Here is a 144,179-nt window from a genome sequence, read left to right as displayed (position 1 = left end):
CTGACTTTCTTCTTTCCGGGTGCTCCACCTTGAGGCCCCGCCCCTGCTCTGCCCCTTTCCCCAACCCCCGCTCCACCTCTTCCCAGCCCGCCCCGTCCCCGACGCCCCATCCCGCCTCTATCCCCTCCCCCAGTGCCTCCTGCTTGCCGTCAAGCAGCGGATCGGCGGCTGGCTGGTGGGTGTTGAGCACCCACTACTTTTTTTCTGTGGGTGCTGCAGCCCCAGAGCACCCATGGAGTCAGCGCCTATGGTTCCTGCTCAGAAGAGCATTAGAGGGGATTGTCGGTGAGCACAAAAGGCTCAGATGAAAGGAAGTGAGATTCCTGCAGTGCGTACAATGGCATCACGGGCTCCCAAGGAGCACACGCTAAGGACCAACTCCAGCCCTGCTATAGCACTGGGAGAGCCACCGACTCCTGTGAGAGAAGCATGTCACTGATTACCTAGGAGACCATGATGAATGATCCTCCAAAACACTGTGCCCCCTTTCCAGGTGCACTGAAAAGTAGGAGAAATATACTGGTAGCCAAGGATTAGCCCTTGGTGTCCTGTTTCCTCTCTTGGAGGCGATCCCCCTGTGATCAGGGTGGAGTGTGAAGGGCAGGAATGTAGGGGTCCAGCTGATCATAGCTGAGTCATTTCCTCCCAAAAATGAAAACGATTTTTAAAAATCCAGAATCTTCTACAAAGAGAGTGCCAGTGCAACAGGTGTCCCTTGCCATTGGCGCTCACAGAGACGCCAAGCAAGGAATGATCCATGGAAACTGAACTCCCCTCCAGCATACACAGGAGGCTTCTCCAGGGCTGGGCTGAGAGACACTGGGCAGGTAGGGAAAGCCTGCACTGCCATTACTCCCCGCTGCGTGTCGTAACTGTTCTGAGTCTAACTCTGAGTCCAGCCTGGCACCACTCATTAGCACAGGAATTACCTAATGAAACCGAAGAATGAAGGGAGGCAGCATTTTATTAATATCCATAAAGATGTATGTCTCCGTATCTGGTTCTGGAGATCTTATCCACATGCTGCAACACCTGCTCATGGAGAGTCCTGCCAACTAGAGAAGTGCCTGAAGAAATAAGACCTGCAAAGGAAAGGCGATCGGCACAGGGGGTGGGGGAGCTAGGCAGTTGGAGACATGCTTACAGTAGTCTAGCCTTTAGTTTACTACACTGGCTCAGAAACCTCTTGAGCCGATCCAAAGCCCACTGAAGTCGAGAGTCTTTGCTTTGACTTCAGTGGGATATGCATCTGTCCCTGAGTAAGATGGAATGAGAAACTCAAAACACCAAGAGAACATTGGCAGGCAGAGAAGTTCGACTGAGGTTCTTCGTAGCATCACTAAGTCTGATTATTTCACTGTTTTAGGCTGCAGTGGTTGCTGGGTACTGAATACCTGAATCACGCCTGCTCCCGTGCTAAAGATGTTGGGGAAGCTAAGACCTGGGGAAGGAGGAGATTTGGGTAGTAAGCAGCTGGGTGATCAGACACTTTAATAAGATATGTGCCCATCGCTGCCGACCATATTACACAACTCGGCCAGTTACTGGATGCTACATAGCAACTAAAGCAACTATCTAATGTACATAGTCAAAGGGAAAACAGGCTACATCATGAACCTGGGTGTTAGCTGCAAACTTGCTAAAATGCCTGTGTCACCCATGCTAATACCAGGTGCCTTTCTGTTGTCTAGACCACTTACAGAGGTTTATGAGTCTGCTACGGTGCCTGTGCTAATGGACTAGGCCCTTTAGCTCAAACAGCAGTGGCCAGGGGTGAAAGTAACTTAAAGGACTTACCGGTACTCCAGAGTCCTTAGGAGGGGGAGGGGCCTCAACCGGAAGAGGCGGGGCCTCTACCGGAAGAGGCGAGGCCTTTAAATCCCCGGGCGCTTTAAATCAGGATTTAAAGGACCCGGGGCTGGGGCTGTGGTAGCAGCAGCTGGGAGCCCTGGGCCCTTTAAATCACCCCCGGAGCTACCAGCTACCAGCGGCGGCGGGGTTCTGGTGACTATTTTAAGGGCCGGGGCGGTAGCAGCTGCCGGAGCCCCGGACCCTTTAAATAGCCGCCGGAACCCCGCCTCTGCTTCCCCAGGGCTCCGGCAGCAGGGCTCTGGCAGCAATTTAAAGGGCCCGGGGCTCCAGCCACTGCTGGGAGCCCCAGGCCCTTTAAATTGCCACCAGGGGAAGCCGGTCCGCCCCGGTACGGTGCACCGGCTCTTGCCAGTACGCCGTACTGGGGCATACCGGCTTACTTTCACCTCTGGCAGTGGCTTATGCTTACAGCCTCAGAGGTCCTGGCTTCAATCCCTACAGTTGATCCAAGCAGGGCTCTTGTTACAACTGCATTGAATGCTACCGGCCTGTGCATGGAAGGGGGAAGTCCAACTGGCTGGTGATGCTTGTTGGAGATGGGGCTAGGACTAGTTGTTTAGCAGCTCTAGGGAGGTGCACCAGCCTGTAGACTAGAAGACAGTACTATCTTCTAGTAGTACTGCAAAGGGCAGTCAGTTTTTCCTAAGCACTAAACGATTGTCCTGAGTTGCAGAAGCGGAATCCTAGTGCGTGAATGGGACAAGCCTGCATTCCAACCCAGCCTCCCACTTCACTTCCAGTGGGACACACAACTACAGACTTAGGAAGGAAACATTTGTTTTTCATGGGTAAAAATATTTTCTGCTGATGGCTGAACCGCCCCAGCTGAACTGTTTCCAGTATCTGTAAGGTCCATGCTGACTCTGCCCTGCTGATTGGGGGTGGCCTTGAGATGTCTTCATAGACATGTGAAAATATAGCATTTCTCATGAGTGACACACTCTGTCTCTGCTCTCTGATTCCTAGACTGTCAGTCATGGTAGCCTTGGGTGAAGCTGAGTATTCTCTTGCTGCCTGCAACTGGAGCTTGGACCACCAGAGGCATCTGAATAAAGGGTCTAAGGGAAAAAATGAGGGGGATCTTCATCCCCATGAGAATGACATGGGCCATGCTCAGACTCTGATACACAAAGGGACCTCCAGCAGCACAAGACAAGGAGATTGGTGGTTTGTTTTAAAAGTCCTTGTAACATTTCCCCATTGGAGCGTGTGCCCCATATGTGTTCTGTACCATGCATGTGATTTCATCATTTGTAATTAAATCCATATGTTATGCTCTGCACTTTCCATGGTATTAAACAGTTGGCGCCTCTTCTTGTAGTCAGTTGTGCAAGAAAATAGTTGATACAAAGATCTGAATAAAACTCCTTTGAAACACATTGGCAGGTTTTGCTGTTGCTATAGAAATGAAGAAATGGACACAATGAATTGACATTTCATGCAGCTATTCTTCACGTCAAAGCCATTTAACATACCATCGTTGATAACATCACATATATTTTCAGTGCATTGTACTCAACTGAAATCACATACATCTGTGATTAATATAGCACATTTTCCCCTAATACCTTTCATTTGTTTAGAGCTGTTATGTCCTGTAGCTCCAAGTGTTCACTTTGGCCATCCTGTTCTATTTTGCATTGCAAAGACTCGCCACGATAACAGGCATCTCCACCCAGGGCTGGAAACTTTACTCTGCTTCTTCCAGTTCTTTCACCATCACTTAAAAAATAAAGTCTGGGGTTGGAGGACTGGCTAGTCCAGGGGCTTGGGAATGGGATGTGGAGTCTTTTACCTTTGGTTCACTGATTCCAATCCAGGCCCAAACTAGTAGAGACTGAAAGTATTTACCATCTGGTGGCTGTTCAAATGACTTGTGAGAAAAGAATGTAGGCCTTAGTCCAGTTTCTAATGGTCAGGTGACCACATCTTAAAACCACAAGCTCATTTGGGACCAATTGACCCCCTCTATGTTAGCAGAGGCCGAGGAGTGAGTGAACAATGACAGTGAATTACCCCCGCCTACCTAAAGATGGTCCTGGCAGGTCAGGTTTGAGGCACGTAGGTGGGACAGTGAGAGGGTTAGCTTGCCCTGCCAGTGCTCATACTCTCCCTATTCTGCGGAGAAGGTTTTTTTTTCTCAGCGCTGTCTGTTCATCATCTGTCAGGGGCACTAAACTGACACCATTACAAAAATATTTAAAATGGCTCTCTGTACCCATGCTCCAATTGTCTGTTGTCAAATTCTAAAATGTCCAGGGAGAAGAAGCCAAGAGATTGTACTGGGGAAAAAAATTAAATAATGCAAACTGAAAAAATAGTTCGCTTAGCCAAATACATGGAGAAATTTCATAATTCAGACCCAGGGGGGTTATTGTTATTACTGCTACAGTGTAGCCAACCATAGATCAACCATTGTGAAAGGATAATAAAAATGTTTTGAGTAGATATTTCATCCTGGCAGTAATTCTGTGTGATTTTTGCTAGAGGCCAGACAAAAATAATTATAATTGTCGCCATAAATTCAATATTCAGATATTCCAAAGAATAGGAATTTGTATAACAAAGCTTTTGTGCCTGTAGACTTCAGTCAGAGGAGGCTTTTTCACTATTGTTTGGTAAGCAATGTCAGGAATCTTCAAATCTCAAACACTATAGTCCTCTGAGAATTTATTTTTGTTACCAAACATCGTCAAACATAAGCGCCTTAAAAAAATCTTAATATATGTTTTGTCTTTCAGCTGAGATGTAAAACAAAGGTCCTGGCCTTGTGTGGTGACAGAAGAGCCCAGGGTAACTTTCGCAGGAGTTGCATTATTAACTCAGGTCTCTTGATCAAATTGCCGCTCCTTCTGCCTGCTGTGATTCTTCCTATAGTTGCAGCTACATAGGGTATTTTTCTTCACTTCCTGTCATAATCTAGCATGTTGCGTTACTGTGGGCTGTTAAACAGCTGCAGTGTCCCATCCCAGAGGTAGGTGCACTCCAGATGCCTACATGGTAAAGAGCTTTGGGATGAGAGATAGGTACATGGAGGATGTCTATTAATGTAAGACTTTTTCTCTCTTTTTATTTTTTGGCTGTTTGCATTATGTTCAGGAGCTAGCCTAACATTCTCAATGTACATAATTCAGAGCTAAGCCAGCACATAGGGCTTGCTTAGCAGCCATCAGCAGGGCCTGGAACACAAACAAGTAATCAAAGAGCTCTTAGGCCTGGTCTGCACTACGGGGTTAGGTCGAATTTAGCTGCGTTAGGTCGATTTAAAAATCACTGCGTCCACACAACCAACCACGTTCCGTCGACCTAAAGGGCTCTTAAAATCAACTTCTGTACTCCTCCCCAACGAGGGGAGTAGCGCTAAAATCGACCTTGCTGGGTCGAATTTGGGGTAGCGTGGATGCAAATCGACGGTATTGGCCTCCAGGAGCTATCCCAGAGTGCTCTATTGTGACCGCTCTGGACAGCACTTTGAACTCCGATGCACTAGCCAGGTACACAGGAAAAGCCCTGGGAACTTTTGAATTTCAATTCCTGTTTGGTCAGCGTGGCGAACTCAGCAGCACTCAGCAGCACAGGTGACCATGCAGTCCCCCCAGAATCGCAAATGAGCTCCAGCATGGACCGAAAGGGAGACACTGGATCTGATTGCTGTATGGGGAGAAGCATCTGTGCAGGCCAAACTCCGATCAAAAAGAAGAAATGCAAATATATTTGCCAAAATCTCACAGGGCATGTTGGACAGAGGCTACAACCAGGACACACAGCAGTGCCGCGTGAAAGTTAAGGAGCTCAGGCAAGCCTACCAAAAGAAGGAGGCAAACGGTCATTCCGGGTCAGATCCCCATACATGCCGCTTCTATGATCAGCTGCATGGCATTCTAGGGGGGACCCTACCACTATCCCACCACTGTCCGTGGACACCTGGAAGGGGGGAGTCTCACGAAACAGGGAGGAGGATTTTGTGGATGAGGAAGAGGAGGAGGAGGAGAATGCGCAGCAGGCAAACGGTGAATCTGTTCTCCCCTGCAGCCAGGACCTTTTCATCACCCTGGAGCCAATACCCTCCCAAGGTGGGATCCCTGACCCTGAAGCCGGAGAAGGCACCTCTGGTGAGTGCACATTTGCAACTACAGTACAGGGTTTAAAAGCAATAGTGTTTAATGTTTGATTTGCCCTGAAGCATTGGGATGCATTCGCGGCCAGTACAGCTACTGGAAGTGTGTTCACATGTCTGGGGATGGAGCGGGAATCCTCCAGGGACATCTCCATGAAGCTCTCCTGGAGGTACTCTGAAAGCCTTTGCAGAAGGTTTCTGGGGAGGGCTGCCTTATTTCGTCCTCCACGGTAGGACACTTTACCACTTTATTCTGGAATCATTGCAGCACAAAGCATGGCAGCGAATGGTCCTGGGTTTTTGTCACATTCAAGCAACATTAGGTCGATATCTTTCTGTGTTAGCCTCAGTAGAGTGATATCGTTCATGGTAACCTGGTTGAAATAGGGGAATTTTTGTAAGGGAACAGTAGAAGGACTCTGTTCATGCTGGGCTGTTTGCTCTTGGCTAAAAGAGAATAGCCACGTGGCGGGGGGAGGGGAGAAGGGATCATCCCAGAGAATAGCCATGCGGTGGGGTGGAGGTAGGTGTATGCTGCACATCCACCCGAAAACCGCAGCCCCTCGTTTTAAATGTGAAACCCAACCCATTGCTTGCTTTGGGAAAGGAGGGTGCTGCAGTTTGAAAACATTCCCACATGTTATGAAGGCATAAGAAGCCAACCTCACGTACCAAAAGGCTTACCATGGCTGCCTGGAAACTGAATTCTGATGCCCAGCCATGTGTGATGTGTCACCATACCGGCAGGCACTCAATATAAAAGGCAAAATGTGACCTTGTACCTAAAGCATATGTGCTGTCTGCTGTGAATTGCTTGATTCACTGTGAAAGAGTCTCCCTTTTGTTCTCAAAAATGTATTATCTTAAATTTTACTCTCTCCCTTTTTATCTCCCCCAAGGTGCAAATGTTTCTATGCTCCCCCTATCATCTCCATCCCTGAGGTTATCACAGATTAGAAGGCGAAAAAAATGCACTCGCGATGACATGTTTTCCGAGCTCATACAGTCCTACCGCACTGATAGGGCACAGCTTAATGCATAGAGGCATTCAGTGGCAGAGGACAGGAAAGAATTAAGTGAGTGCGAAGAGCGGAGGCAGGACGCGATGCTGAGGCTAATGGGGGAGCAAACGGACATGATGACGTGTCTGTTGGAGCTGCAGGAAAGCCAGCAAGAGCACAGACCCCCGCTGCATCCACTATATAGCCGCATGCCCTCCTCCCCAAGTTCTGTATCCGCCTCACCCAGACGCCCAAGAACGTGGGGGTGGGGGAGACTCCGGGCACCCAGCCACTCTGCTCCAGAGGATGGCCCAAGCAACAGAAGGCTGTCATTCAAACAGTTTGATTTTTAGTGTGGCTACAATAAACAATGTGGCCTTGTCCTTCCCTCCTCCCCCACCCCACCTGGGCTACCTTGTCCATTATCTTATTATTTTTTTAATTAATAAAGAAAGAATGCATGATTTCAAAACAATAGTTACTTTATTTCAAAGGGGGGAGGGTGGTTGGCTTACAGGGAATTAAAATCAACAAGGGGGGCGGGTTTGCATCAAGGAGAAACACACACAACTGTCACACCGAAGCCTGGCCAGTCATGAAACTGGTTTCAAAGCCTCTCTGATGCGCAGCGCACCTTGCTGTGCTCTTCTAATTGCCCTGGTGTCTGGCTGCTCAAAATTGGATGCCAGGCGATTTGCCTCAACCTCCCACCCTGCCATAAACGTTTCCCCCTTACTCTCACAGATATTATGAAGCACACAGCAAGCAGCAATAACAATGGGAATGTTGGTTGCGCTGAGGTCTGACCTACTCAGCAAACAGCACCAGTGCGCTTTTAAACATCCAAACGCACATTCCACCACCATTCTGCACTTGCTCAGCCTATAGTTGAACTGCTCCTTACTACTGTCCAGGCTACCTGTGTATGGCTTCATGAGCCATGGGAGCAAGGGGTAGGCTGGGTCCCCAAGGATAACTATTGGCATTTCAACATCCCCAATGGTAATTTTCTGGTCTGGGAAGTAAGTCCCTTCTTGCAGCTGCTCGAACAGCCCGGAGTTCCTAAATATGCGAGCGTCATGCACCTTTCTCAGCCATCCCACGTTGATGTCGGTGAAACGTCCCTTGTGATCCACCAGTGCTTGCAGCACTATTGAGAAGTACCCCTTGCGGTTCACGTACTGGTTGGCAAGGTGGTCCGGTGCCAAGATAGGGATATGTGTTCCATCTATCGCCCCCCACAGTTAGGGAACCCCATTGCAGCAAAGCCATCCAGTATGACCTGCACATTTCCCAGAGTCACTACCCTTGATAACAGAACGTTAATGATTGCATTGGCTACTTGGATCACAGCAGCCCCCATAGTAGACCTGCCCACTCCAAATTGATTCCCAACTGACCGATAGCAGTCAGGCGTGGCAAGCTTCCACAGGGCTATCACCACTCGCTTCTCAACTGTCAGGGCAGCTCTCATCTTGGTATTCCTGCGCTTCAGGGTGGGGGAAAGCAACTCACGGAGTTCCAGGAAAGTGGGTCTTACGCATGCGAATGTTTCGCAGCCACTGTGAATCATCCCAGACCTGCAACACTATGCGGTCTCACCAGTCTGTGCTTGTTTGAGTGGCCCAGAATCGGCGTTCCACTGTATCAACCAGCCCCACTGCTGCCATGATGTCCCAATTGCCACAGCCCGTGCTTTCAGGAATGTCTGTGTCCATGTCCTCATCAAAATCCTCCTTGTGCTGGTGTCTCTTAGCCTGATTCTGCATATCCTCCAGGATAATGCGTGAGATGTTTACAATGCTCACAACAGCAGCGGTGACGGTGAGCTGAGCAGGCTCTATGCTTGCCGTGGTATGGTGTCTGCATGGGTAACCTAAGAAAAAAGGCACGAAACAATTGTCTGCTGTTGCTTTCACGGAGGGAGGGGCGACTGACGACATGTACACAAAACCACCCACGACAATGTTTTTGCCCCATCAGGCATTGGGAGCTTAACCCAGAATTCCAATGGGCAGCGGAGACTGCGGGAACTGTGGGATAGCTACCCACAATGCACCACTCTGTAAGTCGATGCTAGCCACAGTAGTGAAGATGCACTCCACTGACTTAATGCACTTAGTGTGGACATACGCAATCGACTGTATAAAATCGACTTCTATAAAATCCACCTAATTTCGTAGTGTAGACATACCCTAAGTTGACAAAGGTGAATCAATCCACTTACCGCCTTGCAGATTGTGACCCTAGCTCCTGGTGTGGTACGCCACCTAGTGGAGATGTTAAAAAGAAAGTGACGCAGGCAGCTCTCCCTGGCAGGACACTGTGACAGGGGGCTTTTCAGAGTAGGGGCAGGAAAGGGAAAGAGGAGAACAAGAGATATGTATGGGGTGGTGTTGGAAAGTCAGCCACTTGGGGAAGAGATTTTATTTCCTGTCCTTGGCTCCAGCTGCAGAAGCATTATTGTTCTTGGGCTAGTGCAGGAGAATGAGGGTCTCCAAGTTCATGCGATTGCTGCTCTCCGCCCCCTGGGCTCATTGCAAGTTCCCACTTGTCGTTTTATCCATCCAGTGCAAGCCTGAAAGGAATATTGCAGAGTGGTCCCTCTGAGTGCTACTGTTTTTCCTGATGGGTGGCAGAACAGACCCCAAAGAGAAAAGAGATTTGGCGGGATGGGGGAGTGACATTTTACTGCAAAAACCTTAGGAGAACGGGGACCACATGGTATTTCTGCTGCTTGTTCTCTTCTTCAGCAAATAGCCACTGAGCTGAATGTGGCTTTCCACAAACCTGTATTTAAAAGGAGAACCCAGCTATGTGGGGACTGTGTGGCCTAAGGGAGAGGGAATGGGACGTGGAGCATCTTCCTCTGTAAGGCAGTGGCAAAAATCTAACCTAGCTTCATAGGGAGTGAGAGCTCTGTTATCTGATGGCTGTTTGGTGGCTTCCATGTAAATGAATTGGTGGATCCTAGAGCTGGTCTACACTAACGCTGTCGGTCGATCTAAGTTATCCTAGTTCAGTTATGTAAGTTATGTAACTGAAGTCAACATAACTTAGGACGACTTAGTGCAGTGTAGACACGGCTGTATGTCAATGGGAGAGTGCTTCCGCCTCTCGGGGAGGTGGAGTACAGACGTCGACAGGAGAGCACTGTCCCATTGACTTAGCATGTCTTCACCAGACCTGCTAAATCGACACTGCTGCATCGATCATAGCAGTGGTGATTTAGCCAGTAGTGTAGACATGGCCTTAGTCTGTTTCCCAGGACAAGATCAGCCATCTGGGTAGTTGTAGCTGTAGCCAGCAACCGCCTTCATTGGCAATGGTCTAGTTTCACCAGGTTGCTTGGTATATGTCACGTTGTCTGGAGTGGCTCATGACTGTGAGTGCCTACCTCAGGGCAGACACCCCAACTGGGGATACATTCTATAATTAGATTTCACTAACCCAGTACCACAGGTGAACTCCCAAAGTACTACAATAGTCTCATAATGAAGTCCCAGACAGTCCCCTTAGACACTGCAGACTATCTTGCCACCCAGGCAAGCTGGACTATGTGATAAATGTCACTTACACACAAAAATCACAAAATATTCAGATTACACCCAGTTCCAAGAGACCATTCGCTCACCCAGGTCAATTAGCTTCCTAGATCTCACACCGAAGATAACACTGGTAGTCAATTCTAAAGTAAACTAACTAAAGATTTATTAGCTAAGAAAAAGGAATGAGAGTTATTGAGAGGCTAAAGCAGGTCAAAGTATATGTACAGGTGAGTCTCCAACAGTGCTCTGTTAGAATCCAAACCGTCCAGAGATGAAGAATTTTTCCTTGTGTCCATATTTATAGCTTCTTCTCACAGAAACCAAGCTGACAGCAACAGTCCCCATGCAGGGCCCTTCTTCATGCACTTAACAAAGTCTTCGATGTTTGATCTCACACACAACAACCATTTGCTTTCCAGGAATTAGCACTTTCCTGTTAAAGTTTTCATTTTCATTCTACGAGGCTTCTTTCTCGTTTGATGGGTTGCTTAGTTACAGGGGTATGCACAATACAGATGTTTGCTATTCCATTATAACAGGGTACAGATAAGTGAAAACAAGGCATGTAACATCCTCCAAGTCTTCATGAAGTTTAAACACTAAACACATTCTTAGACATTTTAACATCTACTTTGAACTATACTACCACACAAGTGAGCTGGTCTGGCTTCCAGCCGTGAGTTGGTCAGAGCTCAGCTGACACCTAGGCCTTTGCCAGGGTGGGCGCTTAGGTTAACAGTGTCACAGTACGGACATTCTATTAGGATGGAAGACCAGTGAAGCACAAAGCGTGTTTACCAAGGTATGCTGTTACATGGCAGCGATTGCGCCACTGGTGACCATGTGATCAGCAGTCACACTAAGATTGGCAATGATAGACATAGAACATCCAGCCATACTGTCTTAAGGACCTAGATGGAGACCAATCCAATCAGTGCTCCATCTGCACGGAGGCCACCTTTGGATGATGATGAGAAGGAGTCCATTTCCCAGCGGAAGGTGTCCCTGTCCCAAATAACTACTATTGCAGCTAGCACTTGTTGATATCCTTGTTTGGTGAGATTGAATTCTCTTCTCATCCATAGAGAGGGGCCCTGCTGGGTCAGACATGAGGCAGATTAGCAGGGCTACGTGGGGAAGCCCTAGGGCCTGTTCTGGGGTTGAGTGGAGGACTTCAGTCTCCAGAGCCATCAATTCAGCATCTTTCACTAGCACTTGATTCACACCCAATATTTAAAGAGAACAAACTGCAGCCAAACGGGGGTGGGTTGCACTGGAGCTCAGCTGTGACACCTGCCTCTGTTCAACAGCCACAGCCCTCAGTGCACTGCAATGCTTCGGATGGGAGTTTAGCTTCCTGCCTGAACTCGGGGACTAGCTTCTTACACTGCAGCTGCTGGCAAAGCCAGAGCCAGGCTTTCTCTACAAGCTCCCCATCTGCGGAGCAATTTCCAGTGGCAACCTACAGGATTAGAATCCTGCTCCTGGGAACGTTGCAGCCATGGCTCCATCCACATCTGTCCACCCACCCTCCGTGCTGGAGACATCTGGAGGCGTCTCTCTCACACACAGAGATCCTATAAACCAGCACAAGCTGCTCCTCTTGTCAGCATCCTAAGCCAAGTCAATAAAGACGCGACTGAAACCTTGGTGTGTGTGTGATCCCGTAGAGAAAAACAAACCCCTCCGTCTCCATACGGTTATGAAAGCAACGATGTCACCTGGAAAATATGTACCGGAGAGCAAAGAGAACTCCCTGTATCAGGGGGTTAGGGGAGGAGGTGGGCACCCGCTCAAATATGACTAATCCATGGAAATTATTTCTGATGAAAGTAATTACTTCGGCTCCAGCCCTGATCAATACAAGGAGCTGAAATGCCCATAAAATGGCCCGGAATGCAAACTATGCACAATGATTTGTGAAAGGTATTTGCCTTGGAGTTCTATCTCAGTTGTTGTGCTAACTGTGGGGCAGGGTGACCCACTCTTGTGGAGGGGGGAGGGAGGCAGCTTGCGAGCTAAAAACTGATCTCTGCCCTCCCATCCCTTAGGGAAAATCCACATCGCCTTCAGGAACATGAGGATAGGCAGCTGCTTTGCTCGGGTCTAGGGCCTAATTAAAAGCAAACGGACTGTTTGGCTGGGATTATTTTGTATTCTAGCACAACACAACACAGCCGGCACTAGAGTGCCCTATACAATAGGGCCATTCTGCTCTTGCTCACCAAGTCGGGGAGGATTCAGAGAGCCTGCACCCTCCGTGCTGCAGTGCAGAGACCAGGCACAACTGCAGTCTGTTCCCCAGCGTGCAGGGCCTGCTGCTGATTAGTGCCCCTAGAAATGCTGGCCACCACAAAGAGGGCAGGAAGAGAAAGTGTCTCGGCCCCCACGCCCTCCAACTGGCCAGCATTGCCAGCCAGGCTCAGGGTGCTGGACACTCCACAGCCCTGGAAGGGTGAGCCATCGTTGCACTCTCTGAAAGCTGCTGCAATCACATGCCTGATTCAGGGGCTCCAGTGTCAATTTTCTGTTCACTGACTGTTCTGAAAAAGAAACAGGAATCGATTTGGGTTGACCCGAAAACAATGTTGTTGGGTTTTTTTTGACGTTTTGGAGATTCAGAAAGGGGGGGGAAAGTTTGGGGTCAAATGAAATGTTTTGTTTTGATGGGAGGGAGGGGTTAATGTTTTGGCATTTTAAAAAAATTAAAAAAAATTTATAGAAGAAAATTACAAAATAAAGTCATTTCGACTGGAAAAATCAAAATTATAGAAACCAAATATTTTGATTTTGTCAGAATTGTTTTTCCTGGCTGACACAATTTGGCAAAGCCCTCACAAATTTGCATTAAATTAAATTAAATTAATGGAGATATCCCATCTCCTAGAACTGGAAGGGACCTTGAAAGGTCATCGAGTCCAGCCCCCTGCCTTCACTAGCAGGACCAGGGGGAGACGGTTGGGAGATGTCCAGTTGATCTCCACGCCAGATTCCAACACTGAAAAAGAGGGCGAGGAGAAAAGCACAGATATAGGTAGGGGTAGGGAATTGGACATAAGAAGGAGGGGGCAGATGGACACTACAGGGTCCGTACCAAAGTGCATAACTAATGGGAGAAAGGATAGACAGCATACGGTAAGATGTTTATACACCAATGCGAGAAGCCTAGGTAACAAAATGGAGGAATTGGAGCTCCTGGTCCAAGAAATGAAACCTGATATCGTAGGAATAACCGAAACGTGGTGGAATGGTAGTCATGACTGGAGTACAGGTATGGAAGGGTATGTGCTGTTTAGGAATGACCGGAAAAAAGGTAAAGGCGGGGGTGTGGCATTGTATGTCAATAATGAGCTAAAATGTAAAGAAATAATAAGTGATGGAATGGATAAGACGGAGTCTGTCTGGGCAACAATTACACTGGGTAAAAGAACTACTAGAGCCTCCCCTGAGATACTGCTTGGGGTGTGCTATAGACCGCCGGGATCTAGCCTGGATGCGGACAGAGAACTATTTAATGTTTTTAAGGAAGTAAAAACTAATAAGAGCTGTGTGATCATGGGGGACTTTAACTTCCCGGACATAGATTGGGGAACAAATGCTAGTAACAATAATAGGGCTCAGATGTTTCTAGACGTGCTAGCAGATGAATTCCTTCATCAAGTAGTAGCTGAACCGACGAGGGGGGATGCCATTTTAGATTTGGTGCTGGTGAGTAGTGAGGACCTCGTTGAGGAAATGGTTGTAGGGGACAACCTTGGCTCGAGTGACCATGAGCTAATTTGGTTTAAACTAAATGGAAGGGTTAACAGAAATAAAACTATGACTGTGACTAAGGTTTACGATTTCAAAAAGGCCAACTTTAATAAATTAAGGCAACTACTTAGGGAAGTGGATTGGGCTAACATAATTAGAGAGCTAAAGGCAGATGAGGCCTGGGATTATTTCAAGCTGAAGTTGCACGAGCTGTCCGAGGCCTGTATCCCGAGAAAGGGGAAACGGTCAGTAGGCAGGGGAATTAGACCCAGCTGGATGAGCGGGCGTCTCAAAGGGGTGATTAAGAAAAAACAGAAAGCGTACAAAGAATGGAAGAGAGGAGAGATCGGCAAAGAAACCTACCTTATTGAGGTCAGAGCATGTAGGGATGCGGTGAGAAAGGCCAAAAGCCGTGTAGAGCTGGACCTCGCGAGGGGAATTAAATCCAATAGTAAGAGGTTTTATAGCCATATAAATAGGAAGAAAACAAAGAAAGAGGAAGTGGGGCCGCTGAAGCTTGCAGATGGAGTGGAGATTAAGGACAATCTAAGCATGGCACAATATCTAAATGAATATTTTGCGTCGGTGTTTAATAAGGCTAATGAAGGGCTTAGGAATAGAGGGAGCGGGACAGAGGGGAATAAAGGAGGGGCAATTGACATTAAAGTATCAGAGGTGGAAGCCAAACTTGACCAGCTAAATGGGACTAAATCGGGTGGACCGGATGATCTTCATCCTAGAATATTGAAAGAGCTGGCGCGAGAAATTGCAAGCCCCTTGGCGATAATTTTTAATAAATCTGTAAACTCGGGGGAGGTACCGATGGACTGGAAAATAGCTAATGTGGTCCCTATTTTCAAGAAGGGGATAAAAAGTGACCCGGGTAACTACAGGCCTGTTAGTTTAACTTCTGTAGTATGCAAGGTCTTGGAAAAAATTTTGAAGGAAAAAGTAGTTAAGGACCTTGAGGTGAATGGCAATTGGGACAAATTACAACATGGGTTTACGAAAGGAAGATCGTGCCAAACCAACTTGATCTCCTTTTTTGAGAAAGTAACAGACCTTCTAGATAAAGGAAATGCGGTGGATCTAATTTACCTAGATTTTAGTAAAGCGTTTGATACTGTGCCGCACGAGGAATTACTGGTTAAATTAGAAAAGATGGGGATCGATATGAAAATCCAGAGGTGGATAAAGAACTGGTTAAAGGGGAGACTGCAGCGGGTAGTACTGAAAGGGGAACTGTCGGGTTGGAGGGAGGTCACCAGTGGGGTTCCTCAAGGTTCGGTTTTGGGTCCGATTTTATTTAATCTATTCGTTACTGACCTCGGAACCGAATGTAGGAGTGGGCTGATAAAGTTTGCGGACGACACAAAGTTGGGAGGTATTGCCAATTCGGAGAAGGATCGGGATATATTGCAGGGAGACTTGGATGACCTTGTAAATTGGAGTAACAATAATAGGATGAGATTTAATAGTGGGAAGTGTAAGGTGATGCATTTAGGGATGACTAACAAGAATTTTAGTTATAAGTTAGGGACGCATAGGTTGGAAGTGACGGAGGAGGAGAAGGACCTCGGAGTCCTGGTTGATCGCAGGATGACTATGAGTCGGCAATGTGACGTGGCTGTGAAAAAAGCTAATGCGATCTTGGGATGCGTTAGGAGAGGTATTTCTAGTAGGGACAGGGAGGTGCTGCTTCCGTTATACAAGGCGCTGGTGAGACCTCATTTGGAGTACTGTGTGCAGTTCTGGTCTCCTATGTTTAAAAAGGATGAACTCAAACTGGAACGGGTACAGAGAAGGGCCACTAGGATGATCCGAGGAATGGAAAACCTTTCCTATGAAAGGAGACTCGAGGAGCTCGGTTTGTTTAGCCTAACCAAAAGAAGGCTGAGGGGGGATATGATTGCTCTCTTTAAATATATCAGAGGGATTAATACCAAGGAGGGAGAGGAATTATTTCAGCTTAGTAGTAATGTGGATACGAGAACGAATGGATATAAACTGGCCGTGGGGAAGTTTAGGCTTGAAATTAGACGAAGGTTTCTAACCGTCAGAGGGGTAAAATTTTGGAACAGCCTTCCGAGGGAAACGGTGGGGGCGAAGGACCTCTCTGGCTTCAAGATTAGGCTTGATAAGTTTATGGAGGGAATGGTTTGATGGGATAATGTGATTTTAGTCAATTAGGCATTAACGGGCCATCACGGGTAAAATGAGGGTCCGGCTGTAGAATCTTGCCTGTATGCTCGGGGTTCTGCTGATCGCCATATTTGGGGTCGGGAAGGAATTTTCCTCCAGGGTAGATTGGCAGAGGCCCTGGAGGTTTTTCGCCTTCCTCCGCAGCATAGGGCAGGGGTCGCAGGCTGGAATATTCTGTTGTGGGTGGGTCAGCTTTTGTGGCCTGCATCATGCGGGAGGTCAGACTAGATGACCATATTGGTCCCTTCTGACCCCCTAAAGTCTATGATAGGGACTTAGACAACCGTGACCAATTTTGATTTTGCCCCAGATCTCTAAGTGGCCCCCTCAAGGATTGAACTCACAACCCTGGGTTTAGCAGGCCAATGCTCAAACCACTCAGCTATCCCTCCCCCCAAGCCTAATGTTTCAGTGTCACCGAATCTGCATTTTCACCCAAGAATTTCACCCAGCTCTACTGCACACTGTTCCTGGGCAGTCAAGACCCCATTGAGCCCTTCCTCGTCTAGAGTTGACTCTGGCCTTCGAGATATTGTCCTATCACTGATCTCAGTGGATCACAGTGAAGTGGGACCAGAGGAAAAACCTGCCCTGGGAAATCCCCAGGTGTTGCAGGCTGTGATGGGGTCCCTGGCGATGCCTTGGGGATTCAGGAAATTTCCTCATGAATTGAGCAGCTGAAGTTTCCAAGGCCTGGATCTTAAAATATAAAATATGAAGAGATCCCAACAGGGATGAACTGAACCTCAAAATGAGGAACTTCCCTGATACAGTGAGGAACAGGCAAATGAGTGTGTGTCTCTTTTTCTCAGTTTGTGTAGATGGAGTCCCTTGTTATTCCTTCCTCTGTGTCTCAGTTAATCAGCTGGCAGAGACTGGTTCCGAGTTAGCTAATAATATTTGTACTGGCTTAATAGACACCTGATAAAACAGAGAGAGTGGAAAAACCCAACATTGAGGCAAAATATGAACACCTCCCTCTGTCTGGTTCTTTCTCAGGATGGAGCCCGTGAGCCCCAGAATGGGAGAGGTCTAGAAATATAAAATCTGGATTGGTTGGCTGCTGGGCTGGAATTTATCCCCATCCACCCATATTGACTGAGCATCGAACAAGGACGAGTGTTTGCAGCAAACTATGGGAGTATTTCACAAATACCATCGCTCTCCCTGCCACACTGCAAGGAAAGGGCTTGTGTAGTAGATGCTGATTTAGCTTTCCAGAGTATGTCAGCAAAATCCTCCAGCACTCATTTAATGGAAACCTGTAGGCTTTCCGCCATGCTTGTCCTGCTCCCTTTCAAGGGAATCCCATTGGCTACAAAGTGGAAATATGCCCAGCCAAATCCCCGAGCCCTTCAGTGTATAAACCTTCCCTACTGAACCCCTGTGGTGGAAGCACACAGCTTAGTGAGCTGTTAGAACTTGCTGGAACTTCTAGATTTTCTGCTGGTGATTTCTGAAGCATTTTATAATTATTTATTTAAAACAAAGCGCAAAAAAAAAAAAAAAAAAAAAAAAAAAGCCCATGCCTGGCTCAGTGAGATGTGTCGTGGTCTGAATTAGTGTCTGCTAATTCTAGGTTGTGTCCCGTATGCCACGAATTTATGGCTTGTCATTGCTCCTTGCTTAATTCAGCCTGTTCTGTTGGTAGTATTGCACTCTGGAATTCCCTCACCCGAATCACCTGGCCAGACTGGTCACCAGTAAAGGGGTCATTTCTGACTCTCCCTTTAAAAAGCCTAAGCAGATAAAGTCTCCTGCCCAGCCTGAAATGCAAGGGGCAACCTGTGGAGAGCTGCAGGCCTGTGGATTGAGAGGAGGCCTTGAGGGCCACTTTAACATTCATCTCTGAGTGGGAATCTGGCCTGTGTGGTGAAATCTGTTACTATCCTGAAGGCAGCCCAGATTCCTCTGACACAGAGCAAAAATAGCAGGAGCCCCTGCTGGGGATCAACAGAGCAACACTTCCTTCCATAACAATTTCCCTCAAACCTGGGAATAGGACCAGCAGCTTGGCTCACAGCGGAGATGGAGTGGAACTGCCAGAAAGTAGCTTCTTCCCCAAGTACGCTGGCCCTAGTATCACATAAACACAGCCTGGGCTTTATTTAGGGATTGGAATGCACCCTCACCCCACTACCCCTCAGGAGAAGGGGCAGCAAGACCCTGTGGGGTTTGCTTCTGCCTGCCGGGTGATGCCAGAAAAAAGTGCAAATGGTTGATTATGGGACTGTCCCGAATACAAATCACCCTGCACTCACCCAGTTCAGAGGACGTTACATTCTTTCCTTCCACAAACCCTTTTTAAGAAACAGTGTGAAATGCCAATCCTGGAAATGGAGGAGAGGACTGAGGAGTGAACGGTGAAGGGAGCATGGACACAGGACTCCTCCAGAGGTGAGCTTTCCAGATCAGGGACAAAGCACACTAGGGTGCAAGTTATCCTAGTGAAGCAGCTGCCTGAAATAAGGAAGTTTGCACTCATCAAGTCATCAGGAAAGCGCATCAAAGGGTCTTCTCACAAGCTGCTCCTCTCACATCCCAGACTCCAGATTGTGACTTGAGCACTCAAAGGATTTGCACGGGCAATACCCTGGCAAAGTACGTATCACATTTCCCACTACAGGCTGGCCCAGTAAAGGGTAACAGCCTACTACTGCTGTCACCTCATAGAGTTATTCCTTTAGGTCAAGCGATACAGGTCTGTGCTGTGGATATGAAGGTCCTAAGTGCAAACCCTGCTGATGACCAATGCTTGGTGTTACACATGACATAAAAGATAAGCTGCTTGTAGTTTCAGTATTAACCTTTTCTTCTCCCTGCCTGTGTGTGTCTCAGTCACAGTTTGAAAAGAAGATCCATTCAAATGAAAGAGCTGTGAAAAACTACCTCAAAGCTTTGGTCACACTGGAGCATTTCCTGGGACATGCCCGACTCTTTGGAGCAACCCAGAATTACTCTGGCCAGGTGTAAACCATGATTTCCCCATGATTTGGCTTTGCTGGAAACCACACTTAGAAGATGTGGACTGGGCCTGCTGGCAAAGAGAAACAGTGTCACAGGTTACCTGTGAGCACTATAATCATTAGCTGGCCCTAGTCAAACCACTGGCATTCTTCACTTCTCCCAGTCCTGTTGAGCAGCTCTTTCTACGGTCTATGCTAATGGAGTACCCCATTGATCTGGTGTCCAGGAAAACATGCTTTCAGAGCCCAAGGTCCTTAGTCTGTATCCTGTTGATGAAGCCTGTCTGCATGTGCACACAGCCCTTGAGCCGTTGTATGTTTCAGGGCTAGGAATCAATATTTGTGAACTAACTTTATAAGCAGAGAAAGGGATTTTTCACCATTGTGCATGCAAAACCACACAGTCTTGGTAGTTGCATGTGCAGATGGTTAGAAGTGCCATGGATCAGTTCTCTGCACAATTGCTACAATTGCAAGCACAAGCTTGGTAATTACATGTGCAAAGTAGCTACACAAATGCAAGCACATTTTTGTGTGTGTAACTGCACATTCCTGAGAATCTGGTCACATCCATATTTATCATTTATATAAATTTTTTGCAGTGCTGTTTTAGCAATATTGATCCCAGGATATGAGAGAGATAAGTAGGTGTGATAACATCTTTTACTAGACCAACTCAAGTGGAGGTAGTCACTTGAAATGAAGTGGGTATTTGGGGGTTAGATTGTTATGCATAAAAGGTTTCAAGTGGACAATTAAGGGTAGCAGGAAGTGTGATGTGTTACAAATTGTTGTAATGAGCCATAAAACCAGTGTCCCTGTTAAGTCCATGGTTCTAGGTGTCTAGCAGAGTTAAGTTCCTAGGCTTGCCTTTTGAAGATGTTGTGCTGGGTTTCCTTTGAGGACAACTGTTGAAAGATCAGATATGGAGTGATCACTGTGTGAAAAGTGTTCGCCCATGGGTGATAGTGTGGTTTTGTCTTTTATCATTTTTCTGTGGTAGTTCATTCAAGAGCGTTGTGATTTGTGTGGTTTCAGTTATCCGGGTCACCTCCACCATGCCTTACACATTCTGCTTAACTATCTGTCCCAATTTGTATTTAGCTCAGACACTCTGCTTCCTTACCCAGAGCTGAAGAAGAGCTCTGGATAGCTCAAAAGCTTGTACTTTACACCAACAGAAGTTGGTCTAATAAAAGATCCTCACCTACCTTGTCTCATTCACATAACTGTCTGCCATCATCTTTACATTTCGAGTCCAAATTTGTTGCCATCCTACCCCCATTTTGGGGGTTCTCGGTGCCATTTCTGCATATTACCAACACCAGGAAAAGCAAAATCTGGAGCTGGAGGTTATAGACAATGTTATTTAGACTGATGAAATGTAGCCCATGTTGTTTAGCATTTTGGTTTTGGTATGTGCCATGCATTCTGGGTCTTTATCCCACATTTGGGCTTTGGCAGGCTGAGAATCCTGCTTTTCAGATTTAACCGTGGAGATCCCTCTCCTCTGACCCATAGCTGTGTCCTACGTATTCGTTGTCATCACTAATGAAGGCTGTGGTGCTAGCCACACTGCTCCCCAGGTCTCCTTCTCCTGTTCTCAGCTTTGTGCCTTCTTTGATGCTATCTGCCACGCTTAGACCAGCCTCCTACTCTGCCTGTGCCAACCATCCTCTGCCTCACTGCAGCTGTGGATCCCATGACCCTGATCTCTCAGGCAGCATTGTCTTCACGGCCTTGGGAACCCCAGCTATTGCCCCCGGTGTTGTTTTCTCTGTGTTTGACTGCAAGCTGCAGGGGTCAGGAGCCTGTTCTGTAATGGGCCATGTACGTTTGGTATTGCCATAGGATTATCGTCAGGAGTAGGAGCCTCTGGTTGCCCCCCCCCCCCATGAACAGGTATTGGAATCTTGGAAGGAGAGGCAGGTTAATTACTGTGGATTCTCTGGGGCAGGTGTGGCTCATTAGACCCCACCTTGAATATAGGAGAGGAAACTAGGATCACAGGCAGATAACCAACCCACATGCCCCCCGCAGAGCAGCCAAACCTAGGCTGAGATTCGGAGTGTTTGAACTACCTTTGTGTTAGTATAACCATGCCCCAGGAGGGGGTGACTCTCTACAGCAGTGTGTGGCTTTTGCCTGGCACAGGAGGGTGCCTTACCAGCTGATAGTCATTATCATCAGAGTGCTGGGCTGGTGGGCCCCTGCTCTTGGGCCACGTTCTCTTTGAAGAGAACCCTGATGAGAGATATGCCCTTTCCAGGGACGTGCTTGTCTGGAAGGAGAAAGCACAGGTTCCCTTCCTTTGCCCAGCCTCTCCACTCCTGCCTCCAAGCACAGGACCCTGGAAACATCTGCCAGGAAATAGCTGACAGTGTTGAACAGGAAGGCAGGAAACTCTGGGTTTTTATTTCTAAACATTGTGGCACTAAAGCTGTTTGAGGAGTTAAAAATAGCAATCCAGGGAACCTGCCTTTTTCCTGTTTGCTTCAAGCTCACACTTTCCTGCCTGTCCCTGCATTCAAACCTGGCCTGGTCTGGCCCCTATTCCTGACCTCCTGAAATGGGACTTTGGCACAAGAGGGCTTGCACCAGTGAAAACTATATCGCGTTTGCAGCACAACTGAAAGAGGGCACGGGGGGCAACGCTTAGACACAGCCTCAGCTCGCAGCCCTGGGATGGGGTACCTTAGAGGAGACCTGGGGGTGGGGACGCATGGGGCAAGGGGAACATCTGAAAAACAGAAAGAACTCAGCTACAAAATTACCTCCCCCTTGGTCTGTGTGTCTCTGCCTGTAGCTGCACATGCCTGGGTCTCCCCTGCCTGTCTCTGTGCCTTATGTCTGTGTACTTCTAGCTCTCCATGGTTCTGTGTCTGTCTCTGTCGAACTACATTAAGGGCTTCTGCTGCATCCAGCACTATAGTATCTGAATGCTTCCCAGGGAAATGAGATCTGTGTTACTAGGTCCCTAGTGGATTTCATGGGGTCTCTGCTTTTCTCCCTTCTCTCACTCTCAGAAGCTCTACTTGAGGTATTATTCATTTCTGAAATCTCTACCTGTCTCTAGCTTTTCCTATCTCTGCATGTCTCTATGACTTTGTGTCTTGGCGGCTGTCTCTTCAGGTCTTTATGGCCCTGTGTGTGTCTGTGGATGTTACGTCCTGTCTCTGGGTGACTGCACTGACTTTCCCTGACAGCAAATCAGCTCCTAGCAGTAGTGCTAGCCTTTTCTAGTGCATCTCCACAGCTAACTGAGCAGCACTGACTGCTCCAGTGTGGGTTCTGCTGAGCTGAACCATCAGTTGTGAAGCTCCAGCTTGAAACCGTGAAATCCCCAAATTCCCATTGCTCCTGCCGAAGGCACAGATTCCTTTCTGGCTCTCTGCCCCAGCCAGGAGCTCCCAGGCCATGTGGGACAGCTGCCTGGCAGACGCTGAATACTTACCAGCGGTGTGAAAGAAAAGGACCAGTGTTAGCAAAGGTGGTTCTCTCTGCACACCCCTCTTCCTCCTGGAGGACAATGCCTTCTCCTTGTAATTTCGGGGCATCTGCATTCCCACTCCCCACCCCAGCCCTGCCAGGTGGCTCACCTGACACTGCACTTTCAGTCCATGCTTCTACATTAAAAGGAGAGGGTTCGTTTTGTTTAATCTGCTGCTGAGCTCATAAGCTGCTTTGTGTTAAGTGCAGTTAAAATGAGTGGGCAATAACCAGACCAGGGAGACCCAGCTAGTCCAGGGAGCAGGGTGCCAGTTCAAATCCAGGCCAAGTTAATAGTGAGAGGCATTTTCAGCTGATGTCTGCTTGGTCTCCCATGTGCGAAATGGGTTGGGTCTTTTCACTCAGTCCAGTTCCTATGGTCAGGTGTCTGCGTCACACAAACCACCCTCACAGCTGGCACAAACGGGCCCCCTTGTCGAGAATCTCAGCAGAAGCCAAGAACAGAATGGATCATGGAGACAGAACTCCCAACTCCCTCCAGGTTGGGGCTGAGACCCATTGGTTGGGCAGTCCTGTTGCTGCCCAGGGATACAGCACCAGAACACAAGAGGCAGTTCAGCGAATCCTCCCCTACCGCTTCTCAGGGACATTCCCAGCATCCTGCTTTCCCCCTTCTGCTTCATCCCCATTCTCTTGGGTTTGTCATGAGCTGAGACCAGGAGTCAGGTGGGTACTTTGGATGAAGGGAGGGAGAGGCCGGAGTGTCAGACCGAGCTGACTTGGAAGACCATGCACCGTGGAATTGGTTTTATTCTGAGTCAAGCTGTTTACAATGCTCCTTGGCTGAAGCAAGCTTCCAAGCAGGTGAAATAACAACCAGGCCGGCGTAGGAACGAGGCGGGGATGAGAAGATTAAATGAAGGGTTTACATTCTGAGTGGAAACGGTCCCATCGTGGTCTCTGTGTTCGTGTAAATGATTCTGCACTGTTGTATGCACGTGAAGGCAGAGTCCAGATTTCCAAACTGCGAGCACACTTCTGACACGCCTGTATGCAAATACCTGTGCACACGGTGAGCTCTGCCGTGCAGGTGCAGAGACACAACTCGTGCATAGAGGGGAGGAGCTGTTCACAAAACACCAGGACCCCACTGCTGCTGCAAGGAAACTCTGTGATTAAGGAAGTCGTCTTTCCTGAGTGGAGAGGCTCTGTTGCCCACATATCTATGGGGATGGTGGGGATTAAAGGAAGATGTGAACACATATCACCACCCTCTTCTCCGCATTTGGTGCACTGGTGTGGGGAAGAGATTCTGCAGGTCACTGAGAGCAAAGACCTCGCACCAGACATTTGGAGAGGCGGGGCCACATTCAATGTGACATAAATGGGTACAAATCCACTGACGCCAATGGACCTGGTGTACTTTGTTAGCCAATGAATTTGGGCTCAAATATACACGGAACTTGAGAGAACAGGGCACATGAGTCTGCTCTTCCCCCACCCTCCAGAGCAGGTGAAAGATTAATGATGGGGTGCAGAGAAATGACTAAGGAAATGATGTTGGAATAGCAGCATACCTTTCATTTGCGAGACAACACCCTGTCCCTGATCCATGTGGTTTTCTTGCAAACTGCAGGTGTTCAGATTAAAAGCTAAATGCTCATTTCTCAGAAGAATATGCCGGCTGAACGTGTCTTGGATGGAGGCTGGTGCCTGATTTATTATGTACTTGGCTCTGGGTGCTTCCAAAGATTAAGTCCTGGCACATGATGAGACACAAGTGTGTGTACGTATGGATTGCATTAAACAAAACCCTGTCCTGCAGTAATGTTATAGGCGCGACTCAACCGCCCCGATGCCGAAGAATTCAGAGTATGGCCGAACAATCCATCCTGATTTGCATTCCTCTCCCCCCCAATTCTTCTTTTTAAAGTGATTTTCACACTGATGAATGGGGCTGGCTGGTAGCGCTGCATAGTCAAGTTCTCTCTAAAGCCACAAAGCAGAAGATCAAGCTTTCCCGGCAGTGACCTAGAAGGACCCCACCTAAGCATAAGGCAGAGCTGCTCCCCCAAAGACATTTGGCCTGCATTGCAATGACATTGAACAAGTGTTCATATCACACAGGGACTGGACTCCTTTCCCACCACAGGTCACTAGTTTTCAGACAGCAATGGCTCTTGGTCACTATTAACCCCAGCTGAAGTGGAACCAGTCACCTACAGATGAAAGGCTCTGTCACAGGGTCAGAGAGTTTAAGGCCACAAGGGGCCACCAGATTTATTCTAGTCTGACCTCCTGTGTATCACAAGCTACCACCAACACCACCCAGCACCTGCACACTAAATCCAGCAATGGAAATGAGCCCAAAGTATTACAGCCCTCTGGAGACTAAACTGTTATGTGCCACAGGCAGAGGATAGGAGGGACCAAGGTGCACCAGAGCCCGAGACCCCTGCAATGGCAGGGAACTGATTAAATGAGACATAACCAGATAATCCTGACAAGTGACCTGTGCCCACATGCTACATAGGAAGGTGAAAAACTCCCAAGGTCACTGCCAGTCTGATCTGGAGGAAAATTCCTTCCTGACCCCAAATACGATGATCAGTTAGACCCTGAGCATGTGAGCAATTACCAACCAGCCAAGCACCTGAGAGAAAGAATGCTCGATGCCACCTCAGAGCCCTGGTCCTCCCTGTCCAATGTCCCATCGCCAGCTGTAGCCATCCCTGATGCTTCAGAGGAAGGAGTTAAAAAAATCCATAACTGATGGGGCAGAGGGGAGACCCTTTCTGACCCCTGCAGGAGGCCGGCTGAAATTCTGAAAGCAAGAGTTTTTAGGAATGTAAAACATAAACCAGAAGTGAGCCCCAGGCCTGTTGAGCCCTGTTCCTACCTTCACAAGCAGCCCTGTCATACAATCACAGTCATACATTTGTCCAGCTCTCTCTTAAAAACAATTCAGTTGTTTGCCCCTGTCATGGCGTGTCCACCTCCCACAAGGCAGAGCAGGTTAAATTAGGCCAATTAACCTAGTAGGCTGCACCTGGAAGAAGATTTAGGCTTGAAGGACCAGCACTAAGTGAAGATGGAGCCCAGCGGGGAAGGAGCAGGTTGGGCCTGTATAAAGGGAGCTGAGAACAGAAGGGGGCTGCCAGGGGAGCAGTCTGCAGTCACTCCCTCTGAGAAGGGAGAGGTGTTTGGGGCTGCAGAATCTGGCAAGAAGCCAAAGAAAGGAGTAGTTTACAGCTGCTTCTTGGGAGGATGGCATTTGGGCCCATAAACCCAGGGGACAGAGGATAGAGCAGGGAAATGGGAAGGAGTGCAGTGAATTAGTGACCGGGTCTGGGAGCAAGCAAATCAGAGTTGCTAGACAAAGGGTCCCTGGACTGGAACCTGGAGTAGTGGGTGGTCCTATGTTCTCCTACAAGCCTCTGGGGAAGTGGCACAGGACTTGGCCTGGACTGGAAGATTGTCTGGAATAGCAGGTGGACAACTGACCCAGTGAGACTTTGATAGCGCAGAAGGGGAGGACTATAGTGACCTGGCTGGAGGACTGAGTCATGAGGAGGGAGCACCCCAATCCTGGAGAGAGAGAGGCCATAATGTAAAAAGGGGGCATCCGACCTGAGTGAAGCTAATCCCCAGACCTAGCCACATGGCAGTGCCCCAACAGTGAATGAACTCCGTCACAGCTCCCACAACTCTTGTTGGGAGGCTGTTCCAAAAACTCACCGCTCTGATGGTTAGAAATCTTATGCTGATTTCCAGGCTGAATTTGTTCATGGCCAATTTATATCCATCTGTTCTTGTGCTAACATTGTCCTTTAGCTTAAATGGCTATTTACCCTCCTAATGGATTTATAGACAGCAGCAACCATGTCCCCTCTTAGCTGCTTTCTTGCTAGACTAAACAAGCCAAGCTCTTCCCGCATCCTGTCATAAGACAGGCCCTCAATTTCCCTGCTTATCCTAGTAGCTCTTCTTTGTACCAGTTCTGATTTAAATTAATCTTTCTTGAACATGGGTGTGGAGAACTGTACACAGTATTCCCACTGAGGTCTTACCAGTGCCTGGTACAACGTCATTAATACTTCTGTATCTCAACTGAAAGTGCCTCACTTGATACATCCTAGGATTGCATTTGCCTTTTTTCACATTACATTGGTGGCTCATAATCATCCTGTGATCGACCCCCAGACCCAGGTCTCTCTCCTCCTCTGTAGCAGAAATTCCTATTATTAGACCCTACGTGCATGACCTTGCACTTTGTACTATTGAGTTTCATCCCATTTCTCTCACTCCAGTCTTCAAGGTCATCCAGATCTCCCTGTATAGTATTCTGATCCTCCTCTGCATTGGCAATGCCTCCCACCTTTGTTTCATCAGCAAATATCATTAGCACCCTGCTACATTTTGTGCCAAGGTCATTAAGAAAAATATTGAATAAGATTGGTCCCAAAATCAATCCTTGAGGAAATCTACTAGTAACCTCCCTCCAGTTCAGTAATCCACCTTTCAGCACAACCTGTCGCTTCTCCATTTTAGCCAGTTCCTTACCCACCTTACAGTTCTTGTACTGATCCCCATCTTCTCTAATGTAACTAATAATTTCCCATATGGTAACATCTCACTTGCTTTACTGAATTCCAAGTACTGCACTTCCCTTATATAAAAAATCAGTTATTTTCTCAAAGAAGGAAATCAGGTTAGTCTGGTATGATCCACTTTTGGTAAACCTATGGTGCATTGCAGCCCCTTTACCATTTACCTCCATGAATTTAATGATTCTTTCTTTCACAATTCGTTCTAACGCCTTGTATACTACTCAGGTCAGACTAACAGGTCTAATTTCCTGGATCACTTCCCCCCCCATTCTTAAATGTAGGTTATGACCTTCACTAATCTCCAATCATATGCTACTACCCCTGAAAAAACAGATTTATAAAAAATCCTTGCTATCAGACTAGCAATCTCATGTGCCAGTTCTTTCAGTACTCTGGGATGGAAGTTATCGCGTCCTCCCACACCTCTGATTTGAGTGTGTTAAGCTCCTTCAGTTTTTCTTTCACCTCAGATGTGGTCATTTCCATTTCTAGACACTCATTTCCATCAGCCACACTGCCTGAACGCACATGTTCCATATTATTGAAAACTGAGGCAAAGTACTCATTTAGGTTTGGGGCCATACCTAGATTATGTTTAATCTTCTTCCCATCCACACCGCATAGCAGCCCAACCTCATCCTTCCTTATTCTCTTTTTATTTATATAACTAAGAAACCTCTTATTTGAATTTCCTTGGCAAGAGCTAATCCAGCTTGGCTTTTCGCAATTCTCAGTTTATTCCTTCATTTTCTAACCTCCATGATGTAGCTTTATTTGCATGATGTAGCTTTCCTTTTCCATTTCTTAGAGGTTCTCTGCTTACTCCTAATAGCCTTTCTGAGGTAGTTCATCCTGCTGGGTCTGAAACCTTCCTCTACAAGTTTTCCCCTTGCTTGGGATGCAAATTTCAGATAGTTGTTGTATAGTTGATTTAAAGAAATTCCACGTGTTCCCCACATTTTAAGTTCTTGATCTCTTCAGTCTACTTGACTTCTTTAATTCCCTTAACTTCTCAAGGTCTGCCTTTTTGAAATAAAAAATCATAGTTGATTATCTGGTTTTAATTATCCTTCCATGCAATTTAAACTGAATCACTTGATCCAATGACCACTCAATCCAAACTTACTTCCTATGACCAGCTGTTCTAAGACGTCCTTACTACTTACCAAAACCAGGTATAATACTGCATCACCTCTTGTTAGTTTGGTCACAGTTTGAAAACTGCCATATATGTCATCTATCACATCCAGGAATAAGTGGGCCCTATCAGCATTAGGAGCATTTCTATGTGCAGGAATTTGTCTTCTGTTATGACACAATTCGAAAAGTATTTATCTGTAATAGTATTAAAGAGATTTCTATCCATATCTGAGTCTGACCCTGGGTGTTTATAGCAGACCCCTCACAATATCCCAGTAGAACTCTTTTACAATCCTTCCCCAAAGGAAGGATTATACTATCACTTCTGGCTCACTGCTGACTCCACAAGACATCCAGTCTCCCAGCCATTCACTTCTGATGAATTTGTGAATGGGAAACACAAGCCAGCCTCTTGCATCTCTCATGCAAACTGCAGTTGAAGGAGAAAATAGCCATTCAGAAAGAGTGTTAGACCTAATTAGCATAATCCATTTCAACCTTCCTTTCTCCAAGAGGCTAGCTGGGCCAGGAAGGAGAATCGAATGAAAGTACGCCAAAGTAGAGTGAAGCGAATAAACTACAATGAATAGTTGCTCTGGTGAATTTTTCTGTTTGTGGAACATTAAGTGGATCACAGTTTCCGCCAATTGTATTTATCATCAGAACTGACCAGATGCATATCTTCTCATATTTTTAACTCTGTAGACTGATCAATGACAAGGATTGTCAGCTAAATCACTTGGGGTTGTTTCCTGTTCTTTGGTTGGATGAGCACATAAGCAGTGGAATGTGTGGGCCTCTGTCTTCCTCTAGTGGCTGGTGCATGCAAGAGGTGTCCGAGTCTTGTACAGGACTTAGGGTATGTCTGCACTGCAATCGGAGATGTGACTGCAGCGTGGGTAGGCACACCCTGCTAGCTTTAATCGAGCTAGCACAGCTAAAATAGCAATGAAGATCTGGTGGCACACACGTCAGCACAAGCCAGCCCAATAGCCTGGGCACGCCTCGACATTGCTAGCCCACGCTGACGCCCGTGCAGCTGCTGCTTCACTGCAATTTTTAGCTGTGCTATCTGGATTAAAGCTAGTGTAGATATGCCTACCTGAGCTGCAATCACATCTGAATACAGTATAGACAGACTCTTATTTTAAGTGGTAGCGACTTGTGCTTTTAGCTCTTAAAGTCCTGGGCTCAAGTCCTGTTCTCAGCCCAAACATAGTCAATTATTCAGGCAAACTTAGCATCCAGTTCCCATGCATGCATACGCGGGTGACTTTGCAATTCACCTTCTGTGACTACATTTGCCAGTCAAATTCTCACCCGCAGATGTGCCTGGTAGTGTGAACACGACCAATGTGGATTCACGTACAGATTCCAATGAATATTTGCATTATTTGCCCAGCATCGTTCCCAGATATTTATCCTTTTTAAAAGCAGAACCGTCCAGTTGCCACTGGGGAAGAGCTTATTATAGCCCAGACTTGCGTCACAGCTGGGGAATGGTCAGGAATGGAGCCAGCTGCACAAGAGACAGTTGTCTAAAAATTGAAGTAGTTTTCTCCCCAATAATCTGTTTTCAATTTCTTTACCAGTCTACCTTGCCAAGAACAAAACAAAACAAAAGCTAGAAGAATTTCTATAGAATGCGAGTTGGGCCAGAGCCCTGAATTATACAAGTCAAATGGAGTCTCCAGAGAATTCCAGTTCTAAACGGCAAGGATCAGTTCCTTTTTAAAACATTATCATTACTTTTAGATATTTAAGAACTAGAGAAGGCTTGTGCCTAGACTGCCCTGGGGCCTGGAGTCTTCTGTGAATCTACAGAAGAGCAAGGGCAGAAGCAGTGCTGTGAGCTTCCTCAGCCAGACCTGGGAGAAGAGAGTTGAGTCTCTGTGGCCTTTGAGGTGCTGGCTATGTTGCTGGTTTGTGGATGGTGGGACACCTCGCCACTAGAAGTCGAACTGAGAACATAAGCCACCAAACAGCCACTAGATGATCATGATTGTGCCAGCTAACTGGAGTTTAACATGCCAGTACAATGGGTTCCTGCTACCCCTGCATTCTGTGCTAAACAACCTGTTACTTTTGTTCTCTCCTTTCCCCCTCTCTGCTTGTTTTGTCTTATTTACCGCCCCTGGCTTGTCTTTTAGATTGTAAGCTCTGTGGGGGCAGGGACTGCTGTTTATGTGTTTGTACAGCACCCCACCCTGGCTGAGGCCTCTAGGTACTACTGCCATATTAATGATAAGTAATAAACATGTAGGGCCAGATCCCCAGGTCTGGCTGAGCTGAGGTCAGCACAGGACCCAGAGGAAGGAGAAGCTAAGTGATCTGTCTGCTCCCCTGATCCTGCAACTGTTCAGGGGCTAACGCAGTCCCTGCATAATTCAGAGCAGCCTTGCCGGCTGCTCTAAATCAGTGGTTCTCAAACTAGGGCTGCCGTTTGTGCAGGGAAAGCCCCTGGTGGGCCGGGCCGGTTTGTTTACCTGCCGCGTCCACAGGTTCTGCCGATCGCGGCTCCCACTGGCCGCGGTTCGCCGCTCCAGGCCAATGGAGGCTGCAGGAAGGGCGGCCAGCACGTCCCTCGACCCGCGCTACTTCCTGCAGCCCCCATTGGCCCGGAGTGGCGACCCGCGGCCAGTGGGAGCCGCGATCGGCCGAACCTGCGGACGCGGCAGGTAAACAAACCGGCCCGGCCCACCAGCGGCTTTCCCTGAACAAGCGGCAGCCCTAGTTTGAGAACCACTGCTCTAAATTATGCTGACATCTGCTAGGGATCACCCCCAACAGGCTCCTTACACCTGAAATGGGGAGTGGGTAGCATAGACCTGGTTGTGCCTACACCAGAGCAATTCCTAGATACCTTCTTTGTGCAGCTCTGGAGCTGCAAAGGGGAGAGCCAGGGCCAGCATCTGGTCTGTGTTGTAGGAGAAAGTGTGTCCTAATGGAGCTGGATTGGAGAAGGGGGATGGGGGCTAGTGATGCACAGGAGGCGGTGCCCCTTAAATCTGCACACGGCAGATTGCTCATGGCACAAACAGCATGGGACACCCCTCACCACTGCATGCAATAGGGTGCCACACAGCAGGGCAACACTTCTGAGAGGAGCTTATTTGACACTGGAATCAACCTGTTGATTGTACAGTTACACTCTTACCTCCTGGCTAAAAGACTTGTTAAATAGCGGCACCCTCGGGGCACATTAGTTCACTGCTCTGTTTTTGATGGGTGCAGTTTAGGGGGAAGCATCCCTTTTCCCCCAACCCCTGCAGCCCAGGATTCAGATGTAAGGCACAGACCATCCAATACCTTGCAACAAACCTAGGGTGACCAGACAGCAAGTGTGAAAAATCAGGATGGGGTGGGGGTGGGGGGTAAGAGGAGCCTATATAAGAAAAAGACCCAAAAATCGGGACTGTCCCTATAAAATCAGGACATCTGGTCACCCTAAGCAAACCAATGGTTAATTTTTGCCAGGGCTGAGCCCCGGCACCTCTGGGCCTGGGCCTGGCAGTTCAGAGCCCCTCTGGGCTTGCCGCATCAGTTATGAAAGTAAAAAAATTGCTTGAGCCCTGGCACAGAACAAGGAGTAATGGTCTCAAGTTGCAGTGGGGGAGGTTTAGGTTGGATATTAGGAAAAACTTTTTCACTAGGCGGGTGGTGAAGCACTGTAATGGGTTACCTAGGGAGGTGGTGGAATCCCCTTCCTTAGAGGTTTTTAAGGTCAGTCTTGAGAAAGCCCTGGCTGGGATGATTTAGTTGGGGACTGGTCCTGCTTTGAGCAGGGGGTTGGACTAGATGACCTCCTGAGGTCCCTTCCAACCTGATATTTTATGATTCTATGACCTCTTTCACTACAATTTAAGCACTGTAGTGCCATCTAGTGACTATTAAATTACTTTTGGCACAAAACTGATCCATTCTTTCCTTGGTTTTCCTTTTTCGTCTAACTAGACATGGAGAGTGAGCACTAGCGCCACTGAGGAGAAGCACCGGCTCTTTGAACAAGTTCTGCCAGAGAAAATTGCGAGCTAAAAGCTGTAACAGTGCAAGGGAGACTGGCACCTGCACTAGAGGGGGCTAGAGAGGGCAAGAGGAAAGCCCTAAGGATTGAGTATAGAGGGAGTTCTGGTTTCGTGCAGGGGCATAGAAACTAGATGATATGGGGTCTCAGTGGACTGAGTGGTGTGGGTTTCTGTGCACCGTCAATGGAATAATGTTGTGCATTTCACCTTCATGCAGTTTACAAGCCCTACTGAGAAATGCAGCAACCTCTGGGGTGGAGCATGGCAACAAACTGGCTGTGTCACACTGTCTGGAGTGGCTCACGATCATGAGTGCCAACCTCAGGGCAGACTGTCAAAAAGCAGGGCAGACACCCCAAACTGGTTATATGTTCTAGAATTAGATTTCACCAACCCAGTAAAAGGGTGAACTCCTAACACACTATAAAAGTCTCACCTTGGAGTGACACACAGTCCACTTGAGCATTTCAGTCTGTCTTGCCCCCCAGGTAAGCTAGACTTGGTGATAGATGGTCCTTTACACTAAAAACAATGGCAATATTCAGGTTACTCCCACTTCCAAAGGACCAGTCACTTACCCTACGTCAACTGTACTCAGATCTCAAACCAAAACAACACTTGTAGCCAATCCTGTAATAAACTAACTAAAGGTTTATTAACTAGGAAAAAGAAAGAAGAGAGTTATTAACAAGGTTAAAACAGGAAACATATACACACAAATGAGTTATAGTCTTAGATTTGAAAAGCTAATATAAGGTTCTGTAATAAGCAGCTCTATATGTCCTTTAGGGCTGACCCATGCCAAGCAACATGGGAATCTCTTGTTTATGTTTAGGAATCTTTGCCCCTCAGAATCCAGACAGCATAAAAAGACCCAATTTCTCATTGTCAGGGATTTTTATTCCTGTCAACCCAGAATCCAAGATGATAGGATAAGTTTATGCATAGGTCTCCCCTTCCTGAAGGGAATTAGGAATGCAACCAACAAGGTCTCTCTGTCCTTTGATGCTACACAATACGTCATTTGCCTTCAGTGGGTCAACATGTGTGCAGGACAAGCACTTGACCGTAATTAACGCTTCTTTTCCTGTTTGGTGAGTTACACAATTACAGAGGTTTACAATGCAAACACTCAATATAACTTTATACCAGTGGTTCTCAACCAGGGGTACACTCTCTCTGGCGGTACACAGAGGTCTTCCAGGGGGTACATCAACTCATCTAGATATTTGCCTAGTTTTACATGAAAAGCACTAGCGAATTCAGTACAAACTAAAATTTCATACGGACAGTGACTTGTGCATACTGCTCTATATATTATACACTGAAATATAAGTACAATATTTATATTCCAATTATTTTATAATGATATGGTAAAAATGAGAAAGTCAGCAATTTTTCAGTGATAGTGTGCTGTGACACTTGTGTTTTTATGTCTGATTTTGTAAGCAAGTAGTTTTTAAATGAGGTGAAACTTGGGGGTACGCAAGACAAATCAGAATCCTGAAAGGGGTACAATAGTCTGGAAAGATTTGAAAGCCACTGCTTTATACCATGGGATAAAGATATTATAAGTAGGATTAATACATGCAGCATCCTACAAGCAGTCCATAAAGTCTAAACGCATGCTTATAACACTAATATCTATTGTAACTATACTAACTCACAGGTGAGCCAGACTGGTTCCAGTTATGCATTTGTCAGTGTTCAGTGAGGTCCTGGCCCTTGGCATGAGCTGGCCCCTGGTCTGCCAGTATCACACAGGCACAGCAGTGGAATGAGGATAATTTTGACCATGAACCCAAGCATAAACCCTGGTGATAGGTTTCAGAGTGGTAACCAAGTTAGTCTGTATCAGCAAAAACAACAAGGAGTCCTTGTGCCACCTTAGAGACTAACAAATTTATTTGAGGATAAGCTTTCGTGGGCTTAAACCCACTTCATCAGATGCATGGAGTGGAAAAAACAGTAGGCAGATATAAATACACAGCACACGAAAAGATGGGCATTGCCTTACCGAGTGGGGGGTCAGTGTTAATGAGGCCAATTCAATTAGGGTGGATGTGGCCCATTTCCAACAGTTGACAAGAAGGGGTGAATATCAACAGAGGGAAAGGTTTCAGAGTGGTAGCTGTGTTAGTCTGTATCAGCAAAAAGAACAAGGAGTCCTTGTGGCACCTTAGAGACTAACAAATTTATTTGGGCATAAGTAAATAAATTAATTTGTTAGTCTCTAAGGTGCCACAAGTACTCCTCGTTCTTTTAACAGAGGGAAAATTACTCTTTCAGGTGACATGGGATCTTTAACATCAAGGCCGAGCAGACAGGACTTCATGGCTTTTTTTTTTTTTTTTTTTTTGAAGGACCCATTCAAAGATCAATACATAATGAAGTGCTTGGAATTCAGTTCATCTGTCTGAGAGGGATGAAAGGCAAAGCTGACCCTGCTGGGATTGGACTCTATAGTGCCAACAAGGTTAGGTATTTCATACTTGCCGAATGAGCCACTAAGCCATCCCACAGTGGCAGCACTGGACTTGCCACAAGGGGGCGCAGTAGCAAAAAGGTTCTGTATCTGGAAGAGCTAAGGGACCGGTGCTGGAAAGTCAGATTATAGTGAGAACTGCCATCAGCCCACTGAGCAGTACTTTGTCACTCTGGCGCATTGTAACTAAACTGAACAGGGGGCTGCTGGCAGTGGCACGTTGTGATAGGAATGGCGAGGGGCCAGGAAGGAAAGTATTTTGGAACATGATGAATGCAAACCTAGAAACGGAATAGAGCTTGTGGGACTGACAGCGTCCTACAGAAGGCTTGTGCAGTCTGTACGGGACCCATGGCCCCCTTCGGAATGAATGGTGCCTCTACAGAACTGGATGCTGTCATTAATAGTAAAGTACACACCATATTAGGCTATTGGTAAGCCTCTTTGTTTTCAGTTTAACCAATTTTTACCAAAAAATTCCCAGGTTTTACAAAAAGTATTATTCTTTTTTTTCTGATTTTCACCCTACTTTTGTGTCATTTAAATATATAAAAATAACGTGTTTTATTAGGAAAATGCAATACATCACATGAGCTATATGTGTTATGATAATACATTAGTCTGTGTGTATATGCAAAGCTGCCTGTTGAAGTAAGGCTATGTATTAGTCTAGAAGGAGATACACACAATAAACAAACAGGCAGGCACGCAAGCTCTGAAGTGTGTGCACGTCTGAACGTACTGATGAATCTGATGCCCACCACATACACATTTCAAGCTGTTAGCAGATAACTGTTTAAGGATTTGACACACTAAAATGAGAAGAAAACAAAAATCTGTCTCATACTACATTTCAGAACACAAGGAAGTATTCAAAAGTTTTAAAAAAACAAAAACAGGAGAAAGGGATGAAGTTGAGTGTACGCACTGAAAACGGTGTGGCCCAATTATTAAATGTAAATATTTATAGGCTAATAGTTCTAAGTCTACAACAGTAAGCTGTTTATTCAAAGGAAAAGTTTTATTTGGGGATTAGAGATCTATTGTTTTCTTAAACTCCGAGGTAGCATTGTGTTTTGAATTCTGATTTAGTTCTGCAGCAAAACACATAGATCAGTGGTTCCCAAACTTGTTCCACCGCTTGTTCAGGGAAAGCCCCTGGCGGGCTGGGCTGGTTTGTTTACCTGCCGTGTCCGCAGGTTCGGCCGATTGCGGCTCGCAGTGGCCGCGGTTTGCCGCTCCAGGCCAATGGGAGCTGCTGGAAGCGGCACGGGCCGAGGGACGCTTCATTTTCCAGTTAATCACACATGTTCTTGGTGTGTCTCACTAGACTGACTGCTGCCACTGTGTTTCATGTTGCACCATGTGCTGGGTAATAATATGAAAGGAATCCCTGTTTGTAAAACCAAACTGGCTTTTTATTGAGAGAACTATTTACAGAGATGCTGCAACTACAAACCAGCATTCTAGCCATGTGCACACAGACTGGCTTCCCAGTGCCTCCTCCAAATTTTCCCTCCTGCAACCTATGCTCTTATCTCCAAGTTCCATGCAGGTTGCAACAACATACATGCTGGGTTCAATCAGTGCCCTTGGTACTCAACCCTGAGAAAGTGAGTGACCTGCCTCCTGACTTTTAGACCTCATTTATATCCAGGACATAGGGCATGAATCATGGTCTAGTCCTGTAATTACTGAAATTGTCCCACCGGGGTATTGAGGCTGAAAATCCATCAGTGATTGCAAGGCAGAGCTCAGATATTCTGGTGATGAGCGCCATATAAATACTTAGATAGAAGCCCTGGTCCTGAAATACTTTACACACATGTGACCCCCATGAGGATTGAATCTTTAGGCTTTGCTTTGTAAAGACAAAATCAGAATTGTCAGCCAATATTTCCCAAAGCTCATTTTGTGAAATGCCCTGGCCTAGGTCAGACAATAGATCTGAATACACATAAAGTGAAATGCATTACAATGATAACATAGTTTGGGGTTGGGACTGTTTTTTAGTTTTGTTAAGGGCCTAGACCTGCTTGTTTTACTCTGACACATGATCCCATTGTGGGAGCAGGAGCAGTTCACAGAACTTGAAGGGATCTTCTGGGTCACTGATTCCAATCCCCTGCTAGCACAGGCAACCCCGTCAGATAATCCTGTTCAGAAATGTATCAAGCTCTATTTTAAAACTACTTAGATTAGCAGAAGCCAAGACTTACCCAGCAGGGAACTGAACTGTGGTATTTTAGGTGATAACTAGGGATATGCTCTACCATACTAACAAGCAGATCTAATATGGAAATTGAATGTTTGTCACTGTGACTATGCATGAGAATACACGGCAAGAGGGACTTGGCTCCAAAAAGCCACTGTCATTTCATTTAAAAAAAAATCTGCAGTGTGTTTCTCTTCCGTTCAGATGAGGAGCTGGGAAATAAACAGTGTCCACCCCTCTTGTCCTTTCCTATTTGCTTGATATTTTACCACCTTGTATTTGGAACAAGGCTGAAAGGCATATTGGGGTTCTCCACAACTTCAGCTTATGTGGCTCCTTATTGCACCAGGGCAGGTGCGCCGCACTGCCTACACAAGGGTCGACACTGAGCTGTGCTCTGGGACACATGCATTAGTGGCAGTGCGGCTAGAGAGCCAGCAAGGAGAGCGCCCAACATTGATTTCAGGACTGCTAACGCTAGGGATAGCCTCCACACTGCTGCAGAGCTGGTGCAAACGGTTTGCTACTAGTCAGCCTATGTTGAGGACATGGCCTGTTACTTCTTTTCTTTGGCATCTGCACTTGTACTTATTTTGGTTATTTGCCCTCATTGGGATAAATTATAGATTTATTTGTTAAAGAGTCCAGAGGATTTTCTCAGTATTGAGTCCCAAGCACTCAAAAATCATTAGCCAGGTCCCAAAATATCATGAGATTGCCTTAAAATTCATGAGATTTTTAAAAATAATATATTTTGGGTTCTTTTTATATGCCTTGCAGTTTCTGAGCCTTTAGTGGGCACTCACTTCAGCTTTTCTCCACAACCGCAAGGGCTATTTTTAAAATGAAAGCTGGGTTTCTCATGCAATCCAGCCATTCCAGCAGCTGGGGCTTTAGGAAACATATTAGCTATTGTGAGGCTCATGAAAAAAATCAAGGAGAGTTGGCAACGCTGCTTTCTGTGTGACTAAAATGTAATAGAGTATACAGAGCCTGCCTCTCAGTTCTGCTCCTTTATACCACTCTGGGACTTGACCCCTTTACTCTCCCAGAGCATCTTAGCATAACTGAGAATTCAGGCCATATTTGTGATTTAATAACAATTAGTATATTTCAAGCCATTTACAAGGGGTGCTGACAGGTAGTGTAGGTTTTATTTACCCTAAACTGAGGCTGACGATTGTCAGAGACAGGTTGCTAGGCTAGATGGACCATTGGTCTGTCTCAGTCTGGCAATTCCTCTGTTCCACAAATTGTTAGATCAATACAAATATTTTCATGTTTTGTTTTGTTTTTTAAATTCAGTTTTAAAAGTTTTATTTTTAGTTTAAAGACTCCTCTGTAAGGCTAGGCAATTTTTTCTCAGTGAATAGTAAATTTGCTTAAAAATGCATTTTTCAGGGCCCCGAAACTGTTCACAAATGTGAGCTGAATTTGTCAAATAGTTTTGGCTGAAGAAAACATTCTTTTTTTTTTTCAAACTAAACTAAGTAAAAACAAAAAAAAAATTATTTTGATTCTTTTTTTTCCATTTCGGGTTGTTTTTCTTTATCCAAAATTATTTTTGTTGTTTGTTTGTTTTGTTTCAGTGAGGGGGAAAAAAGAAATTCAGCTTTAATTCAAAACAAATGGAAATTTTGTATTGGATTTTTCAGTTAGGTTGCCAAACCAAAACCTCAAACCCAAAACCTTATTCTCTGGGCTCTACTCCTCTGTCATGTCAGGAACCTAACAAGGCATGTGAGAATGACCAAAACATAGTATTGTCTGGTCCATACGAGCTGTCCAAGGTTGGGTAAATGGCCAAAAGTAAACCAAACAGCACCATTGGTGAAAAAAAACATGGTTCACGATTTCACATGGGATCTGCACGACTGGACCCCTTGCCTGTGCTGAGACCCAGGGACGGCGTGGGAGGCTCTGCCCATGTGAGTCTAATTGCAGGATCAGGGCCGTGGTATTTATTATCTCCTTCTGGTTTAATACTCAGAGGTGGTGTTAGTGGCACAGATCAGGAAGTTTGGTATGAGTTTTCACCTGATGGTGTGCCACTGTCTGACAAGCCACCAAGGCTCCTAACTGCCACTGAAGTCATCTGGCCCTAAATCCTCCTCAGACACCTGAATTGGAAATCACCCCATGATGATTAAGGCGGCCACATGGTCACACAATCCATCATTCTGAAATTAAATTTTCTGGGGGAGGGAAGGGGGGAGAGGGGAAATGATTGTGGAAAATCAAATACAAAAGATTTCATTTCTCAGCCGCTTTGGTTCCTTCGGCTCCTGCTCCCTGCCCCCCAACTGTGGGAGCAATCATGTCCTGCATCCCCTTCTTGCCCCCAACAGCCCAGGGTTGCGCCATCGCTTCAAGTTAGGGAAAGGTGACCACATTGCCATTGTAGTGCAGTTATTGCCACTAGCCATACAATAGGTGGCACAATATCTGGCACAAATATTAGTTTGCTTCTTTTTAGCACCATCAGAAAACTCCACATCTCTCCCTCGAGGCCTCCAGTGTTCAATAGGGGATGTACTGGGTGTCCCTGTGAATCAGGCAAGAATTTGGCCCCAATGTCTTTCCTGCTCTGTTAGCAGGACAATAGCAGCACAGTAGACAGTCTCGCTGTGATTAGCGGAGCCTAGAGAATCCATTTGTTCCTGTCCAGGCCGGAAAGGATATTCAAACTATCTGGGGGAGGTGGGGTCTGAGCGCCGGAGTAGGACTCAGGAACTCCTCCATTCTAACACTGAGGCCTTGTCTATATTGGTGATTTTAGCTTTGGGGGTAGCTGCACCCAAACAGCTTCAGTAGCTTAGTGGGGAGGAACATGGTGCACTAGGTTGGAACGGAGGAAGCTGCACCAGTGTAAGCTGTGGCTTATGCTAGCACATGCTGTCTTCAGTAAGGGTTTGCCCCAGCGTAGCTACATCAATGTGTCGGTGGCTAAAATGCCAGTGCAGACAAGGTGAGGGGGGTCACTCAACTTCTCTGCCTCAGTTTCCCTCTCCGTAAAATGGAGATAATGATCCTTCGTGGCCTCTCCGGTTGGACTGGCTATTAGCAAGTTGGAAGTGCATTGGTAAGGATGACAGAAGTGCTGCTGTATGTTGCAGTTATAAAACAGACAATATCATTAATAATTCATGTGCTCTCATTTTTTGTTAATACAAAGAAACATCCACAAAGAAAGAAAATCCAATAATTAACCCTCCATCCAACCACCCTAAAACTGAGGTCCTGTTGGGAATCAGTCAGTCCATATTCTCTGGCCCCTGACACAGCTAAGAGTGAAAAAAAATCCACCTGGCTAACTTAACTGGTATCTTTCCATTGTTCTGAGTGTTCCTGCTATCAGGGCCGGCTCCAGGTTTTCTGCTGCCCCAAGCGGCAAAAAAAAAAAAAAAGCCGCGGGAGCGCGATTGCGCCGCTCCACTCCACTCTTCGGCGGCAATTCAGCGGCACGTCCTTCGCTCCGAGAGATGTAAAGTAATGCACATTGGAAAAAATAACCCCAACTATACATACAATATGATGGGGGCTAATTTAGCTACAACAAGTCAGGAAAAAGATCTTGGAGTCATCGTGGATAGTTCTCTGAAAATGTCCACGCAGTGTGCAGAGGCGGTCAAAAAAGCAAACAGGATGTTAGGAATCATTAAAAAGGGGATAGAGAATAAGACTGAGAATATATTATTGCCCTTATATATATCGATGGTACTCCCTCATCTCGAATACTGCGTACAGATGTGGTCTCCTCATCTCAAAAAAGATATACTGGCACTAGAAAAGGTTCAGAAAAGGGCAACTAAAATGATTAAGGGTTTGGAACGGGTCCCATATGAGGAGAGATTAAAGAGGCTAGGACTCTTCAGCTTGGAAAAGAGGAGACTAAGGGGGGATATGATAGAGGTATATAAAATCATGAGTGATGTGGAGAAAGTGGATAAGGAAAAGTTATTTACTTATTCCCATAATACAAGAACTAGGGGTCATCAAATGAAATTAATAGGCAGCAGGTTTAAAACAAATAAAAGGAAGTTCTTCTTCACGCAGCGCACAGTCAACTTGTGGAACTCCTTACCTGAGGAGGTTGTGAAGGCTAGGACTATAACAGAGTTTAAAAGAGAACTGGATAAATTCATGGTGGTTAAGTCCATTAATGGCTATTAGCCAGGACGGGTAAGGAATGGTGTCCCTAGCCTCTGTCTGTCAGAGGGTGGAGATGGATGGCAGGAGAGAGATCACTTGTCATTGCCTGTTAGGTTCACTCCCTCTGGGGCACCTGGCATTGGCCACTGTCGGTAGACAGGATACAGGGCTAGATGGACCTTTGGTCTGACCCGGTACGGCCTTTCTTATGTTCTTATGTTATGTTCTTATGACTGAGGGACCCGCCGCCAAATTGCCGCCAAAGACCCGGACGTGCCGCCCCAATAGCGTCCGGAGTGCCGCCCCTTGGTATTGGCCGCCCCAAGCACCTGCTTCTTTAGCTGGTGCCTGGAGCCGGCCCTGCCTGCTATGAAGCCAGCTAGGCTCCCACCCTGCAGACATCTCTTTGCTGATATGAATGGTTCCTGTGCTGGTAACAGCACCTTCCCCCAGTGCACAGAAACATGATAGCTTTGTGTAACTATGGGTGAGGGCGGAGTCTGGTTTGAAAAACATGGGGCACCTCCAACTGGGGAGACATGATACTTTCCTCCTCCCTTATCAACGTGGCAGCTGCAGGCTGCAGCAGGTTGATAGACTGTTGACCTTGTGGCCTGAGAAGAGGCTTGCTGCCTTTGCTAGTAAGGCACCCATTTTTCATGATTTTCCCACTGATGCAAACCTAGTTTACTTTAGGCTCTATCTCTCATGCCGTAATCTGCAGCAGGATGATAGGAGGCATGTTTTGCCTAAAAGAAGGAGCAGGTGCTTTGTCACATTCATACATAAGACAACTCAAGGAGTATTTTCAGGGCAGAGAGTCTACAGTAAGGAGCCACTCAGGTCTCCTAGCGAAGGACTATCTGCATGGAGGTGTTGGGGTTGGTGCCAGCAGCCATATGACTCAGTGGGACACACCACATCTGTTCTCAGTAGCTTGGCCTTTATGCAATTCAAACCCTCGCCTTAATTTTGCTATAACATTGTTTCTTATTATTAATCTCTATTCTGTGTATTTAAGATTTAAAAATGCCAAAGGGGAGGGGGAGAGATTCACCATAAAGTATTTCTTCAAAAACTGTCCCGGGGATCTGCTGGGATTTTACCAAACAATCCAACCAATGGCTAAATACATTCTGTCAGGATGAATACAAATTGCAAAACTGGGTGTGGGCAGGGCCGAGAGCAAATGACTCCAGGTCTTCTCAGCTGTTCCTCATCCTGTGACCCCACATTCAGACACACAACTATTCTCCTCACATGTGCTCCAGTGAACCTTCAGCTTTGCAAGGAGGTGCTGCAAAAATCAATGCACTGGTTCATCCCAGGCTTCTGGTGTCTGAGGAGGACCTGCCTGCAAGGGGCTGAGCAAATGTACTTAAGCAAAAACATGGGAAATGGGAACTGGTTTGCGACCTACGCCCCTCGCCCAGTCAACTGCTGGTGAACCTCTCGCCTTGCACCTCTGTATAATTCGGGACGTGGTTCTGCTTACATTGAAGCCAGTGTGAACTTTGCCTTGGCTTTTCTAGGAGCAGGAGGGGACCCATCATCCCTTTCACATACTGTACTAGGATTGTTGTTGGAATGGACAGGGTGCTGGGATATAGTCACATTATGTTTGCCTCGCATTAACCACAGGTTTCATGACACCAAGAGGATGTCATGCAGCAGGAAAGTCAGTCAGTCACAGCCCAGTTATCTGGCAGGTCATTCAGCTGCAGGAGTTTCGATATCAGCAGTCTGCATCTCTGCTTGATGCCACTCCTTCTGTCATGCTGAGTTAGCAGATGAGGAAGTTAGCTGAGAATTGATGACATAAGAGTCAGAGCTTTGGTTCTCAAGGGAAAAATTGCAGAAACAATTGATAATTGTGGCTGAGGATTTTCACTCAGCAAAGTTTAAGGTAACACTGTAAGTGGCATCAACACTTATAAATATTTTAGTAATAGGTGTCATGGGGTATTGGGCCCAAGAAGAGGTCCACCCCACCTGTGCCTCATTTACTGCCTCTCAGTGAGGTCTGATAGAGGGCAGCTGGTCTCTATAAAGAGCCAGAGGAGAAATAGAAATAGGGAGACAAAGCTGGGGCAGAAGCTGCAGAGAACAGGAGGATCCTGCAGGAGATCTTTGACCCTGGAGGGCCACTTGGAATATGTCTACATTTTGGAGCCCATGGGAGTGAGCCTCCCAGCCCAGGTCGATGGACTCAGGTTAGAGGGGCTCACGCTAGCTCTCTTAAAAATAGCTGTGTAGACAGCACTTTGAAGTTGCAGGTTGGGTTGGATCTCGGGCTGTGTAGCCCACCCCCCAGCCCTAGGCTTCAGAACCCCACCTCTAGGCCATGCTACTACTTCAAAGCACTGCCCACACAGCTATTTTTATAGCGCTAGCTCAAGCCCTGCTAGCCCAACTCTGTTGACGTGGGTTGAGAGTCTCCAAAATGCTATGTAGATGCACCCTTGGACTGTACGCTGTGAACCTGTGGAAGATTCCCAGTAAAAAGACCTGGCAGTGGCTGCTTAGAAGAGAGCAGAGACTGTTTAAAGGAGCACAGAGTGGGCTGAGGGGAGAGACTGAGCAGAGCCCAGGAAGGGCTGAAAAGCTGCCCCTGCTGGAGGTGATGTGGTGGGGGCATGCAGGGTCATGTGCCCCGCAGAGTTGCTGCTTGGCTTGTACTGAGCATGCTTGCATAGACTGAGCATACTCAGTAACATCTGCTGAAGCCACTGCCCTCACTTTGCCCCCGTATTATCGGCAGATACGGGTCGTCTTTGACACACTCTGTGACCAGAGGTGGAATTAGCAATCCTTAACCTCGCTCAGATGCAGATACCCCCAAATCCTAGTCCCTATGAGTCTGTGTTGTCCTCCCATTTACACAGATGTAAATTAGGAGCAACTCTGATGAAGTCAGTGGAGTGGCATGAATGTAAAATGGAGTGTGAGGAAGGCCAGACCAAGGGCCTGTACTGCCATGCTTTTCCTTAGCACAACTCTGACCTGTGTGTAATCTACCTGATGTTGTTTAGATCGGATGGATTTCCAGCTCCTCAGCATCCCACAGATTTAGTCAGGGCCAAAATAAAATGCTTGTTGTTACTTGCTTTCGGTTTTTGCTAACAGTGAAGTCTCATGTAGTATTTGTTATTCTAGAAGGGAATGGGGCAGGCAGTTCTCGCCCCAAATATCACCGTTAGCATTAGAATACTTACAAATACCTATTCCCCTAAGCTCTACCAGGCACTGAAATCTCTCTCTTTGGAAGCAGTAAAAATATGCATAAGTACAGATGAATTCCCTCATGATTTACAGAGTCAAAAGCTTTAGCTAAGTTGATGAACACCATATGAAGACCTCGGTTTTGTTCCCAGTATTTTTCCTGAAGCTGACAAGGTGTGAAGATCATGTCTACAGTGTCCCATCCAGACTGAAATCTACCCTGAGACTCGGAGAAGATGGTTTCCACAAGATAGGCATTAATTCTATTCAATCTGGAAACTATTCAACTATGGACATTTTGTTCATCGTTGGATGTCCTGCAAAGTTTATTTCTGTCCTTTCATGATGGGGTGATGGCCAGAGTGGTAGAAAATGGCAAGAGGTCAGACCCCTTTCCGGTCACCAATGGCACCAAACAAGGTTGTGTGCTGTTTCCTGCACTCTTTTCCATCCTTCTTTGAGCTACGCTTATGGATGCATTTCATGACACTGACAGAGAAGTAGTTATCCAGTTCTGCACTTATGGGAAGTTGCTCATAGGAAAGTGGCAGATTTACTCATTAAGGACCTTTTACTCAGTTGATGACATTCAATTTATAACTGCTCACTTCACTTGTGCAGTTAGTCGCTTTGGTTGTACAATCAGCCTAAAGAAAACTGAAGTATTGTACTGGGAGATACTCATGTCTACACAGTGATTAAGATCAATAACACTTCTCTCAGGTCCATGGAGAAGTTTTGCTGTGTAGGGAGTATGCTGTCACAGAATGCCACAATTGATTGAGATTATCCTTCTCATGACCAAAGCCAGCTCTGCATTTGGAATGCTGTTACAGCGCCTATGGAATGACAAGGGCATCAAATTAAGCACTAACCTAAATGTCTATTGGGCAATCATGCTCACAGTGCTTCTATATGGTTGTGAGACATTGACATCATATTACCATCATATTAGGAAACCTGATCAGCTCCATAACACTGAAGTCAAAGTTGAAAGAATATCAGGTTGACCCCAGCGACTGGGAAGTAACAACCCATGATAGGGCAAGATGGGGGAAGATTTGTCATGTCGCTGTTAACTGTTTTAAAGCCAGGGGCTTTAACACCTTATGTGAAAAACGTGAACAGCACAAAGGATACAACAGCCTGCAATGGCCAGGGACATTCTTGTCTGTCCCACATGTAACTATGTTTGTGGTTCTCGCATAGTTCTGACCTCTCATATACATGTTTACCAATAGTGTTTGCTGAATCCTCTCGTGTCAGCACTGTGAGATTCCATCATCACAGATGAAATTAGGACATAAATACCCTGCTTAGTTACTGGTGCGCAGTCCCTTTGACCAATGTGACTATACAGTACTGGAACCTGTTATACATAAAAACTCCTTGTGATATCAATGTTTATATACAGTGACTGGGCAAGAATCACTATTTGCCTGAGTTTTGTCCCATATTAACTATGGGAATTGAGTGAGGTAGGTACATTGATTGCTTGAGATACCTGGAAGATGCGGCTGTGTAAGTAGAAAGTATTATTGATGTTTCCAGTTCTTGTATTAACTGTCTTTAAGTCAAAGAGCAAAATTATGACTGCTCATTCAGACCCTCTGTGCATCCACTCCATATATAGGACCAGCTGTGCGGAGGAAGAGCCAGATTTACACTGTTGTAGCATTAGGGTGCAAACTATCAATTTGTGCCAGACTCTTCTGCCTTTTGAGCCTTTCCTGCTGCTAAGAGATGCCAGCACTGAGCTTTGAATATAGCAGTAGGATTTCAGTGGGAAAACTCAGGTTTAATATAAATAGCACGGCAGTCATAGCAACCACCTGATTAAGTCAAGCTGGTAAAGATGGATAGGCAGGATCAAGGTCAGGCCAATTAAAATCCACCTGATTTCCAGCGCGTTGCTCCAGCCAGTTGTGTGCTATAAACAATGGCATCAATGTTTCCATTCTCCTGCAAATGGCTGACTATGCAGCACCTGCTTTATTTGCTCAGCAGAAAAAATAAATTTAATCTTTGCAGCCCTGGTGCCTGCGTCTTAATGTGTCATTCAGCCCAGTTTGCATTGCTTTCCACTGCATTCACGACTTTCCTCTTGGCAGAAAGGTACCTCAATGTTATTTTTATCCTGGTGGGACATCGTTTATGATGATTTTTTTTAACGCATTAAGTTAAATGTACAGGGGCTCCAGTTGAAATCTCAAATAGAAGATTACTGACAGCTACATTCCTTCCATTATCAAGTGGCATCTCTTACAGGCATAGATGTCTGCACAAGACCACTGTGTTGTAAGAACACTCAGGAGAGAATATTGTTTTCAGTAGAGATACTACAGAATAAAGAAAAATAAATCTCAAAATGGCAACCAAATTGGGAGACTCACTATATATGCAAACAGAACTATATTTTTGAAGGGCCTTTAAAAATATCTATGCATAATTTGGAGGTGCAACTGTTTGCATGTGCTAGGGTGACCAGACAGCAAGTGTGAAAAATCGGGACGGGAGTGGGGGTGTAATAGGAGCCTATATAAGAAAAAGACCCCAAAATTGGGACTGTCCCTATAAAATCGGGACATCTGGTCACCCTAGCATGTGCCAAAGCCCTGTTGGTGCACACAGATTGGGGAATTATACACCCAGCTGCCCGTTTGCACATTCAGATGTCCAATTTTTGCACAAGTTTGCATGCACAAATGTGGGAATTTGCATGTGTGAATGGAGGACCCCACAAATCTGACACCCAGAGTTTTGGAACCCCTTGGAAAATGTGGCCTCAAAAGTTTGGATGGTTCAGAGTGTAACCTCTTTGGGGTTTAGAGAGCATGGCCCCTTTAAATCTTTTTCCTAGGGGGGAGGGGGAGAGTGAGAGAAAAAAAGGAGGGAAACTCCAGGGGGTGGCTCTGGAGCTGGGAGGGAGAGAGAGAGCAGCCCGCGGGCCCCCGCAAAGGAAGCAGCAGAGAACCTGCCTGAAGCCTGAGAAGGACAGGGCCGATCGGGGACACCCCAGGACAGGAGCCAGGAGGAGTACTGTGCCAGGGAGGAATCGCCCGAGAGGACAAGACGGATCTGGACCCAGTATCCCGGCTGCCCAGAGCTGCATGGAGCTGTGAGTACTGGGGCTTGTGGCTCTGCATTGGGAACAAGGAGGGAGGCTGTAGCTAGTTAAGTGGGGAGGTGGTCGCTCTGTGTGGCTTTGCAGAGAGCGGCAGAAGACGGCATTGGAGGGGTTTGTTGGGGGAAAGTTCACTGGCGCCGAAGACAACCAGAAGCACCCAAGACTCACCATTGGATTGGAACTTTGCTCAGGACTCCTGAACTTTGTGTGCAGACACATTGCTCAGTGTCTGCCCTGTCAGACTGTGCTACCACTGGGCCTGTGGGACCTTGGTTTGAATGCAACCCTGTTCTACTGCTCCCCCTACATTTCCCCTTGTATTTCTCCTCTCATCCCTCTGTAAATAAATATCTCCCTTTGTTATATCCACTGTACTTTTCCTGTGGGTGGGTGTGTTCACTCTGGGGGGTTTGGAACAGGTGCCCCTGGGGTGGAAGGGATTTTCCCTGCTGCGTTCCTGCGCGCGCCTTCTCTTGGCCAGAGCTGCCTGCAGAGCAGACTCCATCTTGGCCACAAGGGCGCTAATGTTACAAGAGAATAACAGAAACTAGAGACGGAAAGCCCCATTGCATCATCCCATGCATCTCCCTTTGGCCAATGCAACGTATTTCCTACTGTTTTGTCCACTCTGCTTCTAAAAGACCCATGCAAGTGACTTTCACCACTTCCCTTGAGAGACTGTCCCACAGTCTAATATAGTTCATTGTTCTTTGCAGGTTGTCAACTAAATTACACTCTGTCAGAAATTATTTTATAAAGGTTATTGCTGTTTGTTGGTTAAATGCCAATAATGTGCTGTGCAATACACAAAAATAAATATCTCAACAAATCCTTGCAATGAGGTGTGGGGAAGGGAGTAGTTAATGAGTGAGAACATTTTGATGAGACATTCCCCTCTCCCCCAGCAACTACTGCATCCAAGAGTTGCTTCAGAGGCTTGAATGTGGGTATAAAAGGCTATCTTTTCCTCATCTGACACTTTCTTCTTTTTATGATTATGGTTTCTATTTATTTTTTTGTATTATGAACCCCAATCAAGGATCAGGGCCCCACTATGCTAGGCACTATAGATGAGATTTCCAAAAGAGCCTAAGTAATTTAGGAGCACAAGTCTCATTGACTTTCAATGGGACTTCTGCACCTAACTCACTCAGGCACTTTTGAAAATCTCAACCTATACAAACAACTCCTTAAAAGGCTATGGAGCTGAACATGTTTCCCATGAAGCCCTTTCTAATTCTGTTCCCACAGTTTTGTTGGCAGGCTCCCTAACCCACTAGAAATCATAGCAGCCTGAAAAAAGTCATCCTGGTCTTTTTCCAGATTAAAGGTTTGAATGCCCATGTGCCTAGAGCAGTGGTTCCCAAACTTGTTCCGCCGCTTGTGCAGGGAAAGCCCCTGGCGGGCCAGTCGGTCCGGTTTGTTTACCTGCCGCGTCCGCAAGTTCAGCCGATTGCAGCTCTCAGTGGCCGCGGTTCGCTGCTCCAGGCCAATGGGAGCTGCTGGAAGCGGCGGTCAGTATGTCCCTCAGCCTGCGCTGCTTCCAGCAGCTCCCATTGGCCTGGAGCAGCAAACCGCGGCCACTGGGAGCCGCGATCGGCCGAACTTGCGGATGCGGCAGGTAAACAGACCGGACCGGCCTGCCAGAGGCTTTCCCTGCACAAGCGGCGGAACAAGTTTGGGAACCACTGGCCTAGAGGGCAAATTTTTGCCTTCACTTCTATGAGCAAAATAGTAGGAGAAACACGTGGAGGATTCCTGAGCCCTTTTGCTTGGGGGAGATGGGAGACAATGTAGCCATGGCTTCCTCCAAGCACTTACATTCCCCCAAATCTTCCCTAGTATCAACCTGAGCTACTCACATTTTGGGGAAATTCCCTGTCACATCTCTAGCTGCGAACCAATAAATCTGAAATGTGACGATGACATAACTGTAAAATGCATTGGCAGAAAGCGCTCTTAAGTCTTCTCCATCCCTCATTTCCATGACTGTGATGTGACTCTGATTCCATGCCACAAGCTTTTTTAAACCAGATTTGAGCCTGTTTATGCATGCATTGTAAACCCAACTAGGACAGGGAGAATAGTTTAACTTAAGGAACAGTTAAATGTTTCCAAACATTTGTGGTAGCATACATGTGTGAAGTGTTAACCTCTTTCTTTGCTTACATACCATAGCAAGTAATAATATTTTACATTTATATAGCACCTTTCAGTCCTATATATCCCAAAGCTCTTTACAAACTAAGGCATCCATTGCCATGGGACCTACAATATCTATGCATCTCATTCAAAAGATCCCTACACAGGAAACTGCATGTATATTATGCACAAAAACCTATGTTAAAAAACGTTATTACATTTGCAAAGTCAAGCATTCAAAAGTTACGAAATGCCAGTATTAAGATTGCCTGTGCAACCTTAATTTGGCTCCCTTGTGCATATGCATTGATAGCGTCTTTAATTACATGATCATGTAGTGTTTTTTCCATGGCTGAAATGTTTTGGCTGACAATTTGCAGAAAAAATCAGCCTAAGTCAGACGTCTGGCATGCAAAATTTCAGCCCAAATGGTTAAAGTTTCATAAATTTAAAAACAATTGAAAATAGGATCTTCTAACAGGAAGTGTTGAGCAGCCTTAGCAGTGCTGCCAGCACCACCTATAATCAGGGCCGGCTCCAGGGTTTTGGCCGCCCCAAGCAGCCAAAAAAAAAAAAAAAAAAAGCCGCGATCGCGATTGCGATCTGCGGCGGCAATTCGGCGGGAGGTCCTTCACTCAGAGCGGGAGTGAGGGACCGTCCGCCGAATAGCTGGACGTGCCGCCCCTCTCCGGAGCGGCCGCCCCAAGCACCTGCTTGCTAGGCTGGTGCCTGGAGCCGGCCCTGCCTATAATGTAATACCTTAGAAGCAGAAACTGCTGAGTACTCTGCTGAGATTTGAATCTGGGGTTGCAGGTATTTCACATCTGAGACTCAGGTGTTGTCTAAACACAAAGTTGCAGCAGCTTAACTAAAGATGTGTGTTTTAAAACTAATTTAACTAATCTGGTCCATACCCCTGTGAGGGCACTCTTAACTCAGTTTAAACCTGATTTATATCAATTTAGCTTATTTCAGTATAGAATAGACTTAAGCCAAATTGATATAAGCCAGGTTTGCATTGATTGAAGAGTGTCCGCATAGAAGTTTGCCACAGTTTAACTAAATTCTAGAGGACCAAGAAGAAGTTAGAGCAGGGGTTGGCAACGTTTGGCACGCGGCTCGCCAGGGTAAGCACCCTGGCAGGCCGGGCCAGTTTATTTACCTGCTGACGCGGCAGGTTCGGCTGATCGCGGCCCCCACTGGCCGCGGTTCGCCGTCCCGGGCCAATGGGGGCGGCGAGAAGCGGCGCGGGTGAGGGATGTGCTGGCCGCGGCTTCCCGCTGCCCCCATTGGCCCGGGACGGCGAACCGCGGCCAGTGGGGGCCGCGATCGGCCGAACCTGCCGCGTCAGCAGGTAAATAAATTGGCCCGGCCCGCCAGGGTGCTTACCCTGGCGAGCTGTGTGCCAAACGTTGCCGACCCCTGAGTTAGAGGCTGTTTGAAGGTCCTGCCCCCACAAGGGGAGAATCAGATTGGAGTTCTGACCTGTCAGTTTACTCAGTGACTGCAGGTGTCTGACAACAGAAGCCAGCAGTTAGAAAGCTGGAGCCAGCCACTTCTGGTGAGGAGGAAATGAAGCAAAGGAGCTGCACAAGAGAGAGAATGTTCCAAAGTCCATGAACATGGTGGGTGAGCAAAGTGAGAAGCTAGAACTATGGTGGATCTAGAACTCTGAACTCCAGTTTTGAGGTGATAAAAACAGGTGTGTGAGAAAGGTCCAATGACAGATTGTGAAACTGAATTATTTTGCAGTGGAGTCCAAAGACAGGGAAGGGTGATAAGCAAGGGTTGTTAGTGAGTTTAAACAATTTAATAGCCCTTTTGGGGTTAAGAATAGATTAAGAGAGTGTGAGCACATCAGCCCAAGGTTGGAAGCAAAATCACTGTGGGAGATAAAAACCCAGTTTTATGAGCTAATTTGTTATCTCAATTTCAACCTGTTGTAAATGTTAAATGTAGTGTTTCCAATGAGGAGAAAGAAAGAAAGAAAGATAGATCCGGGGACTAGAGGAGCAGAACTTGGGACAGGTCCCAAGGTAGAGCTGGAAAAATCTCAGGACATAGGAGATAGGAGAGCAGAGAATGGTAAGAGTGCAAGAAAACCGTGGGCCCTTTTGTGGGCAGTCTCAACAGAGAAGCCCAGGACTGAAAGGGCCATGAGACAAAGCTGAGGGTACATCTACACTGGAGCTGAAAGATGTAATTTCCAGCTCAGGGAGACGTACTTGTACCAACTCTGATGGAGCTTGTGCACTAAAAATAGAAGTGTAGCCGAGGCAGGATGGGCTATCCACCCCGACTGTGATCCCTTCTGAAACCTTAGGTAGATACTCAGGAAAGCTAGTCTCTCCGGCTGCTCGCAAAGTCTCAGCGATGCTGCTCTTTTTAGCACATTAGCTCTATCAGAGTTAGCATGGATCTGTCGCCTCAAGATGGAAATTACACCTTCCAGCTGGAGTAGATGTACCCACTGAAGGATTTCAGTGTGTTAGGCTGTGGATTTACTGTCCATTGTGAGGAAGCTCTCAGTACTACTGCCATACTATATCTGGCTTGCAGATAAACACTGGCCTAGATGCCTAATTCCCATTTATTTCAAATCCTACTGGGTGCTTATTTTTAGGTGCCTATATATCTTTAAAAATCTGGCCCGAAGAGTCTAGAGTTATGTTTATTTAGCAGTAAAGCATGGCTGGCAGGGAACAATAAGATGCCAGCCCAAAAGAGACCTCACCATCTTCCACTAAAAGACACACAGCAACTCCGGACCAAAAAAACCCCTGTTCGGGCTGCAACCTCATTATTACTATTAATAGTAAGTGCCTGACAAGGTCCCTGCCCTTGATGTTATGGGGTAAAAGACAAAAACAAATATGGGGCAACCAGTTTGAGGTTTTCTGTAGCAACTGGAAACACATCAATACCAGGTTTTGATAACTGAGCCGGCACACTCTATCTACTGAGGGACAAGGAGCTTCAATTTTAAACATCATCTCTGTAATTCAGAGTTAAATGAATGGTCACATGGCAGCGGATGGAGCTTCACCTTCAGCTGAAGTGGTAGATATCTTTGTTTTTAGAGCTGAATTCCATTAATAATTCCAGGGTGCTTTGGCTGCTAACCAAAGGCCCAAATCTTCAACACTTGCAGTAAATAGCACTTACATGAGTGGGGGGTTGCAGGGGATCCGAGGGGCCCGGGGTCTTTGGGGGAGAGAGGAGGAAGCTGCTTGCAAGGGAGGTTCGTGGGGGAGCCCCTGGTTGCAGAGGGGCGCGGGGTCTGGGGGCAGGGATTCCCCGCCCTAGCGGAGCAGCCACGGGGCGGAGGGTCTCAGGTTGCGGGGAGCCGCGAGCTGGGCCCCGCGGAAAGGGCGCGGGCGGCTGCCAGCGAGGCGGGGCCGGCGCGAGAGCTGGGCGGGGCCGGGCTCCAAAGTCCCGGCAGCCCCGATGTCCCGCCAGTAGAGCGGGCTGGAGGGAAGCAGCGGCTGCAGGATGGAGCGGGACGCGGGGCAGAGGCCGTCCGCCTTCGACCTGCCCAAGGTGAGCGAGTGGGTCAGCACCGCCGGGCCGGGCAGCGAGCTCGGGAGCCGCGGCTCTGAGCCGGCTGCCTCCCCCCTGCTGTGGATGTTCCTGGGTCCGAGCCGGGGGCTGCGACCCTTCCCTGGGCGGGCGGCTCCGCGATGGGGCAGGCTCCCCTTACCCTGGCACGTGCCTGCCCCCCCCCCGGCAGTGCGGGGGCCCTGCCTAGAGCCAGATTTGTGGCCACTACCCCCGCCGGCCCAGCCTCGAGCCCCAGCGGCTGGCGCGCGGGGCTGGCGGGCGGCGCGAGCCCACCCAGGTCTCCCGGGGACACGCGGAACGCGGGGGAGTCCCAGCTGCACCGCACGGGAAGGGCCATTGTGCGGAGTCGGGCTTGTATTTACCTTGGGTGACTTTGCCAGCCAGAATCGACCCATTATGCTGGTAAGTGTTTGTGTTCTGTTGCTTCCACTTTCTCTTGCTCATCCTGCTGACTTACTATTTTTACTGCGGATAGCAACACCCACATTGGGCTAAGCGCTGTCTATACATACAGGAAGACGCTGTCCGGTTCTTACCCTAAAGGAACTGTAGGAGGAAGCCTGGTCTGTGACAGCAGAACTGCAATACCTGTTGCTGCTGAGAGAGTCGCTGACACAGCACTAACACAGTGTAACTGCAAGTGTTTGTAGTTTCCAACTACAGCGGCACCAGTTGTTGATGCCTTTTGATAGCAGTGAGTGATGTTTGTGGGTAGCCAAAGCTTAGGAAAATAAGCAACATATAAAAAGATTGTTAATGCAAAAATAAACCATTAAAAAAACCAAGCACTAAATGAGCTAGAAATTGATGAAATCCTTTCACTGCAGTCACCAGAAAATATATCCTAGCAGTACTGTCAGTATATAGAGTTGATAACAATACAAGCAGTGAAGTGAAAAGTATCTAGCAGCACAAGCTAGCCTATAAAGAAAATGATGTGAGGGGTAAGATTTTGAAGTTTAGCTCATGGTCTGTTGTATCCATCCATCCTGTCTCTCCCCTCCCCACCATCCAAGACTGGAGGGCAAGGGATGATTAGACTCACTCCAGACAACTAAAAATCACAACATATTGATAAATTTTGCAATTTTAGAACTAATTTCCATATTGGAAAAAGGTCTAAGAGACTGAGATTTAAACCTTCTGTTAATCTGAGCAAGCAGGAAAAGCAGACAAGAAAGATGACCTTCTAGGAATGACCTGGAAGATTATCTTTGTTGATTACCCAAGTTTATGATATACCCATTAAGCCTCCTAGTGAAATCAGTGCTGGAAAAAGGTGTCAAATTGATGGTCATGGAGTATGAAGTCCTGTTTATTGGCAGACCAGGGATACAGCATGGGCAGCAGCAGTGCAAGATCCCTCCAAGCTATCCTGCCATTGTAGCTCAATGCTGACCCGGAATTCCCCCATTAGGAGCAGAGGAGAGTTCAGTCTACATGATGCATGTGGTCCTTTGCCTCTTGGATGCTCCTGCTGCTACTGCCAATGAAGGGGGCAACTAGTGGTAGTATTTTTGGGTGGATACCTGTCTGCTTTGATCCGGACGGAGGCCACAAAATAACTGTTAGATGATACCTTTTAGTCACTATCAGTATGAGTTCCATCAGAGTCATTGATCTATAGATGAAATGCTGTGTATATTATCAATTCCCTGAGTCATCCAGCCTCCAATCACCTTTATAACCACCATTTAAAACAAAGGATATTATAGAATGTTCTGCTTGCAGGACATTGAAAGAATAATTTACATTCTGTGTTAGATGAACATACACCAAAAAGTTTGCTTGGTCTTATTGAATTTAGATAAATACATCTTTTGTGTAAAGTGCAATATGTTTGAAATTAAACTGTTCAGAAATAAGCATAGGTTCTAAGCTGATCTCAGTGTGTCTCCTTTAATGAAAAACAAAGGTCACTACACACACATGTGCACACACCACTTTCCTTAATAGCTTATTATCTAAAACTTAGGCTTTCTGGAGGACCTCTAGTGGCGGAGTAGTCCATTGTTAGAAAAAATCAAACTGGGAGCTTATACTTACTTACTTACTTATTTATTTATTTATTTATTTATTTATTTATTTATATATTAGCTTCAGTGACAGTGTGCTGATAATCACATGTTGATAGGATTTTGGGATATGTACTAAGGATGCAGTGGCTTTGGGTTATAGTGTGGTTTTTGTTTTCTTAGAACCCTCATTGTAACAGGCTTTCTGTTTCAGATTTTTTTTTTCCGTATGTTTTGTTCAGTTCTTTGGTGGTGAAGATATTCTGTCTGCCCAAAGACACCACACAGATCACAGCTGTAAAATGTACTCTGGTATTTCACTTAGCCATTTGCAGTACAAATACATCTGAAGCAAGGTCATAGGTTTCACTTTACTTACACAAATCATGGTGTTCATTGTGTTTATACTTGGACAGAAAACATAAAGAAGGAGAGAGAGAAGAATAGAAAATAGATGCTTGGTTTCATATCCTTGGTCTCTTGCAGAGAACGTGACCAAAGAAGCCACCTCTTGGCTAGCTTCTGATCTCAGTTACTGTGGTGCAAACCTGGCATAAGTGATATCAGAATCTGGCTCTCTCTTTCCATGTTTGACTCACTTCAATCTTTCGTTTACTTTGGTTGCTGCTGGTAGGACAGAATTCAGCTTTCAACAGGAACTTCATCTAAGTGGGTGGCAGCTAATTCTCGGTCTATGGCTAGTTATCCTCAACTAAAAGGAAGAAGAGAAGAGGAAGAAAGAGAGCGGATGTGAGACATCACATTATTGAGCCATCTTCCTGATTTTTCCTTACAGTGGGAGGTTAAGTAAAAGATAAACATCTGCCAGCTCATTAAAATTTCAAACAGCTGAAAATGCCTCTATTCTTTTTCAGTTCCTGAGAAATCATAGAAATGTAGGACTGGAAGGGAGCTCAAGAGCTCATCTAGTCCAGTCCCCTACCCTGAGGCAGGACCGAGTATATCTAGGCCACCCATGGCAGATGTTTATCTAACATGTTCTTAAAAACCACCAATGATGGCGATTCAACAACTCCCTTGGAAGTCTATTCCAGTATTTAACTATCCTTATAGTTAGAAAGCTTTTCCTTATATCTACCCTAAATCTCCCTTGGTTCAGGTTAAACTGATTACTTCTTGTCCTACTTTCAGAGGACATGGAGGACAATAGATCACTGATCTCTTTATAACCGCCCTTAACAGGTTTGAAGACTATCAGGTACCCCCCTCCTCCTTCTTTTCTCAAGACTGAACATGCTTAGTTTTTTTTAACCTTTCCTCATAAGTCAGGCTTTCTAAATCTTTTATCATTTTTGTTGCTCTCCTGTGGACACTCTCTAATTTGTCCATGTCTGTCTTAAAATTGGTGTCCAAAACTGGACACGGTACTCCAACTGAGGCCTCACCAGTGCCGAATAGAGCAGGCCAATTACCTCCAATATTTTACATGTGACGCTCCTGGTAATACACCACAGAATTCTATTAGCCTTTTTTGCAACTGCATCACATTATATCTCGTATTCAATTTGTGATCCATTATAATCTCCAGATCCTTTTCAGCACCTGGTCAGTTGTTGTTTCCCATTTGATTTTTTCCTCCCTAAGTGTAGTGCTTTGCGCTTGCCTTTATCGAATTTCATCTTTTTGATTTCAGATCAGTTCTCCAATTTGTCAAGGTCATTTTGAATTCTAATCCTGCCTTCCAGTTTACTAGCAACCCCTGCCATCTTGGTGTCATCCTCAAATGTTATAAGCCTACTCTTCACTCTGTTATCCAAGTCATTAATAAAAATGTTGAATAGTACCAGACCTAATACAGACCCCTGCAGGCACTACTTTTTGAGTACTGTTTTTCAATCAGTTGTGCACCCATATTATAGTAATTTCCTCTAGACCACATTTCCCTAGTTTGTTGATGAGAGTAACGTGGGACTATATCAAAAGCCTTACTAAAATCAAGATATATCACATCTGCTGCTTCCTCCCATCCACTAGGCCCGTAATCCTGTGAAAGAAGGAAATTAGATTGGTCTGGCATGATTTGTTTTTGATAAATCCATGGTGGTCATTATTTATCATCCCATTTTCCTCTAGATGCTTACAAGGTTCGTGTTCTTTCATTCTGAGTTTTTTCTCCTCTTAGCTTGAGCTGACATCAGAAAAGTACAGCTACTTATAAAAGTCTGTACACAGGTATTCTTATGCATGTTTTATTCCAGTAATGTGTGTTCCATCTCCAGTGGGAGATGCCTCTTTACAGCCATGCCGTCAAACCCCAGCCGTCCTTGGATGTTAGGGACCAAATCCTACTTGGAGTTACAGTGATGGCACTCCAGAGAATCAGTGACATTTCATCAGTGCCATTAAAAGCAGAAATTGACCCACAGTGATTACTTTAATTTTTTGCCATCTGAAGCATAAATGACAGCTTCTCTCGTTTATGCATCTCACTGACTGTTAAATCAGTGGAGTAGCAGGAGATAGTAAAGATAAGATATGATCCAGGAACAAAAATGCTGTGCAATTTGGATTCTGATAGGTAGCCAAGTCATGCTTTGCATAACTTTTCCAGATCCTAAATCAGTTAGTGAACCCAGATTGCCTCTGCTCAGTTGTGGCACAGACCGTGTAGCATTGCAGTTGAGTTATCATCACCTAATAAATCCGAGGCACTTCTAATGTAGGGCAGGTGTTACTCTGAACCCTCCAAGGTTCAATGTGTGTGATGGGCCTTTTTTTAATGGTGACAGACACCCAGCACGAAGTAACAGAGGAGAGATGAGAAAGCAGTATGTGGCGTCTGTCTCATCAACAGCATTTTCTGTAACCTTCCTGTCAAGAGCTCACATTTCTAATACCGATGATTTTAACAACCCCTGACAGGCAGCTTTCTTCTAGCGACTACATCTAGATGCCATTTCCACAGCAATTTCACCACTGTCTTGATATTAGATAGTTTTGGGTGAGCTTCCATTTATAAATAGTAGTATCCAAACAAGATGACTGTTTTCTTCCAGTGTGTGTATGATATGCTAAATAGGGGAATTGCTTTTTGGGAATGAATTGATAAGTTTAGTGCTAGATATTGCACATGCTTAGTCACTGTCCTGGAATCAACAGGCTGCAAGCTGGATGGGTATTTTCTATGACAGAGAGATTTTTGTGACTTCCCAGAATTTTCTCATTTGCTAAAAGCCTTTTGACATAGGGACAAAGTAATGTTTACTGGAAAAAAACAAGAATGGGCAGATGATGTTATCATGCAGCTTCAAAGTTTGATTTCGTTTTTCAGATCACTACCTTGGCTTCACAGACAGTGGATATTCACGGGTACAGGTCATCCTTCCTCCTACCACATGCTGAATTTTGACCTTTCTTAATTTTTTCTACTTGAAGTTTTCAAAGTTATTCAATAACGGAATGAGTCAACGGATACAGCATGCAATGACTGTAGTTTCCAGTTATTGTCCATGTTAATATATGGTGGTTTAGAAAATGCTGATAATGATGTGCTGATACATTCACCTGAGCAAAGTCACTGATAATTAAAGGCCTTTTTAATTATTAAACAGTCATTGACTGGGTTATCTGTTAATACCTGCCTGAATTGATCAGCATAATGGGTGGAGTTGTGTGACCATTAATAAAAATTATTTGGATCCTTAGATTTTGATCAAATCAACCATTGATTGAATTAAGGAAACACTGAAAATCAAATTGTTAGGGGAAAGGTTGATAGTGCCTCATTCCCCTTTAATTTACGCAAAATTAGGAGTAACACCATTGAAATAAATGAAGTTACACAGTTATTAAAAATCAGTATTAGAGTAATAGATCTTAAGGCTAGAAGGGATCACCAGATCATTTACTCCAAACTCCTGCATAGATATCACAGGCCACCAACACCACCCAGCGCCTGCACACCAAACCCAACAACCAACGTTAGACCAAAGCATTGTAGCCCAGAACAGTCTCTACTATTATAAGCCACAAGCATGGGAGAACCCCACTTTGGGGAGGCTAGCCTGCCGGCCCTGCCCCTTCCGCCCAAGGACCCGCACGCCGGATTCCCGAAACCCCTATCCCACCCCTAAAAGGAGAAGCCCTGACTCTGAGGGGCCCCCACGACTGGAGGAGCACTGGCCGGCCCGCCTGCCCCAGGCACATCGGGCCGAGCTGCCACCCCCCCCCAGCCCAATGTCCCGAGCCGCCGGGCGCCCTCCTCCCCCCCCATCCCGCCAGAGCCTGGCCTCCCCCAGTGCCGGGCCGAGCTCCTGGTCAGCCCCAGCACCGGGCCAAGCTGCCAGCCTCCCTGAGCGCCGAACCGAGCTGCTGGCCCCCAAGTGCCTGCCAGGCCGAGGCGCCGCCCCTCCCCCCCTGCCCTCCCAGAGTTGGGCGAGGCTGAGCCACTGGCCCCCAAGTGCCAGCTCCTTGGCCTCTCAAGGACTTGCCCCCCCCGGCCAAGCTGCCGGCCCCAGTGCCTGGCTGAGCCTCCTCAGTCCACTGACTGCTGGCTCTCCGCGTCCTTCCTCATTCCCCCATCCGGAGGAGGAGGAGGGACGTGGCGAGCAGCGGGGACCTGGGTGTGTGTGTGTGTGGAGTGGAGGAGGCGGCAGTGCCAGGGAAGGCAGGGCCTTCCCTAGCCTACTTTACCTGCCGCCCATGGCCACAGGCAGACAATAGGAGGGACTGAGGCCTCTGCAGTGGCAGGGAAATTAAGTGAGATATACCAAGATAATCCTGACAAGTGACCTGCACCCATATGCCACCGAGGAAGGCGACCCCCCCACCCCACAGTCAGTGCCTGTCGGACGTGGGGGGAAAACTCCTTCCAGACTACACATGTGGTGATCAGTTAGACTCTGAGCATGTGAGCAAGATCCAAGCAGCTAAGCATCTCAGAGAGAGAATGCTTGGTGCCACCTCAAAGCCCTGGCCCACTCTGTCCAATGTCCCATTCCAGTTATGGCCATCCCTGATGCTTCTAAGGAAGGAGATTTAAACCCCAGTCCCTCACCCCAGAATACACTTGGAATCCCTTCCTGACCCCTGCAGGTGGCCAGCTGAAACCCTGGAGCATGAGCATTTAGTGACATAAACTGGAAGTTAGCACCGGAGCTGCTGAGCCCTGCCTCCTACCATCACAAGCAACACCGTCATACAGTCACACTCATAAATTTGTCCAGCTCTCTCTCAAAACTAATTAAGTTGTTTGCCCCCACCACTCCTATTGGGACATTGTTCCAGAACCTCATCCCTCTGATTAGAAACCTTCCTCTACTTTCCAGCTTGACTTTGTTCATGGCTAGTTCATATCCATTTGTTCTTCTGCTGCCGCTGTTCTTTAGCTTAAATAGCTCTTCACCCTTCCAGGTATTTACCCCCCTATGTATTAACTTCCATGGAACTTTCCCTAACTTTGGTCTAAGTGAAAAGGAAAAGCAGGCCTTAAAACAGAATGAGTAAACACTCTAGCATTTGGGCCTGGTGACATATACCTTTCTGGGTCACCATATCTGATGGCCTTTTTTTAAAAGCCATCTGTGAATTTACTGATTGTGTAAGTGAAGGGCAAGTGGCCCTGTTGAGAGCCAGGTATGCTGGGTACCTGCACTGTGCATGCTTACACCTCTTGACCTTCAGTATTGCATCAGCTAGTCCAGTCTTGGACCTCTCTTCTCAACAAGACTTGAATATTGTGACAGTTTGCAAAGTGGATTTTTGACATGGACCAACCAGCTGACGATCAACAAATTCACTCTCCGCTAGGGCACAAATAGGATTTGAAGCCAGATCTCCGGAAGGGAAGCAAGTGCACCTCATGTCCCATCTACTCAGCCATCTCTAAAGATGGCTTGAAGAGCATGTTGCTGGTCACAACACTGATGATGCCCCATGGACTGAGCAGTAGGTCACCATTTGTCAAGCAGCTCTGAAAGAGTTAACACGAAGTCAAGAGACAGCTTAATCTGATTTGGCCCACTGTGGAGTTAGTTTTATAAACCAACAAGCACAGTCATCCCTTCCATTGTCTTCTGCCAGTGCAGATGTAGCTTGCTTCCAGCCAAGGGAGCCTTAGACTGTTTGGCACTCCTATGCGAGGAGGCCAGATGGAAGGGATCTTTCAGGGGGAACATTGCGCAACAGGCAAAAACCTGATAGAGAATTGGTTGATCTGCAGCACAATTATAACTTAGTCCAAACTGCAAGGCCTTACTAGTATTATATCATTTTGTAGCTGTTTCCTCTGTCCTAGCAATGTACTTGAGAGCATAGGCCTCTCCCATCTCTCACTGTTCTGGCCCCTCTAAGGATATAATATAAATATTCCTTTGTTCTCTGCTTGCTTTAGCTTATTTGCACTTCTCTGTGTTGAGATGTAGTTCAGTGAAAGCTGATTTATCTAAGTCCTTAGTTGTTGGAGAACTCATTGATCTAAAATAAGTTCACGACCCCTGCATATGTTGATGATTTTCCCAAACGTGCCTAGTCTACTGAGGACCAATGTGCCAGCCAGAATGACCATGGTTGATTGTGTCGCACCAGGCATCATGTAGCGAAGTTCCCAGATCTGGCTCAATCCTATGAATCCACAAATCTCTGGGGTGGCCCTGCAGGCGGTGCCAGGTGGTGTCAATGTGTGCACCCCTTTGCCCTTCAATGGAAAGTTTGAAGTAGTACCTGATAAGGGACCCCGCTCAGAGTAATGAGCGAGAGCCATCGATGGACCCAGTGGATGAGGGCCAAGTTCCCCAGCAGTGGTGATGGTGGATGAGACATCACTGGATGTTTGGACTGCATAGGGTGGAAGAAGAGCTAGATCTTTGTAATGGTCATCCACGTCCTCAAGAACCAACAGCATCTGGCAGAAGAGTTTCTGGGAAAGGGAATGGTGTCCCCCCAAAATAAAAACCCCCTGTACATCTTCCCAGTCCTAAGGAGGCAGAGTGAAACAAAGATGCGACCAGCCATGATAAACAATGTGAAAAGTCCTGTGCTTATCCAGTTCCCTACTTGTCCATTTCATTTGGATAGAAAAGGCTCCAGGCAGCTTTGGGTAGCTCCTTGCAGCCCTGGGAACCTGAAGGTGCTGGGCATTTTCCTTGCAAGCTGCACGCTACCTTGGGTGGAGTTGCTCAGACGCTCCTCGTCCAATTTCATTATCCCTGTTTTATCGCAAGCTATTTGAGGGGGAGAGAACCGTCTCCTGGAGACATGGAGTGGAACCTTGTTACTTTCCTGCTGCAGTTTACAAGTGTCTTGTTTACGATAGCAACAGAGGGTAGAGGCAGATGGCCCACAATTTCATGGAGGTGACAGCAACATTAAGTAGATTCCTTTAAAGTACTGTACTTGTGGGTCGCTTTTGCAGGAAATGTTTGAGATGAGGTAGGAACATGTAGCTGCACGTTGCTAGGATTTTGTACATGGCCCAATGTGGAATAAATATGGATCATGAGCCTCAAGCCTATAATTCTATCAAAGGGTTGTGCGGTCACCAAAACCCCCAAGGAGTGACGCCTCAGTCATTGTATGGAATTGGAGCCCAAGAATTCAAAATTTGCCAGGTTTTTACATTTTGAGGAGGACGGATCCAGGACCTGTATCACTTTGTGCTCTGCATGGTCTACAGCTCCCTCCTGCTGCTGCACTTTCTTCCATCCACATCCTTCACTCCTGTCCCTCTTGCTAACTTCTTCCACCTTGACTCCCATCCCTTCTTCCCTGCTGCTACCTCTCTCCTTCTATTGCTTCCCTTGTCCTCTGCTCCCCATCTTCCCCCACAGCTGATTCCATTCTGGGTCCCACTCGGGTAGCCTTGTCCTAATTACTAGAACCATATAATTCATGTATGGGTAAAAATCTCATGCCTGTGAATGACCAAGTTTTGACCTTGTCTATATGGGTTTTTGTATTTGCATCTATCTCCATAGCAACTGAATGCCTCCCTAGAATAAAAAAACGATATCTCTTCCAAGCCTGCTGGCAGAGGTTGTGTGTATGTGTTTTAAAAGAGTAAATGAAAGAAGCATGAGTGCCAGAACACGAGAGAGAGCTATTGCTGAAAAGCTCTGTCGAAATAAAAAGGTTTGTAGTGTATTTAGATCTGAATGCTGTGAGGCTAGTGCTCAATTTCATGTCATGTGGCAGTGAGTTCCATAGTCTTGGTTTGGCTCCTATGAAAGTTCTGCCTCCTGAAGTCATGAGTCTCCTGTTGGTCGACGGTTTCATTGATCTAGTGGAACAAAGCTGTCTTTGGAGAGGTGGTATTTCAGGTAACTAGATCCAGTCCCATTCAGGGGTTTGCAAATCGGGGCAGAGAGAAAAGCATTGCTTGTAATCCTGAGGCTGCAAGGATATGCTGGCTGCTTCAGGGGAGCTGCACAGAGCCAGGTAGGGAGCCTACTATACCCTCAGCACCAGCAAGGGTCCCAGGCCGCACACCACCGCCAGCCCTCCCCCCCCAGCACCAGCTGGGGTCGTGGGCCGCCTCCTCCCCAGCACTAGCAGCCTCCCCCCGGCCCAAGTTTTAGTCAGGGGTATATAGTACAATTCATGGACAGGTCATGGGCCATGAATTTTTGTTTACTGCCTGTGACCTGTTGATGACCTTTACTAAAAATACCTGTGACTAAAATGTAGCCTTAGCCATGATGTATAATGCTTTGTACTTAGCCATAGTTGTTATATATGCATGACACCTAGGCTTGATGACTATAACTGAAAGCTCCAGTTGGTTTTGAATGGAGCAGTCTGTTTGTCCAGCATCTCAGGCCACCAAGAGTCCATCATTCCAATGTTTTTGCTGTCTGCCCAGGCTCCTTATGTAATACTGGCTCAAATGCCAAGTTTTAGTCTCACTCAAAGCTCTCCATGTGACTGTGGCTTGCTGCAATGGCATGTTCCAATGGGACTGTGGACCTTGCATTAGATTTATGTGCAGGTAGGGTAGCCACCTCTGAGGTGGAAAAAAAATGGGACATCCGGGATGATCCTTAGCCCACAAAACTGGACAGCTGGCAGTGCATATCGAGCACTCTTAGCGATTTCCCAGGACAGCTACCTCAAAAAAGGGACAATCTTGGGAAAACCTGGACAGGTGGCAACTCCTATATGCAGGAGGCACCTCTTTCTCAGTGACTGGCCCACAAATTTGGAACTCCTGAAAGACAGTAGGACGGGCATGAGCAGAGCAAACTCCAAAACCTACTACTTTGACCCAGAGTAGCAGGAATTACCAGATCGGACTAGTAGTCCAGCTAGTTGAGTTCTTGTTTTTTACTTTGCTCAGTACCGGCTGTGTCAGAAGTAAACCTGAAGTGGACAGTTAAGGAATGATTAAGGAATAACGTGTCTGTAGGGGTAGTTTCTTTCTAACTCCTGTCAGTTATTGGTTGGCATATGCTCTAACGCCAAGAGGATTTATACCTCTTCCTTTTTTTATGGAATTTAATGTAACTGTGGGTATTCTCATTATCAACATAAATGTCCAGTCTTTTTTTGAATCCTATTAAGTTCTTGAGTTCAATATCTTGTAGCATGAGTTCGACAGGTTAAATTTGCATTGCATTAAATTTTTTTTATTCTAAGTCTTAAATTTATTGCCTTTAAAATGTCTTTGAATGTCCTCAACTCTCCTATTGATAACTAGCGAACAGGTGTGCCTCATTTACCTTCTCTGTCCCATTCATTATTTTGTTTGTCTTTCTTAAGTCACTACTTATTCATCTTTTCTCTAACTGAACAGTCCAGATCTCTTAAGTCTCTACTCATAGGAGAGTCTCTTTGTTTGTTTCAAGGTAGGTACATTGCAATCCATGCAGTTGTCAGAAAGACCTGGACAACAATATACATGTAATAACCAAGGTCTTGTGCTCTTCATACTATGACTATCCTCACTTATCTCCATGCTGAATGCCTGTTGTGAATTTTTAAAAAATGATTCATTTGGTCTGGATAACATTTTAAAAACAACTGAGGGGCGTTTTCTCCTTAAGATTGCAGAGAATTGCGTGCACAGCTCCCATCAGTGCAAGTCAACAAGATGAGAAATTTCCCTTAACGACTTAGTAAATGTGGCAACATCTTCAATAAAATGAATCTGTTCAATGCTTTTCACTTTCCAAAAAGTCAGTTTTGGAGAACTTGATCCCAGGAGATATGGGAAACAGCCTCCGTGGGAGGCCCATGGTGCAGAAGAGTCTTTGTTTACATTTGCTTCCAAGCACTGGTATGTTGACACTGAACAGTTATTATAAAGAAAGATGTAAGCTGTGCCTCTCTCCTCTCCACATGCCTGGAGTTAATTACAATATCTCATCCCATTCTTCCTCGATAATTGTGATGGACTTGCAAAGGAAAATGGGAAGAAGTTCTCAAGTCTCATTCTCTCCCAGTGTTCCCAGAACAATTGTATTTGCACACACAAAATATTGCTTAAATATCTTATCATTAAGGTTTTTTCCTCTTAACTTTGTGCTTTCCAAATCATGTTTACCAACTTTCTCCTAAATAATTTGCAACATCCACCAAATGTTGAAAAGGTACCAGTCTTTCATCTTCCAAGAGGTCTTGCTCCTGGCAATAATTATTTCTCTCTCTGAAAATGTGTGGCAAGCAGGGGTTTAGAATTAAAGTGATTTGGGCTATTGTCTCACATGTAATGGGCCTAAACTAAAACACCATTTTGAAACGTGATCAAAGCAAGAGTAGCTTTTGGTTGAGAAACTGAGGTGCTTATGGAAAGGCATTCTCAGCGAGCAGAAATCAGGATTAGTCAGCATTTAAGACAATGGTTCTCAAGCAGGGGTACATGTATCCCTGGGGGTGCACAGAGGTCTGCCGGGGGTACATCAACTCATCTAGATATTTGCTTAGTTTTTCAACAGGCTACATAAAAAGCACTGGCAAAGTCAGTACAAATTAAAATTTCATACAGAGAATGACTTATTTATACTACTCTATATACACTGTACACTGAATTGTAAGTACAATATTTATATTCCAATTAATTTATTTTATATTTATATGGTAAAAAATGAAAAAGTAAGCAATTTTTCAGTAATAGTGTACTGTGACACTTTCGTATATTTATATTTGATTTTGTAAGCAAGTAGTTTTTAAGTGAGGTGAAACTTGAGGGTACACAAGACAAATCAGACTCCTGAAAGGGTACAGTAGTCTTGAACGGATGAGGGCTACGGGTTTAAGAGATTATGAATATCAAGATAGAGCAGGATAGAAGCAAATGTCACTTCCCGCCCCTACATATTGGGGGACCAAGTATGAGTAGGACAATTTCCTGAGCAGTGTAAAGGTTGCTGGAAACAAAGTTTGCGTGTAAAGGAATGTTAAAAATGTGACTTCCGGGAAGAACAATGAATCCAATTCTGTCAATTTTCAGACATTCAATAAATAACCTTATCAAGTATCTTTTCTATATTGTGTAGCTTTCTAAGTTCTCTCTTTTAGCTCCCATCTTGTGACTCCACCACACTGGCTGTATTTGTAGCATCTTCTGATCCAGAGATTACTTTCACAGTTATATGAACGTTATTTGTCTCTCTCTTTTTTTACAGGTAGAACTTCATGTCCACCTGGATGGAGCCATTAAGCCAGAAACAATCTTATACTTTGGCAAGTGAGTTGTTTAAAAATAACAATTTGTTTCAGTGTGTTTATCTGGGTACTTTGATTTGAAAAGATTTCCTGAACAGAGGCACCTCCGTGTAAAAAGGAAAATTCTTAGAATTTGGCCCTGTCCTTGCTGATTAGTCCCGTGTTAGGATGTATAAACGTAATTATAGCTTTCTATTAGCAAGATTCTCTCTGACAAAGACAAGGATTTTTTTGTTTATTAAGCCCTGCCAATGAAACTGTCCTATAGATCACTGTATATCCCCACCACTGGTTCTGACATCCCAATTCTCAGACAAAAAGTTCTCTGTCCATGCCCATCCAGGACACTCTGCTTGAAGTGTGCAAACAACGAACGGCTGTCACGAGTGTGGTCCTAGTCAGAGTGTAGACCAGCACTGTGACTGAGTACATGATGCACAGAACTGTCCACTTTCTAATAGGATAGTAGGGAAACTGGACTGAATTGGTGTCAAATATGTAACCAAACAGTGACCTAGTGCCCCTCTCCTTATGCTCACAAGCCACAAACCAAGCAGAGTTATAGACAACAACATGAGCAGGTTAGATGAGGAAACAGATTTTGTGGTCAGGCTTAAAAACAGATTTAGAAAGAATGAGTTATGAGTCCATTTCTAAATATATCCATTGAAACAGTGCAGTGTCCGGTCTCATTAATAACTGCAAGAGTTCTGCAAAGTGCAAACAACCCTAGTGCATCAGCATTGTCACTGGCTGTCTCTTGTAGTTGACTGCCAATCCCTGGTCTGCAGAAAGCAATTGGCTGGGTCAGTTGTACTTGCCATACTATTAATGCTAGTATTTGTGTTTGCAGCAGGGGTTTTCTCTCTTAGCACTCAGTGTAAATTTTCTGTTTGATCCTGCCTTGCCATCTCAAAACCAGACTGATGGTATAATTAGGGCTGTGTCAATAACCAGATATTCGGTTCAGGAGCAGGTCTGAAAAAAGATTTTGTTTTTTGGTTGACCTGAAACCAAAATATGTTGAAATTTTTGCCAAACTGAAAAAAAGGTTTGTGTCATATCAACCATAACGTTTGGTTTTGATTTTGAAAGTTTTAAAATCTGTTTAAAATTGAGAGAAATTCCAAAATGAAGAAAAGTTGAAACTTTTATTCTCAGTATGCCAAATTCGAACCGAATCTGTGGGGTTGGGTTGTTTTGGTTTGGGGTTTTTTTTGGCGGGGGTGGGGGGGGAGGTTCTGTGCAAAAACAATTGCCTCGCTTTAGATGTAACCCATTGCCAAGAAAAATCTTCAGCGCTATGGCTTCATTGCTGGCTTAAGCAAGAAGGAGCAGATGGGCTCTGTCGGGGAGGCAAACTCTGGTTAATTGACACATACACTTGATGAGTGGCAAGGTAAATAATTAACAACTTGAGTACCTGGCTCTATAATTTTAAACAAGATAAACATGAAACTTCTTCCAAGTGTGAAAGTTTATTTAAAGGTAAAGGACATTGGCAAACAATGCCAGATTTCTTAAGTATGGCAGAAATCCCTTTATCAAGAACATCATGATTAGGTTGAATCTAACAACCAGCCTTTGCAGGTTCTTTCCCATGTCCCAACAAATAACACTTCAACATAGTTGAGGGGGCTTTAGCCATGAAAGCAATTTCCAGTAAAAATGGAACAGATGTGGCATCATCTAAGATGGATGGATTGGAGGATTTGATAAAATATTTGTGTGGAAAAAAATTACTTCTCAGGCCATGGTTAAGGTGCCTTCAGAACTGGCAATAGGTTCTGCGATGCAGCCAAGATAAATATTCAGAAGGTGCATCAAGAAAATCCAGCTCATTAATTGCTGGAGGCCCCTTTGGTATGTTGTGTAAGAATTGCTCTTGATTTCACCCATCTATACATATTGTAGGAGCAAAGGAGTGGGTTAAAGATTTCAGTGTATGGATAGGTATCCTAATGTGTGAGGGATTCATTGACACATCTAACTCCCTGGAGCTCTTCTACTTCCTTATGGCAAGTAGGGTGATCGGGTTGTATGGTTACCTTGGGGATTCTCTTGACTCTTGTAGTCGGGAGTGTCCATACTTCACCCACCTGAAGGAACTGTGCTTGCAACTTGGCAGGAGCCAGGGCTGCCCTACACTTGTATAAAATGGAGGTGACTGGAGCTATTTTCATATCTACTATAAAGTTGGAGTCTTCCAGCATATAGTGCTCAGTTCAGGGTAGAGCAAAAATGCATGCTGGTTTTTGTGCAAAGGCAGCATTTTGTGGGGGTAGTTTAGGAGTCTGCTTTGAAAATCTGGCCCCAAGCATAGAATGCTGCATGTGATCATGACACGAAAACTGCTTGGTACAGATCAAACAGCAAACAAACAAAATTGCTGGGTGGTGATAGACCACGTCCAAATAATGCAACGTTGTAGTGACATGAGAAAGAGACTCTACATTGGTGCTCTAAAGCTTGTGTTTGCAATCCCTGCCTAGACTCCCTAAAAGCACAGGTTTGAATTCTGCCAGGCTTGACTGCACTCATCCACCTTTTATGGTGCATACGTTGACTTCCACACAGTCTAGTTATATCTTTATATGTGTAGACGATCCCAAGTTACCCTGCATCCAGCCCACTGTAGTTAAGTGTATCATAGACAGAGATAGGCCTTCAGGAAGGATTTGAATGAGGATAGGATAAGGGCCTGTTCATGGGCTCAGGAAGGGCAGTGTTCAAGATAGGGCATGGCATGGAGATGTCTGTCATTTAAACTGGATAAACGATGTGTCATCAGAGTGGAAAGGGCAACGTGGAAAGAATAATACTTAACAGTAATTAATGACGCATGCTGAGTGCCAGAATCTTAATCTGTGGTAACTACCTTTGCCTCTGAACTCTGAATGTAATGTAGATTTCCTACACCACAGAGCAATAAAATGAGTCTGTACATTGAGCAGAGGAGCAATATCAGTCAGGCTGTTTTCCTGCAGATAGCTTATGTAGTTGGCTGTTGGAACTGGAGAAGGCCAAGCCCTCGGTAATGAGATCTGGAGCCTTTCCCCTCCAGCTCACAAGCTCAGAGACCGCCCACTTTTGGTAGCAATGGATGGGCTTTCCTATCTGGACGCTCTTTGGTGGCTTCTCTGAGGAGGGGCTTGTTGGGTGTCAGCCTTGGTTCCCAGTGTAAAGATTTCCACATCAGAGAAACCACATCACAATTGTTCTCTATTGTTGGCAGCCTCAGCAGAAAGGTCAAGGATTGACTGGCTTTTGGAGACTAGCAACAGGCAAACCTGAGACGGTTCAGTGACTAGTTCAGATAAGCAGTCCAATGTTTGGCAGCTCTTGAGTCTATATAATTGGGGCTGGAAATTTCTTGAAATAATTTGTTATTTATGCTTCCAGGACTAGGAAGTACCAAGGCACCAGGAAAAGAAAGGTTCTGTTTGGCTCAGTTTCTTTGGATAGTTCTGGGTCTGTTATTGGTGATAGAAATCAGAGTCCTCTCTTATCCGGGTGGGACTCCTGAGGCACATGTAAGGCATTTTTGAAAAGACTGAGGTACCTTTTTTTCTGTGTTGTATCTGTTCTGTGGAGAAATAGACTCAAAGCAGGTTCAGCAGTATGGACTATGTTTCTAAATAAAGGTGTAACCCAAATCCTTGTCAGTGAAATGTGTATCGATTTCTAGGAAAAGAGGAATTCCGCTCCCTGGTGACACTGTTGAAGACCTCTTGCAGCATATCAGTTACACGGAGCCACTCTCTCTCACCCAGTTTCTAGAAAAGTTTTCTTTCTACATGCCTGCCATTGCGTAAGTAACTTATTCCCTGGTAACTACTGCAAGTTTCTCATCGGTCTCAGGCACCTGCAAGCTAGAATTGCCAATTTGGGGCATGTATGGTCTTCAGACCCATAGCAGGTCCACTCTCCCCAATCTTGTTGATCAGCAGCCCATAGATTTCTGAGAACTCATAAATCAGACTAATCCTGTTCTTTTCCTTACAGGGGGGACCGCGATGCTGTGAGAAGAATAGCCTATGAGTTTGTAGAAATGAAAGCAAAAGAAGGTGTCATCTATGTTGAGGTCAGGTACAGCCCTCACCTCCTAGCCAACTGCAAAGTTCAGCCTGTTCCATGGGACCAAGAAGAGTGAGTGAATCCATTAAGTGTAAGACTGTGCCAACATAATACACTGAGATCTGCATGAACCATGAAAGCCACTGACCAGCAAATGGAGAACACAGTTTTGCTCCCGGCAGACAATAAGGAGGATTTATAACTTGAGAGCCAGATTTTCATTGTTTTAGATGCATAATTGTGTGCCTAATTTACATGTGCAATTACAATAGTTGTATAGGCACCTAACTAATTAGACACACTTGCTGGTATTTACCCAGTGAGCAAGCACAATTTTGATAATTGTGCATAGAAATTAGTGTGTGCAATTATGCACACTTCATCTGTGCAGTTATGCTTTTAAACAAAATGTAGAGCTGAATCCATATGGGTGCATTGGAAAGCACAAGTTAGGTTACATTCATATGCCTTAACAAAGATGGTATACTAGAAGCTGTTTCATCTGTGCTTTACTAACCCCTCCTTCTCCTGCCTTCCCACTTCCTCAAAGGTTTAATAGCAGAGTGCTGTAGTGAAGTCTCAGTTATCTTTTTCCAGAACATGCTGCAGCATGCTAACTATTGAGGATTACAAACAAAATTAAACTGCTGTAGGCAAAGTAAATGAACCAAGTACATTTTGAGATGCAGTCTTTTTTTAATTGTTCATTCACCACTTGGTAAATCACTGAGTTCACTGAAACTTGCAATGAATCTCCCCATCCGTACAAATCAGCGAGGTCCCACTGTTGTTTTCAGCTCAGGCAAGGAGAAGTCTAGCACTGGTGTCAGATAATTGATGTATAATCCAATACCCGTTTATGTAGGACCAGAGGGGGGCAGCACACCTTTTATTTCTATCTGGAATGCAGTAATAGTCATGTATACGCTTTTCCTTCCCTCCCTAAAAATGTTCTTCCTCTGGTAACCGTTCCATCTGCTGCACTCTTCTGAGGACAACTGGCCCCAGGGGCATTGTCTTGTCTGTGTGGGAAACAGCTGTTAGATTTTCGGCTTAAGCTGCTCCCCCTTCAAGAAGTCACCAGAGTTCAGATACACATCTCCACCCCAACCCCCCATCCAAAATGTAACATTTTCTGCCAGCAAAGTTAGTGGGCTGAGTCTTTGGGAGCAGCCCTTGTAGCTCTCAGTCTATCTTTCTGTGTCATCTGTGCTCTTTAGAACAGTGTGTCGCCAATTAAACCAGCACCGAGCTTTGCAAGGAGACCTCTGGGATTTCTCACAAAACATGCTGTGAGGCTTCTGCTGCTTTTTGTGTCACTCCGCTCACTGCTGCCAGGATAGTGCAAAGCTCTGCATCTTAATAAGACTTTCTGGCCAAAAAAAGAGAAAAGAAAAAAGTTCCTCTTCCCTAGCTGGCAAACTGGTTCATTTACTTAAAGAAATACGGTGATCTATCACGGGGTTTGTGAAAGTGTCTCTCTGGCCAACATGCATCCCACGCAGCTCAGCAGTGCCGCCTCCCTTGTCCTCCAAACAGATATGGTCACTGAGGACTTCAGTTACAAAGGAGGCTAATGCTGCACATAGGCGCAAAGGGAGATTCACAGATGAGCCTAAGGGAGTCAGAGGCCTAACCTGCTTAGACACGTTTGTAAATGCTACTAGGTGCCTAAATACCTTTGTAAATCTGGCCTTGAAACTACAGTTCCTGGCAGATCATGCTCCCTCTTGCTCTGAGGGGGCTGGTCCAGTGTTCAACATGAGGGTGGCTGCAGTATACTCTTTTTTTTATATATATATAAATGTGGCCCTTAGCTTTCTGGCATTTTGCCAGTGGTCACATTGGTTGGGCAGTGTTTGGATTCTCCTGTATTTAACGGCCCACAGCAATAATACAACCAGCTCAGTGATGTTACCGTTCGGGAAGTAGTTTCTCTTCCTCTGGGATTGCTGGTGTGCCGAAACTCACGAGCTTGCTAGCTAACTTCGAAGTTTTCTTCCCGCAGGGGCGACCTCACTCCGGATGAAGTGGTTCACCTCGTTAATCAGGGATTACAGGATGGAGAAAGGGATTTCAACATCAAAGCCAGGTCTATTCTATGCTGCATGCGCCATATGCCAAGTAATGTATTACAGTTCACCTGCTGCTCTGCTCCCTCCTTTCCTGACCCTTTGGGGGTGTGTGAAATGCCTTGAATTGAGATCCTTTGGGGAAATAGTAGGGAAGCATCAGTTGCTCAGTTCTGGGTTGAATGTTGTCTCAATGCTGTGGGAAGGTGATGGCTATTTCCCATGTAGGTGCTGGTGGAAGAGAGAGGCTGAGGGAGGAGAAGCCACTCTTCATACCCACTCAGTGATTTCCAGCTCTTTTATCTCCGGGGAAGGGGTAAATCTGACATCGCCCCAGTCTCAAGATTGAAGGATGCCAGCTCAGTTTTTTCTATTTCTGCAAAAAGCAATTTCTAACCAGCTTAGAGTTGTGCTCAGGTTAGTCAAAGCCACTTTATGGGGTAGGGGACATGCTCTGGCGTATCAGATGGATAGCAGCATCTCTTAGAGGTGCAAAACAGAGGTTAAGTGGAGTGGGTGTCATTCACTTCCGTTTCCTGCAGCTAGCTTTAAAATAAAAACCAAGAGCTGGGTAGAGTGACGCAGGACAGCTTCAGCTGGGGTTAGAGGAGATGTGGCCTGGTTAAGAGATTGCTTGTTGTACCTGGGATTCCGGGCAGACAGGTTGCTTGTGAAGAGACTATTAGTTATATGTTGAAATACCACATATAATATGCCTTCTTCTAATTCTGGTATTAAACAAAACAAACCCTTGAAATACACTGCTTCAGTCCATACTGGAACCTCATTCAGTATTATCCCCTTCCATGAGAAAGATAGGGAAACTTGAGCTCCTAGTTGAGAATGAAACAAATTTCTGGACTCCTTTGGGAGGAGGGGTTGGAAATGTGTATCCTATATTGCTGTTCCCAGCATCCCAAAGCACAGTGTAGAACAAAAATGATCAGCAGTTAAAAGCAGTAACAAAGGTACCTTCCAGTACTTCAGATAAAGTTGCAGAGTAGATGCCCAAGTTGGAAACATTCCATGGCCAAGGAGAACAATTATATAATGACCGCACTTTCATTGTCTGGTTATGATGAGGGCTAACTAAATAATCCACCGTTTCTGAACGCTCTCTGCAGGACCAGGTCCAAAAAACAGGTGAAATACACTAAGCCACATTCATTAAAGGCCAAAAATTTAAAAAACATGTAGGTGCCTGAAAATGCAGCCAGGAGCCTAGTGGGATTTTGAAACGTGCCTAAACATTTTTGAAAATCCCACTAGGTGTCTATCTGCTTTTATACTCCTGGGGGCATTCTGCTCTAAAAAAATAAAAATTCTGCGCACAATATTTTAAAATTCTGCAAATTTTATTTGTCAAAATAACACTGCATAATCACACCAGATTCAATTTTGGTAATTTATTTGAAAATACCTGTCAGCAAGTATGTCTGTAACAATACAGACAAACACAAAAATTCCCCCAGGAATAGAGAATTAAAGAAACCTCTGTGACACCCAGTTCCTGTTTCTCTGCCCTCTTCCCCCCGCTCCCAGAGCCCAGCCGAGAGTGCCAGACACCTACAACCCCTCCCTCCTCAGAGCCCAGCCGTGCCCCCCCTTCCCCAGCCAATACACCTGAACCCCCTCCTCCCCAGAGCCCAGCCATGGCCCCCTCTTGATTCCTGTTACTAGAAAAGCCCCTTCTGCTTTCAGCTCTGTACGAAGCATTGCCCTGTGATTTGAAGCATTCTGTGATAATGAGAAAGCAGGGGCTTGCAGCTGGGAGTTCTTCCCATACCATGTAGTCAGGCACATACGTTCTAAAGTGCAAAGTAATGGTGCAGTACAATCTACTGGGGATGACTCATGGAGTTTTGCTCTTGTCAAGGGCTGTAATGATAATGAAGGGCTCCACCTAGGCAGGCCTAATAACCAGGGCTAAAACCTGTCATGCCTACCAACTTTACAGGCAGTGAGCTGTCTCTTCCTATCTGACTCTGGTCTGTAAATCTGGCTCTAGGGTTTTGTTATTTTTATAGGGCTTCAAACTCAGGGAAAAATCCCAGAAAGCAAATGAACTTAATTTTTGTATTCATGTGAACAACCACATCTGTTTGGACAAGAGCTCAGGGGTGACCCTTGTGGAATGTTTTTCTTGAATCCTGCTGCTCTTCTTTCCAGGCTGGTCATTGGAGGTGGTGGAGCTGTGTAAGAAATACCAGAACAATACGGTGGTAGCCATAGACCTGGCTGGGGATGAGTTGTTGGTGGCTGAGACCTTCCCAGAGCATAGGAAGGCTTATGAGGTTTGTTCAATGAGCTTCTCCAAAAATCTTGCATCAAATTCTTTCTAGTTCGTGCAGACAGAGCACAGTACAAAGGGGATCTGGCAAGTAGTTCAGATCCAAAATGGCCTGTAGGACTTATACATGTCTTAAAATTTATAGAAGTGTTTTATTGGCATAGCAGAAATACTACTTTTAATTTGGTTTTTAAATTACTAATAGAGCATATACATAATTTAAGTATAAAGAGATGTTTTGATTTAAATGTGTCCCAGCTAGGGCCGGCTCCAGCTTTTTTGCTGCCCCAAGCGGTGAAGGGGGCGGGGGAGCCGCGATTGGTGGCACTTTGGCGGCTGCTGTACCGCGCCGGTTCATTCTTCGGCGGCAATTCGGCGGCCGGTCCTTCCCTCCGAGAGGGACTGAGGGACTTGCCCCTGAAGACTCGGACGTGCCGCCCCTTTCCATTGGCTGCCCCAAGCACCTGCTTCCTTCGCTGGTGCCTGGAGCCGGCCCTGGTCCCAGCTGCGTTCACAACCTTGGTTCTGCAGCACTGAGCTAGTGCACAGAACCACAAAGTGAAATGGATGGTAAAATGATCCTGCATTCAGATCCGCCTGGGTGCTCCAGTGAATCTGCATTGGGCTGCCTGCTTACATTGCTTTGCAGGATCAGAACTCAATACCAAAGATGAAGCTGGCTAGTCCCTCTTCACTGTCTCCAGCTGAGTAAAATGCAAAAACTAAATCAATCAGACAAAGAGTGTAAACGTATGTTCAAAGTTTTTTTTTTTTTTTCATTATAATAAACTAAGATGATGGTATTGGAGGAGACTTCTTTCCTGAAATATATTCTTTTTAACTAGACCATGTTACTTTACTGTAGCTTAAAAAGGAAGCCCCATGCAAATATCTCCCATCTGTATATAAGGATTTTAGGACTCTAGTGGTGCTTGTATTTAAGAAGTTACATGATTGGCATAGGTCAGTGGGTGCTGAGGGTGCTCAGGAATATAGCCTGAAAGGACACTGGATTTAAAATAGTGCTGGGTGTCAGGTGATTGGTTCAGGTAGAATCATGGATATCTCAGGGGTATACTGTTGTAGTTAACAGTCCGACTGCCATCTGTGGTTGTCATGGGAATCAATACAAACGTCCTAATGTGAAAGCAAAAACTTGAGGGCGAGGGGAAGAGTATATAAGAAATATACTTTGTTTTGCATGGCCTTGAACTTCCGTACTTTCACAATTGGTATCTCCTCGCTTAAATGCCCAATGCCATTTTTAAAATCCATGCAGTTTCTCACTTGCTATTGTAAGGGAAAATCCAGTGTTATCCAAGGCCTGGTCCACACTAACCCCCCACTTCGAACTAAGGTACGCAACTTCAGCTACGTTAATAACGTAGCTGAAATCGAAGTACCTTAGTTCGAACTTACCGCGGGTCCAGACACGGCAGGCAGGCTCCCCCGTCGATGCCGCGTACTCCTCTCGCCGAGCTGGAGTACCGGAATCGACGGCAAGCACTTCCGGGATCGATTTATCGCGTCTAGACAAGACGCAATAAATCGATCCCAGAAGATCGATTGCTTACGGCCGGACCAGGAAGTAAGTGTAGACCTACCCCAAGACCCTGTAGGCCCAGGCCTCATGTCAAGCTGCCAAGGTCGGCCGGACAAAATAAGCTGGGGGGGGGCACAGAGAAGACAGTGGAAATTACCTAACAGTCCCATAGCAGAGAAAAAAAAACAATTTTGCCATATCCCTTACTGTCAACATCTAACTGCAAAGAACAAACGGACGATAACAGGAAGGGCCTAATACGGAAGAAATTTAATTTTGCTCCAATCAGCATTAACCTTGCAATATTTTAATAAGAAATAATAAGGAATTGATGTATGTAACTTGCGTATTAAGTTTGTGGTTTTAAGCTTTATAAGCATGTCTGTAACCAGCTTCGGAGAGGCCGTTTCGACAACGGTCCTCCCCTGCGCGCTTGTAATCGATAAAAGGCCTCAGGCTGATCTGATTGAAAAACACAACGCGTGGATCGATTTTTTTTCCACAACACTATCATCTTTCAATTAACCACTTATTGATAAGATATTACTTAAGTACCAGTTTCTTATCCTTTCTAACATGCTGAAGTTCCTTGTCATGAGCACTAATCAAGCAGCTGTACCTTTATCTTGTGCAACTGTTATACTTGCATTATACAAGATGAATCAATTAGTTGCTCATCACGTTATGTCCAGGTAGTTTAAAGGTTGATAAAACAAGATGGAAAATACGTTTATCAATTAATATCTAGCTTGCTATGCGTGGGGTCTCAAAGTCCAAATTTCTCAACCGAAGGATTTGAATTGTTCTTGTCTGAAAGTCAGCGTCTCATTCAGACTCAGAGAAACACGAAAGGAACAAAAGTTCCAATTTGTCAGGCTTTCTCAGCCGGCATGAAAGTAGAATGCTCCCTTTCTAAATTGCCCTCACACTGGAGCTTCACACACCAACAATAGTATGGATAATATGACTTATGAAATGAGAGGCTTATGATGAAGGGATCAGATGTCTGCGCTTGGACCAGCATTCCCAGTTTTCAGTTGTGTTGCCATTTAAACTCTGGCTGGCAGGAGTCAATGACTGTCATTACAATTGGGGATAGTAGGGGGAGTTCTGTTTGTGAATTGCCTGCAGTAGGTTGTGGGGAGATAATGGGGAGAAACCATGTAAAGATCTTGAAGCTGTGACTTTAGATAATTAGCTGGTGCTAATCTCCTAGCTAAGTGATGTTATAAACCAAAGAAGCATGCAGAGAGAAATGGACAATCTCCTTGGTTGGGAAGTTCTGGGTTATTTAGAGCCAGAGGAGGCTGTTTCGAGGAGATGTCTTTACAGCAATCGGGGGGTATGATTGCAGTTCATGTAGACATACCTGAGCTAAGCTTTAATCCAGCTATCTCAGATCGTGGAGCAGTGAAGGTGTGAGAGCACGTGCTTCAGTGTGGACTGTAGAGACCTGCCTGTAACCCTGTGTCATTCTTGGGCAGCTACCCCACTCTGTAGCGTGCGCTGCTGCAGCTTCACTGCTCTGGAACCTGAGCTAGCTAGATTAAATCTAGCTCCTGTATGTCTTCCCGAGCTCCAGTTGCACCTGTGATTGCGGTGTAGACACACCCTGAGAGTGGAGGTGGGGGAGATATTCCTGGCTTCCCTCCTCCCCAGCGCACCCCCCCACACCCACAGAAATCTCTGTTTTCTAATCCGCATAGCACACCAGAGGGGGATATATAAATGAACAATAAAAGTGAGCAGACACATTGGCTCTTAATTTGCTTCATGTGTGTGACTTTGGTAAAGTGAGCTTGCAAAATGATGGGAATTGGGTAGGCAGGGAGACTCGCTCTGGGTGTCATTGCCCCGAGAGCTGGCCTGTACATTTAACACACGTTGGAAACAAAATAGTGTTTAAAACAAAACTTTGTTTATCTTTAAGACCTTTGGCTTCAGAGCCACCTCCTGCAGTCCTGGCACAGTCAAAGCTCCCACAGACTTCAGCAGGAGTTTTGCCTGAGCACGGATTTTGTCTTGTTGACTCTGGGTTCTCTGAAACACATTGCTCAGAGCCCTAACCTGAAGGCCCTGCCATGCTTCATTGAAGTCAATGGCAAAACTCTCATTGACTCTTACTTCATCAAACATAGGGATCAGTAGGAGGAGCATTGCGCTCTGATAGTTCAGAGCCCAGTCCAAAGCCCGCTGGAGTCATTCCATAGATTTCAGGGGGGGTTGGATTAATCTGTTCATCCTCAGAACGCCCCAAATTAGCAGTTTCTGACACGAGTGAAAGGCCAGTGTGAAGGGAAGGGAGGGTAAGCTTAGCCCTGACTGAATGGTCAGCCTTCGGGGTAACTGTCTGAGTCCCTGTTCTGTGCAGGACATACAACAAGTGTGTGTTTAAAACAAAGCTATCACTGCAGACACAGGGAGTCTCGATTTAATTTCAAATAGACGCAACTAGGCTTTTCTTATTAACATACCAAGCGGAGCCGTGTCTTACCCAGTAGTTCAGAGCGGAGCCTGGATATGCAGTGGCTGCAAACCAAGTGGAAAATTCAGAAAGCCTGTGAAAAATTCAGTAATACAAAACAGCAACTTCCTGAAGGGGGTGTGTGTACATGCATGCTGCCTCTGGTAAAATCCCTATAATATCAGCTCAGTGCCCATTTCCACACTCAGGACTTTTGGGTTTGGGATTTCCCGGATCCGTAGAATCCTGTTTAGTCACTGATGAAAAGTGCCATGCTGAGAGCCTCTGAGACAGCAGGCCCTCCTCTCTAGAACAGGTACGGCTCAGGCGACAGCAGTGGGAATTTCCCCCCTGCCCATCACCTCAGCCAGCGTGCCTCAAGGGGAGGAGAATCTCCAAGGCTCAGTTAGTCCTTGGTCTATCTGCTTAGACTGGCAGCAAGAGGGATAGTTGTAGTTGTGGGGTTGTTTGTGTGATGTGGACACCAGGGACTGGACTGAGACTCACCAAACTCGCTGCATGTGGGCTATGAATAACTGCCAGCTGGTGACTGCTTTCATTGCCTAGTGCAGGCTGGGCTTCCCAGACACTCACCTACCCAGCTCCTACGCTGTCTGAGATTGGTAATTGATTTTCTTCTCGTTTTGATTGTGGTGCTCCACAGTCGTTACTCCTGGGGTTGGAGCGCTTGGCTGCTCTAGAGCTCTCAGCCTAATGATCTGTTGAAAGCATTCGCTCTGTCTTGAAGGCAGAGAGTAGTCGGTGGTGGGGCTGCTGTCCTGATAATTTGTTCACATCTCTCCCCCCCGCCCCTACCTCTGTGCCTCCCCAAACCCTCAGCAGCGTTTTCACTCTTTGCTTCATGTGGGTTTTTCCAGGAAGCTGAAAGATGTGGCATTCATCGCACTGTCCATGCTGGGGAGGTTGGGTCACCGTCTGTCATCAAGGAGGTAAGAAACCCCAGGGCAGGGCAGTGGAATAAGTTACAGCAGAGCTGCAGAATACTCTGTATTGTAATGCAGGGAACAAAGGTAGCTAGGGCCAAATCCTGGCCCAGCACTCAGTAGCCCCTGGGAGCTAAATCCTCCCATTGCTCTAAGGGAACAGAGTAGGGTGGATTTGATTTAAATCACTAGTCAGGAAGACTCGATTTAATCGTGGATTTCTACATAAAAATGCATTCTTGTTGGTTGTTATAACCTTAATACATATTCTTCACAGCTCAGAGATAGATGTAGGTTTCATTTTTAGAAGGTACACACTATACATTTTTTAAGTGATTTATTTTGAAAAGTTTTCAGATTAGTTTTACAGCTATATCGGAAAATGAATGATTGTTTGGTTATTTCATTTACCAAAGGTAATTGAAGCAGATATTTATGAAGTCATTGGGAGGTGAACTATCTCCAATTCAACAGGTTAATCATTAATATTTGGAGGATTTTCTTGCCATGCTGTACTAGGAGGAGAACATCACCAGACAGACATATAAATTGTTTTATTTAACTAAAACAACAACGTTATGTATTCTGGATTTTTTTCTTCAACAGCAAAACTAAGCATCTCTGATGGTATCTTCTAGATTGAGCACTGAGTCCCATTGGGTAGATAGAAAGATTAACCTAAATAATCTATACAGAAGCCCCTGGAACCGCATAAGATTGGGTCCCTAATCCATGAACTATTGGAACTCATTTACAAAACTTTTCTTAAACATTACATGAATATATTGTCTCATACTATAGAATTAGAATTTATAATCCCTATTCCATGATGAGACATTATAGCTCAAAAAATATATCTTAATTAAAACTATCTTTAGATAGGTGTTTTCCTAAAAAAGCATTTTATCAAAAAAATCCAATTTAAATTAAAAAAATCCGATTTTTTTTTTTTTTTTTTAATCGTTGATTTTTATCCACCCTGGAGCAGAGTCTGTGCATCATACAAAGAGGGAGCCGGAGATGGAGACTCATATAGCGCTCGGAAGGAGCAGGCCCTCCTAGGAGTTGGGCCCCCATGTCATTCAGGCAGTGGATTGGAGTCCTGGTATGGGGCTTGGAGGGCTCAGGAGCTCCTGTGGGCCTGCCTGATCCTCTGGGGAGCAGGAGTCAGGCCCTTGCACAGAGCTAAGAGAGACTTTACATGTTTTCTATTCTCTACAGGCAATCAATGTTCTGAAGACAGAACGGATCGGCCACAGCTACCATGTCCTGGAAGACCCAGCCCTTTATAGGGAGCTGTTGAGTAGGAAGATGCATTTTGAGGTAATGACTAATTCTGCAGGGGTGGCATTTGTGTAACCATCGCCTTGTTCTGACTGAGAGTGAGATCTGCCCTCGTTTGGGTTGCATGACAAGTCAACGCTTTGGATAATGAGCATGGACGTAAATGCCTTTACTATAGGGGTGAAATTGCTGCCACCTGGAGTCCAAGCGCTGACAGCGTTTGGAGTGAAATCTGCCTGCCACACCACAGTTTGAATTTAGCTGAGGCTATGGTGGAAAACAGACATACAAGGCTCCAGCATGTTGCTAACTGGGCTGTTGAGCAGAAATGCGATGTCACCAAGGGCATACAAGTTTGGATCTCACTCTGTGCTGAGTGCCAGAGGTCACGTCATGCTCAGCCTGGGGGAAAGGGAGCCTGTATTATCTAGTCCATCTTCAGCTGATCCTTGGAGCAGCACTGGCTCTCTGAGTAGAGAGATGCCTTTACCCCTTCCCAGGCAGAGGTTGAGTGGCCATGGTGTTAGGCTCACAGGAGTCACAGGGGGGAGAGTGGTGGCAGGTGAGATCTTGAAGAACCTGGTGCTTCTAAAAGGTCCCAGCTTTGGGAGCATGTCTTCCTCAGACGTGCAAAAGAACAAAACCCGGTCTGGGCCTTTAGTATATACTAACCAGTACAGTAGAACCTCAAAGATACAAACACAAGAGTTATGGGCTCACTGGTCAACCGGACACCCGCTGGAATGGGAAGTAATCAGTCAGCAGCAGAGACACGCACGCACAAAAAGCAAATACTTTACTCATTCAGGGCTTTAGCCCTGGGACTCGGGGCTTCAGACGGGGGGCAGGTGGTTAGGGCTGCAGCCGCAGGGTGAGGAGGGTCAGGGCTCCAGGCAGGGGGTGGGTATCAAGGCTTCTGACGCTCTGGAGCACCGGGGCTCAGGGCTTCAGCCCCTGGCTCCTTTCCAGGCTTTAGCCCTAGCACTCTCCCCATAGCTAGAGCCCCAGTGCCCCCCGCCCTGCTGAAACAGGGAATGGAGCCGTGGGGAGCCCCAGAACCCCCTGCAGGGCAGACGCTGGGAACAGAGCTGCAGAGCTGAAGCTCTGAGCCCAGGCACCCCCTCCGAGGTTGAAACAGAGCAGAGCCAGGGAACTGAAGCCCCGAGCCCCAGCGCTCTTCCCAGATCTAAAGTCCTAAGTCCTTGTGCTACCAAGGGTCAGAAGCCCTGACCCTTCCACCCCCCCAAGGGCTGCAGTCCCAACTCCCCAGTGGTTGAAGTCCCTAAGGTCTTGTTCAGAGCTATGCACATTTCAGAGTTACGGATAACCTCCGTTCCTGAGGTGTCTGTAACTCCGAGGTTCTACTGTAAAACCATCCTGCGCAGATGGCTGTGGTCACTTTCCTAGCTAGGCTTTCCTTTATACATGGCAAAGTCATAGCTCACTGCTCCCTCTGATGGGGGCTGTTCTACCAGAATGGCTGGGTGGGGTGGGAGGGAGAGGTGGGATGGGAATGATAAGGGGCTTCTGTGCACGGGCAGAAACGCATAGCCGGGAAATAAAAGTGCTCAAAAATGTTTATATCCAGCAGACATGGGGATAAATGCTCGTTGCAGAGGCTGGGATTTGATGATCATTATTGTTTTCACAGAGCTGTAAATCTACATAGTGCTTTTCAGGCCCAGTCCCTGCCTGGAGAGCTTCCGAATTTGTGTGCAGCAGTATTATGGAAGAGACTGACTCTGCCTCTTTTTTTTTCCCCCCCCCCATACACATATAGACCTGTCCTTGGTCCAGTATCCTCACCGGAGCATGTGATCCAGACTTTAGGAAACACCCAGTAATTCAGTAAGATGTTCAAACATATTATTTTCAAGTAACTAACTCAGACTTCAGTTATGTATAGCTGCTTTATTACTTCACATGAGAAGCAAGTTCTAACCATTTGTCAGAGCATTGTGCATCGGCTAAGGGACCAGTTCAGAGGAGCTGTAACAAATATGCTGATAGATTTTTATCCTTAAGGAGAGCTTTCTGCCTGCCTCAGGCCCCTGCTCTGAGCAGACAGGAGGCTAAGCCCCAGATTGCAGTGCATTGCTGTGGGCTCTGGAGCGGGTAGTGGGGCCAGACACTTTGAACATCCGTCCAACCAATGGTTTGTTGTTGCATTTAAAAAGTAGGATGGTGAATAGCAACGTGAAGTTTTGGAATGCAAACTACAGCTTTGATAGGAATTTGTTTATCTAGCTGGATACAAAGTAGCCAAATTGGGTGGAAAGCTGTGGGTTTTTTAGTGTATTTTACACTTGGAAAAACACAAACTATGCGAACTTTAATATTTGTCCCACTTTAAATTCTGTTTTCCCAGGTTTATGAATGATAAAGCCAATTACTCCCTGAACACTGATGACCCGCTCATTTTTAATTCTTCAATTGAGACTGATTACAAAATAGCTAAGCAGTTCCTGGACTTCACTGAAGAGGAGTTCAAGAGAGTGGTAAGTTGTCGTGGGATGTTCTGTGCAAAGCTGCGTGCTGGAGCCTAACATGATCCATCGTTTCTGAGGTAAATCTCATTTTTAAACATGAAACCGGAAGAGAGTTCAGTGGCGTTAAAACTGGGGGGAGAAAAAGCTGAATTATGTGGGGCACAACAGCAGTTTTCAACAGGAGCGTGTGAAGTCCACTTCAGCTGGTGGGGGTGAAGGGGTGCTGGCACTGAGTCATCATGAGGCATACAAATGGCCGTCTGGAATGAATGCAGAAAACCGAGTATAAGTTCTGTGGGTGTTTAGACCAGGATGATCTGCAGAGATGAAGCACACTTGACTCTAGCTTACTGCATGGGGCTTTATTAAGGATGAGTGAAGATGAAAATTGTTCACTGAATAGTTCCTCAGACTGGAATTGAGCAACAGAATGTGGGGATGTCAGTGGCAGGTCACTCGCTGCCCTTCCCTGTGTATTTGACTATGATCCCAGTGGCCATTTGCTTTTGCCATTATTTATAGCGTCACACGGTGTCCGTCATTGCATTTTTGCATGCAGATTGGCATGTGCAGTGTCCTGAAAATCTAATAATTCTGTTTTTCATCTGCTTTGTACCTAAGATAAAGGGACAGAAAAAGAGTCTGATAGAATTTCACTTGTTTGTGGGTAACCTCTGATGCTTTCCTGTTTCCCCGTTAGAGGTGCACTGGGTTGAAAGGAGATGTGTACTGTCCAGGCATTCATGCATCCTACCATATCTTGGAAACCAGCTGATTTCCTTTGTGTGTGTGTGTGTGTGTGTGTGTGTTGGAGCTGAATTTGCAGAATACAGCTTTGCAGGAGAAAACACTGGGCCTGTATCACGGGCCTCATTTAAGGAGCAAGAGTCTGTCTTCCTGGAGAGTAGACTTATGCTTTAGTCCTTCCTTCCAGCTGTAGAAAGCTCTGATCTTTATGCCGCTAAATCCATGGGCAGTTTTGCTACAGGCTCCTGCAGAAGATGGGCTGTTCCTTTCTGTTTAATGAAAGGAAGCTTATAAATTAAGGAGAGAGACATTTCTGTAAATTGTTAAGGGAAGCCAGTAGTGAACTTCGTTACAACAGCAGCATATCAGGCAGGGCCTGATCCAAAGCGCATTGAAGTCAATGAGAGTCTTTCCCTTGACTTTAATAGGCTTTGGATCAGGCCCCTGAACTGCACATCCTGGAACCCGATAAAGGAATTTAAGACACATTGTTTATCTCTTGCTTTTTTTAAGCCCCTTACAAACACTGGGTAGGAGCAGGTTCCTTTGAAAACTGAGGCTGCTGAAAAGAGCTCAAGAGTAGCAGTGCTAACAAAAGTGCTCATTTGACTTACACCAACTCACTCACTAGCTCACACTCACTGATGCACAAAGATTTGTGCACGCACAACCCCACACTCACACGTGTGGGTATTACCCAGCTATAGCTGTATTTTTTTTTTCTTTTCCTCCCAGAACATCAATGCCGCTAAGTCCAGCTTCCTGCCTAAGAAAGAAAAGAAGGAGCTTCTCAGTAAGCTGTATGAAGCCTACGGGATGGTCCCAAACAACCCATCCTAATCCTGCTTCTACCAGCCGGCAAGGTGCATTCACCTCTCCCCATGTGTGCTCGACTCCTCTTTGTTTTAGTGGGAGCATAGGAGGAGGAGATGCCATGGCACCAACGCATAATACTGGTATTATTATGCTGAGCTTTACAGTCCAAGGCATACACTATAAAGCAGTATTTCCATGGTTCCTACCATATATACCTATCTACAACACCCACGTACTAAATAGATATCTGATTTCCTATATTTCTGACCCTCAAATGTACAGGTGGAGTTTTCTGGTCTGATTCCATTGTGGCTTATGCCAGTTTTACATCCTGGTGTAAATGAGAGCAAAATAAGGCCCTGTTTCTTTGTGGTGGTGGTAACATTTTTATGTGACTTTTTGGTGCTCTAGTTCCATTGCTGATCTACCTTAGTCCCTCTCTGCACTACAAAAGTAATCATGTTGAGCAGCAGCTGTGGTCAAACCATGGTAGAAGACAGTTTTTTTCCCCCCACCTTGCTTGTGTGCGTCGAACTGGGTGAAATTATTTCAGCAAATAATTTATTTGCTGAAAAATGCAGCTTTAGTCTATTGATCAGACCTGACTGGACCAGGACCCAAGCTGAGCACAGCTGACCCGAGAGTGTCAAGTCTTTTTCGGAACGGACCTCCTGAACCAGCCCCCATCTGCATCATCACCGCCATCACCTTGTCCTTAGGGCTTAGCCTGGTAGGCGTTGGCCACTCCCGACTCCTCCTCTCTGGTCACCTCCTGCCCATGGTGATGCCTGCATGGCCCCCTGCCAGCTGCCCCCACCTCGCTGCGCTGAATGTGCTGCGAAGTGGGAGGTATTGCAACTTGTCAGCACGCCCAACCCAGAGGGTCAGGTTTTTTCAGATCTGACCCTGACAGACTTACTCTTCTTCCTTATGAGGAAGAAAGAACTGAACGTGGGTCTCGCACATTGCAGGAGACCACCCTACCCATTGGGCTATGGGATATTCTGGTGTGTGGCTTTCTCCCTCTCCCCTGTGAAAGCTGTTCTACTGTATGTAAATAATTAAATAGTCATTAGAGCTGGGACTTCAACTTGGGTCTCCCACATGCTAGGTGAGTGCCCTAACCACCAGGCTATCAAGTCATTTTCACTTTCTTCCTAGCCCAGTGACTCTTCATTGTCATTCAAAGTGGCAGTTCATAGTCATTCATGGAGACATTGAAAGTAAGTGAGAATGACTCTATATCCTGATGGGTAGGGCACTTTGCTGCAGTGCAGGGCGACCTATTCAAATCCCTTTTCCACATCTGACAGAGGGGGAACTGAGCTCAGGTCTCCCACCACTGGGCTAAAGGTTAGAAGTGAGGTGGTCATCCTCCCCCCAACCCCCACCCTGCATTTCATGATTTCTTCTTTGCTTTTGACAAATGCCCCAAATTGAAAAAGGTCATGTTGGAATGAAACCTTTTGCTTCAACTTGACTTTTCAACTTTTTGAGTCACCAATTTTTTTTTTTAAATACTTGTTTTCAATTCAACCCAAAATGAATTTTTTTTAATTGTATCAGAATGGCCAGTGAACCGAAAAATCCATTATTCACCCAGTTGTAGTGTGCATGTTATAATCATACGAGAGAACCCTCTTCTGACACTGGTAGATACCTAAATAAATAGTTTATTCACCATTTATTCTTGTTTGTATGGATAGAAAAGACAGTGTTAAAACACAGTTTGGCCATAACGGTATGTAAACAAGGTTTATTTTGTATTGTCAATGGGGACTAAGAACAAGATGGAAAATGCAGCAGTGGTTGCACTTAGGCTTTTTGGTTGCAGAAATACAGTAACTTTTTTTTTTTTAATTTAGCAATTATTTTGTCCTTTTTTTATTTATTAAAAAAAAAATCTGTGTCGCAAGACCTTAAATCTCCAAAATGTCACTGCAGATGAGAGCATATAGCTTGGCTTCAGGACACCGGAGGGTATGTTTGGGGAGTCCAGAGGCCTCCAGAGGTTTGCTGCATGTACATATAAAGTTAGTGCACATGTTTACAATTTCAGGACAAAATTCTCCTCTCAGATTCTCCGCTCCAGCATTCTGCACTTCACATGTGAGTCAGACTCCCAGGGGCTGAATTTTGCTCTTACTCTGTTCTATTTTTTATTTATTTTTTTTAGATTCTTAAAAATGTGGTTAACTTCTATGTTCATTCTTTCTGCCCTCTTTCTGACATAAGGTAACCTTCAGGCACTATTAGTAGAACTAAGTGAATAAACTAATGAAGATACTGTATATAGTTAAATGTCCCAGCTGCCACAAGTGTTTCAGGAGGTACTTAGCAGAATTCTTGCTGGAAGTCCTGTCTTTGGTATGTTTGAGAATTTACAAAGAAAATATTAACATAATTCCAAAGCCATTTTGCTGCATTATGACACTGTTCTCCTTTTTATGCAAAGAAATGATTGCATGTTTGGTTGACTGTAGGTTTCAGATACTTTTACCTCCGAAGAATTTGTAAACAGGGCTGAGGAAACTGGGGGGGGCAGGGAGTGGGGAGAGCTCCAGTATCACAAGTGGCTGCAAAGACCTGGACCCCAAAGCTACCAACACCAAAAAGTTGCCTTTGATAAAGGGCTACGTTCACCATTCTCCTAGACATTGGAAGACGGCTGGGATTTACTGCTCTGATTTCAGACATCAGCAAGCCAGTGATGGGCTGCTATATTGATTTTTATAAATGAATACAAAATGCTCTTCTCTTAAATACATTGTGCGTATATACACAAATATATAAATGAATTATTTTTTTTAAGCCAATGATAAATTGTCAGTGTTAAGAATGATTCTAACATTGCCACCCACAATCTTTTTTTGTTTGGAAATCTCTCTTCAGAAATAGCTTGTGAGAAACACCTGTTTGCATTCTGGAAACTCTAAGTGAAATGTTGTTCTGGTTTAATAAAAATAACTTTATTTAAAAAAATAATTTTATTTCTAATTTCTGCTTAAAGAGCTAAAGGGAAAGTGTCAAATTCTGCACCATAGTTCTAGCCAAATGTGACCCACATTGTTAGAACCTGGGGGATAATGGGCTCTGCGATTATATTTATATATAAAATAGCATGTCACCAAAATATTAAAGATAAAACATCTACCTACTGACCACCATCACTTGCTGCTGTTTTGACAGGACCTACAAAAAAGTAACATGTTGTGAATTCTTCCTTACTGTAGTTCTATGGGTAACTTTTTTGAAATTTCCTCTCACCTCCATATCCCTAGGGCATCTGCAGGCAATCACAAACAGTGGTGGAATCTATGCAGTTATCCTGAGTGCCACAAGACGGGCTCTGGTTGCTTGAAGGGAGTCCCAAAATTCGAGGTGGGATGGATGGAAGCAGAGGTCAGAATGAACCTTTTCTCCCATTTAGCAGAAGTGTAAATTGGGACTAGCGTCACTGAAATCACAGGAGTTGCACCATTATAGAATGGATGCATCTTGGATCAGCATCAGGCCCTGGGTGTACACATGGCAGATGTCATTCAGTAACTTTTGGGCCTGACTTTTTTTTCTTTTTCTCATAATAGTACAAATCAGGAGTAACTCCCTCAAAGTCAGTGGAGTTACACTGGTGTGGGAGGAGACTCCTGTTTGAAGTGCAAACGCGTCTCTTGTTCAGACATTGCAGGTTCACAACTTCCTCAGCGCTGTCGATATGAGCTGTTCCAATTTCACACATCGTTTCCCCCATTATGCTCAAAGAAAGAGACATGTCACTGCCAGAAGTGACAGTGTTATTACTGGGCACTGGGCTGTGATTTTACTGGCATGTAGTCCAAAAACAATGTTTTGTTTGGTGTTTTTTCCCTTCTGAGCTGTGCAGAATTAATCAGAGCTGTGAGGCAAAGCTGAACTTGGAACTGTTCCCTCTGCGGCCAGTTAGATCCTAGTGTCAGCTCACTTTTGGAGGCCTGCTTTTGCAAGGGTCTTCCACCACTATGTGTCCGTGATCAGAGTTTCACTTGCACTTCCCATTGAAGTCAGTGGGAGCTCTGAAAGCCTAGAGCATCTCTGAAAGCCAGGATGTTACTGAATAATATCATGTGCTTGTTCTTTCAGCATAATTGGTGATGGCAGCTGACATGTAGGGTGACTAGCATACTTCCCTATGCTGAATACGGGACACCTGGTAAAATTACTTGTACTGTGTAGTACAAACATTCAGATTAACATCAAGTTGACTGAGCCCCCTTTAAAAAGAAATACAGCGTAGTTGGAGTCTTTATCATCTCCTTATCTTTAAGGCTTTAGGGTTCACACTAGGGATATAAATACCATTTTAAAAGTTAACCGTTTAAACGATTAAAAATATGTCATTTAAAGCATTAACCGATTAAGCGACTGGGGCTGACCCCACTGGCGGGGCGGGGGCCAATCCTGCCGGCACAGCTGGGGCTGGGGCTGCTTCTCCCTCCTGCATAGGGCTGCTGGGGCTGGCGCGGGGTTAATGGTTAAGGTGGGTTAACAAGTAAGACTGTTGCTAACCGGTTAACCTTTTACATCCCTAGTTCACATGGGGAGAGACGATACATACACCCCTTCCCCCCCCACACAAGGGGAGAGGTGACACACACACACTCCCGTTCACCTCTCTCACATCAGTGGGTAGGGGGGTGACTTACCGACCCAACCCTCCCTGCCCGGTGCTCTCTGCCCTCCATGCCTGGCTGGACCTCCGGGATGGACCAGCATCTCCTGGTACCTAGCGCTGTGTCTTCCCATGGCAACACGTATGGGGGAGGAAGGGTCACTTTTCCCCCCACCCCCAGATTTCTGCCAGGGTTCACCCCAGAATGTGGCCAGTACCAGCCTTTCAGCACCATGCGGGAGGGGAGGGATGAGCTGCTTCCAGCCTCAGGGGGAGGAGGGGCAGTGGAAGGGATGACCTGGCCTGTGTCTTTGCAGAACTCATCTCTTCCCCACTCTGTCTCCGGTCCCCTGTGGCTGGAAGCAGCTTGTGCCTTCCTCCCCACTCAGTGTTGAAAGGCAGCTAACACATCCAGGCTGCTGCTGGCCACTGACATAACCCACCTGCCTCTTGTCCCCTGGCTACAGCGTGGGCAGGAAGGGGTTAAGCCCTCAGGATGCATTGTGTACCGGGGCTCAGGGAACCTGACTGCAGGGGGTTCAGCAAACCCGGCCAGAGAGGTGATTCAGCAGGGGAGGGTGCCTAGGGGATGGGGCAGCCCCAGGCTACCTGGGGGTAGGATGCAAGGTGGGGAGGAGGATGCTAAGCCCCTGCCCCGGGGGCTGCTGTGGAGACTGCAGGTTTGGGGCATGAACAGGCTGGAAATCGCTTTCCCCCTGCCAAGCCAGAGCTTAGCTGAGAGGCAGAGAGGCTTCCCTGTGCCAGCGCTGTGTGGGGCTTTGGCACAGGCAGGGCTGTGCCGGAGAGTCGGGCTTTCCTAGGGCACCAGCCGAACCAGAGGCAGTGGGGGAAGGAAGGAGCCTGCCGGCCAGGCTGTTGGTGAGCTGAGCACTCTGACCAGGGGCTGGTTCTCCGCACAGCACTGGGAGCGGGATGCGCCCTGCCAGGGGGGTATGGAGGAGCAACGGGGCTGAGGGGTGTTGTGAAGGGGCAAAGCAGGGGGGACAGTGAGAGGGGGAGCATGTAAAGGGCCGATGGGTGGGTAGCAGAGACAACACATAACCAGCTGGTGTCTGGCGCCTGCCCCGCCTGCAATCCCCAGGCACCGCAGCTCGCAGTGCACAGCCGGTGCTGGTCGGAAATGGGATGGGGCCCTGCTCATTGAGAACTGGCACGCAACAGGGGCTGCGCTGACAGACCAGCAGGGGAGCGCCTGGCCCGGCACGCAGCATCTTTACCCTGCCACCAGCCTTGTACACCCATCCCCATTGTCGGCCACTGGGCCCTCCCACTCTCTGCTGGTGGATGGGTGGCTGCCGAGCAAGGATCTGGCCAGCAGCAGGAGTGAACCCACCACTACTGGGGAGGGGGTGGGGTGGGGTGGGAGGAGACAGAAAATACGGGACAAGTTGCCCATTTTAAAGAAAAAGTTGGGACACTTGCAGGAGGGCTTAAATACGGGACTGTCCCTTTAAAAATGGGACATCTGGTCACCCTACTAACATGGGTCTTATGCTCGGAGGGGAAACCTGATGCCCCATGTCTTTCCTGTCCAATTGTAGTGCTGATTTTGGCTAAAAATAACACTTGAAGTCACACTCTATGAGCTGAGAGACCTAAGATTTGCCCATCCCTTGTAGTGCTTGAATTTATAGATGTGTGTTATTCTGTCCTCTTCTCTGCCTGGCTGCTCCCTTCTTGTGAGCATGTGGGAGACTGGATGAACAGGAGACTTGGAGATTTAAAGGCCAACTCTGCTCTTACTGGAGTCACTGAGAACATGGCCAGTTTGCCACTGACTTCAATGGGAACAAGAGCAGGCTCTTATATGCCATGTCGGAGCAAAGTTGGCAGCATGATCCAGCAGAAGCTGATTGACCTGGGTTGGTTGTTGGATTGTAAAACAAAACAAACAACAAACAGATGCAGCTTCTGCCTAGCTGCCAAATCCTTGTTTTCTAGGGGCTTCAGAGCCATAAATGTCTCTATCCTGGCTCCACAGCCATCTCATTTCTTGGGCTCCTTGGAGGTTTCCTGCTCTGTCTGGAAGCACGTTCTGACCTCGTTTATGGCCTTGTTTGGTTTGATAACAATTTGAACTTGTAACATTAAGTTCTCCTCTAATTTTCCTGTTGCCAAGAAGGAGATTTTGTGTTGGGTCACCATGTGAGAATGTTTCTCTCTCCCTTTCTGCCTCAGCCTAGTCACACTCTTTACAGCTGCTTTAGTGCTAGTGCCACGGTCTACATAGCGTGGGAGAAATGCCATTGTGGGTTAGTGTGGCCCAGTGATTACAGCTCCTGTTTTGTGGGAAGTGGGGGTTGGGATAGCGTGGGGGTGCAATGCGCTCGTTCCATTCCTGGAGGTGGCATGAGGTCCATTCATTAATCTTTGGGAGACATGAGAGGAAAACACAGCATGGGATTCCAGGTGGGCTCCTGTCCTTTTCTGGAGCCCTAATTGGATCCCACTTTCTTTCATGGTGCACATGGAATTCTGTGTGTGTGTGTGTGTGTGTGTGTGTGTGTGTGTGTGTGTGTGTGTGTGTGTGTGTGTAAAAAATTAAAGGACGCCTTACCTCACCAGCAGCATTTCCTTTAGCACCTTGGCCTTGGCCTCTCAGCCAAGTCCTGAGCCAACCCAATCGTGCTGAGGGTATGAGGTTGGACCCTGGAGGACCTATGCTCCAAAGTTCAAATTAAAATCCTAGAGACGATAAATAACCACTGCCAGGGCAGCTGCTCTCTAGCAAATAGGAGGACATCAGTGTCAAACTAGTGGATTGATTTGCATTTATTGAGCCTGGCTTCCAGTCCACTCTCAGCTGGAAGTTGCTGCAGCACTTGGGAGCATATGAAGCTGGACAGCACTGATGTCATTTGAAATAGCTCCTTGCCCTCTGTTCCAAACACAGATGTGATCTAGTGTGATGAGTTTGCGATTCCACATTTCAGGGGATAGAAGTGGGGGGAAGAGACCATTGCACAAAAAACCCCACTCAACTTTATTATCTGAGAGTTGTGTGTTCTTTATTACAACAAGCGTATAGTTTATCAAACAATTTTTACCATGAAAAATGTCTCCAAAGAGAGAGCGTGTGAAACTTTTCCAGAAAGAAATATCTCGGAGCTGGATGGAACCTGGAAGAGATTAGTCTGAATTTTGTCAACTGTCAAAACACACAGAACGCCTCTTCTGCCCTTCTTCTAACGGTATCTTAAAACCCTACGACCCCAAATGGTGCCCGTGTGTGTGGTGCTGCTGAGCCTGCAGGTAGAGTTTGTCCATGCACCTGTGAACTTTGGTCCTTTTCTGATTCCCAAAAAGCAGCAGCACAGGTTAATAATGTTCAATATTAGTGCAGCAGGAACTGCCGTCACCCCTCCCCAGCTGATCCCCATGACTCCAGGTGTCTGTGTAGGCAGCGCTAAATATCCGTTCACCTCTAAGCTGGATACAGAAGGAAGGTGAAGTAAGGGAAGCAGCAAAACCTCTAGGGTATGTCTACACTACGAGAGTAGTTCGATTTTAGTTAAATCGAATATGTGGAGTCGATATTACAAAGTCGAACGTGTGTGTCCACACTAAGGACAGTAATTCGACTTTGTCAGTCCACACTAACGGGGCAAGCGTCGACATTGGAAGCGGTGCACTGTGGGCAGCTATCCCACAGTTCCCGCAGTCCCCGCTGCCCATTGGAATTCTGGGTCGAGCCGCCATTGCCTTCTGGGTAAAAAAATGTGTCGAGGGTGCTTTTGGGTAACTGTCGTCATCCAACCGTCACTCCCGCCCTCCCTCCCTGAAAGCGCCGGCGGGAAATCAGTTCGCGCACTTTTCTGGTCAGTGACAGCGCGGACGCCACAGCACTGCGAGCATGGATCCCGCTGTGACCATCGCTGCAGTTGTGGCCGTTGTCAACGCATCGCAGCTCATCATCGACCTTTCACTGAGGCAGATAGAGAGAAATCAGGCGAGGAGGCTACGGCACCGGGGTCAGGACCTGAACTCCGAGAGTAGCACACGCCTGTCTGAAACCACGACACCCAGTGCCGAGGACATCACGGTGGCAATGGGTCTTGTGGATACTGTGGAACGGCGATTCTGGGCCCGTGAAACAAGCACGGACTGGTGGGACCGCATAGTGCTTCAGGTCTGGGATGAATCCCAGTGGCTGCGAAACTTTCGCATGCGGAAGGGGACTTTCCTCGAACTTTGTGAGTTGCTGTCCCCTGCCCTGAAGCGCAAGGACACCCGGATGCGAGCAGCCCTGACTGTCCAGAAGCGAGTGGCCATAGCCCTCTGGAAGCTCGCAACGCCGGACAGCTACCGGTCAGTCGCGAACCAGTTTGGCGTGGGCAAGTCTACCGTGGGGGTTGTTGTCATGCAAGTAGCCAAGGCAATCGTGAAGGTACTGCTGTCAAAGGTAGTGACCCTGGGAAACGCGCAGGCCATCATAGATGGCTTCGCCGCGATGGGATTCCCAAACTGCGGTGGGGCTATAGATGGGACTCACATCCCTATCCTGGGACCGGACCACCAGGCCAGCCAGTACATCAACCGAAAGGGCTACTTTTCAATGGTGCTGCAAGCACTGGTGGACCATAAGGGACGTTTTACTAACATCAACGTTGGATGGCCGGGCAAGGTTCATGACGCTCGCGTGTTCAGGAACTCTGGTCTGTTTAGAAGGCTGCAGGAAGGTATTTACTTCCCGGACCACAAAATAACTCTTGGGGATGTGGAGATGCCTACAGTGATCCTCGGGGACCCAGCATACCCGCTAATGCCCTGGCTCATGAAGCCCTATACTGGCGCCCTGGACACAGAAAAAGAACTGTTCAACTACCGGCTCAGCAAGTGCAGAATGGTGGTGGAGTGTGCTTTTGGCCGTCTCAAGGGGAGATGGAGAAGCTTACTGACTCGCTGTGATCTCAGCGAAACCAATATCCCCATTGTTATTGCAGCTTGCTGTGTGCTCCACAATCTCTGTGAGAGCAAGGGGGAGACCTTTATGGTGGGGTGGGAGGTTGAGGCAAATCGCCTGGCTGCTGATTACTCCCAGCCAGACAGCCGGGAGATTAGAAGAGCCCAGCGGGACGCACTGTGCATCCGGGAGGCTTTGAAAGACAGTTTCCAGACTGAGCAGGGTCACCAGTGAATTTTAAGTTTGTGGACTCAGAACCTGAACTTGCCACCGTTTCTTTACCCAGTTACCGTTGACTATCCTCTCCAGTTACATACCCCCTTCACCCCCTTCCCAAAAAATAAAATCTGTTCTGTTTTGTTAATGAACACCGTTGTCTTTATTACTGTTTTCGCGGGAATGTTTTAAACCTGGGACGCAGACTGTGGCGGGGTGCGGGTTTACTGTTGTGATGCAAATGATGCTTCTAAACTCCAGGAATGACGGGTTCCGCAGTGGTGGACTGGTTGTTTCAACAGAGCCTGCCAGCCCTCCTGGGCGGGACAGCGTGTATGTGTCGGCTATGTGACTGTCTGGCAGGGGGAGGAGGGTTACAGCTCCCCTGCTGCGGGGCTCTGTGATGCATTAGATCTGTAACTGCCCTCCCCCGCCACAAAGTCACAGAGCAACCCCCCCCCCCCCCAGAACACGAAAACCACCTCCCAGATTGAACAGGGTCACTAGTCACTGCACTGGGTATGTGTCCTGATCCTGGACCTGACCCCGCCTCTGTACCCTGGTAAAGGTGACTGTCCTGTCCAATTACCATGCCCCTTCCCCTCGTTCAGACAGACTCTCCTCCAAAATAAAATCATGGAAACAGTAATTAACAGAAACGAATATTTTATTATGAACCACACATGAAACGTGGGGGTTGAAACTTGCACGGGGGCTTCTGTGAGGTGTGTAGGAAAGGACTTTTAAAATTTTGGGGAATGAGAGCCTTCTAGTGCTAGAGCAGTCTGCAGGGGTTGACTGAAAGTTTTAACGGCCCTTGCCGCCCCTCCTTCTTTGTACTTTGGGTGAGGGGGGTGTGGGACTTGGTGGCGGGGGAGGGCGGTTAGAGATAGACCGCAGCGGGGCTCTGTCCTCCTGCCTCCGGTCTTGCAGAACATCCACAAGGCGCCGGAGCGTGTCCGTTTGCTCCCTCAGAAGTCCAAGCAGCTTTTCAGTAGCCTGCTGGTCCTCCTGACGCCACCTCTCCTCCCGTTCCATGACTGCTCGGTGCATTTGGGACAAGTTCTCCCTCCACTGTGTCTGCTGGGCTGCCTGGGCTCGGGAACAGCTCATTAGTTCTGAGAACATGTCCTCCCGCGTCTTCTTCTTCCTCCTCCTAATCTGCGCTAGCCTCTGGGAGTGTGCTGACAGGCTGGGTTGGGAGACAGTCGCAGATGTGTCTGTGTGAATGGGAAAAATGGAGTGAATTCCTGAGACAGATAAATGAAGTTGTGTACAAAGAACCTAGTCTTTCTCTGTGAACAAGACCATGCACTGCACCTCTCACATGCGCACTCAGGACAAGGTCGAATTTTCGGCCATCGCCTTCAGTGCCTGGGGTCCTGCAGTGGTCTTGCAGTTATCTGAGAAGCGTGGCAGGACACCTGAACTTCTGTAGCGTGCAATCATGGTAAGCCGTAGACTTCTGGCTGCTTAAAACTGTACTAGTAGCACTGGCCTCCTTTCACATTGAAAGCAATGCCAGTCTCTGCTGCCAGCAATCAGGACAGCATGAACTATGCCCCTGTCCCACCCCCTCGCGGCTGTTCCAGGGAAAGATCCCTGTATGCTGCCCCTCTCCCTCCACCGCGTGGCTGTAAAGCAGTCCCAATACTAACATTCCCCTCCCTAATTCAAAGCAGGGCGTAATGAGCGACATCACCCTGCTGAGGATCTCGGAGTCCCAGAGGGAAAGGATGTTTCGAGAAAGCCTTCAGAAACCAGGGCCGTTTGCCGCTATGCTCTGCAGGGCAATGATACCAGACTATCTGATGGTGTCGTGGCGCGGTAACGTGTCCTACCACGGAGGGCCCAATAAGATCGCCCTACCCAGGAACCTGATGAACAGGCTGGAAATGTACCTTCTTGAGACCTACGAGGAGTTCTCCTATGAGGATTTCGCCTCCATCCCCGGCCATATTGACCGGATTTTCGCGTAGGTGCACTGGGACTAAAGAGTGGAGCGTCTTGGGCAGCATAATCATGACTTACCGGACATTGTAAAAAAAATTTTAAATACTTGGGACTAAATTGTGAAGAGCCTAAGGCAGACAAATCATGAAAAACCCTTTGTTACGATTGTAAATATTCCAGTTTTTTTGCAGTTAATTGTTTACATGTTTAAGCACTTTAATAAACAGCCATTGTTAATATTATAAATATTCTAGTTCTTGTAAAAATAAATGTTTAGATATTTAAAGCACTCACTGCTTGATCCTTCCCCTGATTCTGTCTCCGGGGTAAGGGATGGGGACGGTTGGTAGGGGATCTCGGTAAGGGTGATGAAGAGCTCCTGGCTGTCGGGGAAATCAGCGGTGCCAGCGCTGTCGACTGCCTCGTCCTCCTCATCTCCTTCTTCATCTTCCCCGTCCGCTAACATGTCCGACGAGGAACCTGCCGCGGACAATATCCCATCCTCAGAGTCCACGGTCAGTGGTGGGGTAGTGGTGGCGGCCGCACCTAGGATGGAATGCAGTGCCTCGTAGAAACGGGATGTGTGGGGATGGGATCCGGAGCGTCCGTTTGCCTCTTTGGTTTTTTGGTAGCCTTGTCTCAGCTCCTTGATTTTCACGCGGCACTGCGTTGCATCCCGGCTGTATCCTCTCTCTGCCATGGCTTTAGAGATCTTCTCGTAGATCTTTGCATTCCGTCTTTTGGAGCGCAGCTCTGAAAGCACGGACTCATCGCCCCACACAGCGATGAGATCCAAGACTTCCCGATCAGTCCATGCTGGGGCCCTCCTTCTATTAGATTGCATGACCATCTCTGCTGGAGAGCTCTGCATCGTTGCCAGTGCTGCTGAGCTCGCCACGCTGTCCAAACAGGGAATGAGATTCAAACTGGCCAGACAGGAAAAGGAATTCAAATTTTCCCGGGGCTTTTCCTGTGTGGCTGATCAGAGCATCCGAGCTCGGACTGCTGTCCAGAGCGTCAACAGAGTGGTGCACTGTGGGATAGCTCCCGGAGCTATTACCGTCGATTTCCATCCACACCTAGCCTAATTCGATATGGCCATTTCGAATTTAGCGCTACTCCTCTCGTTTTGGAGGAGTACAGAAGTCGAATTTAAGAGAGCTCTATGTCGAACTAAATAGCTTCGTGGTGTGGACGGGTGCAGGGTTAATTCGATGTAACGGCGCTAAATTCGACATAAAAGCCTAGTGTAGACCAGGCCCTAATCTGTGGAAACAGGAAATAAATAAATAGTCTAAATTTACAGAGTAAAAATGGTACCTTATACAGTACAGGCTGAAGTGTATATTTTACTGAAATGACATTTTCCTATAGAGGAAAATTGCTACAAATCACCTTGAGAGTGAGTCATGTGACTATCACCGGTGCAGTGTTCTTCTAAGCTCTCCTAGATGGGAACAGAGTTCCGTGGATGTACTACTCACTGATGAGCTTCCTATAGGTATCTGAACAGAATGGTCGCAGCAGAGGCATTTAAAGGGAGAATTCATTGTTGTGGTTTGGCTCTCAGTTGTCAGCAGATTTGATGGAATGTTCCCATTGTTAGTGTCTACAGCAGGGCTGTCAAGCAATTAAAAAAAATTAAACAATAATAGGCTACCATTTATTTAAATATTTTTGGATGTTTCCTACATTTTCAAATATATTGATTTCAATTACAACACAGAACACAAAGTGTACAGTGCTTACTTTATATTTATTTTTATTACAAATATTTGTTCTATAAAAACAAAAGAAATAGTATTTTTCAATTCACCTCATATAAGTACTATAATGCAATCTCTTTATCATGAAAATTGAACTTACAAATGTAGAATTATGTAAAAAAAAACTGAATTAAAAAATACAAAAGAAAAAAATGTAAAACTTTACAGCCTACAAGTCCACTCAGTCCTACTTCTTGTTCAGCCAATCACGTAGACAAACAAGTTTGTTTACATTTGCAGGAGATAATGCTGCCCGCTTCTTGTTTACAATGTCACCTGAAAGTGAGAACAGGCGTTCTCATGGCACTGTTGTAGCCAGCGTCGCAAGATATTTACGTGCCAGATGCGCTAAAGATTCATATGTCCCTTCATGTTTCAACCACCATTCCAGAGGATGTGTCCACGCTAATGAGGGGTTCTGCTTGATAACGATCCAAAGCAGTAGCAGTGCAGATCGACACATGTTCACTTTCATCATCTGAGTCAGATGCCACCAGCAGAAGGTTGATTTTCTTTTTTGGTGGTTCACGTTCTGTAGTTTCCGCATTGGAGTGTTGCTTTTTTAAGACTTTTGAAAGCACGCTCCACACCTCATCCCTCTCAGATTTTGGAAGGCACTTCAGATTCTTAAACCTTGGGTGGAGTGCTGTAGTTATCTTTAGAAATCTCACATTGGTACCTTCTTTGTGTTTTGTCAAATCTGCAGTGAAAGTGTTCTTAAAATGAACAATATGTGCTGCTATAACATGAAATATATGTCAGTATGCGGGTAAAACAGAGCAGGAGACATACTATTCTCCCCCAAGGAGTTCAGTCACAAATTTAATTAACGGGCATTATTTTTTTTTAAACGAGTGTCATCACCATGGAGGCATGTCCTCTGGAATGGTGGCTGAACGATGATGGGGCATACAAAAGTTTAGCATATCTGGCACATAAATACCTTGCACTACCAGCAACAAAAGTGCCATGCGAGGTCTGTTCTCACATTCAGGTGACATTATAAATAAGAAGCTGGCAGCATTATCTCCCATAAATGTAAATACACTTGTTTGTCTTAGTGATTGACAAAGAAGTAGGACTGAGTGGACTTGTAGACTCTAATGTTTTACATTGTTTTGTTTTTGAGTGCAGTTATGTAACAAAAAAAAAATCTACATTTGTATAGGGTAACCAGATAGCAAGTGTGAAAAATCAGGACAGAGGGTGGGGGGTTATAGGCACCTATGTAAGAAAAAGCCCCAAATATCTGGACTGTCCCTATAAAATCGGGACATCTGGTCACCCTACATTTGTAGGTTGCATTTTCACGAAAAAGAGATTGCATTATGGTACTTGTATGAGGTGAAATGAAAAATACTATTTCTTTTGTTTATCATTTTTACAATATTAAAATTAATATAAAGTGAGCACTGTACATTTTGTATTCTGTGTTGTAATTGAAATCAATATATTTGAAAATGTAGAAAAACATCCAAAAATATTTAATAAATTTCAATTGCTATTCTATTGTTTTTACAGTGCGACTAAAACTGCAATTAATCGCGATTAACTTTTTAATCGTGATTAATTTTTTTTAGTTAATCGCATGAGTTAACTGCGATTAATCAACAGCTTTATTTGTAATAAACAAAGCAGGGCCTGCTGCCACAATGGACAGACCTGCTCTGAAGGAGCTGCTGAGGGCCAAATTCCCCACTGAAGTAAATGGAGCCCCTCCTATGTACTCTAGGGCTGGGGTTAGCTCTGCCAAGCTCATTCCAAGGGCCCACAGCAGTGACTTTCTCAGGCTGTGGAAATGCAAGGCCTATTTCAGGGACTGGCAACCTTAGGCACGCAGCACGCCAGGGTAAGCACTGTGGTGGGCCGGACCGGTTTGTTTACCTGCCGCGTCGGCAGGTTCAGCAGATCACGGCTCCTACTGGCTGCAGTTTGCTGCTCCAGGCCAATGGGGGCGGCGGGAAGCGGCGGCTAGCACATCCCTTGTCCCGCACCGCTTCCCACAGCCCCCATTGGCCTGGAGCGGCGAACCGCGGCCAGTGGGAGCCGTGATCTGCCGAACCTGCCGACGCGACAGGTAAACAAACCGGCCCGGCCCACCAGGGTGCTTACCCTGGCGAGCCGTGTGCCAAAGGTTGCCGATCCCTGGCCTATTTCTTCAGTATGATATGGCCCCTTTGTGCTGCTCCACTGACAAAAGGCCTTAAACTCAGCAGCCCTGGGCAGCTGAGAAGGGGAGTGGTTATGAAAAGGATGGGCAGGAGAGTCTCTCTGCTCTGACTATTTCCAGATGCTAGAACCATGGCTTGGGGTCATAGCGTAAGTTAGGAGAGCTCTTAGGCTGCTGTAAGTGACTTCAGGGGCTGAACAAAGAATTGCAGAGCTACCAAAAGTGCATAAAAGTCATAAAAGTCCTTTCTCTTTGGGTCCTGCCCTGAACACAGGCCAGCCACACCTGAGAGATAGCCTTCTCAGGTCACATGATAATGATTTTGATTTCTCTATGGGCCTAAGGTGATGGTTGGTGGGGAGGGTTGGGTAGAGAGATGAAGAAGAAACTGAGGATAAAGGTTAAATACTCCTTCATCCTGAGTTTTAGCTGGATGGCTCAGCCTGAACAGCCTCTGGGGAAATATTTATAAAACTGGTACGTTTCAGCTCCTGAAGTGACTCCGAATGTTAACGTTGTTTTAGGAAGTGCTGGGGATGGCTCAATGGCTGGATGTTGGATTTGCAGAGCTGGAAAAACCTAATGACATAGGTGATAGATGAGCACAAGAGAATGGTGAGAGTGCAAGAAAACGGTGGGCCCTCTTGTGGGCAGTCTCGCAACAGAGAAGCCCAGGACTGAAAGGGCCATGAGACAAAGCTGAGGATGCCTTGGAGCTGGGAGATGTAATTTCCAGCTCAGTGAGATGTACTTGTGCCAGCTCTGCTCGAGCTTGTGCAATAAAAATAGAAGTGTAGCCAAGGGTTCCTTCTGCAGTTGGTTTGGCACCTGCGCGCAAGTCTCCCAGGATCTGCTACCCTCCCCGGGCTGCTATTGGCTGCTGGGCTGCAATGGACCTCTGGTTTGCTCTCTCTCCCCTGCTTTGTGGCAGGGTGCGATGGGTCTGAGGATTGGAGATGGTGGCATCGTGGCCCTTGGCTGCAGGCGTCATCTCCTCTCCTTCAACCCAGCAGCCCGCAGCCTCGCTCACTGCAGCCCACCTCAGGGCAGGGCCTTAACCAGAGCGTCTCTGCAAAGTCTCCAGTGGGGGGTTGCAGGGGATCCGAGGGGCCCGGGGTCTTCGGGGGAGAGAGGAGGAAGCTGCTTGCAAGGGAGGTTCGTGGGGGAGCCCCTGGTTGCAGAGGGGCGCGGGGTCTGGGGGCAGGGATTCCCCGCCCTAGCGGAGCAGCCACGGGGCGGAGGGTCTCAGGTTGCGGGGAGCCGGGAGCTGGGCCCCGCGGAAAGGGCGCGGGCGGCTGCCAGCGAGGCGGGGCCGGCGCGAGAGCTGGGCGGGGCCGGGCTCCAAAGTCCCGGCAGCCCCGATGTCCCGCCAGTAGAGCGGGCTGGAGGGAAGCAGCGGCTGCAGGATGGAGCGGGACGCGGGGCATGGGCCGTCCGCCTTCGACCTGCCCAAGGTGAGCGGCTGCCTTCCCCCTGCCGGATGCTCCTGCGTCCGAGCCAGGGGCTGCGACCCTTCCCTGGGCGGGCGGCTCCGCGATGGGGCGAGGGGAGCAGAGCGCGGTGGGGCAGCCCGCCCCCCTCTTACTCCGACACGTGCCTGCCCCTCTCCCTCGGCAGTGGGGGTCCCTGTCTCTCTCCCTGCCCCTCGCACCTCTGCCTAGAACCAGATTCGTGGCCGCCACCACCAGGGCCGGCCTTAGGGGAAATGGCACCCTGAGCGAACTTGCATTTTGGTGCCCCTGTGGGTGCGGTGCCCCACCCCATTGCTCTGGGCCCCCAAGTCTCACCACCCTCCCTTCACCCCTAACCCTGCACTGTGCCTCTGCGCCCATAACACCTGCCTCCTCCTGTGCCCTAATCCCTACACCCCCTTCACTCCTAACCCCTGCCCCCTCCTGTGCCCTAACCCCTACACTGTGCCCCCGCGTCCCTAATCCTTGCACTCCCTTCCTGTGCCCCTAATCCCTACACCTCCTTTGCCCTAACCCCTTCATCCCAAACCCTGTCCTCCCCTCCTGCGCTCCTAACCCCTTCACTGTGCCCCCTTTGCCTCTAACCCCTTCCTCCTCCTATGCCCACATGGGGAAACTGACCTGGATTCACAGAGCAGCTGGCATTGTTGCTTGCTCCCCCTCGAACTGCTGCTCCTCCACCCTGTGCACCCCTAAGGGGCTGTGAGGGGGGACAGCGAGGAATGACAGCACTGCTCCCTGCATCCAGGTCACTTTCCCCACCTGGGCTGCATAAGGAAAGGGCAGGAGAGCAGCAGCTCCTGTTGCTCACCTCACAACACAGCCCAAGTGCGGAAAATGACCCGGATGCAGGGAGCGCTGGTTTTGTGTGTTGGGGGGACTGTGTGAGGGACACTGTGTGTGTGTGTGTGAGAGAGAGAGTGTGTGTTGGGGCAGAGAACGTGTGTGTGAGAGTGCCTGTGTGTGAAAGATTGTGTGTATGTGAGAGACAGTGTGCATGTTGGTGCTTGGGGGAGTGTGTGAGAAACAATGAGTGTGTTGGGGAATGTGCGAGAGAGTGCATGTGTGTGAGAGAGACTGTGTGTGTTGAGGGGAGTGTGTCACAGAGTGTGTGTGTGAGAAACACAAAGTAATGCACATTGGAAAACATAATCCCAACTACACATATAAACTGATGGGGTCTAAATTAGCTGTTACCACTCAAGAAAGAGATCTTGGCGTCATTGTGGATAATTTTCTGAAAACATCGACTCAATGTGCAGCAGCAGTCAAAAAAGCGAATAGAATGTTGGGAATCATTAAGAAAGGGATAGATAATAAGACAGAAAATATCATATTGCCCCTATATAAATCCAAGGTATGCCCACATTTTGAATACCACGTGCAGATGTGGTTGCCCAATCTCAAAAAGATAAATTGGAATTGGAAAAGGTTCAGAAAAGGGCAACAAAAATGATTAGGGGTATGGAATGGCTGACATATGAGAAAAGATTAATAAGACTGTGACTTTTCAGCTTGGAAAAGAGTTGACCAAGGGGGGATATGATAGAGCTCTATAAAATCATGACTGGTGTGGAGAAAGTAAATAAGGAAGTGTTATTTACTCCTTCTCATAACACAAGAACTAGGGGTCACCAAATGAAATGAATAGGCAGCAGGTTTAAAACAAACAAAAGGAAGTATTTTTTCACACAACGCACAGTCAACCTGTGGAACTCCTTGCCAGAGGATGTTGTGAAGGCCAAGACTATAACAGAGTTCAAAAAGAGGATAGGTCCCTCAATGGCTATTAGCCAGGATGGGCAGGGATGGTGTCCTTAGCCTCTGTTTTCCAGAAGCTGGGAATGGGCAAAAGGGGATGGATAACTTGATGATTACCAGTTCTGTTCATTCCCTCTGGGGCATTGGCCAATGTCAGAAGACAGGATACTGGGCTAAATGGACCTTTGGTCTGACCCAGTATGGCCGTTCTTATGTTCTCATGTTTAACAGTCTGTATGTGTGTGTTGAGGGGCGTGTGTATGTGCCTGAGTGAGTGTATGAGCAAGCTGTCTCTTTAAGAAAGCATTCAGGAACAGGAGCCTGAAGGCTTGTTCAGACACCACCGGCTGCTGGCAGTCCCGGGCCCAGAGAGGCAGCAGCATAGATTCCCCCCTCACCTGTCACCCTGGCTCAGAGGAGACCAGGCATATGGGCAGCGGGAGGGGGGCACCCAACATAAGCTCCCCTCCCATCCCCTGCACAGCAGGACAGGGCATTCGCAGTCCCGAGCAGCGTGGCCAGGGGCGGCTCCGGGGGAGGAATGGTGGGAGGGAACAAGAGTACATATGCTGTCCAATAGACTGTGTAGCATTGCAGTTGAGTTATCATACCCTAATAAATCTCAGGCACTTCTAATGTAGGGCGGGTGTTACTCCGAACCCTCCAAAGTTCAACGTGTGTGACAGGGGCCTTTTTAAAAATGGTGACAGACACCCAACAAGAAGTAACATCTGAGAGATGAGAAAGCAGTATGTGGCTTCTGTCTCAGCAACAGCATTTTCTGTACACTTGCTGTTAAGATCTCACATATCTAATACTGATGATTTACATTAACATAAACTCCTTCCAGTCCACACATGTAGTGATCACTTAGACCCTGAGCATGTGAGCAAGAACCAAGCAGTCAAGCACCTCCGAGAGAGAATGCTTGGTGCCACCTCAAAGCCCCAGCCCACTCTGTCCCAATGTCCCATTCCAGTTGTGGCCATCCCTGATACTTCCAAGGAAGAAGGTTTAACCCCCTCTCCACCCCAGAATACAATTAGAATCCCTTCCTGACCCCTGCAGGTGGTCAGTTGAAACCCTGAAGCATGACCATTTAGTGACATAAACTGGAGTGAGCTCCAGGGCTGTTGAGCCCTGCCTCCTACCATCACAAGCAACCCTGTCATACAGTCACACTCATAAATTTGTCCAGTTCTCTCTCAAAACTAATTAAGTTGTTTGCCCCCACCACTCCTATTGGGACACTGTTACAGAACTGTTCCTGGTGGTTAGAAAGGTCATGTCCCCTGCATACATTGGGAAAATCATCAAACATGCATAGTTTACTGAGGAGCACTGTGCCAGCCAGAGTGGCATGGTTCATGATGTTGCACCAGGCATTGTGTAGTGAGTTCCCAGATGTGGCTCAATGCTGTGAATCCACAAATTTTTGGGGTGGCCCTGAAAGTGGTGCCAGATAGGGTCAGTGTGTGCACTCCTTTGCCCATCAATGGAGAGTTTGAAGTAGTACCTGCTCAGGGTAATGAGTGAGAGCCAACGATGGACCCAGTGGATGAGGGCCAGGTTCCCCAGCAGTGGTGAAGGTTGATGAGACATCACTGGATGTCTGGACTGCATAGGGTGGAAGAAGAACTAGATATTTGTAACAGTCATCCAGTTCCTCAAGAAACAACAGCATCTGGCAGAAGAGTTTCTGGGAAAGGGAATGGTGTCCCCCAAAATAAAACCCCTGTACATTTGGAATCATAGAATACTAGGGTTGGAAGGGACCTCAGGAGGTCATCTAGTCCACCCCCTGCTCAAAACAGGACCAATCCCCAGACAGATTTTTGCTCCAGATCCCTAAATGGCCCCTCAAGGATTGAGCTCACAACCCTGGGTTTAGCAGGCCAATGCGCAAACCACTGAGCTATCCCTCCCCCCAGTCCCAAGGAGGCAGAGTGAAACAAAGAAGTAACCCGCCATGATAAACAATGTGGAAAGTCCTGTGCTTATCCAGTTCCCCACTTGTCCATTTCATTTGGAGAGACAAGGCTCCAGTCAGCTTTGGGTAGCTCCTTGCAGCCCTGGGAACCGGATGGTGCTGGACTTTTTTCTTGCAAGCTGCACACTACTTTGGGTGGAGTTGCTCAGATGCTCCTCTCCCAATTTCATTATCCCTGTTTTATCGCAAGCTATTTGAGGGGGAGAGAACCGTCTCCCGGAGACATGGAGTGGAACCTTGTTACTTTCCTGCTGCAGTTTACAAGTGTCTCGTTTACAATAGCAACAGAGGGTAGAGGCAGATGGCCCACAATTTAAAGGCAGCTACTTAATGTTGCTGTCACTTCCATGAAAGTACTGCACTTGTGGGTCGCTTTTGCAGGAAATGTTTGAGATGAGGTAGGAACATGTAGCTGCACGTTGCTAGGATTTTGTACATGGCACAATGTGGAATAAATATGGATCATGAGCCTCAAGCCTATAATTCTATCAAAGGGTTGTGCGGCCACCAAAACCCCCAAGGAGTGACGCCTCTGTGAAGCCTCAAAAAGAACAGGAGTACTTGTGGCACCTTAGAGACTAACTAACAAATTTACACTTATGCTCAAATAAATTTGTTAGTCTCTAAGGTGCCACAAGTACTCCTGATCTTTTTGCGGATACAGACTAACACGGCTGCTACTCTGAAACCTGTGAAGCCTCAGTCATTGAAAGGAATTGGAGCCCAAGAATTCAAAACTTGCCAGGTTTTTACATTTTGAGGAGGACAGATCCAGGACCTGTATCACTTTGTGCTCTGCATGGTCTACAGCTCCCTCCTGCTGCTGCACTTTCTTCCATCCACATCCTTCACTCCTGTCCCTCTTGCTAACTTCTTCCACCTTGACTCCCATCCCTCCTTCCCTGCTGCTACCTCTCTCTTTATATTGTTGCCCCTGTCCTCTGCTCCCCATCTTGCCCCCCACAGCTCATTCTGTTCTGGTCTTTGTCCTAATTACTAGAACCATATAATTCATGTATGGGTAGAAATCTTGTGCCTGTGAATGACCAGGTTTTGACCTGGTCAGTCTGGGTTCTTGTATTTGCACCCATCTCCATAGAAACTGAATGTCTCCCTAGAATAAAAAACAACAAAGCCTGCTGGCAGAGGTTGTTTGTAGGTGTTTTTAAAAGTAAATGAACGAAGCATGAGTGCCAGAACACCAGAGAGAGAGAGCTATTGCTGGAAAGCTCTGTCAAACAAAAAAGGTTTGTACTGTATTTAGACCTGAATGTTGTGAAGCTAGTGGGGTGAGCTGGTGGGGTGAATATTCGAGTGTCTGTCTGCTGTGACCATTTGTTTGACCGTGTGCTTGTTTGTTAGAATAGTGTGACAGTTTGACCGTGTGGGTGTTTGATTGAAAAGTGTGAATTGGGAGTGCTTTGTTCCAGGTGGGCCTTGAGTGGTTGATTGGAGGGAAGGCTTTGAGCCAGGCCACCTGTTTCAAGCCAGCAGCCTTATAAAAAGGCATCCAGTTGTGAACCGAGTGAGCAGCTAACCGAGGACAGGCAAACAGAGGGAGTTTGCCATTGCCTGTGGGGAGTTTGCACAAAGTGTTTCTGCCTTTCAGGCTCCTGTGAGCAGTACATACAACATCCAAGGAGCCTCTTAAAAGGAAGACATGGATAGTGAGCAATCAGCTGTTGTGACCTGCTCAGAATGTGCCATGTTTGTCTTTCTCCCAGAGGACAGACGCGACTTCATCTATACGAAGTGCAAGCTGGTCTGCATATTGGAAGAGAAGGTTAGAGGATCAACCCTGCATTGCATCAGAGAAAACGAAGATTTTCTGGATAGAAGTCAGTGTTTGGTTCTGGAAGCAAAACATGCTGAAGAATCAGAGAGTGCAGTGCAGAGCGGGGAAGAATATTGGCAGCATGTGACCTCCAGAGGAAGAAAGAGGAGAACCTATGTACCCCCAGTGCAGATAGAGGTACGAAACCGTTTTCAGGCTCTCTGCACAGGTACTAATGCGGAGAAGGATTTGAAAGAGCCCTCTGAGGGAAGGAATCAGAAGGAGACCCCATCGGCCAGAAGGCATGGGATGCATTGTCCTAGGGATGGGGGTTCCATGACCATCACTCCCAAGAGGAGGAGACGGGTGATGGTGGTCGGGGACTCCCTGTGACAGGTTGGATCACAGAAACCCCCCTGGGAGCTGCCACCTGATCTGCCAAGACTACTTCTATCCCTGTTTTCCTGCCAGCTCAGGACTCCAGCACCCTGTCTTGCTGAGCCAGACACTCCCGTCTGCTCCAACAAAGACCCAGGGTCTTAATTACTTGCCCCAAAGCTGCAACTTTACCTGAAAACAGCTCACAATAGTGTGCTTGTCTTTAGCACTCAGATGCCCAACTCCCAATGGGGTCTAAACCCAAATAAATCCATTTTACCCTGTATAAAGCTTATGCAGGGGAAACTCATAAATTGTTTGCCCTCTATAACACTGATAGAGAGATATGCACAGTTGTTTGCTCCCCCAGGTATTAATACATACGCTGAGTTAATTAATAAGTAAAAGGTGATTTTATTAAATACAGACAGTAGGATTTAAGTGGTTCCAAGTAGTAACAGACAGAACAAAGTAAGTCACCAAACAAAATAAAATAAAATGCGCAAATCTATGTCTAATCAAACTGAATACAGATAATCTCACCCTCAGAGATGCTTTAGTAAGTTTTTTCCTCAGACTGGACACCTTCCAGGCCTGGGCACAATTCTTTCCCCTGGTACAGCTCTTGTTCCAGCTCAGGTGGTAGCTAGGGGATTCTTCATGATGGCTCCTCTCTCTCTCTCTTTGTTCTGTTCCACCCCTTTATATATTTTTTGCATAAGGCGGGAACCCTTTGTCCCTCTGGGTTTCCACCCCCCCTCACTGGAAAAGCACCAGTTAAAGATGGATTCCAGTTCAGGTGACATGATCACATGTCACTGCAAGACTTCATTACCCACTTGCCAGCACACACATATACAGGAAGACTCACAGGTAAAACACAGCCATCTGTAGACAATGGTCCTGGTTAATGGGAGTCATCAAGATTCCAAACCACCATTAATGGCCCACACTTTGCATAATTACAATAGGCCCTCAGAGTTATATTTTATATTTCTAGTTTTAGATACAAGAGTGGTACATTTATACAAATAGGTTGATCACACTCAGTAGATTATAAGCTTTGTAATGATACCTTACAAGAGACCTTTTGGATGAAGCATATCCCAGTTACATTATATTCACTTATCATATTTTTATAAAACCATATAGACTGCACAATGTCACACTCCCTCCTAAGGGGGTGGAGTCATCCATCTGCCGACCAGACCGGGAGACTCGAGAAGTGTGCTGCTTGCCTGGAGCTAGAATCCAGGATGTGATGGAGTGTTTGCCAAGACTGATGAAGACCTCAGACCGCTACCCCTTCCTACTTCTCCACGTGGGCACCAATGATACTGCCAAGAATGACCTTGAGCAGATCACTGCAGACTACGTGGCTCTGGGAAGAAGGATAAAGGACTTTGAGGCGCAAGTCATGTTCTCGTCCATCCTCCCTGTTGAAGGAAAAGGCCCGGGTAGGGACTGTCGAATTGTAGAGGTGAATGCGTGGTTACGCAGGTGGTGTCGGAGAGAGGGCTTTGGATGATTCGACAATGGGATGTTGTTCCGGGAAGGATTGCTAGGAAGAGATGGGATCCACCTAACGAAGAGAGGGAAAAGCATCTTCGCAGGCAGGCTTGCTAACCTAGTGAGGAGGGCTTTAAACTAGGTTCTCTGGGGGATGGTGACCTAAGCCTCCTGATTAATACTGATAAAGTAGGGCAATCAGCTAGTTATCTTAGGTGCAAGTACACGAATGCAAGAAGCCTGGGAAACAAGCAGGAAGAATTGGAAGTCCTGGCACAATCAAGGAACTATGACGTGATTGGAATAACAGAAACTTGGTGGGGCAGTTCACATGACTGGAGCACTGTCATGGATGGCTATAAACTGTTCAGGAAGGACAGGTACGGGAGGAAAGGTGGAGGAGTTGCATTGTATGTAAGAGAGCGGTATGATTGCTCAGAGCTCCAGTTTGAAACTGGAGAAAATCCTGTTGAGAGTCTTTGGGTTAAGTTTAGAGGTGAGAGCAACAAGGGTGATGTCGTGGTGGGCGTGTGCTATAGACCACCGGGTCAGAAGGATGAGGTAGATGAGGCTTTCTTCGGACAACTAATTGCAGTTTCCAGATCACAGGCCCCGGTTCTAATGGGGGACTTCAGTCACCCTGACATCTGCTGGGAGAGCAATACAGCAATGCACAGACAATCCAGGAAGTTTTTGGAGAGTGTTGGGGACAACTTCCTGGTACAAGTGCTGGAGGAACCGACTAGGGGCCGTGCTCCTCTTGACCTGCTGCTTACAAACAGGGAAGAATTGGTAGGGGAAGTAGAAGTGGGTGGCAATCTAGGCAGCAGTGACCATGAGATGGTTGAGTTCAGGATCCTGACAAAAGGAAGAAAGGAGTGTAGCAAAATACGGACCCTGGACTTCAGAAAAGCAGACTTAGCCTCCTTTAGGGAACTGATTGGCAGGATCCCCTGGGAAGCTAATATGAGGGGGCAAGGAGTCAAGGAGAGGTGGCTGTATTTTAAAGAAGTCTTATTGAGGGAGCAGTAACAAACCATCCCGAAGTGCAGAAAGAATAGCAAATATGGCAGGTGACCGGCTTGGCTTAACAGTGAAATCTTCGGTGAGCTTAAACTCAAAAAAGGAAGCTTACAAGAAGTGGAAATTTGGACAGATGACGAGGGAGGAGTATAAAAATATTGCTAGAGCATGTAGGGGTGTAATCAGGAAGGCCAAGGCATAGTAGGAGTTGCAGCTAGCAAGGGATGTGAAGGATAGCAATAAGGGTTTCTACAGGTATGTTAGCAACAAGAAGGTGGTCAGGGAAAGTGTGGGACCCTTACTAAATGGGGAAGGCAACATAGTGACAGATGATGTGGAAAAAGCTGAAGTACTCAATGCTTTTTTTGCCTTGGTCTTCACAGACAAGGTCAGCTCCCAGACTGCTGCACTGGGCAACACAATATGGGGAGGAAGTGAGCAGCCCTCAGTGGTGAAAGAACAGGTGAAGGACTATTTAGAAAAGCTGGATGTGCACAAGTCCATGGGTCCAGATCTAATGCATCCGAGGGTGCTGAGGGAGTTGGCTGATGTGATTGCAGAGCCATCAGCCATTATCTTTGAAAATTCGTGGTGATTGGGGGAGGTCCCGGACGATTGGAAAAAGGCAAATATAGTGCCCATATTTTAAAAAGGGAAGAAAGAGAACCTGGGGAGCTACAGACCGGTCAGCCTCATTTCAGTCTCCGGCAAAATCATGGAGCAGGTCCTCAAGGAATCCATTTTGAAGCACTTGGAGGAGAGGAAGGTGATCAGGAACAGTCAACATGGATTTACCCAGGGAAAGTCATACCTGATTGCCTTCTATCATGAGATAACTGACTCTGTGGATATGGGGAAAGCGGTGGATGTGATAGATCTTGACTTTAGCAAAGCTTCTGATATGGTCTCCCAAAGTATTCTTGCCAGCCAGTTAAAAAAGTATGGATTAGATGAATGGACTATAAGGTGGATAGAAAGCTGGCTAGATTGTCAGGCTCAATGGGTAGTGATCAACGGCTCAATGTCTAGTTGGCAGCCGGTATCAAGCGGAGTGCCCCAGGAGTTGGTCCTGGGGCTGGTTTTGTTCAACATCTTTATTAATGATCTGGATGATGGGATTAATTGCACCCTCAGCAAGTTTGCAGATAACACTAAGATGGGGGGAGAGGTAGATACGCTGGAGGGTTGGGATAGGGTCCAGAGTGACCTAGACAAATTGGAAGATTGGGCCAAAAGAAATCTGATGAGGTTCAACAAGGACAAGTGCAGAGTCTTGCACTTAGGAAGGAAGAATCCCATGCACCGCTACAGGCTGGGGACCGACTGGCTAAGCAGGAGTTCTGCAGAAAAGAACCTGGGGATTACAGTGGACAAGAAGCTGGATATGAGTCAGCATTGTGCCCTTGTTGCCAAGAAGGCCAACGGCATATTGGGCTGTATTAGTAGGAGCATTGACAGCAGATCGAGGGAAGTGATTATTCCCCTCTATTCGGCACTGGTGAGGCCACACCTGGAGTACTGCGTCCAGTTTTGGTCTCCCCACTACAGAAGGGATGTGGACAAATTGGAGAGAGTCCAGTGGAGGGCAGTGAAAATTATTAGGGGGCTGAGGCACATGACTTACGAGGAGAGGCTGAGGGAACTGCGATTGTTTAGTCTGCAGAAGAGAAGAGTGAGGGGGGGATTTGATAGCAGCCTTCAACTACCTGAAGGGGGGTTCCAAAGAGGATGGAGCTAGGCTGTTCTCAGTGGTGGAAGATGACAGAACAAGAAGCAATGGTCTCAAGTTGCAGTGCGGGAGGTCTAGGTTGGATATTAGGAAACACTATTTCACTAGAAGGGTGATGAAGCACTAGAATGGGTTACCTAGGGAGGTGGTGGAATCTCCATCCTTAGAGATTTTTAAGGGCCAGCTTGACAAAGCCTTGGCTGGGATGATTTAGTTGGTGTTGGTCCTGCTTTGAGCAGGGGATTGGACTAGATGACCTCCTGAGGTCTCTTCTAACCCTAATATTCTATGATTCTATTTTCATTTCATGCTTCTTTTCATGTGGCAGTGAGTTCCGTAGTCTTGGTTTGGCTCCTATGAAAGTTCTGCCTCCTGAGTCTCCCAGTGGTCGACAGTGGATCAAAGCTGTCTTTGGAGAGGTGATGTTTCATGTAACTAGATCCAGTCCCATTCAGGGATTTGCAAATTGGAGCATAGAGAAAAGCATTGCCTGTAATCCTGAGGGCAGTGCTAAAGATGAGCAGTTCTATCCTTCCCTTACACAAGGTCATAAAGTATGTATAGGGTCATGCGGTATAATGCTTTGTACTTAGCCACAGTTATCATATATCCATGACATCTAGGCTTGATGATTATAACTGAAAGCTGCAGTTGGTTTTGAATGGAGCAGTATGTTTGTCCAGCAACTCGGGCCACTAAGACCCCATAATTCCAGTATTTTGCTGTCTGTCCTGGCTCTTGATGTAATACTGGCTCAAATTCCAGGTTTTAGTCTCACTCAAAGCTCTCCATGTGACCGTGGCTTGCTGCAATGGCATGTTCCAATGGGACTGTGAACCTTGCATCAGACTCCTGTGCAGGTAGGGTTGCCACCTCTGGGGAAAAATGGGACATCTGGGATGATCCTTAGCCCACAAAACTGGACAGCTGGCAGTGCGTACCGAGCACTCTTAGAGATTTCCCAGGACAGCTACTTCAAAAAAGGGACAATCTTGGGAAAACCTGGACTGGTGGCAACCCCTGTATGAAGGAGACACCTCTTTCTCAGTGACTGGCCCACAAAGTTGGAACTCCTGAAAGACAGCAGGATGGGCATGAGCAGAGCAAACTCCAAAACCCACTACTTTGATGCGGAGTACCAGGAATTATCAGATTGGACCAGAAGTCCAGTTCTTGTTTTTTACTTTGCTCAGTACCCACTTTGTCAGAGGAAGGTACAAGAAACCCTGAAATGGACAATTAAGGAATAACCTGGCTGTAGGGATAGTTTCTTTCTAACCCCTGCCAGTTATTGGTTGGTGTATGCTCTGATGCCAAGAGGATTTATACCTCTTCTTTTTTTACAGTATTTAATGTAACTGTGGTTATTCTCATTATCATAAATGTTCAGTCTTTTTTTTGAATCCTATTAAGTTCTTGAGTTCAATATCATGTAGCAGTGAGTTCAACAGGTTGAATTTGTGTTGCATTCCATTTTTTCCATCAGTCTTAGATTTATTGCCTTTAAAATTTCTTTGAATGTCCTCATCTCTCCTATCAATAACAAGCAAACATTTACCTTCTCTGTCCAAACAAAATAATGAATGGTCTTTCTTAAGTCACTACTTATTCATCTTTTCTCTAAACTGAACAGCCCAGATCTCTTAAGTCTCTATTCATAGGAGAGTCTCTTTGTTTGTTTCAAGGTAGGTACATTGCAATCCATGCAGTTGTCAGAAAGACCTGGACACAATAGACATGTAGAAACCAAGGTCTTGTGCTCTTCATACTATGACTATCCTCACTTATCTCCATGCTGAATGCCTGTTGTGATTTTTAAAAAAATGATTCATTTGGTCTGGATAACATTTTAAAAACAACTGAGGGGCGTTTTCTCCTTGAGATTGCAGAGAATAATGTGCACAGCTCCCATCAGTGCAAGTCTGCAAGACGAGAAATTTCCCTTAACGACTTAGTAAATGTAGCAACAACTTCAATAAAATGAATCTGTTCAATGCTTTTCACTTTCCAAAAAGTCAGTTTTGGTGAACATGATCCCAGGAGATATGGGAAACAGCCTCCGTGGGAGGCCCATGGTGCAGAAGAGTCTTTGTTTACATTTGCTTCCAAGCACTGGTATGTTGACACTGAACAGTTATTATAAAGAAAGGTGTAAGCTGTGCCTCTCTCCTCTCCACACGCCTGGAGTTAATTACAATATCTCATCCCATTCTTCCTCGATAATTGTGATGGACTTGAGAACTTCTTCCCATTTTCCTTTGCAAGTCTCATTCTCTCCCAGTGTTCCCAGAACAATTGTATTTGCACACACAAAATATTGCTTAAACATCTTATCATTAGGGTTTTTCCTCTTAATTTTGTGCTTTGCAAATCATGTTTATCAGCTTTCTCCTAAATAATTTGCAACGTCCACCAAGTGTTGAAAAGGTACCAGTCTTTCATCTTCCAAGAGGTCTTGCTCCTGGCGGAAATTATTTCTCTCTCTGAAAGTGTGTGGCAAGCAGGGGTTTAGAATTAAAGGTGATTTGGGCTATTGTCTCACGTGTAATGGGCCTAAACTAAAACACCATTTTGAAACATGATCAAAGCAAGAGTAGCTTTTGGTTGAGAAACTGAGGTGCTTATGGAAAGGCATTCTCAGCAAGCAGAAATCAGAATTAGTCAGACTTTAAGACAGTGGTTCTCAAGTAGGCGTACAGGTACCCCTGGGGGTGCACAGAGGTCTGCCAAGGGGTACATTAACTCATCTAGTTATTTGCCTAGTTTCACAACAGGTTACATAAAAAGCACTAACGAAGTCAGTACAAACTAAAATTTCATACAATGACTTATTTATACTACTCTCTATACACAGTACACTGATATGTAAGTACAATATTTATATTCCAATTAATTTATTTTATAATTATATGGTAAAAATTAGAAAGTAAGCAATATTTCAGTAATAGTGTGCTGTGACACTTTTTTGTATTTTTATATCTGATTTTGTAAGCAAGTAGTTTTTAAGTGAGGTGAAACATGAGGGTATACAAGACAAATCATACTCCTGAAAGGGGTACAGTAGTCTGGAAAGGCTTAAAGACTCTGTTTTAAGAGGTTATTAATATCAAGATGGAGCCGGTTAGAAACAAAGTCTCTTCCCCGCCCCAACTCATTATGGGACCAAATATGAGTAGGACAATTTCCTGAGCAGTGTTAAGGTTCCTGGAAATAGAGTTTGCTTGTAAAGGAATGTTAAAAATGAGACCTCCAGGAAGAACAATGAATCCAATTCTGTCAATTTTCAGACATTCAATAAATAACCTTATCAAGTATCTTTTCTATATTGTGTAGCTTTCTAAGTTCTCTCTTTTAGCTCCCATCTTGTGACTCCACCACACTGGGTGTATTTGTAGCATCTTCTGATCCAGAGATTACTTTCACAGTTATATGAATGTGTGTTCTTTGTCTTTTTTTTTTTTTTTTTTAATTATAGGTAGAACTTCATGTTCACCTGGATGGAGCCATTAAGCCAGAAACAATCTTATACTTTGGCAAGTGAGTTGTTTAAAAAAATCAATTTGCTTCAGTGTGTTTAGCTGGGTGCTTTGATTTGTAAAGATTTCCTGGACAGAGGCACCTCTGTTTAAAAAAGAAAATTCCTAGAATTTGGCCCGGTCCTTGCTGATTAGACCAGTGTTAGTTACAATTATGTTTATAATACTTTCCATTAACATGATTTTATCTGACAAAGATAAGGATTTTTTTTTACTGAGCCCTGCCAGCCAAACTGTCCTGTAGATCACTGTATGTCTCCACCCAGTTCTCAGACAAAAAGTTCTCTGTCCATACCCATCAGGGAAACTCTGCTTGAAGTGTGCAAACAACGAACGGCTGTCACGAGTGTGGTCCTAGTCAGAGTGTAGACCAGCACTGTGACTGAGTGCATGATGCACAGAACTGACCACTTTCTAATAGTATAGTAGGGAAACTGGATTGAATTGGTGTCAAATATGTAAGCAAACAGTGACCTAGTGCCCCTCTCCTTACGCTCACAAGCCACAAACCAAGCAGAGTTATAGACAACAACATGAACAGGTTAGATGAGGAAACAGATTTTGTGGTCAGGCTTCCAAACAGATTTAGAAAGAATGAGTTATGAGTCCATTTCTAAATATATACATAAAACAGCGCAGTGTTCTGTCTCATTAATAACTGCAAGAGTTTTGCAAAGCGCAAACAACCCTGGTGCATGAGCATTGCCACCAGTTGTCCCTTGTAGTTGACTGCCAGTCCCTGGTCTGCAGAAAGCTATTGGCTGGGTCAGTTGTACTTGCAATACTACTAATGCTAGTGTTTGTGTTTTCAGCAGGGGTTTTCTCTCTTAGCACTCAGTGTAAATTTTCTGTTTGATCCTGTCTTGCCATCTCAAAACCAGATGGTATTATTAGGGCTGTATGAATAATTGGATATTCAGTTCAGGAGCAGGTCTGAAAAAAATTGTTTTGGGTTGAGCTGATACAAAAATGTTTTGAAATTTTTGCTAAACTGAAAAGTTGGGGAAAAAAGGTTTGTGTCATGTCAACCATAACGTTTGGTTTTGATTTTGAAAGTTTTAAAATCTGTTTAAAATGGAGGGAAATTCCAAAATGAAGAAAAGTTGAAACTTTTTTTCTCCCGAACACCAAATTCGACCCAACTCTATGGGTTTTTGTTGTTGTTTTGTTTTGGAGTGGGGGAAAAAGGTTCTGTGCAGGAAAAAAAAGGTTCTGCACAAAAAAAGTTGCCTCGCTCTAGATGTAACCCATTGCCAAGAAAAATCTTCAGCGCTATGGCTTCATTGCTGGCTTAAGCAAGAAGGAGCAGATGGGCTCTGTCGGGGAGGCAAACTCTGGTTAATTGACACATACACTTGATGAGTGACAAGGTAAATAATTAACAACTTGAGGATCTGGCTCTATAATTTTAAACAAGATAAACGTAAACTTTCACACCTGGAAGAAGTTTCATTTAAAGGTAAAGGACATTAGAAATCTGGCATTGTTTGCCAAAGTATGGCAGAAATCCCTCTTATCAAGAATGTCATGATAAGGTTGACTCTAACAACCAGCCTTTGCAGGTTCTTTCCCATGTCCCAACAAATAACACTTCAACATAGTTGAGGGGGCTTTAGCCATGAAAGCAATTTCCAGTAAAAATGGAACAGATGTGGCATCATCTAAGACGGATGGATTGGAGGATTTGATAAAATAATTTTGTGTGGGGAAAAAAAATTACTTCTCAGGCCATGGCTAAGGTGCCTTCTGAACTGGCAATAGTTTCTGTGATGCAGCCAAGATAAATATTCAGAAGGTGCATCAAGAAAATCCAGCTCATTAATTGCTGGATGCCCCTTTGGTATGTTGTGTAAGAATTCCCCTTGATTTCATCCATCTATACATATCGTAGGAGCAAAGGAGTGGGTTAAAGATTTCAGTGTATGGATAGGTATCCTAATGTGTGAGGGATTCATTGACACATCTAACTCCCTGGAGCTCTTCTTCCCTATGGCAATGTGGGTGATCGGGTTCTGTGGTTACCTGGGGGATTCTTTTGACTCTTGTAGACTGTAGTGTCCATACTTCACCCACCTAAAGGAACTGTGCTTGCAACTTGGCAGGAGCCCAGGGCTGCCCCACACTTGTATAAAATGGAGGTGACTGGAGCTATTTTCATATCTACTATAAAGCTGGAGCCTACACAAACTACCACTCCCAACATATAGCGCTCAGTTCAGGGTAGAGTAAAAACGCATGCTGGTTTTTGTGCAGAGGCAGCATTTTGTGGGGGCAGTCTAGGAGTCTGCTTTGAAAATCTGGCCCCAAGCATAGATTGCTGCTTGTGATCATGACACAAAAACTGCTTGGTACAGATCAAACAGCAAATAAATAAAGCTGCTGGGTGGTGATAGACCACATCCAAATAATGCAATGTTGTAGTGACACGTGAGAGAGACTCTACATTGGTGCTCTAAAGCTTGTGTTTGCAATCCCTGCCTAGACTCCCTAAAAGCACAGGTTTGAATTCTGCCAGGCTTGACTGCACTCATCCACCTTTTATGGTGCATAGGTTGACTTCCACACAGTCTAGTGTGTCTAAGTCTTATATCTTTATATGTGTAGACGATCCCAAATTACCCTGCATCCAGCCCACTGTAGTTAAGTGTACCATAGACAGAGATAGGCCTTCAGGAAGGATTTGAATGAGGATAGGATAAGGGCCTGTTTCATGGGCTCAGGAAGGCAGTGTTCAATGTAGGGCATGGCATGGAGATGTCTGCCATTTAAATTGGACAAACGATGTGTCATCAGAGTGGAAAGGGCAACATGGAAAGAGTAATACTTAACTAGTGTGACCAGATGTCCTGATTTTATAGAGACAGTCCCAATATTTGGGGCTTTTTCTTATATAGGCTCCTATTACCCCCCACCCCCGTTCTGATTTTTCACACTTGCTGTCTGGTCACCCTGTACTTAACAGTAATGAATGACGCATGCTGAGTGCCAGGGTAATCTGTAGTAATTGCCTTTGCCTTTGAACTCTGAACATAGCATACATTTCCTACACCACAGAGCAATAAAACATGTGTACATTGAGCAGAGGAGCAATATCAGTCAGGCTGTTTTCCTGCAGATAGCTTATGTAGTTGGCTGTTGGAACTGGAGAAGGCCAAGCCCTGGGTAATGAGATCTGGAATCTTTCCCCTCCAGCTCACAAGCTCAGAGACCGCCCACTTTTGGTAGCAATGGATGGGCTTTCCTATCTGGACGCTCTTTGGTGGCTTCTCTGAGGAGGGGCTTGTTGGGTGTCAGCCTTGGTTCCCAGTGTAAAGATTTCCACATCAGAGAAACCACATCACAATTGTTCTCTATTGTTGGCAGCCTCAGCAGAAAGGTCAAGGATTGACTGGCTCTTGGAGACTAGCAACAGGCAAACCTGAGAAGGTTCTGTGGCTCAGTTGAGATAAGCAGTCCAATGTTTGTTGGCAGCTCTTGACTCTATATAATTAGGGTTGGAAATTGCTTTCTTGAGATAATTTGTCATTTATGCTTCCAAGACCAGGAAGTACCAAGGCACCAGGAAAAGAGAGGTTCTGTTTTGGCTCAATTTCTATGGATAATTCTGGGTCCGTTGTTGCTGCATTTTTGCTAGAGATCAGTCTCCTCTCTTATCCAGGGCTCCTGAGGCATATATGTGAGGCATTTTTTAAAAGACTGAGCTATCTTTTGCCCGTGCTGTAGACTCAAAGCAGGTTCAGCAGTATGGATTATGTTTCTAAATAAAGGTGTAACCCAAATCCTTGTCAGTGACATGTGTATTGATTTCTAGGAAAAGAGGAATTCTGCTCCCTGGTGACACTGTTGAAGACCTCTTGCAGCACATCAGTTACACGGAGCCACTCACTCTAACCCAGTTTCTAGAAAAGTTTGCTCTCTACATGCCTGCCATTGCGTAAGTAACTTATTTCCTGGTAACCACTGCAAGTTTCTCATCGGTCTCAGGCACCTGCAAGCTAGAATTGCCAATTTGGGCCATGAATGGTCCTGAGAATGCTTGCGCAGGAGACTGTAAGCCAGAGGTGGGCAAACTCCGGACGGCGGGCCACACCCTGGCCCGGGAGGCTAGCCCCCGGCTCCTCCCCTGCTGTTCCCCCTCCCCCGCCGCCGGCACAATGCTCTGGGCAGCAGGGCTGCGAGCTCTTGCCAGGCTGTGGCTCTGCAGCTGCGCTGTGTGACCCGGTGCTCTGTGCTGCGCGGGGGCGTGGCTGGCTCCAGCCAGGTGGCACGGCTGCCTGTCCTGATGCTCTGGGTGGCGCAGCTGTAGCGCCGCCAGCCACCGGTGCTCCAGGCAGTGCGGTAAGGGGACAGGGAGCAGGGGGCGTTGGATAGAGGGCAGGGGAGTTCGGGGTGGTGGTCAGGGGGCGGGGGTGTGGATAGGGGTCGGGGCGGTCAGAGGGCGGGGAATGGGGGGGTTGAATGGGGGCAGGGGTCCCGGGGGGGGCAGTCAGGAAGGAGAGGGGGGATTGGATGGGGTGGCGGGGGGCAGTAAGGGGCAGGGGTTCTGGGGGCGGACAGGGAGAAGGAGTGGTTGGATGGGGCAGGGGTCCCGAGGGGGGCAGTCAGGGGTGGGGGATCCGGGGGTGGTCAGGGGACAGGGAGGGGTGGATGGGGCAGGGGTCCCAGGGGGGTTGTCAGGGAACAGGGGGGGTTGGATGGGACAGGAATCCCAGGGGCACCGTTAGGGGGCGAGAAGCGGGGGGATCGGATGGGGGCGGGGGCCGGGCTACGCCTGGCTGTTTGGGGAGGCACAGCCTCCCCTAACTGGCCCTCCATACAATTTCCGAAACCTGATGTGTTCCTCAGGCCAAAAAGTTTGCCCGCCCCTGCTCTAAGCTACAACATGCGTTCATTTCCCTTTACTGTGATAATGATGATTGATAACATCATGGTATTTTATTTGCTTATCAGAAAAAAAATCACTGATTCCTAGGAAGTGGGGGAGTAGGCTTTTGCCCAGCTGGTTTAGAGATGATGCAGTCAGTCCTGCACCATGCAGGGAGAGAAGCTAAATGACTCACTAGATAGGTCGCTTCCAAGCCAAAGGACTCTTGCATTCTAGTTTCTCTAAGTGTGTGATGAGTTTTCATGTGCTGGTGAGACTGGGGTGCCTCTTGGGAAGCATTCAGACCCTCAGCAGGTCCACTCCTCCAGATCTTTTTGATCAGCAGCCCATAGGTTCCTGAGAACTCATAAATCAGACTAATCCTGTTCTTTTCCTTACAGGGGGGACCGCGATGCTGTGAGAAGAATAGCCTATGAGTTTGTAGAAATGAAAGCAAAAGAAGGTGTCATCTATGTTGAGGTCAGGTACAGCCCTCACCTCCTAGCCAACTGCAAAGTTCAGCCTGTTCCATGGGGCCAAAAAGAGTGAGTGAATCCATAAAGTGTAAGACTGTTCCAACAGAGAACGCTGAGATCTGCACGAAAGCCACTGACCAGCAATTGGAGAACTTAGTTTTGCTCCCAGGACCAGAGGGAGACAGCACATCTTTTATTTCTATCTGGAATGCAGTATTAGTCATGTATACACTTTTTTCCCCCCTTAAAAATGTTCTTCCTCTGGTAACTTGCCCCAGGGGCATTGTCTTGTCCATGTGGGAAACAGCTGTTAGATTTTTGGCTTAAGCTGCTCCTCTTTCAAGAAGTCACCAGAGTTCAGATACACATCCCCACCCCAACCCCCCATCCAAAATGTAACATTTTCTATCAGCAAAGTTAGTGGGCTGAGCCTTTGGGAGCAGCCCTTGTAGCTCTCAGTCTATCTTTCTATGTCATCTGTGCTCTTTAGAACAGTGTGTCGCCAATTAAACCAGCACCGAGCTTTGCAAGGAGACCTCTGGGATTTCTCACAAAACATGCTGTGAGGCTTCTGCTGCTTTTTGTGTCACTCCGCTCACTGCTGCCAGGATAGTGCAAAGCTCTGCATCTTAAGACTTTTTGGCCAAAAAAAAAAAAGAAAAAGAAGAAAAGAAAAAAAGTTCCTCCTCCCCAGCTGGCAAACTCATTCATTTACTTAAAGAAATACGGTGATCTATCACGGGGTTTGTGAAAGTCTCTCTCTGGCCAACATGCATCCCACGCAGCTCTGCAGTGCCGCCTCCCTCATCCTCCAAACAGATGTGGTCACTGAGGACTTCAGTTACAAAGGAGGCTAGTGCTGCACATAGGCACAAAGGGAGATTCACAGATGAGCCTAAGGGAGTCAGAGGCCTAACCTGCTTAGACACGTTTGTAAATGCTACTGGGTGCCTAAATACCTTTGTAAATCTGGCCCTGAAACTACAGTTCCTGGCAGACCATGCTCCCTCTTGCTCTGAGGGGGCTGGTCCAGTGTTCAACATGAGGGTGGCTGCAGTATACTCCTTTTTTGATATAAATGTGGCCCTTAGCTTTCTGGCATTTTGCCAGTGTGGTCACGTTGGTTGGGCAGTGTTTGGATTCTCCTGTATTTAACAGCCCACAGCAATAATACAACCAGCTCAGTGGTGTTACCATTCGGGAAGTAGTTTCTTTTCCTCTGGGATTGCTGGTGTGCCGAAACTCACGAGCTTGCTAGCTAACTTCGAAGTTTTCTTCCCACAGGGGCGACCTCACTCCGGATGAAGTGGTTCACCTCGTTAATCAGGGATTACAGGATGGAGAAAGGGATTTCAGCATCAAAGCCAGGTCTATTCTATGCTGCATGCGCCATATGCCAGGTAATGTATTACAGTTCACCTGCTGCTCTGCTCCCTCCTTTCCTGACTCTTTGGGGGTGTGTGAAATGCCTTGAATTGAGATCCTTTGGGGAAATATTAGGGAAGCATCCGTTGCTCAGTTCTGGGTTGAATGTTGTCTCAGTGCCGTGGGAAGGTGATGGCTATTTCCCATGTAGGTGCTGGTGGAAGAGAGAGGCTGAGGGAGGAGAAGCCACTCTTCATACCCACTCAGTGATTTCCAGCTCTTTTATCTCCGGGGAAGGGGTAAATCTGACATCACCCCAGTCTCAAGATTGAAGGATGCCCGCTCAGTTTTTCCTATTTCTGCAAAAAGCAATTTCTAACCAGCTTAGAGTTATGCTCAGGTTAGTCAAAGCCACTTTGTGGGGTAGGGGACATGTTCTGGCGTATTAGTTGGAAGCAGCATCTCTTAGAGCAGCACAGACTGCTTTCTGGCATTTCTGACATGTCACTTTATAAATACACACAATCCATGTCAGGTGTTTGAACCCAAGAGAGCAATGTATTCTAGCTCTATGGCCCCACTCCTCCCATCGGGAAGCTTTGAATGTCACCTACATCAGAGGTGCAGGCACAATAAGAGGCACTCTTTTGTTGGGGTGTTGTTGAGAGGGCCCCTCAGGAGGGAAGCAGTGTCTACAGTGGGCCCCATGTGCAGGTGGTGGCAGTGTGGATTTTGAGAAATGTTCCATGGGGGCCTTTCAGGCTTACTGCATGGCTGCCTCTGGCTCTGTTCTCTCCTGGTGTTTCGTGCCCCTTAGGAAAAGATACAAGGTGAAAAAGGGAGAAACATTGGGCCTGCCTTGCAGAGATGAATTTGTGGATGCAAAATAGAGTTTAAGTGGAGTGGGTGTCATTCATTTCCGTTTCCTGCAGCTAGCTTTAAAATAAAAACCAAGAGCTGGGTAGAGTGACGCAGGCAGGGCCGGCTCCAGGCACCAGCCTGGCAAGCAGGTGCTTGGGGCGGCCGCTCTGGAGATGGGCGGCACGTCCAGCTATTCGGCAGCAATTTGGCAGATGGTCCCTCACTCCCGCTTGGAGCGAAGGACCTCCCGCCAAATTGCCGCTGCAGATCGCGATCGCAGCTTTTTTTTTTTTTTTTTTTGGCTGCTTGGGGCGGCCAAAACCCTGGAGCCGGCCCTGGACGCAGGACAGCTCCAGCTGGAGTTAGAGGAGATGTGGCCTGGTTAAGGGATTGCTTGTTATACCTGGGATTCAGGGCAGACAGGTTGCTTGTGAAGAGACTATTAGTTATATGTTGAAATACCACATATGCCTTCTTCTAATTCTGGTATTAAACAAAACAAACCCTTGAAATACACTGCTTCAGTCCATACTGGAACCTCATTCAGTATTATCCCCTTCCATGAGAAAGATGGGGAAACTTGAGCTCCTAGTTGAGAATGAAACAAATTTCTGGACTCCTTTGGGAGGTGGCGTTGGAAATGTGTATCATATAGTGCTGTTCCTAGCATCCAAAAGCACAGTGTAAACTGATAGAACAAAAATGACCAGCAGTTAAAAGCAGTAACAAAGGCACTTTCCAGTACTTCGGGTAAAGTTGCAGAGTTGGAAACATTCCATGGCCAAGGAGAACAATTATATAATGACCGCACTTCCATTGTCTGTTATGATGAGGGCTAACTAAATAACCTGTTGTTTCCATACTCTGTGCAGGACCAGGTCCAAAAAACAGGTGAAATACACTAAGCCACGTTCACTAAAGGCCAAAATTTTAAATGTATGTAGGTGTCTGAAAATGCAGACAGGTGCCTAGTGGGATTTTGAAAGGCGCCTAAACATTTTTGAAAATCCCACTAGGTGCCTATCTGCATTTTAAGGTATCTAAATATCTTTTAAAATCTGTCCTTAAACTTATTGACTTCTATAAATAAAACACTTATCCACAGCTGATACAGTTATCTAAAACAGGGGTTATGTGGTAAGTCAGCCAATTTTCTATATTATCTTGACCTACTGCATTCTAGAAATACACCTCTACCCCAATATAACGCGGCCCAATATAACATGAATTCGGATATAACGCAGTAAAGCAGTGCTCCGGGGGGGGTGTGTGCTGCGCACTCCGGCGGATGAAAGCAAGTTCGATATAACATGGTTTCACCTATAACGCAGTAAGGTTTTTTGGCTCCCGAGGACAGCGTTATATCGGGGTAGAGGTGTAGCACAATCAGGAAGACTAGGAAACAATTTTACAGTAACTTAACCTTTCATAAACAAAGGCTTGTACTGACATTTTGAAATCCTTGCTGAACAATTGCCTCGGGATACTTAGTAGATGGGTGGAGAAAAGGCGTACTAGTAATGTCTGGCAGGCCTATATCTAAAAAGGTGGGAAATGATCCTATATTTCTTAAAATTTCCCAGAATCAAATTGAAAGATCCAAGGGTCATGCATAGTGGCAGTAAATGCATGCATAAATGACGGCCTAAATATCTAACTGATCACTTGTGTGCACACTTGTTGCACTTGCACAGCTGTGGTAATTGCACTTACAGATTGGACAGATGAGTAAGTGTGTAATTTGAATGTACACATAATTTGGAAAATGAGGGCCTGATGGGCAGTTTTGTTAGTTTCAAAACATGTTCCACAGACTCTAGTTTGGGACTATCCATCAACTTGACTCAGGGAAGAATTTTCACTGGCATTGTTCTGAGACCACTGTACTAAGTCATGCAGAGTCTGCCTTTTTAAAATAGATGCAACTTAGTGTAATGAGACGTTCCCCCTACATTTGCAGTGAGTTGAGAGGAAGATGGAAATATCAGTCTGAGAACTGACGCATATTAAACTTGTGTTTGAAATACTGGCTCCAAACTATGCAAGTCTAAAAAGTAATCAAACAACTAGACCAAATCCTAGGCAGGTGAGCTGTATTCTAAGTATCACTGACTTGTAAGTACTTATGATCTTCAAATAAAACATGCCCAATAGGTCCCCTGTTAATTGTTAACTCTACGTCTTATCTCTGCTTCATGGCCTTTTTGCTAAGGTAGAGTGCAGTGTCAATTCCACAGTGGCTATACCCTCTTTCAGGAACTAGAGTGGGCCTTAGTCAGGAATGGCTGTGAACTAGGGGGTCTTGTGGATTTCTATCTGCTGAGAAAATAGCAGTAATTAGAATTCAGTACTTATCTGTTCCAAGCACTTGGCAAACATTAAAGACCAATATTCCCTGGTTACATGTGGACTGACTCCCCTCCCCAAAGGTGCCTGCCATTCCGTCACTCCCCTTGATTTGGATGGGAGCTGTGGGTGCTCAGCGCCAGGCCAGTAGCCTGTACTGCTTGGGAAATGCAGCCCATCCTCACTGCACAGCTTAAACCAAATGAAGTCACTAAACAGTTCCCAAGGCTTTTCTCCCTTACGGCAAAATACTGAGCGGCTGGAATAATATAGCTGTTCCATCTGCACTACAGAGAGTCCATGATGGCATGCTAATACCCCCTGCCAGACCTCCCGTGAGCTGGTGTCGCTTAGCCCTGTACGACCATGGGAGTCGTGAAACCTGCCTGTGGGTATATGGTGGATCTAAGATCCTACAGAGAGTGGTGCCACTTGTGTGCTTAGCTAAGATACATGTGGTCTGAATTAAATATTTGGCTTTAAGAGCAGAAACCATTCTTGATTTCCCTTCCTCTGTCAGGCCAGGGCAGAGTGAGAACAATCCGTTTTGTCAACGAGAGATTAGATATTGGGTTGTTATCCCCCTTCTTCTTTCAGTTTCCTCTTGATTCCTTTTCCCAGAAAAGCCCCTTCTGCTTTCAGCTCTGTACAAAGCATTGCTCTGCGAAGTGAAGCATTCTGTGGGTACTGTGATGTCACTTTCTGGCTGGTTCCAGAGTTTCTCTGATCATCACGTGCCTATTCCAGTTCTCCAGCTCACTGACTCTGAATTATTGGAGAAGCTGAAGGTCCTTTCTTCCTTGCTGTGAGCTCAGGGTACCAGTTCAACTCAGTCTCAAGCTTCAAGGGTGAATGAGGATTTGGGCTGGGGGCTGCTTTGTTTCCAGCACAAACCGCATCTGTCTTTATTTTCAGGAGGAAGAGAACTTCCCCTTTCTAATCTCCCAGCCTGTGCTAGAGCTGATGGAACTGCAAAGTGGATTTTCCTGAAGGGTAGTGCAACGTTGTGTATTTAACACCCACGATCTGCAGTGGCAATTGCACTTGCAAAACAGCTGCCTGTTGGAAGGATGCTGCTGGCTATGAGCTGTTTGTCCAAAATTGTCAGCCCAAGGGCTGAATTGGCAGCTTTCAGTCCAAAAAATCTAGAATGGAAACAGATCCAGACTAGCGGCTGGTGTTTCTATAGTGAGTGGTCACTTCCATAAGTTCCTCTGTCTATTATCATAGACATCATGCTCAGCATGGTAGTGTGTAGACTCTTCTCTGAGCAGTTAAAGCGTGGATTGTTGATACTTGGGCAGATGCAGTCATTCTCTATTCTTCCCTCCTGTAACTGTGATCAGCCCGTATCTTCCACATATAGTTACAGAAGAGCCTTTCAGGTGCCATTCCAGGCTGTTTTTTTAAAGGGGCAATGAATGTGCGCCCACAAGGTTTGCCAGCTCATCTGTTTGCTCACATGCAAACTCTATAGTGTCTATGCCACAGAGCCCTTGTCCCTGAAAGCCAGGCTGTACTTTAGGTGCATTGTTAGAGGCCTTCAGAAAGTGTGTCCCCTGCTGTCTTAACTCTGAAGGTCCTTCAGAAAGACTAAATGAGATGACAGACACATCTAGAAAAGCCTCATGTTTCCTAATCAGTTACTGCTTCTACTTCCCTCTTTTTAGAATAGCTTTTCCCAACTTCTGCCCTCCTGCCGCTGCCACCGTCGGTGTTTCTGACCTGTGTTGAATTTAATCTTGGAGCCTACCACACCTTTGTGTCTGCCCTCCCCATTTTGTATTTTAGTTTAATATTTTTAGAAGTTTTCTCTGATTTCTCCCTTCCCCCAAGAAAAATTAAACAAACCCAAAGCGCATTGAGTAAGGGTTTTAAGAGGAAAGTGCTGTACTCCATCATGGTGTTGGCAGCATTACCAAATTAAATCTGCCAATTAGCCAGATGCCTGGACTTCCTGAATTCTTCACCTCTGGACTTTTCATCTTTTCCTTCATTATCTCATAAGAGATAGTGGCATTTTCTTCTGTCTCTAAAGCAGAACCACTTGTTTCCGTCCATTGGTATCATTGAAACTTGCTTATCTTCACAGCAGGCTGTCCATGCGCTTACACTTTCACTCAGAGAATCTGCATGGTTGTGTAGTCCTCAGAAAGTGGTTTATATGAGTCTTTTTTTAATTGCTTCCTATAAATCTAGACTTGGGGCAGGTCTACACTTACTTCCTGGTCCGGCCGTAAGCAATCGATCTTCTGGGATCGATTTATCGTGTCTTGTCTAGACGCAATAAATCGATCCCGGATCGATCCCGGAAGTGCCGGTACTCCAGCTCGGCGAGAGGAGTACGCGGCATCGACGGGGGAGCCTGCCTGCCGCGTCTGGACCCGCGGTAAGTTCGAACTAAGGTACTTCGAAGTCAGCTACGTTATTAACGTAGCTGAATTTGCGTACCTTAGTTCGAAGTGGGGGGTTAGTGTGGACCAGGCCTCAGAGAGGAATATTTACAAAGGGGTAAGCAGGGATCTCATCTGGCACCTCCAGATGCATTGCTGTGGAAGAAAAGGCCTTCACTCACCCCCCTCCATAGTCAAATGTGGCCTTGGGAATAGAATCCTGTCCCTTGATGCTCTTTTTCTTATGCTGCCCCTTTGTATGGAAAATATCATTTTCTCTACATATGTTAAAAGACAGAATGCCCCTGCTGCTCTGAGCAATGATTGCCCTGTGCCCAGCTAAAGGCTGTCTTGTTTTTATAGAGGTCTTGGTCTTCCCAGCTGCATGTAGGAGGGATGGTTTAGTCAGGTTAATTTTTTTATTTTTATGTTCATGTTACTGCCAGGTTAATGCCCTCAGTGAGTTGAAAACTAGCATGCAATGTATGGATCGTTCTTCTAAGGGTTTGTAAATGGTGCCTAGAGCTTGGGATGGGTGTTTGTTTGCGTCATTAGTACAAGCCTCACTACATAAATAACTAGCACACCCAACTGGGGATCGGGAGAGCTGGGTTCTAAATCCTGGCTTTTGTCCTGACCTGCTCTGTGACCTTGGGCAAATCACTTCGCTCCTCTGTGCCTCGGTCTTCTCATCAATAAAACAGGGATAATACTTTTACCCTCTTTTAGACTTAGCGCTATGGGATCTGTGGATGAAAAGAGTGCGATAGCAGCTAGCTCTTAGGATTATTATGTTTCTGCCATTGCACTTAATGCCCAGAGCGTAACCCTTCAATTTTAAACAGGATCTCTCTGCCCACCCCATCCCCACCCCTTTTGTCTGATCTGTAATAATGAGAAAGCAGGGGCTTGCAGCTGGGAGCCCCAGTAGATTGCATTACGCTGTGACTTTGCACTTTAGAATGTATGTGCCTGACTCATGGAGTTTTGCTCTCGTCAAGGGCTGTAATGATACTCCCCCTAGGCAGGCCTAATAACCAGGGCTAAAACCTGTCATGCCTACCAACTTTACAGGCAGTGAGCTCACTTGTTGGTGGGGCTCTTCCTCTCTGGCTCTGGTCTGTAAATCTGGCTCTAGGATTTTGTTGCTTTTTATAGTGCTTCAAACTTGGGGGAAATCCTGGAAATGAACTTAATTTTTCTGTTCATAAGAACGGCCATACTGGGTCGGACCAATGGTCCATCCGGCCCCAAATCCTGTCTTCCAATAGTGTCCAATGCCAGGTGAACAACCACATTGGTTTGGACAAGAGCTCAGGGGTGACCCTGGTGGAATGTTTTTCTTGAATCCTGCTGCTCTTCTTTCCAGGCTGGTCATTGGAGGTGGTGGAGCTGTGTAAGAAATACCAGAACAATACGGTGGTAGCCATAGACCTGGCTGGGGATGAGTTGTTGGTGGCTGAGACCTTCCCAGAGCATAGGAAGGCTTATGAGGTTTGTTCAATGAGCTTCTCCAAAAATCTTGCATCAAATTCTTTCTGGCAAGTAGTTCAAACCAAAAATGGTCTGTAGAACTTAAAAATCATGTCTTAAAATTACTAGAAGTGTTTTATTGGCATAGGAGAAATATTGCTTTTAATTTGGTTTTTAAATTAATTATAGAGTATATACATGATTTAAGTATAAAGAGATGTATTTATTTAAATGTGTTCTAGATGCATTTACAATTTTGATTCTGCAGCACTGAGCTAGTGCACAGAACCACAAAGTGAAATGGATGGTAAAATGATCCTGCATTCAGATCCACCTGGGTGCTCCAGTGACTGCATTGGGCTGCCTGCTTACGTTGCTTTGCAGGATCAGAACTCAATACCAAAGATGAAATTGGCTAGTCCCTCTTCACTGTCTCCAGCTGAGTAAAACGCAGAATCGAAATCAATCAGACAAAGAGTGTAAACATATGTTCAAAGTTTTTTCCATTGTAATAAACTAAGATGACGGTATTAGAAGAGATTTTGTTTCTTTTTAACTAGACCGTGTTACTTTACTGTAGCTTAAAAAGGAAGCCCCATGCAAATATCTCCCATCTGTATATAAGGATTTTACGACTCTAGTGGTGATTGTATTTTAAGAAGTTACATGATTGGCATAGGTCAGTGGGAGCTGAGGATGCTCAGGAACACAGCCTGAGAGGACACTGGATTTAAAAATAGTGCTGGGTGTCAGGTGATTGGTTGAGGTAAAATCAGGGATATCTAAGGGGTATACTGTTGTAGTTAATATTCCAACTGCCATCTGTGGTTGTCATGGGAATCATTACAAATGTCCTAATGTGAAGGCAAAAACTTGAGGGGGAGAGTTTGGAAGAAATATACTTCGTTTTGCATGACCGTGAGCATGTGTACTTTCACGATCGGTGTCTCCTTGCATAAATGCCCAGTGCCATTTTTTAAATCCGTGCGGTTTCTCACTTGCTATCATCTTTCAATTAAGCACTTATTGATAAGATATTACTTATGTAGCAGTTTCTTATCCTTTCTAACATGCTGAAGTTCTTTGTCATGAGCACTAATCAAGCAGTGTACCTTCATCTTGTGCACTTGTTTTACCTGCTTTATACAAGACTAATCAATGAGTTGCTTATCATGCTACATCCAGGTAGTTTAAAGGCTGATAAAACAGGATGGAAAATAACAGTTTATCAATTAATATCTAGCTTGCTATGCGTGGGGTCTCAAAGTCCAAATTTCTCAACCCAAAGGATTTGAATTGTTCTTGTCTGAAAGTCAGCGTCTCATTCAGACTCAGAGAAACACGAAAGGAACAAAAGTTCCAATTTGTCAGGCTTTCTCTGCCGGCATGAAAGTAGAATGCTCCCTTTCTAAATTGCCCTCACATTGAAGCTTCACACACCAACAGTAGCATGGATAATATGACTTATGAAATGAGAGGCTTATGATGAAGGGATCAGATGTCTGCCTTTGGTGTTCCCAGTTTTCAGTTGTGTTGCCATTTAGACTCTGGCTGAGAGGAGTCAATGATTGTCATTACAATTGAGGATAGTAGGGGGAGTTCTGTTTCTGAATTGCCTGCAGTAGGTTGTGGGGAGATAATGGGGAGAAACCATGTAAAGATCTTGAAGCTGTGACTTTAGATAATTAGCTGGTGCTAATCTCCTAGGTAAGTGATGTTATAAACCAAAGAAGCATGCAGAGAGAAATGGACAATCTCCTTGGTTGGGAAGTTCTGGGTTATTTAGAGCCAGAGGAGGCTGTTTTGAGGGGATATCTTTACAGCAATCGGGGGGTATGATTGCAGTTCATGTAGACATACCTGAGCTAAGCTTTAATCCAGCTATCTCAGATCGTGGAGCAGTGAAGGTGTGAGAGCACGTGCTTTGGTGTGGACTGTAGAGACCTGCCTGTAACCCTGTGTCATTCTTGGGCAGCTACCCCACTCTGTAGCGTGCGCTGCTGCAGCTTCACTGCTCTGGAACCTGAGCTAGCTAGATTAAATCTAGCTCCCGTATGTCTTCCCGAGCTCCAGTTGCACCTGTGATTGCGGTGTAGACACACCCTGAGAGTGGAGGTGGGGGAGGTATTCCTGGCTTCCCTCCTCCCCAGCGCACCCCCCCACACCCACAGAAATCTCTGCCCATCTCGCTGTTTTCTAATCCACATAGTGCACCAAAGGGGGATACGTAAATGAACAATAAAAGCGAGCAGACACATTGGATCTTAATGAAAGAGCAAGTAACTGGAACTGATGGAATGGAAGGTGCCTTGTGGGGTTGGAGGTAGAATCTTGGAAAGCAGCAGTTGTCTCTGCAATTGTCTCTGTGCAATACGCCACCCCTTACCCCCCGACCGTGCCACTCTTTGATCACAGACGTTAGAGGAGATAAACATAGTTGTTTTCTCTGAAAGATCCTCCTGCAAGCTGCAGATCAGGTTAATTTGCTTCATGCATGTGACCTTGGTAAGGGAGCTGGCAAAATGATGGGAATTGGGCAGGCAGGGAGACTCGCTCTGGGGTCATTGCCCTGAGAGCTGGCCTGTGCATTTAACACACGTTGGAAACAAAATAGTGTTTAAAACAAAATGTTGTTTATCTTTAAGACATCTGGCTTCAGAGCCACCTCCTGCAGTCCTGGCACAGTCAAAGCTCCCACAGACTTCAGCAGGAGTTTTGCCTGAGCACGGAATTTTTGTCTTAAATTGCTGACTCTGGGTTCTCTGAAACATTACTCAGAGCCCTAACCTGAAGGCCCTGCCATGCTTCATTGAAGTCAATGGCAAAACTCTAATTGACTCTTACTTCATCAAACATAGGGATCAGTAGGAGGAACATTGCGCTCTGATAGTTCAGAGCCCAGTCCAAAGCCCGCTGGAGTCATTCCATAGATATGGGGTTTGGATTAATCTGTTCATCCTCAGAACTCCCCAAATTAGCAGTTTCTGACACGAGTGAAAGGCCAGTGTGAAGGGAAAGGCTGGTAAGCTTAGCCCTGACTGACTAGTCAGCCTTCGGGATAACTGTCTGAGTCCCTGTTCTGTGCAGGACATATGACAAGTGTGTGTTAAAACAAAGCTATCGCTGCAGACACAGGGAGTCTCGATTTAATTTCAAAATTTAGACGCAACTAGGCTTTTCTTATTAACATACCAAGCGGAGCCGTCTCTTACCCAGTAGTTCAGAGCGGAGCCTGGATATGCAGTGGCTGCAAACCAATGGAAAATTCACAAAGCACATGAAAAATTCAGTAATACAAAACAGCTACAGCAACCTGTGTGTGTGTGAGTGAGACTGATGAAAGGTGCCAAGCTAAGAGCTTCCGAGACAGCAGGCCCTCCTCTCTAGAACAGATACAGCACAGGCCACAGCAGTGGGAGCTTCTCCCCTTCCCCGTCACCTCAGCCAGCGTGCCTCAAGGGGAGGAGAGGACAGGTTGGTCTTCAAGCCTCAGTTAGTCCTTGGGATAGTTGTAGTTGTGGGGGTGTTTGTGTGATGTGGACACCAGGGACTGGACTGAGACTCACCAAACTCGCTGCATGTGGGCTATGAATAACTGCCAGCTGGTGACTGCTTTCATTGCCTAGTGCTGGCTGGGCTTCCCAGACACTCACTGTGACGTTGTGCAGTCTACATGGTTTTATAAAAACATGATAATAAGTGAATATAATGTAACTGGGATAGTTTTATTAAAAAATTGATAATAAGTGACTATAATGCAAATGGGATATGCTTTGTGCAAAAGGTCTCTTGTAAGGTATCATTACAAAGCTCATAAGCTACTGAGTGTGATCATCCTATTTGTAGAAATGTACCACTCTTGTATCTAAAACTAGAAATATAAAATGTAACTCTGAGGGCCTATTGTAATTATGTAAAGTGTGGGCCATTAATGATGGTTTGGAATCTTGATGACTCCCATTGTCTGCAGATGGCTGTTTACCTGTGAGTCTCCCTGTATATGTGTGTGCTGGCAAGTGAGTAATGAAGTCTTGCAGTGACATGTGATCATGTCACCTGAACTGGAATCCATCTTTAACCTGGTGCTTTTTCAGTGAGGGGAGGGGGTGGAAACCCAGAGGAACAAAGGGTTCCCGCCTTATGCAAAAGATATATAAAGGGGTGGAAGAGAACAGAGAGGGGAGGAGCCATCATGGAGAATCCCCTAGATAACACCTAAGCTGGAACAAAAGCTGTACCAGGGGAAAGAATTGTGCCCAGGCCTGGAAGGTGTCCAGTCTGAGAAAAACTTACTGAAGCATCTCTGAGGGTGAGATTATCTGTATTTAGTTTGATTAGGCATAGATTTGCGCATTTTATTTTATTTTGCTTGTGACTTACTTTGTTCTGTCTGTTACTACTTGGAACCACTTAAATCCTACTGTCTGTATTTAATAAAATCACTGTTTATTTAGTAACTTACTCAGAGTATGTATTAATACCTGGGGGAGCAAACAACTGTGCATATCTCTCTATCAGTGTTATAGAGGGCGAACAATTTATGAGTTTGCCCTGCATAAGCTTTATGCAGGGTAAAACGGATTTATCTGGGTTTAGACCCCATTGGGAGTTGGGCATCTGAGTGCTAAAGACAAGCACACTCCTGTGAGCTGGTTTTCAGGTAAACTTGCAGCTTTGGGACAAGTGATTCAGACCCTGAGTCTTTGTTAGAGCAGACTGGAGTGTCTGGCTCAGCAAGACAGGGTGCTGGAATCCTGAGCTGGCAGGGAAAACAGAAGCAGGGGTAGTCTTGGCACATTGGGTGGCAGCTCCCAAGGGGGTTTCTGTGATCCAACCCGTCACAGTGGCGTAGTCGAGCAGGATCTGTGCACAGCTGATTGCTTTGAGATACTGGTAGTGATTTTAAGTGAGTTTTAAGTGTGGTGGCTGGAGAACAGACAAAGTGGTTACTGGTTTGTTATTTTCTGTTTGCTTATTTCGGGAAAGGGAATTAGGGACAGAAAAGGAAGCAAAATAAGTAAGAATGAAGATCAAAAGAAGCTAAAACTACACAAGTTGCAAATTGCCCAGAAAGACTGAACAATGGGCGCTGGGAATGTCTCTGTTAACTAAGAAGCCCCTGAGCTGAGTACATCTCAGTTTCAGTGAACTGCAGATGGGTGTGGCCCAACCTCTGTCTGTGCTGAAGCTGACTGGAGTGTCTAACCTAGCAAGACAGGAGGGGAGGGGTGCCTGTTCTGGCAGGAGGGTGTTCTCTGTGGTATCCCAGCTCGTCAAGTGATGGTCTCAAGGAAAGACAAATGGAAATTGATATACAATTTGCCTGGGAAAAGGCTGACCTGGAAAAAGAAAAGGCTGCCCACCAACCTGGACTTAAGAGACAAAGCAATTAAGACCCAGAAGCATGACCTGGCTGTAATGGAGTGGAAGAGGTGCACAGAGACATGTATCCTGGAGCTGGAAATTGGGGTCCTGGTGACTGCTGCGGTGGGAACAAACCCCAAGGACTCTAGCTGGAAGCAAACCCAACCTGAGTGAAAGGGGGGGGATTTTGCTGGCCAGCGAAAGGTCCCTCATAGCTGATAGCTGTGAGCCTACAGCTGGATCAGGGTCTCTTTCCCTTTTGGGGGACACAGGAGTGTCTGCCCCATAGGGGAGCCCAAAAACGAATTTTAGGTATACTGCCTCCGCCATGGTCAGTGTCCAAGTCTCTGGCAGTAAGTTCAGGAGGAGGGTGTGACGTTGTGCAGTCTACATGGTTTTATAAAAACATGATAATAAGTGAATATAATGTAACTGGGATAGTTTTATTAAAAAATTGATAATAAGTGACTATAATGCAAATGGGATATGCTTTGTGCAAAAGGTCTCTTGTAAGGTATCATTACAAAGCTCATAAGCTACTGAGTGTGATCATCCTATTTGTAGAAATGTACCACTCTTGTATCTAAAACTAGAAATATAAAATGTAACTCTGAGGGCCTATTGTAATTATGTAAAGTGTGGGCCATTAATGATGGTTTGGAATCTTGATGACTCCCATTGTCTGCAGATGGCTGTTTACCTGTGAGTCTCCCTGTATATGTGTGTGCTGGCAAGTGAGTAATGAAGTCTTGCAGTGACATGTGATCATGTCACCTGAACTGGAATCCATCTTTAACCTGGTGCTTTTTCAGTGAGGGGAGGGGGTGGAAACCCAGAGGAACAAAGGGTTCCCGCCTTATGCAAAAGATATATAAAGGGGTGGAAGAGAACAGAGAGGGGAGGAGCCATCATGGAGAATCCCCTAGATAACACCTAAGCTGGAACAAAAGCTGTACCAGGGGAAAGAATTGTGCCCAGGCCTGGAAGGTGTCCAGTCTGAGAAAAACTTACTGAAGCATCTCTGAGGGTGAGATTATCTGTATTTAGTTTGATTAGGCATAGATTTGCGCATTTTATTTTATTTTGCTTGTGACTTACTTTGTTCTGTCTGTTACTACTTGGAACCACTTAAATCCTACTGTCTGTATTTAATAAAATCACTGTTTATTTAGTAACTTACTCAGAGTATGTATTAATACCTGGGGGAGCAAACAACTGTGCATATCTCTCTATCAGTGTTATAGAGGGCGAACAATTTATGAGTTTGCCCTGCATAAGCTTTATGCAGGGTAAAACGGATTTATCTGGGTTTAGACCCCATTGGGAGTTGGGCATCTGAGTGCTAAAGACAAGCACACTCCTGTGAGCTGGTTTTCAGGTAAACTTGCAGCTTTGGGACAAGTGATTCAGACCCTGAGTCTTTGTTAGAGCAGACTGGAGTGTCTGGCTCAGCAAGACAGGGTGCTGGAATCCTGAGCTGGCAGGGAAAACAGAAGCAGGGGTAGTCTTGGCACATTGGGTGGCAGCTCCCAAGGGGGTTTCTGTGATCCAACCCGTCACACTCACCTACCCAGCTCCTACGCTGTCTGAAATTGGTAATTGATTTTCTTCTCGTTTTGATTGTGGTGCTCCAGTCGTTACTCCTGGGGTTGGAGCGCTTGGCTGCTCTAGAGCTCTCAGCCTAATGGTCTGTTGAAAGCATTCGCTGTGTCTTGAAGGCAGAGAGTAGTCGATGGTGGGGCTGCTGTCCTGATAATTTGTTCACATCCCTTCCCCCCCCGCCCCCGCCTCTGTGTCTCCCTAAACTCACAGCAGCGTTTTCACTCTTTACTTCATGTGGGCTTTTCCAGGAAGCTGAAAGATGTGGCATTCATCGCACTTGCCATGCTGGGGAGGTTGGGTCACCGTCTGTCATCAAGGAGGTAAGAAACCCCAGGGCAGGGCAGTGGAATAAGTTACAGCAGAGCTGCAGAATACTCTGTATTGTAATGCAGGAAACAAAGGTAGCTAGGGCCAAATCCTGGCCCAGCACTCAGTAGCCTCTGGGAGCTAAATCCCCCCATTGCTCTAAGGGAGCAAAGTCTGTGCATCATACAAAGAGGGAGCCGGAGATGGAGCCTCATATAGCGCTCGGAAGGAGCAGGCCCTCCTAGGAGTTGGGCCCCCATGTCATGCAGGCAGTGGATTGGAGTCCTGGTATGGGGCTTGGAGGGCTCAGGAGCTCCTGTGGGCCTGCCTGATCCTCTGGGGAGCAGGAGTCAGGCCCTTCCACAGAGCTAAGAGAGACTTTACATGTTTTCTATTCTCTACAGGCAATCAATGTTCTGAAGACAGAACGGATCGGCCATGGCTACCATGTCCTGGAAGACCCAGCCCTTTATAGGGAGCTGTTGAGTAGGAAGATGCATTTTGAGGTAATGACTAATTCTGCAGGGGTGGCAGTTGTGTAATATTTGCCTTGTTCTGACTGAGAGTGAGAGATCTGCCCTCGTTTGGGTTGCATGACAAGTCAGCACTTTGGATAATGAGCATGGACATAAATGCCTTTACTATAGGGGTGAAATTGCTGCCACCTGGAGTCCAAGTGCTGACAGCATTTGGAGTGAAATCGGCCCACCACACCACAGTTTGTATTTAGCTGAGGCTCTTGATGGAAACCAGACATACAAGGCTCTAGCATTTGGCTGACTGGGCTGGTGAGGGGATACAAGTTTGGATCCCTCTCTGTGCTGAGTGCCAGAGGTCACGTCATGCTCAGCCTTGGGGAAAGGGAGCCATGTTTATCTAGACCATCTTCAGCTGATGCTTGGAGCAGTACTGGCTGTCTGAGTTGAGAGATGGCTTTACCTCTTCCCAGGCAGAAGGTGAGTGGCCAGGGTGTTAGACTCACAGGAGTCACCAGGATGGATTAACTCTCCTGTGGGCCCTGGGCTATTAGATTTTGTGGGGCCCCTGTATACAAGTCTTTTTCCTAATTTAAAACAAAATGATCACAATTATGGCATCGAGGCTATTAACGCTATACTAAACTTGCCTTTTAATTAACATAAAGCCATTCTGTGGTTACATTTCAGTCTTAAAACATGTAGAATATAGTTAAGTTAATTCAAAATAGCTGTTCTAAGGTAAGAAGTAGGGTGTTATATTAGTTTCTTTCTGGGAGGGAGTTTGGGTGCAGGAGGGGGCGCCAGGCTGGGGCAGAGTGTTGGGCAGGGGTCCTGGGCAAGGTGGGGCGGGGGTGGCTCTGGGCCCCCAGAAGGGGCGGGTCTGACTTCCCCAGCCAGACCTTCAGTGCTGCCCGGCCCGTGCCGCCCAGGGCTCTGGCCTCAGTTTAAAGGGCCTGGGGCTCTGGGCTATATTTGTCAAAATAACACTATATAATCATGCCAGTTTCAATTATTTTAGTAATTTATTTCAAAATACCTGTCAGCACCTATGTCTGTAACAATACAGACAACATAGAAATTCCCCGCGGAGTAGAGAATTAAAGAAACCCCTACGACAACCCAGTTCCTGTTTCTCTGCCCCTTCGCCCCCAGAGCCCAGTCATGGGGCGTCCCCCCAGAGCCCAGCTGCGAGGCCCCCTTAGTGCAGTCACCTGCACCCCCTCCGCCCCATAGCCCAGCCCACATCCCCTACCCCTCAGAGCCCAGGGATCCAGAGGGAGAAACCACCTGATTCTGTACGCTGCCTCCTTCCTGTGGGTCCTGCTGAGAACTGCAGCTGTGGGAAACCCTCCAGCTCCCTCCTGCTCCCCCCGGCAGTGTCTTCTATTTGTGAGCTGGGCTCTGCCGAGTCCAGCGGCCCCTAGGGGTATCCAGCAGCTCTGCAGCCCATTTCTATGCGGCGGGGTGGGGGCAGGGAAGGAAATTCTGCACGCACAACATTAATTTCTGTGCAAATTCTGCATTGCGCAGTGGTGCAGAATTCCCCCAGGATATTTAGTGTAAACTAACCAATAGATCCATCCTGAGCAGATGGCTGTGGAAGAGGTGAAAGTAAGCCGGTCCGGTCCGATACGGTGTACCGGCAAGAGCCAGTACGCCGTGCCGGACTGCACCGGCTTCTGCGGTGGGGATTTAAAGGGCTCTGGGCTCCCCGCAGAGCCCTTTAAATCCCGCCCGCAGGTCCGGCAGCCGGGCTGGGGCCGGGATTTAAAGGGCTCGGAGCTTCCGCCGCTGTGGGGAGCCCAGAGCCCTTTAAATCCCGCCCGCAGGTCCGGCAGCCGGGCTGGGGCCGGGATTTAAAGGGCTCGGAGCTCCCGCCGCTGTGGGGAGCCCAGAGCCCTTTAAATCCCTCCCGCAGCTCCGGCGGCTGGGCTGGGGCCGGGATTTAAAGGGCTCGGAGCTCCACAGCAGCCGGAGCCCCGGGCCCTTTAATTTGCCCCTGAGCCCCGGGGGCTCCCAGCCACCTCTGCAGCTGGGAGCCCGGGGTTGATTTAAAGGCCCTGGGGCTCCCAGCCACAGCCGGTGCCCCAGGGCCTTTAAATCTTGAGAGGCCCCGCCTCTTCCGGTCGAGGCCACGCCTCTTCCGGATGAGCCACGCCCCCCTCAGGACTCGGGCAGTACCAGTAAGTCCTGTAAGTTACTTTCACAGCTGGGCTGTGGTCACTTTCCTAGCCAAGGTTTAATTTACACATGGCAATATCATAGGTCACTGCTCCCTCCAATGGGGGTTGTTCTACCAGAATGGCTGGGGTGGGGTGGGAATGACAAGGGGCTTCTGCACATGGGCAGAAACACGTAGCAAAAAAAAACCAAAAAGCGTTCAAAAATGTTTATATCCAGCTAGCATGGGAGTAAATGCTCGTTGCAGAGGCTGGGATTTGACGATCATTATTGTTTGCACCGAGCTGTAAATCTACATGGTGCTTTTCAGGCCCAGCCCCTGCCTGGAGAGCACCAAAACTTGTCTCTCTGTGCAGCATTATTATGGAAGAGACTGACTCTGCCTTTTCCCCCCCTACACATATAGACATGTCTTTTGTGCAGTGTCCTCACCGGAGCATGTGATCCAGACTTTAGGAAACACCCAGTAATTCAGTAAGACGTTTAAATATATTATTTTCAAGTAATTAACTCAGACTTCACTTATGTATAGCAGCCTTATTACTTCACATGAAGCAAGTTCTAACCATTTGTCAGAGTATTGTGCATCAGCTAAGGGACCAGTTCAGAGGAGCTGTAACAAATATGCTGATAGATTTTTATCCTTAAGGAGAGCTTTCTGCCCGCCTCAGGCCCCTGTTCTGAGCTGACAAGGGGCTAAGCCCTGGATTGCAATGCATTGCTATCTGGCTCTGGAGTGGATAGTGGGGCTGGGCACTTTGAACATCTGTCCAACAAATGGTTTGTTGTTGTATTTAAAAAGTAGGAGGGTGAATAGCAACGTGACGTTTTGGAATGCAAACTATAACTTTGATAGGAATTTGTTTATCTAGCTGGATACAAAGTAACCAAACTGGGTGGAAAACTGTGGGGGGGTTTTCAGTGTATTTTACACTTGGAAAAACACAAACTATGCGAACTCTAATATTTGTCCCTCTTTAAATTGTTTTCCCAGGTTTATGAATGATAAAGCCAATTACTCCCTGAACTCTGATGGCCCGCTCATTTTGAACTCTACAATTGAGACTGATTACAAAATAGCTAAGCAGTTCCTGGGCTTCACTGAAGAGGAGTTCAAGAGAGTGGTAAGTTGTCGTGGGATGTTCTGTGCAAAGTTGCGTGTTGGAGCCTAACGTGATCCATCATTTCTGAGATAAATCTAATTTTTAAACATGAAACCGGAAGAGAGTTCAGTGGAGTTAAAACTGTGGGGAGAAAAAGCTGAATTATGTGGGGCACAACAGCAGTTTTCAACAGGAGCGTGCAATTAGCCCAGTGTAACTGATATGCAAACCAATTGGCTACAAAGTGGCCATTTCCTTTTGCCATTATTTACAGGGTCACATGGTGTCCGTCGTATTTTTGCATGCAGATGGGCATGTGCAGTGTCCTGAAAATCTAATAATTCTGTTTTTCATCTGCCTTGTACCTAAAATAAAGGGACCGAAAAAGAGTCTGATAGAATTTCACTTGTTTGTGGGTAACCTCTGATGCTTTCCTGTTTCCCCGTTAGAGGTGCACTGGGTTGAAAGGAGATGTGTACTGTCCAGGCATTCATGCATCCTACCATAGCTTGGAAACCAGCTGATTTCCTTTGTGTGTTTTGGAGCTGAATTTGCAGAATACAGCTTTGCAGGAGAAAGCACCAGGCCTGTATCAGGGGCCTCATTTAAGGAGCAAGAGTCTGTCTTCCTGGAGAGTAGACTTATGCTTTAGTCCTTCCTTCCAGCTGTAGAAAGCTCTGATCTTTATGCCGTTAAATCCATGGGCAGTTTTGCTACAGGCTCCTGCAGAAGATGAGCTGTTCCTTTCTGTTTAATGAAAGGAAGCTTATAAATTAAGGAGAGAGACATTTCTGTAAATTGTTAAGGGAAGCCAGTAGTGAACTTAGTTACAACAGCAGCATATCAGGCAGGGCCTGATCCAAAGCGCATTGAAGTCAATGAGAGTCTTTCCCTTGACTTTAATAGGCTTTGGATCAGGCCCCTGAACTGCACATCCTGGAACCCGATAAAGGAATTTAAGACACATTGTTTATCTCTTGCTTTTTTTAAGCCCCTTACAAACACTGGGTAGGAGCAGGTTCCTTTGAAAACTGAGGCTGCTGAAAAGAGCTCAAGAGTAGCAGTGCTAACAAAAGTGCTCATTTGACTTACACCAACTCACTCACTAGCTCACACTCACTGATGCACAAAGATTTGTGCACGCACAACCCCACACTCACACGTGTGGGTATTACCCAGCTATAGCTGTATTTTTTTTTCCCTCCCAGAACATCAATGCCGCTAAGTCCAGTTTCCTGCCTAAGAAAGAAAAGAAGGAGCTTCTCAGTAAGCTGTATGAAGCCTACGGGATGGTCCCGAACAACCCATCCTAATCCTGCTTCTACCAGCCGGCCAGGTGCATTCATCTCTCCCCATGTGTGCTCGACTCCTCTTTGTTTTAGTGGGAGCATAGGAGGAGGAGATGCCATGGCACCAATGCATAATACTGGTATTATTATGCTGAGCTTTACAGTCCAAGGCATACACTATAAAGCAGTATTTCCATGGTTCCTACCATATATACCTACCTACAACACCCACGTACTAAATAGATATCTGATTTCCTATATTTGTGACTCTCAAATGTACAGGTGGAGTTTTCTGGTCTGATTCCATTGTGGCTTATGCCAGTTTTACATCCTGGTGTAAATGAGAGCAAAATAAGGCCCTGTTTCTTTGTGGTGGTGGTAACAACACTTTTATGTGACTTTTTGGTGCTCTAGTTCCATTGCTGATCTACCTTAGTCCCTCTCTGCACTACAAAAGTAATCATGTTGAGCAGCAGCTGTGGTCAAACCATGGTAGAAGACAGGTTTTTTCCCCCCCACCTTGCTTGTGTGCGTCGGACTGGGTGAAATTATTTCAGCAAATAGTTTATTTGCTGAAAAATGCAGCTTTAGTCTACTGATCAGACCTGACTGGACCAGGACCCAAGCTGAGCACAGCTAACCCGAGAGTGTCAAGTCTTTTTCGGAATGGACCTCCTGAACCAGTCCCCATCTGCATCATCACCGCCACCACCTTGTCCTTAGGGCTCAGCCTGGTAGGAGTTGGCCACTCCCGACTCCTCCTCTCTGGTCACCTCCTGCCCATGGTGATGCCTGCATGTCCCCCTGCCAGCTGCCCCCACCTCGCTGCGCTGAGTGTGCTGTGAAGTGGGAGGTATTGCAACTTGTCAGCACGCCCAACCCAGAGGGTCAGGTTTTTTCAGATCTGACCCTGACAGACCTACTCTTCTTCCTTATGAGGAAGAAAGAATTGAACGTGGGTCTCACACATTGCAGGAGACCACCCTACCCATTGGGCTATGGGATATTCTGGTGTGGGGCTTTCTCCCTCTCCCCTGTGAAAGCTGTTCTACTGTATGTAAATAATTAAATAGTCATTAGAGCTGGGACTTCAACTTGGGTCTCCCACATGCTAGGTGAGTGCCCTAACCACCAGGCTATTAAGTCATTTTCACTTTCTTCCTAGCCCAGTGACTCTTCATTGTCATTCAAAGTGGCAGTTCATAGTCATTCATGGAGACATTGAAAGTAAGTGAGAATGACTCTATATCCTGATGGGTAGGGCACTTTGCTGCAGTGCA

At 46.4% G+C, this 144,179-nt stretch overlaps 2 protein-coding genes across 2 annotated transcripts; both read left to right on the top strand.

Annotated features, from left to right (window-relative positions):
• The first annotated feature begins 53,490 nt into the window (after window positions 1-53,490).
• Window positions 53,491-88,130, top strand: LOC135886594 (adenosine deaminase-like). Its single transcript, XM_065414353.1, has 11 exons — window positions 53,491-53,567; window positions 67,183-67,244; window positions 70,911-71,033; window positions 71,228-71,371; window positions 73,308-73,423; window positions 75,541-75,665; window positions 80,547-80,618; window positions 81,834-81,935; window positions 83,677-83,744; window positions 84,265-84,394; window positions 85,868-88,130. Exons 1-11 carry the CDS (start codon window positions 53,520-53,522, stop codon window positions 85,970-85,972), a joined length of 1,095 nt encoding a protein of 364 aa, XP_065270425.1. The 5' UTR covers window positions 53,491-53,519; the 3' UTR covers window positions 85,973-88,130.
• A 12,977-nt stretch (window positions 88,131-101,107) lies between these two features.
• LOC135886943 (adenosine deaminase-like) lies at window positions 101,108-143,391 on the top strand. The gene is made up of 12 exons (XM_065414719.1): window positions 101,108-101,158; window positions 103,002-103,079; window positions 116,737-116,798; window positions 120,609-120,731; window positions 122,063-122,206; window positions 123,422-123,537; window positions 130,472-130,596; window positions 137,790-137,861; window positions 138,252-138,353; window positions 140,914-140,981; window positions 141,502-141,631; window positions 142,819-143,391. The coding sequence occupies exons 1-12, from the start codon at window positions 101,108-101,110 to the stop codon at window positions 142,921-142,923; spliced, it is 1,176 nt and encodes a 391-aa protein (XP_065270791.1). The 3' UTR covers window positions 142,924-143,391.
• The last annotated feature ends 788 nt before the right edge of the window (window positions 143,392-144,179 follow it).

The sequence above is a fragment of the Emys orbicularis genome, chromosome 12, assembly GCF_028017835.1.
Source record: "Emys orbicularis isolate rEmyOrb1 chromosome 12, rEmyOrb1.hap1, whole genome shotgun sequence".
NCBI lineage: Eukaryota > Metazoa > Chordata > Testudines > Emydidae > Emys > Emys orbicularis.
This window is presented reverse-complemented; position numbering and strand designations above follow the sequence as displayed.

Coding starts and splice junctions, on each gene's coding strand:
- LOC135886594 (XM_065414353.1), top strand. CDS start 53,520: ATGGAGCGGGACGCGGGGCAGAGGCCGTCCGCCTTCGACCTGCCCAAG. Junction 71,372..73,307: donor GTTCCATGGGACCAAGAAGA/GTGAGTGAATCC, acceptor TTCTTCCCGCAG/GGGCGACCTCACTCCGGATG. Junction 84,395..85,867: donor AAGAGGAGTTCAAGAGAGTG/GTAAGTTGTCGT, acceptor TTTTCCTCCCAG/AACATCAATGCCGCTAAGTC.
- LOC135886943 (XM_065414719.1), top strand. CDS start 101,108: ATGGACAGACCTGCTCTGAAGGAGCTGCTGAGGGCCAAATTCCCCACT. Junction 116,799..120,608: donor ACAATCTTATACTTTGGCAA/GTGAGTTGTTTA, acceptor ATTGATTTCTAG/GAAAAGAGGAATTCTGCTCC. Junction 137,862..138,251: donor CACCGTCTGTCATCAAGGAG/GTAAGAAACCCC, acceptor TATTCTCTACAG/GCAATCAATGTTCTGAAGAC.